Here is a 121,896-nt window from a genome sequence, read left to right on the forward strand (position 1 = left end):
CAGTGCCAGACATAGAATACAGGACAATACCATTAACAGACAACACAATAGCAACCAACAATTTGCAAGACAATAGTGCAAACAGTCACGAGCAATCAACGATTAGCAGAACGGTTGCATGCGCAAATGTCAATAATCAAACTCAAATACAGTATTGTGCAAAAGTCTTTGGCAGGTACTGTTTATATAGCTAGGGTGCCTGACACTTTTGCACAGTGCTGTACCCTGTCATCGTGGAGTGCAGAGCGAGTTTGTGGACCTGGCAGGAGCAAAAGCTGTTGAGAATGGCAACAGCGGAGTGCCGTGGCAGGATGTGGGACAGGTGGCTGAGGAGGAGTGCTAGGGGTGGGTTCGCATGTGCACGCACACTCAGCCCTGAGACACCAGGCAAGGTCATTTGACTCCAAACAGTAAGTTTATTGATCATTATAGAATCTCTCGCTGGTGCTGACTGAAAAGGCAGCTATTCAGACTAATCCCAGTTTCCTGTTCTTATTTTCCATTTGTGAATGCATAGTGCTGTAGGCCACTGCTCCTCGTATGCAGATCCAGGGACAACTTCAACATTAACGGGCCTGTCTTGTTCTATCGACCTTCCAGGGAGAGAGCTTCAGATTCCCACAAGACACCGGGCAGCAAAATATTTCTACTGCAACCTCCTACCAATTAGTACAAGTCCACGTTACCTTGTTGCTAAGCAAGATCAGCTTCCTATGAATTGATTGAGATCACATAATGCATCTAGTTTCAAGGAATCAAGGGAAGATTACCGTTGTGGAATTTGACTACTTTTGGTCTGTGTCAACTTCATGAAGGAGAAATCTGCTTGTTCAAACTTATCTAGCCCTCCCAGTAGTTCTGTCAATTTTCCCTCCTGTTTGATATTTATTTGATTCATCTGCCATTCACTTTGGACCTTAAACTCACAGTGGGTAGAAGGATTTTTTCCTCTTCAGCTTTGATCATTTTACAAACATCTTCACTTTAAAGAGCTTGTCATAGAGAAGTACAGCACAGAAACTGGCCCTTCAGCCCATCTAGTCTAAGCCAAAACCATTTAAACTGCCCACTCCCACCCACCTGCACTGGGACCATACCCCTCCATACCCCTACCATTCATGTGCCTGTCCAAACTTCCCTTAAACATTGAAATCAAGCTCGCATGCACCACTAGCACTGACAGCTCATTTCACACTCCCATGACCCTCTGAGTGAAGATGTTTCCCCTCATGTTCCTCTTAAACTTTTCACCTTTCACCCTTAACCCATGACCTCTGATTGTAGACCCACCAAACCTCAGTGGAAAAAGCCTGATTGCATTTACCCTATCTATGCCCCTCATAATTCTGTATACCTCTATCAAAATTCCTCTCAATCTTCTACATTCTTAGGACTAAAGTCCCAACATATTCAATCTTTTCTTGTAACTCTGGTCCTCCAGACCCAGCAACATCCTTGTAAATTTTCACCTTCAACATTGTTTACATCAAAGGCAGGTGACCAAAACTACACACAATACTCCAAATGCCACTACTATAACTCAGAGATGCAAAGGACAGTAACAGGCCCTTCTGTCCATCTCATACATGCCAACTAAGCTCATCTCATACATGCCAACTAAGGTAGTCAAATAAGACGCCAACTAAGATGCCCATCCAAGCTAGTCTTACTTGCCTATGCTTGGCCCATATCCCGCTAAACATTTCCTATCCACCTACCTGATTCTTGACCCTCTACCAATTTCACTCTCTTTACTTTGTCTAGGACCTTCAATGTCTTCATACCTTTATCTTCACACACTCCACTTTTCCAGTGATAAGACACAGGAGCAGAATAAGGCCATTTAGCCCATCGAGTCCACCATTCCATCATGGCTGATCCACTCAACCCATCCTCCTTACCTCTGTTCTAAAGGGTCGCTGTTCAATTTTGAAGCTGTGCCCTCTGGTTCTTGATACCCCCACCATAGGAAACATCCTGTCCACAGCCACCCTACCTAGTCCTTTCAACATTAGGTAGGTTTCAATGAGAACCCCCCACATTGTTCTAAATTCCAGTGAGTACAGGCCGAAAGCTGCCAAACACACCTCATGTGTTAACCCCTTCATTCCCAGAATCATCTTCATAAACCTCCTCTGGGCTCTATCCAATGACAACACATCCTTTCTGAGATATGGGGCCTAAAACTGTTGACAATACTCTAAGTGCGGCCTGACTAGTGTTTTATAAAGGCTCAGCATTATCTCCTTGCTTTTATATTGTATTCCCCTTGAAATAAATGCCAACATGGCATTTGTCTTCTTTACCACAGGCTCAACATGTAAATTAAACTTCTGGGAGTCTTGCACAAGGACTACTAAGTGCCTCTGCACCTCTTATGTTTGAACCTTCTCCCCTTTTAGATAATAGTTCGCACTATTGTTCCTTTTACCAAAATGTATTATCATACTTAATGTATTCCATTTGGCACTTTTTTGCCCTTTCTTCCAATTTGTCCGAGTCCTGCTGCAATTGCATTGCTTCCTCAGCAGTACCTACCCCTCCACCTATCTTTGTATCATCTGCAAACTTTGCCACAAAGCCATCAATTCCATTATGTAAATCATTGACAAACAATGCGAGAAGCTGCTGTCTCAATTCCCACTCACTGCCTCCTGGCTGCCAGCCATTTCACTATCCATGCCAGTATCTTTCCTATAACGCCATAGTATTTTGTTCAGCACCCTTGCATGTGGCACCTTAGCAAATACCTTCTATACAGCCAAGATGTGTGGTTAAGATTCCAAAGGGAGCTGGAAAAGGCATGTAATAAGGGTAATGACACAATTGTAATGGGAACTTGTATATGCAAGGGGATTGGAAAACTCAACTCTTTTCTCACGGATGCTGCCTGACCTGCTGAGTTCTTCCAGCGTTGTGTTCGTATTCTTTGATCCACAGCATCTGCAGTTGTATTTTTGTGTTTTAACTCAGGTTGGTGTTGGATCGCAAGAGAGGGAATTTGTTGAATGCCTAGGAGATGTCTTTTCAGATCAGCTTGCGCTTGAGGTTACATGGGGAAAGGCTATCTTAGATTGGGTGTTGTGTAATTACCCAGATCTTATTAGGGAGCTTAATGTAAAGGAACTCTTAGGAGGCAGTGATCATAATATGATTGAATTCATACTGCATTTTAAAAGGGAGAAGCAAAAGTCACATCTATCTGTATCACAGTTGAATAAAGGGAATTACAGAGGCATGAGACAAGAGCTTCCCCGGGTGGACTGGAGGAAAATACTGGCGGGGATGACGGCAGAGCTGAGATGGCGGAAGCTCCTAGGAATAGTTCGCAAGGCGCAGGATAGGCAACCATGGCTGACAAAGGAAGTTAAGGACTGCATAAAAGCCAAGGGAAGGGCGTGTAAGGTAGAAAAAGTAAGTGATTGGGAAGCTTTTAAAATCCAACAAAAGGCAAATAAATATGCTATAAGAAGGGAAAAGATAAAATATGAGGACAAACTAGCCAATAATACAAAGCAGGATACCAAAGATTTCTCGGTTATTATAATGAGTAAAAGGGAGGTGAGAGTTGATATTGGACCATTGGAAAATGATGCTGGTGAGGTAGCAACGGGGGGCAAAAAATGGCAGATGAACTTAATGGGTACTTTGCATCTGTCTTCACTGTGGAAGACACTTGCAGTGTGCCAGAGGTCCGTGAGTGTCAGGGAGCAGGAGTGAGTGCCATTGCTATTACAAAGGAAAATGTGCTAGGCAAACTCAAAGCTTTTAAGGTGGATAAGTCATCTGGACCAGGTGGACTACATCCCAGAATCCTGAGAGAGGTTGCTGAAGAGATAATGGATGCATTAGTCATGATCTTTCAAGAATCACTTGATTCTGACATGATTATTGCAAATGTCACTCCACTCTTTAAAAAGGGAAGAAGTCAAAGAAAGGAAATTGTAGGCCAGTTAGCCTAACCACAGTGGCTGGAATAGTGTTGGAGTTTATTATTAAGGATGAGATTTCAAGTTTCTTGCGGACTAATGATAAAATAAGTCAAAGTCAGCATGGTTTCTGTAGAGGGAAACCTTGCCTGACAAATCTGTTAGTTACAAGTAGGGCGGACAAAGGAGAGGCAGTGGGTGTCATTTACCTGGACTTTCAGAAGCGTTTGATAAGGTGCCATACATCAGGCTGCTTTACAAGATAAAATCCTATTAACAATTCCTCAGACTCTCCACCATGACCAAACCCCTTTATCCCAGGAATCTTTTTAACAAATCTCTGTTAACCCTTCTAAATTCTTCTTTTCCAATTTTATTTAGAGATACAACATGATAACAGGTACTTTTGACCAACAAGTCCATGCTGCCCAATTATGCCCAGATCACCAATAAACCAAATAACTGGTACGTCTTTGGAATGTGGGAGGAAACCCACCCGGTCATGGGGAGAATGTACAACCTCCTTAGACAGCATCATAACTGAACCCGGGTCGCTAGCGCTATTATAGTGTTAAGCTAATGCTATACTACCATGCTGTCCAAAACATGCAATCATAATGCAGTGTGGGAGCAGGCCATTTGGCCCATCACATTCACCCTTACCCCATTGCCCATTTAAGATGGTCCCATTTGCTCATGGTTGAGGCGCCACACTACTGCAGCTTGGGATGTTGGAGTTTCGAGTTTACTTCCAGTGTCCTATATCAGGAGTTTGTACGTACTTCCTGTGAGCATCCGGGTGCTCTGGTGAGTTGCTGGGCGGCGCAGCCTGGAGGGCCAGAAGGGCCTGTTCCGTGGTGAATCTTTAAATAAATAGATGGACAAAAACTGCAGCTTAACAGCCCAACTCCTATACTCAATGTCCTGCTAAGTTTCACTTGCTATGGAACATAGAACAAACACTGGAGCACAGGACAGGACTTTCACCGCATGATGTGCCAGCCCTCACCAAGATCAATCTAACCCTTCCCTCCTGCGTCGCCCCCTTTCTGATGTTCGATCTGAGCAACAACTGAACCTCTTGACCATGTCTGCAAGCTTTTATGCACTGAGTTGCTGCCACATGATTGTCCAATTCGATATTTTCATTAACGTGCATGTGTACCTGATAGTGGCCACTGAGTGATTTGCGTGGTATCCAGTCTGATCATTCCAAACACAAGTACAACAGATAATAAAGGAGGAAAAGTAATAACAGAATGCAGAATATAGTTACAGAGAAAGTGCAGGGCAGGGAGATTGATAAAGTACAAGGGCCACAAGGGATGCTCGACAGCTGTGGCAGGGTTTGTATGCTATCAGCTCCTACAAAGCTAAATCAAGTGACATCGGGTCAGCAGGGCTTTGAGCTCAATGCCTTCTATGCTCACCTTGCCTGTCAGAACATGGAGGAGCCATCGTGAACCCACAGATCTCCTGATGATCCTTTGATCTCAGGATCTGATGATGACATGCGGGCTGACTTCAGGAGGGTGAGTCTAAGGAGATCCTTAACCTCTCACTTCGGTGGTGTGTGGTACCCATCTGCCTCGGGCAGGCTTCAAATATATTGGTGCCCAAGGAGAGCGTGGTGATCTGCCTCAATGACTATCACCCAGTTGCACTTACATTCACAAAGATGAAGTGTTTTGAGTGGTTGGCGATGAAAAATATCAGCTCCTGCCTGAGAAGTGACTTGGATCCTCTCCGATTTGCCTACCTGAGTAACAGGTCAACAGCAAATACCATCTCATTGGCTCTTCATTCAACCCTGGAACATCTGGACAGCAAAGATGCATACATAAGGATGCTTTTTATTGATTAAAAATAAGCGGCATTTAACACCACCATCCCTCAAAACTAATCAGTCAACTCCAAGACCTGGGCCTCAATACCCCCTTGTGCAATTGGATCCTGGATTTCCTCACTTGTAGACTCCAGTCAGTTTGGATTGGCAAAAACATCTTCTCCACAGTCCTCATCAGTACAAGTGCACCACAGGGCTGTGTGCTTAGTCCCTGCTCTACTCGCTCCTTACCTATGACTGTGTGGCTAAGCACAGCTTCAATACTACATCCAATTTTGTTGATGACACCACCGTTGTGGGCCAAATCAAAAGTGGTGACGAATTCGGCAGGAGGGTGAAAATTTGGCTGAGTGATGTGATAACAACAACCTCTCACTCAATGTCAGTAACTGATTGTAGGATTCAGCAGAGCGAAGCCAGAGGTCCGTGAGCCAGTCTTCATCGGAGGATCGGAGGTGGAGAGGGTTAGCGAGTTTAAATTCCTTGATGTTACTGTTTCAGAGGAACTGTCCTGGATCCAGCACGTAAGTGCAATTATAAAGAAACCTCAGCAATGCTTCTACTTCCTCGGTAGCCTGGTGGAGATTCCGCATGGCATCTAAAACTTCGATAAACCTCTATAGATGTGTAGTGGGGTGTGTGGTGACTTGCTGGTATGAAAACACCAATGTCTTTGAATGGAAAACCCTACAAAAGGTAGTGGACTCAGCCCAGCACATCTCCGGCGAAGTCCTCCCAACCATGCTTTTTTCCCTTGCTGCTGCCATGAGGTAGAAATTACAAATGCCTCAGGACTCACACCACCAAGTTCAAGAACAGTTACAACCCCTCAACCATCAGGCTCTTGACCAAAACTACACTCACTTTGCCCATCACTGAGATGTTCCCACAACCAGTGATTTCACTTTAAGGACAATCTTATTTCATGTTCTCATTATTTATTGCTATGTATTTATATTTCCATTTGCAGTTTGTTGTCTTCTGCATTCTAGCTGATCTTTCATTGACCCCAGGAAACTCAGCATCTGTGGAAAAGAGTGAACAGTCGACGTTTTGGGACGAGACCCTTCATCAGGACTGGAAAGAAAGATGAGAAATTAGAGCAAGAATGTGTGGGGAGGGGAGGTGACTCCCTTGTCCATTCATTCCTCCCCACTGATCTCCCACCTGGTATTTATTCCTGCAAGCAGAACAAGTGCCATACCTGACCCTACACCTCCTCCCTCACTACCATCCAGGGCCCCAAACAGTCCTTCCAGGTGCGGAGACACCTTACCTGTGAGTCTGTGTGGGGTCATCTACTGGATCCCGTGCTCCTCGACTGCCGTGATAAGGCCACACTCAGGATGGAGGAGCAACCCCTCCTATTCCGTCTGAGTAGCCTTCAACTTGATGGCATGAATATCGATGACTCAAACTTCTGGTGTTTGCTCCCCATCTTCACCATTCCTTCCCTTTGTTCCATGCTCTTCTGTCCCCTCCTATCAGATTCCCCCTTCTCCAACCCTTTATCTCTTTCACTAACTTTCCAGCTCTTTCCTTCACCCGTCCCCTTCTCCCAATTTCACTTATCACTTACTACCTTGTACTTCTTCCTCTCCTCCCACCCCACCTTCTTATTCTAACTTCTGATCTCCTTTTTCCAGTCCTGATGAAGAGTCTTGGACTGTTTACTCTTTTCCATAGATGCTACCTGGCCTGCTGAGTTCCTCCAGCATTTTGTGTAAATTTCTTCGATTTCCAGCATTTGCAGATTTTTTTTTTCATCTTTGATCCTTCATTGATCCTGTTATAGTTACTATTCTATAGCTTTTTTGAGTACGCCCACATAAAAATGAACCTCAGGGTTGCATATGGTGACATATGTACCTTAATAATAAGATACACTTTGAACAGTGAGGTAGGTTGCCAGATCAGAAGTTCACGTTCATTGTATTAAAGTTCCATTCAGGAATCTTACACCAGCAGGACAGAAGCTGTCTTTGAGCCTAGTGGTGTGTGTGCGTGTTTACAAATACAAATACTTTGTCACCAAACAATTGATACTAGAGCGTACAATCATCAGTGATACTGTTTCTGCGTTTCACGCTCCCTGAAGTACAAATTGAAGTAAATACAATAAAAATTTAAATTATAAATCATAATTAGAAAATAGAAAAGGGAAAGTACTGTAGTGCAAGTCAGGTCCAGATATTTGGAAGGTACGGCCCAGATCCGGGTCAGAATCTGTTCAGCAGTCTTATCACAGTTGGAAAGAAGCTGTTCCCAAATCTGGCCATATGAATCTTCATGCTCCTGAACCTTTTCCCGGAGGGAAGAGGGACAAAAAGTGTGTTGGCTGGGTGGGTCGTATCCTTGATTATCCTGGCAGCACTGCTCCGACAGCATGTGGTGTAAAGTGAGTCCAAGGATGGAAGATTGGTTTGTGTGATGTGCTGGGCTAGGTTCATGATCTTCTGCAGCTTCTTCTGGTCTTGGACAGGACAACTTCCATACCAGGTTGTGATGCACCCTAGAAGAATGCTTTCTACGGTGCACCTATAAAAATTAGTGAGGGTTTTAGGGGACAGGCCAAATTTCTTCAGCTTTCTCAGGAAGTAAAGGCGCTGGTGGGCCTTCTCAGCAGTGGACTGCTTGGTTAGACCAAGTCAGGTCATTTGTGATATTCACCCCAAGGAACTTAAAGCTTTTGACCTGTTCCACCTGCGCACCACCGATGTAGATGGGGTCGTGCGGTCCGCTACTCCTTCTGAAGTCAACAACCAATTCCTTCATCTTGCTGACATTGAGGGATAAGTTATTGTCTTTGCACCATGTCACCAGGTTCTTAATTTCCTCTCTGTACTCAGACTCATCATTACCCAAGATGCGGCCAACAATTGTGGTGTCATCAGCAAACTTATATATTGAGTTCGATGGAAACTTGGCTACACAATCATGGGTGTACAGTGAGAACAGCAGGGGGCTGAGTACACAGCCTTGTGGGGCACCGGTGCTCAGAGTGATTGTAGAGGAGAGCTTGTCCCCTATTTTTACAGCCTGGGTCCTGTCTGTGAGGAAGTTGAAGATCCAGCTGCAGATCTGAGTGCGAAGACCCAGGTTCTGGAGCTTAGGAATCAGTTTATTTGGAATGACGGTATTAAAGGCAGAGCGGTAGTCGATGAAAAGGAGCCTTACATATGCATCTTTATTCTCCAGGTGTTCTAAGGAGGAATGTAGTGCCAGGGAGATGGCATCTGCTGTTGACCTGTTGCTCCGGTAGTTGAATTGCAAAGCGTCGAGATTGACCAGTAGGTTATGGTTGATGCGTGCCGTAACCAATCGCTCGAAGCACTTCATAGCAATTGATGTCAGAGCCACACGTTGGTCTTCATTCAGGCATGCCACCTTGCTGTTCTTCAGCACCGGGATTATCATTGCATTCTTAAAACACGAGGGGATCTTAGACTGAAGCAGGGAAGAGTTGAAGATGTCAGAAAACACTCCAGCTAGCTCCCTTGCACAGGCCCGGAGAACCCGCCCCGGGACGCCATCTGGGCCCGTTGCCTTCCTTGGATTTATCTTCAGGAAGACTCTTCTAATGTCCTCCTTAGTGATGATGAATCTTGATGCCACCAGGTCCGGTTCATCCAGAGGGGGTGGGACGCTCTTCTTCTGTTCGAATCTTGCGTAGAATATGTTAAGTTCGTCACGAAGAGAAGCGCTATGGTTATTGATATTCCCAGCCTTTTCTTTGTGCCCAGTGATCTCATTTAGACCCTGCCATAGTCTACTGGCATCCCTCTGGTTAGCCTGGGCTTCCAACTTGGCTCAATATTGCCTCTTGGCGCCCTTAACGGCTTTCCGGAGTTCATGCCTGGATTCCATGTAGCAACTGGTATCCCCGGACCTAAAAGCCGCAGCTCTAGCCTTCAAAAGGGAGCGGACCTCATAATTCATCCAAGGCTTCTGGTTAGGGAATACCCAGATCATCTTGCGAGACACACGGTCCTCTGTGCATTTCCAGATAAAGTCCATGACAGCTGAGGCATACTCATCGAGGTTAGCTGCCGAGTCCTTGAATACTAACCAGTCCACCGATTCAAAGCAGTCACGGAGGACCTCATCCGTTTCCTCTGTCCAACGTGACACCACTCTTGACACCGTGACCTCCCGCTTCAGTTTCTGTTTGTAAGCTGGGAGGAGTACGGCCAGATGGTCCGATTTTCCGAAGTGAGGTCGTGGAACAGAACAGTCGGCATCCTTGACTGCTGTGTAGCAGTGGTCAAGTATATTCGGGCCTCTAGTGGAGCAGGAGACATGTTGGTATAACTTTGGCAGCACTTTTCTGAGGTTGGCCTGGTTAAAGTCCCCGGCTTTAATGAGCAAAGCCTCCGGATACCTGGTCTCAAGTTCACTGATGTTGGCATACAGTGTATTCACAGCACACTCCATGTCTGCCTGGGGTGAATGTAGACCACTGTCAGTATTACTGAGGTGAATTCCCGTGGCAGATAATAGGGACGACACTTCACCGACAGATGTTCCAGGTCCGGACTGCAGGAGCTTGTCAGTGCCATTGTGTCCGAGCACCACGCAGTGTTGATCAGTAGGCAGACTCCACCTCCCTTAGTCTTGCCCGAAGACGCCGTGCAGTCCATCCGATGGATTGAAAATCCCTCTGGTCAGATGGCACAGCTGGGGGTGGCAGGGGAGAGCCAGGTCTCTGTGAAACAGAATACACAGCAGTTCTGCATCTCCCTGCAGTAGGTGAGTCTCCCTTTAAGATCATCCACCTTGTTCTCTATGGCTTGCACATTAGCTAGTAGGATGGTGGGCAGAGGGATCCTGAAGCCCCTCCGCTTCAATTGGACCAGCAGCCCAGCTCTTTTCCCATACTTCCTCAGTAAATTGTGCATCTTTCCAGGTTTCCATCGATGCAGTGTGTTGTTGGCAGCTCTTTGAGGTTGGTGGACGCGCCCCGCGGGGATCGATCGTCAGGTCGCGTCGTCGGGCGCTCCAGGTTGGGCTGAGTGACAGGGGAGGCTCCGCTGCCACTTCCAACTGTCGGGGGCCCGGGCTGTCGATCGGGTTGGGCCCAGAAACCGACATTTAATCCCGGAGGGCCGGGCTGCCGGCTGAAACAAGTCCGTGAACTGTGTTTCAGACTTCTCTGTCTACATCCTGATCTTGGGGAGGGGAGGAGGAAGGAGTAAAGGAACGTGTTCAAGCAGTGTGACTATTCGAGTTGGGTATATTCTCCTGAGGTGTTGTCCATTGGTGGGTCCTTGGGTCGCTGTAGGGTCTGATCCGGGATCCACATAATCCAGGATTTTGGGCTGGATTGTTACATTTTGTAACTGCAGAAACTAATGCAGAGAAAAGCACAGGAACCGGAACATGTTTTGTTTACTTAGTTTTACATTAGTGAGGCGATCACATCTGACGTGGTGGCTTAATTACAGGTGCCATTGATACGTATAATCCTTCATGAATTACGTACACAACAGAATGCTTAACCAAACAATATTTCTGCAATATTGCTCAAATTAAATACACTACAGGTTCCCTTAATGGAAAATACCTGTGCATGACTTTGTTTGACGTGGTGAGGCTGATCCACGGGCAGCCACAACATGGTCCTTGGCCGATCAGGGTCCAGTGGCGTGGAATGCAAAATGACAGCAGCCCTTCTCCACTTTCATTGCCATTGTGATGTGTCATCAGCTTCTGACAGCTCCACTACTGAGGTCTTAGTTGGATCACTGTGTCTGGAACCTCCCCTTAGACGCTGGTAGGGTCACCTATGGTGATAAAGTGAAGTGCCAGATGGCTAAACTGCAAATGGCATTCCTCTCAGGGTCACAGGAACTCACGAACCTCAAGCGTAAAGAAAATAAACAGGGAGGGGTCTTTGATTAGATCGTCTGCTTTCCCAAGGCAGGGATATTGAGAACCAGCCCGTGCTCATGGTTTGGCATTTATCCCCCCTACCATACACATACACAAACCTTATCAGCATACTAGTGTTACTGCTGGGATTAGGGTGAACTTGGTTCTGGAGCATTGGTGCTATAAATCGAATATTTTGCCAGTCATCCTTGCTACTAGTTCCATTACAATAGGAACTTATTGTTGGAATAATGTACAATTTTAAGAGCAAAGATTTTAAAATGAGGCTATTAGGCTTTCAAACTCCCCACCAGCTCAGATTCAACATGTTACCGGTTGATCTATTCTGTACCTGACAGTATTTAATTTATGCACTTCATTTTTGCATTGGGATCTCATTGAAACTTACCGAATGTTGAAAGGACCAGATAAGGTCGCGTTTCCTCCGGTGGGGGTATCCAGAACTGGAGGGCACTGCCTCAAAATTGAGGGGCAAGTTTTTAGAACAGGAGTGAGGAGGAATTCTTTTGGCCAAAGAGGGGTAAATCTGAGGAATGCTCTGCCACAGACTGCAGTGGAGGGAATCTATGGGTATATTTAAAGCAGAAGTTGATAGATACCTGATAGATTGGGGCATCAAGGGATATGGTGAGAGGGCAAGTGTATGGGGTTGAAGAGGATCCAGGATCAACCATGATGAAATGGCAGAGCAGGGTCAATAGGCTGAATGGCCTAATTCTCCTCCCATGCCTAATGGGCTTATGGTCTTAATTTATTTATGTGTAATTCATCTATAGATTTTATTCTTTCATAGGCTATTGTGTGTTATATCCATGTTATGTGTACTACTGTGTTTTACATCGTGATCCAGAGAAACATTGTCTTGTTTGATGGTACACCTGTACATAGTTAATGACAATAAACTTGACGCCACATTCTTGCTTGACAGTCGTCTTTATGAACTCTTGTAAACTTACTATTTAAGTTCTTGTTTATATGTCACCATATAATGCCAAATTTCTATTAACCAGGGAATTTGATGAAAGTGTTCACATTCCCCGTTGGATCAAGGTATCAAATCCATGTCACAAGGAGTGCCACACCCCCACCCAGTGGCCAATGCATGCAACTACAATTGCTCTGAATCACGGAATAATTGCTATTACAAATAAACGGAAAAGTACAACCAAAAGATTCAAACACAAGACCTGTTCTATAGACTGAGTAGTATGCAGATGGAAAGTCATTAAATAAAAAAAATAAAAAAAATTAACAATCCACCTGGCTACTCTTGTACTAACGCCGGCCTGCATTTATTTAAAATACTTTTGCAATATAATTTCAATAAACATCAGTGGAATCTGTGCACTCTACCCAGTAGCAGGGTAACACAATTTAGTATCTTTGTGTTATAAGTTATCATTTTCATATTAGTCTGTATTTATCTGGAATAGATAAAATTTATTAAAAAAAACACAAAATAATAAACAAGAGATTCTGCAGATGCTGGAGCAACGCACACAAAATGCTGCAGGGACTCAGCAAGTCAGGCAGTATCTATGGAAATGAATAAGCAGTCAATATTTCAGGCTGAAAAATAAATAAACAAGTAGACTGAATTCACAGTAGTCAATGGGAGTTACAATTCAGGTAATCAGAAAACGGACCTGCTGCCACCCAATTTTCTAATTCTTAGATTTAAAACCCATCTAAGCAGAGTGGAGCAGCATTATCTGACTTTGGAAGTGATTCAGTTTCTTGCTACAGCTCATTGTGAGCCAAGTTTCCCCTCAGAAGCCTAAGGGATTAAACAGTAGGTATTTCAAAAGTAAAGAGTGTCAGATAGTCAAGGAAAAGTACAGGCCAAAACAGGCCCTTCAGCCCACCTAGTCCATTGAATCTGCCTGGTCCCATCGACCTGCACCCAGACCACAGCCCTCCATACCCCTAACCCTCCTTGCACTTCTCCAAACTCCTCAAACGTTGAAATCGAGCTTGCATGTACAATTTGCACTGGCAGCTTGTTCCACATTCTCACCACCCTCTGAGTGAAGTTAGTCCTCATCTTCCCCTTAAACACTTCACCTTTCATCCTTAACCCATGACCTCTAGCTGTAGTCCCAACCAATCTCAGTGGGAGAAGTCTGCTTGCATATACCCTTCATAATTTTGTACGCCTCTATCAAATTTCCCCTCATTCTCCTACGTTCCAATATCAAAGCTCTTCCACTGGTTGGGGAATTCAGAACAATAGAACACAGACATAAAAAGCCACCAAGGAGCGGAGGGAAAGAAACACTTGGGAATAATACAAACTCATACAATGTTTCAAAACAATTGTAGATGCTGACAAATCAGAAAACCGGAATAGAAGATTTTTATTCATTAAGGGTAAGAAAGGATTTTTTAAAAAATAAAAGATTAGCTTTATTTGTCACATTTACATTGAAACATACAGTGAAATGCTTTGTTTGAATCAATAACCGACAGTCTGAAGATGTGCCGATGGCAGCCTGTAAGTGTTGCCATGCTTCCAGCAGCAGCAGAGCACGCCAACAACTTATTATCCCTAACATCTTTGGAATGTAGGAGGAAACCCACACGGTGACAGGGAGCACGTACAAACTTCTTACAGACAGTGGTGCAACTGAAGTTGGGATGGTGGCAGATTGCAGGAGAGATGACTAAATTAATCAGCGACCTCACTGCGCTGAGGGAAGAACACGTCGCCATTATTTCAAAGCGATCTCACCATTAAGACATTTTGCAGTCACCTTACATTTGGAGATTCCCACGAGTCTTTTCCCTCCCTCCCTGGTACTCACACACATCCCAGAACTCAGCCTGTTGACACCAAAAAAGTTAAAGTTCCAACACTCTCCTCAAAGTCAAAGGAAACCAGGCAGGTGCAAAATTGCAATGTTCGGAACAGGTTTGGATGGAAACTTGGATTAAGAAAGGCAGAGGGACGTGCCTATGTGGGTGAATGGGATTAGCAGAGATATGCATCAGGCCCTGCAAAGACTGGGCAGCCAAAAGGGGCACAGTTCCGTGACTATGAAAACGCTGCAGTGTTTGGAGATTGGCAACCAAAGCAGCTGTTTGCATGGAAGCCAGCCTTCATCCTGGACACACCCCACACACAACTGAAAACCCACCAAACAGGCGGGGAGCGTGGATGAAGCTTAATGGTAACAGGTTTAAATGACCAGGATTTCAAGATCAATTAAAACTTTTCCCAAAGAACCCAATTTGTTGGGACTCCCTAATCTGAAAGATGTTCCATCTTAAACCGATCGGAGCAGCAATGAGAAGCTGGAAGGTGCAGGCCCTCGTCTTGACCAGCTTAATTTTTGACACCAGTGAACACCCCCCCCCCACCCCCATTTGATTAATTTGCCCTGCAAGCCAGAATCATTCGATTGCAGAGTCGTCCCTCCTTGCCTTAAGGACAATGACCAGCATGTCTGGCACAAAAGACAACAATAAGATTTTTTAAAATAACTCATTTACAGAGCACATTTCATAGAAACAATGCAGTTCAAAGTGCTTTACAATGAAATAAAGTTCAAACATAAAAATAAAAAGACTGATGTTAAGAGCAAGGTTAAATAGGTTTTGAACTGGGATTTTAAAATATCGATGGAGTCTGCATCCCTCAGTTTTAGGAGTGATCAGAATTAGAATCAGGTTTAATGCCACTGGCATATGATGTGAAATTTGCTAACTTTGCGGCAGCAGTACAATACAACACATGATAATATATAAAAACTGAATTATCTGTGTATATTAAATAGCACAACTAAATAAGTAGAGCAAAAACAGAAAAAAGTAGTGAGATAGTATTCATGGTTTCAATGTCCCTTCAGAAATCGATGGCAGAGGGAAAGAAGGTGTTCCTGAATCATTGAGTGTGTCCCTTCAGGCTCTTGAACCCCTTTTCCTGAGGGTAACAGTGAGAAAAGAGTATGCCCTGGGTGGTGGGGATCCTTAATGATGGACACTGCCTTTCTGAGGCACCACTCCTTGAAGATGAGACTGAAATGAGGTGGAATTTCTTCAACCAGAGGGTGGTGAGTCTCTGGAATTTGTTGCCACTGGTGGCCGTGGAAGCCAAACAATTATGTGTATTTAAGGCAGAGAGTGATAAATTCTCATTTGGTAAGGTTTTGAGGAGAAGGTGAGAGATTAGGATTGGCAATAAAAAAACAATCAGTCATGATTGAAAATCAGAGCAGACTTGATGCATCAAATGGTCTAATTCTACTTTTGCACATCTTAGGGCCACTTTTAAGATCTTATCATAAATTACAAGAGGAATTAAAGAAAGTACTGAATCTACTTTAAACTAAAAAAAAACTTATGACAGCTTCTATATTTAGTATAGAAGTCACTAGCTTTATATCCTGCTCCATGGAAAATTCATTTAGACCTCAACCACGTTGGCAAAGTTATTTCCCATGGTAGGGGTTTCTAGGACAAGAGGGCACGACTTCAGGATTTAAGGACGTCCTTTCAGAACTGAGATGCGGAGAAATTACTTTAGTTCGTAGGTGGTAAACCTGTGGATTTTGTTGCCATTAGCAGCTGCGGAGGCCAAGTCATTGGGTGTACTTAAGGCAGAGATAGACAGGTTCTTGATTCGCCAGGGCATCAAAGGGTATGGGGTGAAGGCAGGGGAGTGGGGATGACTGGAAGAATTGGATCAGCCCATGATTGAATGGCGGAGCAGACTCGATGGGCCAAATGGCCTACTTCTACTCCTATAGCTTATGGCCTTCTTCCACGGTTCAGTACCTAGATGACCACACTGAGCCTTGAGTGGTCCTATTCTTCCCCCTACTTACCCTTTTTGTTCTTAACACACTTAGACTCAGAGTCATCAAGAAAAGAAGCCCAAATTAGGAATGTGACAATTACAGATTGTGCATAAAACTTGCGATCCTCCAGAATCCAGATGTGTTCTAAATTCATGCCTGTGGCAAACAGTCAATACCATTAAATTCACTGACCAGTTTTCTTCCTGACAGATTCAGTAAATACAAAATCCCAGACACAGTTCAAGAGTTTATTGAATCTTCGACTTGTAGGAAGTCACAATGTTGCAATGCACCAATTATTGCAAGGAATTCATTCGTAGTGCCAGCAACCCAAATGGATTGATAAACTATTACAGTTTTTACACTGTACAAGCCAAAAATCTAAAACCCTCTGTAGTCGCACTTATCCAGGAATTTTCCATCATAATACAATCATAATATAAAAATTACTGCAACAATTATGGATTAATTCTGTACATAATTACATTAGTTAATTTCTTTTTGACCCAAGACATTAACCACATCTACATAGCAGAAACAATGAACGCACAGACAGAAAGAGGCAAGACTTCAGCGCAGTTATCCAGTAATTAACTCCATCCTTCAGGTAACCTATTCTAAAATCGAGGACCATGCACTCAGTACCAACAGCAGATATTGACCACAATTGCCTTTTCCAAAATAAAAGTAAAATCTCTACAAAGCATGTTTATTTTACACCTAGCTTAGAACATACAGGTCACTGGCCATGTTGACAAAAATTAAGGAAGCACAGGGAGAAAGAGGAGACATATAACGCTCCTGTTCATTTGTCGGTCTGTCACCAGAGGACTAATGAATACAGGAATGTCCCCCACAGAAAGCTCCCACCAAAAGGTGCATGATGCCAACCCAGGCATGCAACTCAGAAGGGGAGCTGGTCCTCTACACTCACGAGGAAGACAACATAAATACATTTCACAAGTAAAAGTGCATTTTTAAGGGGTTAAGCATCTTGGATGTAATGGAAAATTGTTTTGTATCATTAAGATAGTGAGCTAGATGTACTCTCAAACGTGATGGACCCAAGAATACTGCAGTTTGTGCAAAGCGTACAGCACCTGGCATGCGGATTTGCGGAGGGAAGCCAATACAGCAGTCTCCTTATTCAATGCTGCAGTTTATCCACATTATCCCAGCACAGTACGAATGGTCAGCAACAAGTTAAAATCCTTCACCACTCCTGCCTCTCTAGTGAAAGCTAAACCTCGAAAACTTCATGGCCCACATGATCTTAAAAGCAATGTAAAGGTGGGGACTTTGCAAAGGCAAATCGACCAACCAACGGTCAGGAGCTGCAGCAGCAAAATACAAGTAAATATTAAGTTTAATCTCAGCCCTGAAATGAATCAGTGTTTATGCAAGACAGCCATACACGCACGGTTGCGGTCGGGATCAGAAATCACAGGGGAAAACATGAAGGTACAATACACAGACTGCATAAAATTAAAATGCAATGCTGTAAGTCGAGAGCAGAGACACTGAACAGGTACAGGTCCGATCACCGAGCAAACACAGTGAGCAGCACATATGGCAGATACATTACAGCACGTGCTCTCTGCATGGGTTAGCTGCCTGTCCTATCGAATATTTGCTTTTGCCCATGGGCCTGATCCTGGACTCTGTGGTTTAACACAAGTCCTGGCCACCACTCTTCAAGGTCTCATTCACTTAATCTTTTTAGATTAAGCCATTGTCGGGCAATTTTACCCATTTTGTCATTGCTCCAAAAATCCAAGGGATTTGTTCAGGAATATCTAAAGAACAGACAATTGAGTCACCTTAACAAAATGTTTCTATGTAAAGACATTTTATTCCACATCATTAAGAATTTTAAGAGTTTTCTCTCATTGTGTAGCTTGCACAGCAAAACAAATACTATTTTAAAATACTTCAGATTGTCTTTAACCGGTTAAAATGAAGTACGGCTAACATTCAGCCTCATCTACACCTTTAGTTGCTTCTTCCTATCATTGCGGGCATTCTAACTCTACGCATTAGGAACAAACAGCAAGCAGATAGACGAGGCAAGCTGCACTTCAAATCATGAATGGCAGCTTTGCTTTCTCTCTCTCCATGGATGCTGCCTTACCTGCTAAGTAATTCTAGTCTTTTCTGTTTTACGTCACAGGTGGCAGGGTGGCTCGAGCTTCCTGGAGACAGGGTTTTGTGCTCAGAGACGAGAGCAAGACAAAGGAGTGGGAAATGCGAACACCGGGTCCTGCTTACTCAGCCACAGAGCTCTCCGAGTGGGAGAAAACTTCAGTTTGCACTTTCCTCCAGAGTGCATGCACCTGCTTTGATATACTCCTGCATGTGGAGAAAGAGCCAGTGAAGCTTGTGCAGGAGCAGAGCATTGAATGCAAACCCAGTCCCTGTTTCATACAGCATTATCCATACGCTTCAGATCCATTTCTAACATACACTTGAGTTTCAGTGTGCAAGCATAATAGCCCACCTCTAGGCCTTAAAGCCTTTGCAAGTGACGGGGGCGTTTTCCTCACACGCGTTCGCAGGTTTGGACTGCCGACAGCCGGGTGAAGTGGAAGGGTATCACGGATCAAGAGCCTGCAAGTCAGCCGGGCTGACGTCCCGCTGCTAGGAGACCGATCCTCTCACAGCCTTGGCACCACTGGAACTCAGTGTCCGCGACCTCTGCCTCAGTAGCTGCTTTTCTGGAAGGTCAAAGCCCTCGAAGAGAGGGCTGCCAATGATGTCTGCCGCCTCCGGGCGCTCTCCGGGTTCAGGAGAGAGCATTTTCTGCACCATTTCATGCTGTGCCAGAGATTTGCAAAAAAATTCAGAGTTAATTTCCACAAGACCCAGAAATTCTATCATGTTTTATACTCGATTTACAAAAGCATTAACCAGGAGTCACAGCAGTAGGTCTGATGGTGGGCTTCAGAACGTTGCATACGTGATTTACTACAGACATGAGAATTCCTACACGTCTAGTGAGTAAAATTCAAATTTGAGGGTGACTGGAAACAGAGCAGCACAGTATGGGTCTTCTGGCCCACGGCGTTGTACCGACTTTTTAACATAGTCCACATTCAATCTAACTCTTCCCTCCTACACAGTCCTCCACCTTTCTTTCATCCATCTGCCTTGCTAAGAGAGTCTCTAACCTGTCCCTAATGTATCTGCCTCTGCCAGCGTGTTGGATGCATCTACTGCACTGTGTAAAAAAAATCTACCTCTGAAGTTCCCCTCCAATCATCTTAAGTATGCCCTCTCATATTAGCCATTTCCGCCCTGGGAAAAAGCCTCTGCTGTCCACTTGATCTATCTTGTATCCCTCCTACCATCTTATATCCCTCTATAAAGTCACCTCTCATCCTCCTCCATTCCAAAGAGGGGTAAAAAAAAAAACTAGCTCACTCAACCTTTCCTCATAAAACATGCTCTTTAATCCACACAGCACTCTGATAATAAGGTCACTAAAAGTTCAAAGGGTGCTACTCTCCAGGGGAAGATATAACGGGGAAAAATAGGGCTTGCAATGGAAACCATCTCCTCATTCAGTACTGAAAGACAGACAGAAGGAAGATGAGTTAGAGCGCACCAGAGGAAGAGGGGATGGTGAGGTTTATGACTTTTACTGTATTTTCCAATGATGCGCTTCCGAGGCAGCACATAGAACAGAAACAGGAGTGGAAACAATGACGTATCCTTGGGAGAATCCAACGGGAGATCCCTCCGGAATCCTTGCTTAATGGCATTGGCCCATGGCATAGAAAAAGGTTGGGAACCCCTGAATGGACTAGATAGAGTGGTTGTGGAGAGGGCATTTCCTATAGTGGGGATGTCTGGGACCAGAGGTCATAGGCTGTGAGTAGAGGAACATCCATTTAGAACAGGGAGGAGGAGGAGGAATTTCTTCAGACAGGGGGTGGTGAATCTGTGGAATTCATTGCCACAGACAGCTGCAGATGCCAACGCATCGGGTATTATTTAAAGACGATGAGATAGCTTCTTGATTAGTAAGGGTGTCAAAGGTTATGAGGAGAAAGGGGCTGAGAAGGATAATAAATCACTCATGATGGAATGGAAGAGCACATTTGATGGGCTGAACAGCCTAACTCTGCTCGACAGTACTATGCAAAAGTCTTGGGCAAATGCCAAATTCTGTAATGCAAAGATGCTTTCAAAAATAATGAAATGAGAAATTTCTAAATATCAAAAACTAACTATAAAGAGCAGTAAACAGTAAAAAGACTAAAATCAATATTTGGTGTGACTACCCTTTGCCTTTAAAACTAAATCACTTCTCTACTGTGCAGTCTTATTAGAAAATCAGCTGGCAGGGTATTTCAAGCATACTGTCATAGTTGTCCTGCAGACTTTGGCCGTCTTGCTGGCTTCTGTTTCTTCAGCTAATTCCAAACAGCCTTGATGATGTGAAGATCAGGGCACTATGGAGACCATTCCATTCTGAAACCATATAAAAATTCTAGGGTGCCTAAGGCTTTTGCATGGTACTGTAGGTCTTATGGACTTAAAGGTGTGTGAGCAAGAAAAGCCATTGCAAGTGATTCCCCATCACAAAATGTACCAGTTAAGGGCAACCCTCCCAGTTAATGACAAAGCAGTCAAGGAAAATGGCATAATCATGATTAAGAACAGTGAGCGGTTGGGGTGATGGCTTACCACAGCCAGATACTATTTTTGGCCTTTGTGATGACATTTCAGTATTGTAGATGACAGGACACAAACATGAAGCCGAGGATACGGACAGGAAGTTGGGAAACTTTGAGGATGCTGTGTCAAATCCTCTCCCAGAGGAAAGTGTAACTTTTAAAACAGCATTAAGCAGCTTGAAAGCAGGTATTTTTGAACCGTTGGAAATATCACTAATTGATCTGGAAGTCTCATTGGTGGGGTGAATGGTTTCCTCCTGCACTGTATAATTCTATAACAACACTTCAAACTCAAGTACTATTTAGAACCATGAATAATCATCCGCTGTAGATTGCTGCTTTTCATCTGACAGCATATTAAACCAGCTATTTTTAGCCATGTACCTTGGCCCGGACACAGGTCGATGGTAGCTGTGCAATGAATAAAAGTACAAACATAATTGTAGAACAACACAGAAATCCTACAGCACAATACAGGCCCTTCAGCCCACAAAGCTGTGCTGAACATGTCCTTGCCTTAGAACTACCTAGGCTTTACCCATAGCCCTCTATTTTTCTAAGCTCCATGTATCCATCCAGGAGTCTCTTAAAAGACCCTATCGTTTCTGCCTCCACCGTCGCCGCCAGCAGCCCATTCCACGCATTCACCACTCTCTGCGTAAAAAACTTACCCCTGACATCTCCTCTGTACCTACATCCAAGCACCTTAAAACTGTGCCCTCTCGTGCTAGCCATTTCAGACCAGGAGAAAAGCCTGACTATCCACATGATCAATGCCTCTCATTATCTTATACACCTTTATCAGGTCACCTCTCATCCTCTGTCGCTCCAAGGAGAAAAGGCCAAGTTCACTCAACCTATTCTCATAAGGCGTGCTCCCCAATCCAGGCAACATGGTCAAAGGAATCATGCAAAGCATTAAAAGCAGTGAGGGGATGTGTTTTATTCCAGACCCTGGCAGCTTTGCCATTCAGTGAGATCATGGCTTTAACACAATACATACCTCTGGTCAAGACAAGTCCATAAATGTCAGAAAATCTATTACACTGGACTGCTGCCACAAAGCAATGAATTTCACAACACATGTCAAATTATCTGTTAAGGGCGTTGTTAAAATATCTCATCAGCAACGGTGTAGGCATTTCAAAAGCCATTATATTATGTATGAGCACAAAATCTAATGCTGTGAAGAATATTTTATTAGGCTTAGTTTAGTGTTTGTTCCTATTCATGACATGATGGATTTGAAGTTTTCACTAAGATGACAGGGAGAATGAAGACCTAGAAAATATAGGGAGGTAAATGTTTATGAGCTTTGGACAACTTTTCTTTTACATAAAGGTTAGTACGTACAGTATGCGGAATGAGCTGACAGAGAAAATGGTTGAAGCGGGTACAGTAACATTTTTAAAATTGAAGTTGCTCAGGTATGCAGATTGGAAAGGTTTAGAAGGTTAGGGGCCAAACAGTGACAAATGGGACCAGCATAGATGTGGCATCATGGACCACTTGGGCTGAAGGGCCTGTTATCGAGCTGTATTAACCCATGATTCTACCTCAGTGATAATGAACCTTATCATGACTCTGATTTCATGAATACTGCTGCTACCTACAAGAGTTCCTCCTGCTGCCTTATAGTCACTACCTCTTTATCATTTCCTCTCAGTCAACCTATGTCCAAATACTTCTGCACCTAGTGTCACTTTATGTACACAAAATCAGTTTGTGTATATAAGCTAATCTTATAAGCAACTCAATAGTTAAAGTTACTTGCATAATAATATCCTCCTGCATCTCACTAACGCATCTGGCGGCAACCTTGCCATTTCTTTAGCGGTTGTCTGGTTTTTTTTCTAAGGTTGAGTTGCTAGCTCAACCCAGCACAGATGGAAAGTACGCAAGGAGCTGGTCGGATTCGAACCTGGGACCACTCGCCTTGGATGCCACTACAGTACCATCAGCCGGCTTAAATAAGTTACTTACACACTGCATTTTATAGAACTGCTTTGATATTTATATTTGCATTCTTATGCTAATCTTGTGGGTTTTTTTGTGCTGTATTGGATCCAGAGTAACAATCATTTTGGTCTCCTTTACACTCGTGTACTGAAGGATGACAATAAACAATGCTGAATCTTCAATAAACCCATCCATGCTAGGCATCAGTATGCTCTTCTAAGCATCAAGTGCCAACGTTGAGCCAGTGGGAACTTCTTATTTGCAGTTAAGCACCTCCTATCGTGCTTGTCTCTTGTCAGCTTGCTTAATTGCTCATTATGATCCCACTGATCAATATTAAAGGATTAATTGACCAGCTCACTAACATTCTTTAAAACATTTAGGAGGTTAAACAATAACTTGGTCTCATGAATCATCCAACTGTTTGGCTTTTCACTTCCACGCACTGTAAAAATCTGTGGAATGTTTACTTTTAGTAGGTTGGACCCGAGAAGTTGGTTCAGCTCGAAAAATGCCATTTATCTTCCAAAATATTCATCCCATTTACCCGTGAATCAGAATCAAGTTTATTATCACTGACATATATCATTGAATTTGTTGTTTTGTGGCAGCAGTACAGAGTAGTACACAAAATATACTATAATTGCAATAAATAGATAAAAAGTTATGTTAAGCAGTTTATTTTTTAAAACAGTCCTCCATCTTAAAGTTTGAGTTTTCATCTTTTGTTCAATAAAACTGTCAAACATAACAGCACATTACTAATGAAAAAATATAGATTTTAAAGTTGTATTGATTTTACTGTTATTGTGCTGAAGTTGGTAGGGAAAAGGTAAATATATTATAAACTCTTAAACTCAGAGTTGAAGTCCATAAAAGAGGATGGTGGCAGAGGATGGAAGTGCCAGGTAACTTGTACCTCAGTGGAACGTGCACACCAGATTTTTAGAGACAGGTTTGTGCTTTCCTATCCACTTCTTTCCTGCTTTGCTGTTTAATTCTCAATGCACTCTGCACTCAGCCTGCAAAAATAGATCAATCTTTGAAATCTCACAAATAAGTTTGATATTTTTTTTACAAGATCAATTTCAAACAGAAGCGTTTGGAGCAGGGCAGTAGGTGGGTTTGATCTCGATCTTCCTTCTGGTGTCATCTTTGATCTTACTGTGAGTGCGCCAGTGAACTTGCTCCCATGCCTCCTGCTGCCTGGAACCCAATCCTCTGCAGTGCTCTAACTAAACAGCAGCACCTCCACGCTCCTCACTTCCTTAACTAGCTGTTAGATGAAACCAAGTCAATATATATGAACAAACAAACTTGGGACACTCTCCCATATTGAAAGGTTCACTGTAAGTGCAAGTTGCCTGCTGCTGCTGAAAGGATAATCACCTCATTACGTTACACTAGAAACAAGTCAAGTTTCCAGGAGTTATAAGAAGAGAACATAGCCTTTCCTCCAAGTTATCATGGACCAAAGGACCCAGATATAGATTCCTTCCAATTTATTTATTTACTGAGATACAGTACAGAATACTGTATCCCTTCTGCCCCTTTGAGCCCCGTTGTAGAGCAATCCCCCAGTTTAATCCTAGCCTAATCATGGCACAATGGCCAATTAATTTACCAACTGGTATGACTTTAGACTGCAGGAGGAAACCAGAGCACCCAGAAGAAACAAACAGTCACAGGAAGAATGTACAAACTCCTTCCAGGCGGCGGCAGGAATTGAAACTGTCGCCTGTAATGCAAGGCTTTGTGCTAGCCACGACACCAGCCTGCCACCAAAGCCTCTCCTACTGTTTGAGCTGATCAGACACCTGGTACAATTCAACACTAAACACGTCAGGCAGCGCAACTTCCTCAATGACTTACCTCCTGAAGATATTCCTCTAGAAATAAAGGAGGAAACTTCAAATCCCGGACTTCTGTTAACGTCTGTAAAGAGAAACAAGATCATTGTCTGGACGAGTACAGCTTCTGCAACACCCAAGAAGCTTGATACCATGCAGGATAAATCAGCCTGCTTGATAGCACCCCACCCACAACCATTCATTAAGTCCACCAACGCACAAAGCAACAGTTTGTTCATCTACATGATGTGCTGTTGCAAATCACCAGGAGTCTATAACCTTCCAAAATCATGTGTTATATCAATTAGGACAAGAACATTTTTCAAACTGCACTTAAAGTATTGTGAGCAGCTTTGGGCCCCTTATTTAAGAAAGGATATCCTGGCACTGGAGAGGGTCAAGAGGATGTTCACATGAATGATCCCAGGAATGAAAGGGTTAATGTATAAGCAGCGTTTGATGGCACTGGGCCTGTACTTGCAGTTTAGAAGAATGAGGACTCACGGAAAAGAATCGAATATCGGAAGCTCTAGACAGAGTGGACATGGAGAGGATGCTTCTGATAGTGGGGGGGAGTCCAACACCAGAGGGTAGAGCTTCAGAACAGAGGGATGTCCATTTAGAACAGAGATGAGGAGGGTGGTGAATCTGTGCAATTAATTGCTACAGACAGCCGTGGAGGCCAAATCACTGGGTATGTATAAGGCGGGCGTCGATAGACTCTTGACTAGAAAGGGTATCAAAGGGGTTATGGGGAGAAGGCAGAAGAATGGGGGTTGAGAGGGATAATAAAGCAGCCATGATCGAACGGCAGAGCACACTTGGCCCAATTCTACACCCATGTTTAAGGCAGCAAAAGCGTGCAAACTCCACCATCTGGAAGCTGCCCTCCAAACCACATGCCCCGAGTTGGATAAAAACACAAAATGCTGGCAGAACTCAGCAGGCCAGACAGCGTCTATGGGAGGAGGTAGTGATGATGTTTCGGGCCGAAACCCTTCATCAGGATCTCCTGAGGGATCATCAGGATCAGAAAGTCCTGATGAAGGGTTTCGGCCCGAAACGTCGTCACTACCTCCTCCCATAGATGCTGTCTGGCCTACTGAGTTCTGCCAGGATTTTGTGTTTTCATTTATTTCCAGCAACTGCAGATTCACTCGTGTTACCCCGAGTTGGAAATGTATCACCATTCCTGGTGAATTTCCTGGAACTCTCTAACACCACACCTCAAGTGGTTCATGAGGGGTTAGCGATGGGCAATTAAACACTGGCACAGCCAGCATACACTGAATAGAAAAACAAGTGCCGAAATTCAGGGATGACTCCGTGGACAAGTGGCTTTTGTCAACTACACCGCAAAATAGGAAGGAACGGGAATAGATCCTAGACATGAACAGTTATCTTGTGACAGCCAAGTCAGTGACTTTAGAGTTAAGGAAAGAAAATGCAAAAGATAGGAAGCCAAACCCATGGAAACCGAACCTCTGATCTACTCTGTGAATGGCCCTCGTCTCTTCATTCACCTATTCCTTCCCACACCTTTCAGAATATTTTTAGCTTTCAGTTAATATTCTCCAACTCCTCTCAAGAAGATCGTGCCACTTACAACATGGTATATGATATTGTGTGGCGGAGTGGAGATACAAGGCACTCCTTCCCTCCACTAGCTTGCAGGTCACCCTTGGGCGAGGTGCAGCACCTCCTTAGCCCCCCTCGATCAGGGTCACATGAAGCCATGGGAACAGGTGGTGGATGGTCATACGAGCAGCTGGTGCATATCACAAGTCCTGGTTATGCGACCACTGACGTCAGGCAGACAATCTCTGAAAAGTATTGATAATGGCTGAGGTCATCTTGTAAAGATGCTGTCGGGAAGTTGGTAATGGCAAAACACTTCTGTCGAAAAGATTGCCAAGAACAATCATGGTCACGGATAGATTAAAGACAGATGGAAGACCATGATCACCCACGTCATACAACGCATCACATAATGACGGCACTGATTGGGAGAATCTATATAAAGGTCAGATTCAGAGGTAAAAGAGCGCAACATAGCTCCTCAAGCCATTTTGTCAATAAAATTGTACCTGATCTGAGGCATCACCATATATCCCACCCTTTCTTAATACACTTGGGTTACAATATCTAAGTGACTAAATATCAATCGCCTTTTAAATATGTTACATAGATACAAGTCTGTCTTTTTCTCCGAGTAGGGGAGTCCAAAACGAGGGGGTTTACGGTTAAGGTGAGAGGAGAAGGATTTAATGAGGGCCTGAAGGGGCCAGAGGATGATGAGTATAATGGAACGGGTTGCCTGAGGTAGTGGTAGATGCGTACAGTTATCATTTAGATCAGTGGTCGATCTTTGATACTTTCCCAGTAGATCCCGGAAAAAAATGAAAAATGCGCACTAGGCAGAAAAGACCGTAAGTAAAACCCCACAATCCAGAAACAAGCTCTCCCCACAAACAGCTCTCTGCAACGGGAGCACCACTACATCTCCATTATCCTAATCGGCATCAACCTATCTTTATAATGCTCACATTACAACACTTCTCCCCCTTTAAATTCCAACATTCCCCAAATGTAAAAGAACTAGGAAACAAAAAACAGTGGTGTCATTAGCTTGCGCATCCATGAAACTTATACTAGTGTCTCAGTAACAGTTTACCAATACAAAACACCTGAAAAATGTGGCAGGTTCAACATTCAGTCCAACAAGGGAAATTGTCCATTCAAATATTCAGTCTGTCAGGAGGTTTGTGAGGGTGCTGCAACAGATGAAAATGATTAAATTTAAGTACAGGAGCTGTCTTACTGACAGACACCTCACAGACTGTCTGACCTGCTGTCTGTAGTTATGAGCCAAATCTCAGGGAACTAGCAGAACGTTTTCAGCCGCAGTCATCACACTGAGTGCAACAGTCAATTTTTATTCATTTATTTTTCGTGTTGAAATAAAATTAAATAATGAAACATAGAATCAAAGGTGTTGTAATGTGAGCGTTATAAAAACAAGTAATACTAATTAAGATAATGGTAACATAGCAACACTCCCGCTACGGAAAGTCGCCTGCAAAGAGAGACTGCATCCGGGGCTGTGGGGCTCCACTTCCAGTCCCTTCTGCCCAGTGTACATGCGTGTGTCTAAACAATTTAGTAAGTCAATCTTGTCTTTCACCAAGGCTGAGGTAGGGGATCTTGGGCTTAAAAAAGTCGGCGACCACTAATTTAGATGTCTGGAGATTTACATGAATAGTAAAGTTTGGAGGAATTTAGACCAAACACAGGCAAATAGGACCTGCTTATACAAGTACGTTGGATGGCGTGAATGAAATGTCCGAAGGGCTTGTTACCATGCACTACAACTTTGTCTTGAGGAGACCTTCACTCGTCCATTTCTTAATTTCCACACGAAAAACGCTTTGTCGCAATATTTAAGACTCTGGTTAGCTACTAAGCCCAACAGAACTGTTTCTACTGACAGGAAAATGGGCAAAGGCGGGTTACTGGCATCTTAAAACCAGTTGCTTTGGGCAAATGGGGCTCATTAGTCATGGTTGGGAGCTCATCTAGAAGGAAATTTCGGATGTCAAACCTCCGCTGCCTTGTGGCTATACCCACTCGTGGGGAAGGCTTCAGGAGTAAACCCTGGGGGAAACAACCGGAGCTATAGACCCTACAGCAGTTCAACACTGACTGGCAATTCCTGTGATGATGCTGGTGCCAAAATGTATCAGTCTCTGCCATTCCTCTGGATTTGTCAGCAGTATGGAGAGGGGAGCCTGCTGCACGGATAACAGCGTGCTCCCACATCGTTCTGCCCCAGCTTCTGCATCACGTAGACAGTTAGGATGTAATATCCATGGTCAACCACAACCAACACAAGGCCTCATGAAAGGTGACTCCAGAACTAGGCAATAATAATCTGCTTTCATTTTTATTTTTTTTTAAACCTTATTGTGCAACATATAATGTTGTTCCCCAACTGTCCAATCCACCAGTCCGACACAGAGCTATCTTACCTGGATTCTCTCCATCTGTGTACTGAAAGGATACAGCAACTCAAACAGGATGAGGCCCAAGGAAAAGATGTCAACTTTATGAGAGTACGTGTTTCCAGATATCTACGAATTGCAAAAGGAATATCGTATCACATCCATTCATCCTTGGGCAACAGTAGCATTTACCAAGTTCACTGAAAAACACTTGAACAGCTTCACTCACCTGCTCTGGACTCATATAGAGTTTCGTGCCCACCTGCCCAGTGTGCCTGGCATACACTGGCATTGGTGTAAGTATAGACCCCTCCTCTTCCTCTTGGTCCATTGCCGTCACCAGCCCAAAGTCACCCACTTTCACCACATCATCCAATGTAAAGAAAATATTTGAAGGCTTCAAAAGGAAATAAAAAAAGCCCATTTCAAACAAAAGAATACAGGAACAAGGATGTTATCGGAAGAAATGCATTTTGAGCTAACCCAATTAGAAAGTTGCTTTGATTTCCATAATGTGCACACCACGCCAGTGCTTTCCATCGACGTCACCTCAATAACATACAGTGGCCACTTTGATAGGTACACCTGAACATCAGTTCATTGATACAAAATCTACCCAGCCAATCACATGGCAGCAACTCAATGCATAAGAGCATGCAGACATTGTCAAGAGGTTCAGTTGTTGTTCAGACCAAACATCAGAATGGGGGATAAATGTGATCCAAGTGACTTTGACCGTGGAATGATTGGTGGTACCAGACAGGGTGGTGTGAGTAACTCAGAAACTGAGCTTCTGGGACTTTCGTGCACAACAGTCTCTCGGGTTTACAGAACGGTGCATAAAACAGCAAAAACATCCAGTGAGCAGCAACTCTGAGCAAAAGCTCCTTGTTAATGGGAGGGGTCAGAGGAGAATGGCTGGTTCAAGCTAACAGGAAGACAACAATAACTCCAACAACCACGCATTACAACAGTGGCGGCTAGACGAGCAATTCTGAACACACAGCACAATGAACCTTGAAGTGGATGGGCTACAGCAGAAGACCAGACTGAGTTCCACACTTAATAAAGTGGCCACTGAGTGCAAATCGCCCTGCTTTAAGGGACAGAAGTGAGTACTGACTGCCAATTCCAACGGTCTGATAATGAACTGATCTATCGTAGGCTGCAACTCTTCAGATATTTCAACAGCACCAGCACTTCCTACATCCAAGTCCCATTTGGTTAGACTGGTCAGAACAGCTCTCTATGTCTACAAGAGCAAGGCTGAACAATAACACTTGCTCCTTGCCCCTTGAAAGCTCAAGCCCTCTCACTAGTCCTGACTATTGCAGAACATTTCCACATAGTGCTACAAAGGGCAAGAAATTACTGTGAAATTACACTGTTGAGATTGCAGTAAATATTCTAAACATGTTACTAAAGCTCTCCAGACAAAAGTATTATAATGAAAACAAGACAAATATCTTTATATGTTGCACTTTGATGACACCCACAAATGTCCTTTTAAAAAAAAGTGGTGAATCTGTGGAACTCATTGCAATAGATAGCTGTGGAGATCAAGTCATTGGGTGTATTTCAAATGGAGGTTGATTAGTACAGGCGTAAAGGGTTACGGGCAGGAAAACCGGGCTGAGAGGAACAATAAACCAAACACAATGCAATGGCGATGCAGACTTGATGCGCCAAATGGCCTAATTCTACTCCTATACCAATGGTCTACAAAAGTCTGCCTTTAAAGGGTAGTGTATCCAACGGATGTGGAGTCCTTTGGTTGTGGCACAATGTAATACAAATTCATGAATAAAAAGTGCTTACACCACTGTCAGAAGCAGATAGGTTAAACATAGAAAACCTACAGCACAAAACAAGCCCTTCAGCCCGCAAAGCTGTGCTGAACCCGTCCTTACCTTAGAAATTACCTCGGGTTACCCATAGCCCTCTATTTTTCTAAGCTCCATGTACCTGTCCCAGAGTCTCTTAAAAGACGCAATCATATCTGCCTCCACCACCATCGCTGACACCTCATTCCACACACTCACCACTCTCTGCATAAAAAACCTATCCTGATATCTCCTCTGTACCTACTTCCAAGCACCTTAAAACTGTGCCCTCTTGTCCTGGCCATTTCAGCCCTGGGAAAAAGCCTCTGATATCCACATGATCAATGCCTCTCATCATCTTATACGCCTCTATCAGGTCTCCTCTCATCCTCTGTCACTCCAAGGAAAAAAGACCGAGTTCACTCAACCTATTCTCATAAGGCATGCTCCCCAATCCAGGCAACGTCCTTGTAGATCTCCCCTGCACCACTTCTATGGCTTCCTCATCCTTCCTGTAGTGAGGCGACCTGAACTGAGCGCAGTATTCCAAGTGGGGTCTGACCAGGGTCCTATACAGCTGCAACATTACCTCTCGGCTTCTAAATTCAATCCCAGAATTGATGAAGGCCAATGCACCATATACTTTGTTAACCACAAAGTCAACCTGCGTAGCAGCTTTGAGTGTCCTATGAACTCGGACCCCAAAATCCCTCTGATCCTCCACACTGCCAAGAGTCTTACCATTAATACTATATTCTCCCATCATATTTGACCTAGCAAAATGAACCACTTCACACTCATTTGGGTTGAACTCCATCTGCCACCTCTCAGCCCAGTTTTGCATCCTATCAATGTCCCGCTGTAACCTCTGACAGCCCTCCACACTAACCACAACATCCCCAAGCTTTGTGTCATCAGTAAATTTACTAACCCATCCCTCCACTTCTGGTTGAAGGAATAAAATTCAAGGAAAATGGTTGAGTAAAAAAAAAAATAAACGATAACCAGATTTAGGTCTATAGTCACCACAACCACTTCAAAGAGTTTGTTTGGAACAGACTTGATTACACAAAGACATAAGGAATAACCACCCACTGTACCTCCAATACCCAGCTCATTACAACCTCTTCAAATTTAAACCCTGAAGCTCTTAAGCTCTACTTAGTCACTCAAATGTTGTTACAGCTCTAAATCCCCAGGAACCAGGTAGACATTGCCCAAATCCAACCCACACTGCAGTTTAAACCATTATCTGAGGCAGAGGCCGAGCTGAGGTACGTAATAAATCCGATTAGGTATTCTGGCAAAACTCCACATAGATCTGATTTACATTTGGTTGTGGGATGGGAGCATCACTGGCTTGGTCAGCATTTGTAACCACTCCGACTTCTACGTGAGCAAAGCGGCTTGTGAGGCCGATTCCGTTAAGAAGCAACCACTCTGCTACAGATAGAGTCACCAAAAATCACAGACAGAGCAAGGACTGCAGATTTCCAACCATGAAGGGCATTAGTAAACCAGAAAGATGTGTGGTCTCATTGTCACCATTACTGTTAAAATTGTAAGACACACTTAATTACATCCTTATTTCACAGGTGATGTGCTGGATATTAACTATACCATCACATTGCTTGTTCAGAAGGATTCGTGCCTAGATGCCATGATGGAGTTTGGGAAATTTTACAACTTCGCATTTTTTTAAAGAACGTAACCCATATGGCACAGCCAGTGTGCATCAGCCAGCTTCAGTTTGCCTGGAGGGCTGAGGAGTGTTTGATGGTTCTGGGTCTGTACTCACTGGAATTCAGAAGACCGAGGGGAGATCTCACTGAAACCTATCAAATGTTGCAAGACCTCGATAGAGTGGATTTGGAGAGGATGTTTCCTATGGTGGGGGTGTCCAGGACCAGAGTTCACAGCCTCAGAATAGAGAGACATCCATTTAGAATGGAGAATAGGAAGGATTTCTTTAGCCAAAGAGTGCTGAATCGATGGAATTCATTACCACAGGCAGCTGTGAAGGCCAAGACATTGAACATATTTAAAGCAGAGGTTGACAGATTCTTGCAACGCACACAAAATGTTGGAGGAACTCAGCAGGCCAGGCAGCATCTATGGAAAGGAGTACAGTCGACGTTTCGGGCCGAAACCCTTCCGCAAGACTGGAAGACAAAAGCTGAGGAGTAGATTTGAAAGGCGGGGGGAGGGGAGAGAGAAAAGCCAGGTGAAAGGTGAAACCTGGAGGGGGAGAGAAGAAGCAAATAGCTAGGAAGTTGACTGGTGAGAGACTGAAGGTCATGGAAGAAAGAAAAGGGGGGGGGGGAGCAGAGCATCACAGGAGGCAATGGGCGGGCAAGGAGGTAACATCAGAGAGTGACAAGGGGATGGGAAACGGTGAAGGGGGGGTGGTGGCATTTCTGGAAGGTTGAAAACTCGATGTTAATGCCATCAGGTTGGAGGCTACGCAAATGGAATACAAGGTGCTGCTCCTCCAACCTAAGTGTGACCTTATCCCGACAGTGGAAGAGGCCACGGATGGACGTATCGGAATGGGAATGGGAAATGGAATAAAAATGGGTGGCCACTGGAAGATCCTGCTTGTTATGGCGGACAGAGCGTAGATGCTCGGCAAAGCAGTCTCCCAATCTACATCGGGTCTCACCGATATACAATAGGCCACACCGGGAGCATCAAACACAGTAGATGACCCCAAAAGACTCACAGGTGAAGTGTTGCCTCACCTGAAAGGACTGTTTGGGGCCCTGAATGGTAGTGAGGGAGGTGATGTAGGGGCAGGTGAAGCACTTATCCTTGCAAGAGGAACAAGTGCCAGGACAGAGATCAGTGGGAAGGGACAAATGGACAAGGGAGTCGCATAGGGAGCGATCCCTACGGAAAGCAGAAAGTGCAGGGAGAAAGATGTGTTTGGTAGTGGGATCCAGTTGGAGGTGGCAGAAGTTCTGGAGAATTATGTGCTGGACACGGAGGCTGGTGGGGTGGTAGGTGAGGACAAGAGAAATCCTATCACTGGTAGCATGGCGGGAGGATGGGCGAAGAACATACATGTGTGAAATGGAATAGTTGCATTTGATGATGGAGAAAGGGAAGCCCTTTTTTTGAAAGAGGAATGAAAAGCTTCATCCTGAGAGCAGGAGACGGAGGAATTGAGAGAAGGAAGTGGCGTTTCTACAAGTAGCAGGGTGGGACAAGGTAAAGTCAAGGTAGCTGTGAGAGTCCATTAGTTTATAATAGACATGGGTGGATAAGCTGTCTCTGGAGACAGAGACAGTGAGATTGAGAAAGGGAAGGGAGGTGTCGGAAATGGACCAGGTGAATTTGAGGGCCAGGTGGAGGTTGGGGTCAGAGCATGAAGGTTCACAGGGAGAAAGCAGAAGATTGGGGCTGAGGGGGAAATGGATCAGCCATGATGAAATGGCAGAGCAGACTCCATGGGCCAAATGGTCTAATTCTGCTCCTATATTCTTATGGTCTTTTTGGGAACCACTGCATGTGCAATTGTGGTGTATTTTTCAAGGCAAAAATATAAACCAGCTGCCCAAGTGGACATGGACTCTTAACCACCTCAAGATAGGGCAGAGACCAAGCAGCAAAACTTCACAGAAAAAAATGGGTAAAAATATTGGGTTCCTGCTAGATTTGTGAACTAAATGGGGCAAGAGATAATACTTTGTAAACATCAGCATTATGTAGCTAAAAGAGCAGTTAACTGCATCCCACACTGGAGAGGCAAAACTTGCCATATTTCATTTCGATGTACAAGTAACAGAAGCTAAACCATTAAATTCTCTCATCTCTGCTTAAGCTTCAATTACCTTCTAGTCACTGGGATCAACCTCTAAGAGGACCACGGCCTTGTCATAGGGTTTGGCGTGCCTCAATGACCCAGACAGCTATTTTGGCTGGAATCAGGGCTTTATGCTTTGACTCCTGGTAGAGTCAGCCATGCCAAACAGGTCAAAGTGTACAGGCCGGACAGTGGGCCAACAGTCCTCCAGATTAGGGGGTTCGGCCCAGGGCAAATAACCCTAAAACAATATTGTTATGGAAACAGCAATGAAGAATCCTTCTACATCTGAGTGCGATGGTATTCCTGTGACTCTACCCAGGACTTGCATGACTGACAAGTGATAAAAAACAAGAAGCTACTGACATAATGAAGGAAGCCGTGAACACCACCAGAGATGGAAGAACTTCATTACTGCCCCAAACATCAGTGGTGTAACACAGAGGTCAAAAATCCACAATATGAATGTACATATCCTAATTTATCATACATTCCGTCAAATTCTGCACCTGAAACCATTACTTCACAGTTAAGCGAAGTCGCTTCAAGGTGACAGGTCACTTGTCCTGCACACGTTTTGTTATACCTTAAGATCCCTGTGCATTAGTCCTTTGCTGTGCAAAAAGCAGACAGCATCAGCCATCTGTAAAAATATCCTGAGGCACTCGGTTCGGTCCCGGTCCTCCATGCGACATCGACCGTTCATCCAGTCCTTTAGCGTCTCTTTCCGACAGAGCTGCATCTGAATGTACAAGTAAACCTTGGGAGAGCTCTGTTGTTTCACCTTCTCTTCCAGTCCTTGGGACACACCCAGATTGAGGGAGGTGGGTCTTGGTGGAGAGCACGATACCTCACAGTCAGGGTGCAGATTCTCAGATCCACTGTTCATCTCCACCCGAGAGGTGGTGGTTTGCTTCCCACTGCTGTTTCTACTCCGACACGATGGCTCACAGCCTGACTCAGAGACCCTGAAACAGCTGGAATCTTCAAACACTACGTCGAAGGATGTGGTCTTGTCCTCGCCCTCGGCTTCGCCGCAAGCCGTAGGGAATAATTCAAAGGAATGTGCCGTGTTGGAAATTTCCTTGGTTTCACACTCGGACAGGAGGCCACTCTGGTCACGCTGGTTCTCTGAAGCCTGGGTGGCGTCCGCGGAGAAGTCTAGACTCACGCAAAACTCAGATGAAGAAGGCCCGCTCGCACCGATCACAGGGCAGGAACTGAAATGCACCACAGCTGGAGGCTTCAGTTGGTTCATGGAGGGCACATCTGGAGAACTCCCTGGCCACTCAGAGCTGGGAAAGACAGAACAGAGATAGAATGAAACTCAACAGAAACCACGCCACTACTTTATGCAAAGTTGCCTCCCATACATACACACAAACACAGGAAATATTTGGGGTTAATGAGAATATAGGCGGAAAACAAATGTATGTGAAAATATAAAACCAACATCCCAGTCCATGGCCTCCTCTACTGCCACCATGAAGCCACTCTCAGGTTAGAGGGGCAAAACCTCATTCTGTATGGATAGCCTCCAAACTGACACATTATGCACATCAACTTCCAGTAGTTTCTCACTCCTGCCCCTTCTCTCTTTACCTATTCCCCATTCTGGCTTCCCCCCCCCCCCTTACTCCACCTCTTCTCACCTGCCCATCACCTCCCTCTGCTTCCCCTTCTCCTTTGCTTTCTCTGACAGTCCATTTTCTTCTCCTATCAGATTCTTCCTTCAACCTTTTACCAGCCATCACCAACCAGCTTCTCATTTCATCTCCCTCCCCTAATCTCCCCTAGTCTCGTTTACCAACACACACAAAATGCTGGTGGAACACAGCAGGCCAGGCAGCATCTAATAAGAAGCACTGTAGACATTTTGGGCTGAGATCCTTTGTCAGGACTGAGTCTCACCTACCACCTTGTACTCCTTCCTCAGCCCACCGTCCTAGGGCTTCCTCCCCCTTCCTTTCCAGTCCTGATGAAGAGTCTCAAACTGCAAAGATTACTCCCCTCAAACATCGACTGTTCATTTCCCTCTATAGATGCTGCCTGATCTGCTGAGTTTTTCCGACCGTGTGTGTGCACACATTCAAACACACACACGGCGCTCTGGATTTCTAACAGCTACAGACTCTCGTGTTTACCTGCACTTAAAAATAGAGTATGTAGACAAAACAAACCAAGAGATGTCAACTCTGAAGGAGGTGGAAATTGTCAAAATGTTTGTAATAGATTGAAGGGTAGACCACTAATGGAATTGGTAGTGTGATACATTGAAAATCTTGTCTTGCATACTGTCATACACATCAGATGATTATGCAGTGGATTGAGTTTGAACAAGGTAAAACGGTAACAGTACACAATACAGTACAACAACTAAACAAAACAGTGAGACAGCTCACTTTGTACACAAATGAGGCCCTCCGTTGATCGGGGTCAACCACAGATATTGTGTCCTAGCCTGTACGCAAGCCAGGGCACTTGGCAAAAGGCATCCCCCTCTCCATGCAGCTGATAAATCAAAAGGAAAGGCAGAGACCAAAACCGTTTGGCACCAGCAGCGTCGCAGGAGTTGCCAGTCAGCGTTCAACTCGACGTAGGATTACCTTAGAGGCTCCAGCTCCAGATTTTCCCTCTGGGTTTAACTCCAAGAGCCTTCCCCGCAAGTGGGTACAGGCAGTCCCCAGGTTACATACGAGTTCCGTTCCTGAGTCCGTCTTTAAGTCAGATTTGTACGTAAGTCGGAACAAGTACACCCGGTATTATTTACTGTCAGTCAAACGTTTGTTTTAGTATATAGTATATATTTTACCTTTCTATATATATGTAAAACACTTAAGAAACATTGATATTCCAATAATTAAACCACTGCGTTGCTTAGTAATAATTGTAGCTTTCATCGGGGCAGGGCCTTTCACATGCTCCATTATTCTCACCTTATCCGTTATCCTTTAAAATTGTTCTGATCGCTGACTGACTGTAGCCTAACGATTTTCCAATGACCGATGGCATTTCACCTCTTTCCAAACACTTATTATTTCCACTTTATTTTCAATCGTGATTGCTTCCCGTCAATGGAACAGAAACACTACGGGCGGTGGGTCCCGAGCTGCGCCGGCTCCCGAGGTCCGCTGGGTCCTAAGGACCACCGCACTGAGACAGGCTAAATGGGACAAGTGGGGGCTGTGCTGGGTTTGGGTATTTGATCCTCCACAATATTCCGCGTGGGAATTTAAACTGGAGGTGGCAGTGTTTTTATTTAACGAGGTTGAGTTGCAAGCTCGACATCAATCCTGACACGGATGGTACGGGAGTCACTGGATCGACATCGACCCGGCAAGGGACCCGTTTGATACTGGATTGAACTCGGAAACCTCCGTTCTCGAACCCGGCGCTGATCTCACTGCGCCACCAGCCGACCGGAATGGGGGGGGGGGAGGGGTGAATCTTATTAAGAAAAAGTTAGGACAAATACAAAGTTAAACACTCAACACAGTGTCAACGGTGGACAGCGTTCTTCTTCCTCGGTTCGTAAGTACGAGTTGTCCGTATGTCGGACGTTCGTAACTCAGGGACTACCCATATAGCCACACAGCAGCAGAAGTTTAAGATCAGAGATTTCACCTAGGTGAGCTGACAAGACCCATCTGTCTGAAGCGACTGGTTTTAGGGTGTCATTAACCTGCCTTTGCCCTTTCTCCAGCCAGTAGAAAGAGTTCCGCCAGGCTTAGTAGTTAAGCCACTTGTGAAGGCCAGGAGATCGACTTGGTTGTCAGAGGCTATGTGAGATGCACGCCACTGGGAGCACTTAATAGGTAGTGTGCGCTTATCCACACTAACTCACAATTATGACAACCTTAAGGAACCTGTGCACGAGTATTACTAAATCAAAATAGGGAGTGCGCTAAGAAGCAGGTGTACAAATGGACTAATGCCCAATTAAACAAATAGGTACTTTAATGAAGACACACGAGGACAAACTAGGGTAGGATTTACACAGTGAGCAGTAGGGCATTGAGGAGTATTTCAGAACAAAGATTGGAGAATACAAATCCATAATCCCTTGAAAGTGGTGTCCAGGTAGATAGGGTTGTAAAGAAATCTTTTGGCACATTAGTCTTCAAAAATCAATGTTCTGAGTACAGGAGTTGGGATATTATACTGAAGTTATACAAGACATTGGTGAGGCCTAATTTGGAGTATTATGTGTAGTTCTGATCACCCATCTACAGGAAAGATGTCAATAAGATTTAAAGAGTGTAGAAAAAAAAGTTACAAGGATGTTACCAGGACTTGAGGATTTGAGTTATTAGGGAAAGGCTGAACAGATTAGAATTATTTTTCCCTAGAGCATAGAAGAATGAGGGGAGATTTGATATCGATAGACAAAATTCTGAAGGGTCTGGGTAGGGAAAATGCAAGCTAGCGCTTTCCACTGAAGTTTGGTGAGACTAAAAGTCTTGGATCCAGTGTGAAAGGTGAAACGAGCTGCCAGCAGAAGTGGTAGATACAGGTTCAATTTCAACATTCAAGGGAAATTTGGATAGGTACATGGATGGGAGGGGTTTGGAGGGCTATGGTCCAGGTGCAGGTCGATGGGACTAGGCAGATTAATAGTTTAATACGGAGTAAATATGCTGAAGAACTTGTTTCTGTGCTTTAAGTGTTCTAGGAATCTAAACTGAAGCTCAAATACTGAAAGGTCTATAGAGTGGATGTAGAGAGGTCTAGGACCAGAGGGCACACCCGCAGAATTTTTAAGGACATCTGTTTGGAACGGAGATGAGGAGGAATGCCTTTAGTGAGAGAATGATGAATCTATGGAATTCACCACAGACAACTGAAGAGGCAAAGTCATTGCGTATATTTAAAACAGAGTTTGATAGGTTCTGATTAGCAAGGGTGGCAATGGTTACGGAGAAGAGGCAGGAGAATGGGATAGAAAGGGTTAATAAATCAGCCATGAAAGAATGCCAGAGCAGATTCAATGGGCCAAATGGCCTAATTATGCTCCTATGTCTATGGTGTAAACTGCAATTGATTTGGAACGGAGCTGATGGCTTTTCAAAATTTAGCAATACAGTTCACATTGTGTAACACTCGTTAAAATGTTTTGTCATTATTCCTTTACCTTTCGTCTTTCAGCAGCTGCCGATCCATCTCCTCCTGCCAGCCCTCAGGTGGTGCTTCCAGCCAGGCGTTGAAATAGCGGACAATGCCTGGATGCTCCAGCTTAGCCAGCGCCTTTACCTCCCGCATGACCTTCTCCCGTGCTTGATCACTGCGGCATAACAACAGTCAGATGTGGGTAGCCTGTCGCCAAACACTCCGCACAAAGACGTGGACAGGGCTATTTCTGAGGCTCAGAAAGGAGTGCAGCAAAGAGGAGCTTTACAATATGAACGTAGGGCATGTGGACAGAACTATTCTCCAGAGTTAAGAAAGAGGACACCCTATCAAAACCTACAGAATTATGACAAGGCTCGACGATCTGGATGGAGGAAGGATGCTCCTCGTGACACGGGTCTAGGACCAGGTCACAGGTTGACAATCAAGGCCAACTCAATTCAAAACTTTGCTCAGCAAAGGGCCAGGTTTCCTGCTCCTATTTCACACAATCAAAGTTCCAGAGAAAGATACCTAACTTACAACCATAAGACACAAGAGCAGAATTATACCATTCAGCCCATCAAGTCTGCTCTCCTTTTGTATCATGGCTGATTTATTAACCCTCTCAACTCTATACCTCCGTCTTTTCTCTGTAACTTTCATAAGAACATAAGACATAGGAGCAGTCAGGCCATTTGGCCCATCAATCTTAAGTCTACTATTTACAAAAAAAAAAGAGAATGCAGAGTCATAAAATTTTTTTGACTAATTTATGAAGATTTGGGCAACCTTAGCAAGGCTGCTATGCCTTGCTTGACAGCTGAATAACACAAGAACGGCTTGCCAATTAGGCATTGCATTGGATCAACATGCTGGCAAGTGAAGAGAGCAGCAGACTTCTCTCACAATGGACCTCACTGATTCTGACCTTCTTACATAGAGTCAGAGAACTATAGGCCCTTCAGCCCATCTAGATGGTGCCAATCTGGTGCTCTGATTTGTCCCAATTACCTGCACTTGCTATATAGAAAAACATCTGCAGCTGCTCACCGATTTGGGAGTCGAATCCTCTTTATGGCGTAGTTACAGTCGTCAACTTTGTTTTTTGCCTCAAACACTACTCCAAACCCACCGCGACCAAGGCACTGAACCAGTTCAAAGTCAGTAAGACATCTGAAACAGAAAAAACTGCATTACTGATATCCCCTACAGTGTTACAATTACTAATCCTAAGAGGACCAAAAACAGAAATATAATTATAGTGCCTGGAAACCCACCCTGACTCCAAGTCTAAGAATATACTATTCACATCCATAAACCTTCTGCGTCATTTAAATAAGCCATGATCCATCTCATTGTCAATTCCATTTAAAATGACATGCACCATTAATCATTAAAACCCCAATTTAATAAACAAAATGTCAACCACATGGCCTGGTAACTAAAAATACCAGCACAGAGGATTTCAGAAGATTTTTAAAACATCTAGAATGTTGTGCTATTTCCAAAATACTTCTATGGATCATGATTATCCAGTGGAAGTATGCTCAGTGGCTAATATATTAATTACCACCTGTACCTAACAAAATGGCCACCGAGTGTATGTTTGGGGTCTTCTGCTGCAGTAGCCTATCCACTTCAAGGTTCGTTACGTTGTGCATTTTTTGTTTCTCTCACCATTCTCTGTAAACTCTAGAGATTGATGTGCGTGAAAATCCCAGGCGATGAGCAGTTTCTCAAACCACCCCATCTGTCACCAACAAACATTCAATGGCCAAAGTGACTCAGAACACACCTCTTCCCCATTCTGATGTTTGGTCTGAAAAACAATGGAAGCCCTTGACCGTGTCTGCATGCTTTTGAGCACCGAGTTTGCTGCCATGTGATTGGCTGATTAGATATTTGCATTAATGAGCAGGTGTACAGGGAGTACCTAATAAAGTGGCCTCTGAGAGTGAATCTGCTGTTCTTCCCAAGTCCATGGCTATATGCATGACTCTGTTCCCATACAAGAGGTCAATCAGGCAGGTCAATCAATCCAGGCTTTCCAGCAACATCTGTGCCCTTATGTGAAGTGTTTCACAACAGTTTTAATTACTAATCCCAAAAGGACCAAAAGACATAGATGTCATTTTAGTGTCTGAAAACCCAAATCTAAAAGAATGCTATTCACTTACGTCCATGCTGTGATGTAATTCACATAAGGACACAGATGTTGCTTGAAAGTCTGGCATTTAGATAGATAGATAGATAGATACTTTATTCATCCCCATGGGGAAATTCAACTTTTTCCCAATGTCCCATACACTTGTTGTAGCAAAACTAATTACGTACATACAATACTTAACTCAGTAAAAAAATATGATATGCATCTAAATCACTATCTCAAAAAGCATTAATAATAGCTTTTAAAAAGTTCTTAAGTCCTGGCGGTAGAATTGTAAAGCCTAATGGCATTGGGGAGTATTGACCTCTTCATCCTGTCTGAGGAGCATTGCATCGATAGTAACCTGTCGCTGAAACTGAAACTGAAACAATAAAATAGACTCTGCCTCACGATCTACCTCGGTATGATCTTGTATTTCATCATTATACAGATCCATAATCCCTTGAAAGTGGTGTCCAGGTAGATAGGGTTGTAAAGAAATCTTTTGGCACATTAGTCTTCAAAAATCAAGGTTCTGAGTACAGGAGTTGGGATATTATACTGAAGTTATACAAGACATTGGTGAGGCCTAATTTGGAGTATTATGTGCAGTTCTGATCACCTACCTACAGGAAAGATGTCAATAAAATTTAAAGAGTGTAAAAAAAAGTTACAAGGATGTTACCAGGACTTGAGGATTTGAGTTATTAGGGAAAGGCTGAACAGATTAGGATTATTTTTCCCTAGAGCATAGAAGAATGAGGGGAGACTTGATACCGATAGACAAAATTCTGAAGGGTCTGGGTAGGGAAAATGCAAGCTAGCGCTTTCCACTGAAGTTTGGTGAGACTAAAAGTCTTGGATCCAGTGTGAAAGGTGAAACGAGCTGCCAGCAGAAGTGGTAGATACAGGTTCAATTTCAACATTCAAGGGAAATTTGGATAGGTACATGGATGGGAGGGGTATGGAGGGCTATGGTCCAGGTGCAGGTCGATGGGACTATGCAGATTAATAGTTTAATACGGAGTAAATGTGCTGAAGGACTTGTTTCTGTGCTTTAAGTGTTCTAGGAATCTAAACTGTAGCCCATCAAATACCGAAAGGTCTATAGAGTGGATGTAGAGAGGTCTAGGACCAGAGGGCACAGCCACAGAATGTTTAAGGACATCTGTTTGGAACGGAGATGAGGAGGAATGTCTTTAGTGAGAGAATGATGAATCTATGGAATTCACCACAGGCAACTGAGGGAGGCAAAGTCATTTTTTATCATTTACCTGCACCGTACATTTTTTTGCTGCTTTTACGCTTTAATCCCACACTAAATAACACTTAATTGTTATTTATGATCTTTATTCCAGATCATTGCACCATGTAATGATTTGACCTGTATAACAATACGCAAGACAAGCTTTTCACTGTATCTTGCCACATGTGACAATTATCAACCAGTTCCAATTTACTGTCACCACCCCCCCCCCCCCAATTGTTCCCATTTCAGAGGTGTGTTAGGGAATAGTGAAATAACGGCTCTGTCATGCAGAGGTGGAGAGCAGGGGATGATCGTGTAGCAGAGAGATAAGGAAGAACACTGCAGGGTTAGTCCAGGCAGAGGGAGTATGGTAAAAGTCCAAACCAGCCCAAACCACAAAGAGCAGGCTAAAGCGAACGATGATAAGCTTATGCCAGGTTACCAGCCTAACAAAAAATAACCAGGACAGAAACCTGCCACTGTGCATTACAAGGTAAAGATAGAACTACACACTGTATATGCAGCATACACTCAAGCTTGAAGGCCCACATAGCACACAGACACCGGAGATTAACATTACAAAAGGCTTACTTTACTTTATATATACACACAGTGCATGCAGGGTAGAGATAGTGGAAGTGATATGAAATAACACAAAAATACTGAAATGTTTGGATGGGGAGCATTTGTTCCGGGATGCGCGACTCCGCTGTTGATGTCAGCTTGTAATAAAGGCAAAGTTGGTTTTCAAGGTTAAACCCCAGACTCCATGCAAATGCTTTTCCATCTACAGAGGGAGGGAAGAGTCAACGATATAGCCATGGACCGAGGCGCAACAGCAGATACACTTCTGACGGATATTCACGATCCACAGAAGCATCAAACAAAAATAGACAGGAATAGGGCATTCACCTTCAAATCCGGTCGACAATTCAGCATCAAGGCTGATCAGAAGCCCCTCCATTTCCTTCAATGCTTCCAGTCCCAAGAATTCTATCCACTTAGTTATGACCTTGCACTTCAGCATTTAGCTGCACTGCACCTTTTTAGTAGCTGTAACACTTTATTCTGCATATATATTGTCTTACATTATCCTAGCTCAACACACAGCATAATGATTTGATTCTATATAAACAGCATGCAAAATGAGCTTTTCAACAATAAACCATAATCCAATATCACTGGAAGAGAATTCTCTTCAGTCAAATAGTTTATCCTCATCTTTAGATTGTACCTCCAAGTTACAGTATGGAATCAGAGTTGCAAAGGCAGAAATGAATCTTTTGACTTACCAACCCTGGATAACAAGCGTATCATTTGGAAATACAACACAACCTGCATGCAATTATAGAACCAACTGGGAGGAAGTCAAAGAGTTACCCTCGGTGAACAGGTTGATAACCTGAAGAAACACCTTGGCTTGCTGGTAAATTGTCGACCGGCAAGGCACAATCACAAAGCAGCAAAGCGCTCAACATCATGAGAAAAGCTAAGACGCTAAAGCAATGAAAACACTGACTCAATCCATTGACAATGCTTTACTTCAAATAGAGTATTCTTTCAGAAATAGGGCACTTCCACCAACTTCCCAATGAGATGAGCATTAAGTAGGAATAGCTAGAACACGAGGAACATACACAACAGATTTTACCTGGACACATATTCAAACACCCCAGAGGAGTTTGCCAGCTCAACCTTCGCTGCTTCTGCAGCTGCGTCACTCCCACTGTCAGTGTGACACGGCAGCTCGGACTCCCTCCGTTGCTGCAGGAAGCAAACACAGGAATTAGTCAACCTTCACCCCTCCCAACACAAGCCAGAGTACATGTCGAGGAGGCAGTCTGACGGAATAGATGACCAGATAGCAGCTGGGTTTCGAAGCATAATTTAAAAAAAAAGCAGTAAGAATACAGCTCAGGAGCACAATATCATGCCAAGCTAATTAAATTAGTAATCAAATGGCTAACTAAAGCAATCTCTCCTTCCTACACAATACCCACACCTCTCCATTTTGCTCACATTCACGTGCCTATCTAAACACCTCTTAGAAGTTCCCAATATATTTGCCTCTACCACTACCCCAGGCAGTGTACTCCAGGCACCCACTACTCCATGTAAAAAAAAACACTCCCCCCCCCGACCCCTGTGTCCCTCAAAATTATCTTCTCCCACCTTAAATGCATTCTCAGGGAGGGGGAGGGGTCGAGCAGTGGAAATTGTTTGTCTACTGTCTATGCCTCACATAATCTTATTAACCCTCTGTCAGATCTTCCCTCAGCCACTCCAGAGAAAACAACCCAAGTTCGTCCAAGCTCTCGTCATAGCTCGTGCTCTCTAAACCAGGCAACGTCCTGGTAAACCTCTCCTGCACCCTCTCCAGAGCCCGAACTTCCTTCCTATAACGGGGGGACCAGAACTGCGGGCGGTATTTCAGATGCAGCCCAACAAGAACTTTTAAAGCTACAACATAACTCTTGATTTTTGAACTCAATGTCTCAAGCACATATCCTGGCTGGAAGAATGGAAAGAAAACACACTCACAATAGTTCAATTTTACAAAGTGATGCAAGAAGAGAAAAATTCAACAGTATTTGGACACAATTCCTTAAAATGGCAGGACAGCTTAACAATTAAGTTAAAGCGCTTGGTATGGGTTAGGATTAAGGACTTGTGTAGCAATAGAAGTTTATATAGAAGGTCTATAAAACATTACTTCCTGAAAGAACATTGTGCCCACTTCTGGAAACCTGGCCACAAGAAGAACAATAGGGGTTATGGTACAGGAGATTTATTGGAATAGACTCAGGAATGAGGAGCTAGATGCACAAATAGCATTTTTGAAAAGCGTTACGAACAAGTTGATACATAGTACATACTGCAGTTGAAGATGGGTGCAGGACAAGCTTACGAACGACGTAGGTGGTTGCGAGGACGCAGAAGAGGATGGTGCCTGCTATTTCCCCCCACCACTCCAGCAGCAGGACGGGGTCTTTCCTTGGGGCTGCCTTCTTTGCCCTCGAGGGGTCGAAGAATCTGATGGAAATCTGGGTGTGACGCTTGCTTCGCTCCTTCCCATAGTAAGGCAAATAAAATCCATTGTCTGGCAACAGAAGCACAGGAGTGTTTGCTTCAGCTAAGGTAACGACGCCAAAAAAAATCTACAGATGTAACTCGTAATAAAAGGAGGAATTCAAATACAAATCAATTCTAGCAACACGATTCCTGGCTTCTCAGCGCCCCCTGCTGGTATTGTGAATGAACGTATTTCTTGATTCATTCTCAGGTTTCTCTTTACAGTCATGGTCAGATTTAATCTCCTGCTGTGAAACTGCTGGTAGTAACAACCTTGATGATTGCACTTGTAGAGTGGAGTACAGAGACACAGCGCCGAGAGATGGCAGAACAAGAGAAGGCAAAAGTCATCACATGCCATATGTAAAACACCTCTGTGGTCGTGAAATACTCTGGACTCTATGTTCCCTCTAAGCTGTGCGTGTGCGCGTGCACACATGTTTTTCAACCAGTGCACAAAGGAAATAAATGTGCGCACAACAACTAGTACGAGAGGACATACCTTTAAGGTATAAGGGGGTGTCAAAGGTAGTGATTTTTTTTTAAAACACAGTGGAACACACAGCCAGTGGTGGTGGTAGAGGCAGATACATTAGTGGACATTTAAGAAACTCTTAGATAAGCACATGGATGAAAGAAAAAGGGAGGGCTATGTAGGAGGGAAGGGTTAGATTGATCTCGGAGTAGGTTAAAAGGTCAGCACAATATTGTGGGCAGAAGGGCCTGTGCTGTGAGGTTCCATGTTCTCTTTAGGGTCATGGCACAAGATTTATTCTGGTCAATAAAGCAGGTGCCCCTTCCAAAGGTAAGGAAGCTCGAAGATAAAACCCAGTCAACCCAGGATTGTAGATTGGGGATGCACTGCAGAGTTCCACACCCTTCTGTGAAACTGAGATCTAAAACGAGAACAATGCGAGCTGGGAAACAAAAACAATTGATGCAGTAGTATAACAAAGAATGAAGTTATGTAGTGCAGAGTTCAGAAAAACATTCAATAAATTTGATTAATTATAGCACTTACCATAGGGATACTGCAATATTGACAAAGCTCCAAGACTGTATTCCTCATGCGAATGCTTATCATTGCTGAGGCATTTAGCATGTTCATCAGACCGGATCAAAGCTGGCGTTCTAGCAGGTGAATCTTCATATAGAAAATAAAACAAACTTTAAATTATATTTCACAACCACTGATTTCTACACCTTGTTCACAATGGCTCAATGGTAAACAATCCAATAAGGTGTGGGAGGCTACGTATTCGAGAACTAAATCAAGAAGAATTGTGTGCATAATATAGGCCGCTGCTCATTGTCAGTCATCTTTTGGAAAGGCTTTAATAGAGGCTCAATCTACCATTTCAACAGTATGCAAGAGACCCAATGATACCACTGCAAAGAAAATCCTTTCTTTGATTAAGTGAGTGAGAGAGCGGCGTTGTCGTAGGGCGGGAGCCCTTTGAAAAGAACAAGTCTTGTCAGGAGTGAGTCATAATTTGAACTAGCCAATCAGGGAGGGGAAGGGGCCATTTGAAAAGAACATCTCATTGGAAGCGAGTTTTATTTGAGCCATAAAAAGAAGCGAGGTGCAAGTGGACCGTTGTTGGAGGGGGCCAGTGTTAAGAGTGGCCAGGCTATGGTTGAATAGGCTTCAGTGAGAACAGGCGGAGGCCGAGGCTGCTGAGTCGTTTGTTATCATTTGCTTTGACTGTGGAACGTGGGCTTGAGAAGTCGAGCCAAAGGTATAACATTCGGCAAAAAAGGCTAAGTAAGTTACCTAGGCAAGTGTGAAACTCACCAAGGTTTCTGAGAGAAAACCCAGGTAAGAACAGGTTAAGTTTTTTTTTAATTGTCTGTAAATCCTCAGTTCAGTATACATAGCATGATTAAGATGGTAGAATGCTCCTCCTGCAAGATGTGGGATCTCAGGAAACCCAAGTCTCCCTGATGACTACATCAGTAGAAACTGCACCAAACTTCAGCTTCCGACTGACAAGTCAATGAACTGGAGCTGGATGCACTCAACACCACTGGAGATATCAGGCTCTTGGATCATTGGAACCTCTTCTGGGGAAGGGGAACTAAGATCCTGGCCAGGAGGCTCACTAGCCCTACTTGTGAGGGCTTAAAATAGTTTGGTGGGGGAATTGGAACCAAATAGGTCAGAAAGTGGAAGGATAGAGAAGACGACGTAGAAAATCAGGGTCATTATAAATGGGCAGGAGCAGAGTAACAAATATGACAAGATGGATAGTTTGAAGTGTGCATTGTAATGCTAGCAGTATTATGGGTAAAATGTTGAATGTAGAGCATGGGAACTTTGATGTTGAGGCCATTATAGAGACTTGGTTGAGAGAGGGACAGGAATGGGTGGTTCATGTTCCAGGGTTTCAATGTTTTAGAAAAGATAGAGGGAGGTAAAAGAGGGGGAAGGAAAGTTGTACTACTATTTGGAACAATATCACAGCTGCACTCAGACAGCCACATGGTCCACTGAGTCTCTATGGGTAGAACTCAAAAATAGGAAGGGTGCCGTCAGTCTCATGGGATTGTTCTGCAAAACCCCCAGTAGTCACCGGGACACTGAGAAAGATACGCAGGCAGACAAAGGAAAGGTTTGTTGTTATGGGGACTTCAAGTTCCCTAATATAAACTGGGACATTCTTAGTGTAAGTGGTTTAGTTGGGGCAGAATATGGTGCACCTGGAGGGGGATTGTTAAATCAATATATAGATAGCCTAACAAGAGGAGAGGCTATAGTGTTGAGTAATGAACCTGGCTGGGGGACTGACCTCTCAATGGGTGAGCAGTCGGGGAAACCATGCCACAGATTTAAGATAGCTCTAGATAAGTATAAGCATGGACTTTGTGACAGGGTATTAAATGGGAGCAGGGCAAATTACAAGAGCATTAGGCAGGAACTAGGGAGTGTTAATTGGAAACAGCTGCTTTTGGGCAAGTCCACATCAGACACATGGAGCTCGTTTCAAAACCAACTGCAGAGAATTCAGGACAAGTAAACTCCAGTCAAAAGGACAAGGAAAACCTTGCATGTTGAGGGAGGTGACAAATTTAGTCAAGAAGAAAATGAAAAGTATGTAAAGCTTAGGGAGCTAGAATCAAACCAGGCCCATAAGTGTTATGAAGAAACTAAGAAAGATCTCAAGAAGAGAACTGGGAAAGCCAGGAGGGGCCATGAAATATCCTTGGCAAGCTGGATTAAAGAAAATCCTAAGGCATTCTATACACACATTGGGAGCAAGAAGATAACTAGTAATTTTGTGTATTGCACTGCACTGTTGCTGCAAAACAAATTTCATAACATATGTGAGTGACGATAAACCTGATTCTGATATGGGTCTTTACTGTGGACAGAGTGGGAAAGTGGGTGGGGAGAGGGGTGAGAGCAGGAAGCAACAGGGAGACATTATGTAATGACCAATAAAGAAATTGTTTGGAATCAAATGACCTTGCCTGGTGTCTCAGGGCTGGGTGTGTCTGCACCTGTGATACCTCCCCCCCCCCCCCACCTGTGGCAATCCTACTGTGTCACCTGTCCTACACCCCTCCCCCCACGACGCTCCACACTTGCCATTCCCAATGTCCCTTGCCCTCACCAGTTACAAACTCTCTCCACTCCACATTGATAAATACAGTACTGTGCAAAAGTTTGAGGCACAGCTTGCTGGGACGGCCCATGTCCCAAAGCTTCCATGGTAATGCTCCCCAACTCACCTGCACTGATGCTGCTTCATACACCCATGTTGAGCTCATCAATTTCATCAACTTTAGCTCCAATTTCCAACCTGCCCTTATACTCACTGGATTCATTTCCGTCACCCCTGCCACTTTCTTGATCTGTCTGCACCTCGGGAGACAAAATGTCTACTGACATCCTTTATAGACCAGCCATTCCCGTGGCTATCTTGTGCATATCTCTTTGCGTCCTGTCTCATGTAAAAATGCTTCTCCCTTTTCTCAGTTCCTTACTCTCCACTGCATCTGGTCTCGGAATGAGGCTTTCCTTTCCAGGACTTCAGAGCTGACCTCTTTGAAAGACTGGTGCTTCCCTTTCTCTACCATTGATGTTGCTCTCACCCACGTCGCCTCCATTTTCCAGACATCTGCGCTCACCCCATCTTGCTGCCGCTTTAACAGAAATAGAGTTCTCCCAGTCCTTGCCTTACACCTCACGAGCCCCTAAATTCAACACACGCTTCTGCCGTCTTGAACAGGATCCTTCCACAAATGACATCGGGAAGAAGAGGAAGGACATTCTGCAGCGGGACTTCAGAGAACTCGGAAAAAGGCTGAAAAGCAGGACTCCCAGGGTGGTTATCTCTGGTTTGCTTCCAGTTCCTCGTGCCGGAGAGGGCAGGAACAGGGAGATAATGGATCTGAATGTGTGGCTGAGGAACTGGTGCAGGAAGCAAGGATTTACATTCTTGGACCATTGGGATCTGTTTTGGGATAGAGGTGAATTGTACAAAAGGGACGGGTTGCACCTTAATAGGCGGGGGACCAGCATTCTGGCAGACAGGTTTGCCACTGCAACACGGATGTGTTTAAACTAAGTAGTGGGGGGGGGAGGGGATGAACTGGGAATATAAGGATGGAGTTAAAGGGAAAGTGAAAATAAGAAAAGTTAAAAAGGACAACAGAATCAATGGAGTAGAAAGCTCAAGAAGAGATCATACAGTATGGCCAAGTGAAATAGGAATTGATATGAAAGGAGAGGGGAGTACCGAATTAAAAGTATTATATATGAATGCACGAAGTATAAGGAATAAAGTAGATGAGCTTGAGGCTCAGTTGGAAATTGGCAAGTACGATGTTGTGGGAATAACTGAGACATGGCTTCAAGCGGACAGGGCCTGGGAAATGAATATTCAAGGATATACATCTTATCGAAAGGACAGACTGACTGGCAGAGGGGGTGGGGTGGCTCTGTTGGTGAGGAATGATATTCAGTCCGTTGCGAGGGGGGACATAGAATCTGGGGATGTAGAGTCAGTATGGATAGAACTGAGAAATTCTAAGGGTAGAAAGACCCTAATGGGAGTTATCTACAGGCCCCCAAACAGCAGTCTGGATGTAGGGTGTAAGTTGAATGAAGAGTTAAAATTGGCATGTCGCAAAGGTAATGATACAGTTGTCATGGGGGATTTCAACATGCAGGTAGACTGGGAAAATCAGAATGGTACTGGACCCCAAGAAAGGGAGTTTGTGGAGTGCCTCCGAGATGGATTCTTAGAACAGCTTGTACTGGAGCCTACCAGGGAGAAGGCAATTCTAGATTTAGTGTTGTGCAATGAACTGGATTTGATCAGGGAGCTCGAGGTAAAGGAACCATTAGGAGGTAGTGACCATAATATGATTGGTTTTAACCTACAATTTGAGAAGGAGAAGGGAAAATCGGATGTGCCAGTATTACAGTTGAACAAAGGGAACTATGGAGCTATGAGGGAGGAGCTGGCCAAAGTTCAATGGAACAATATCCTAGCAGGGAAGAAAGTGGAACAGAAATGGCAGGTATAAAAGTGGGCAAAATTAGGGCACATGGTATTGGGGGCAGAGTACTGACATGGATTGAAAATTGGCTGGCTGACAGGAAACAAAGAGTAGTGATTCATGGGTCCCTTTCGGAATGGTAGACTGTGACCAGTGGGGTACCGCAAGGTTCGGTGCTGGGACCGCAGCCGTTTACAATATACATTAATGATTTAGATGAAGGGATTAAAAGTAACATTAGCAAATTTGCTGATGACACAAAGCTGGGTGGCAGTGTGAAATGTCAGGAGGATGTTATGAGAATGCAGGGTGACTTGGACAGGTTGGGTGAGCGGGCAAATGTATGGCAGATGCAGTTTAATGTGGATAAATGTGAGGTTATCCACTTTGGTGGCAAGAACAGGAAGGCAGATTACTATCTAAATGGAGTTAAGTTAGGAAAAGGGGAAGTACAACGAGATCTAGGTGTTCTTATACATCAGTCAATGAAAGCAAGCATGCAGGTACAGCAGGCAGTGAAGAAAGCTAATGGCATGCTGGCTTTTATAACAAGAGGAATTGAGTATAGGAGTAAAGAGGTCCTTCTGCAGCTGTACAGGGCCCTGGTGAGACCCCACCTGAAATATTGTGTGCAGTTTTGGTCTCCAAATTTGAGGAAGGACATTCTTGCTATTGAGGGAGTGCAGTGTAGGTTCACAAGGTTAATTCCCGGAATGGCGGGACTGTCATATGTTGAAAGATTGGAGCGACTGGGCTTGTATACACTGGAATTTAGAAGGATGAGAGGGGATCTGATTGAAACATACAAGATTATTAAGGGATTGGACACACTGGAGGTAGGAAGCATGTTCCCGCTGATGGGTGAGTCCAGAACTAGAGGCCACAGTTTAAGAACAAAGGGTAGGCCATTATATGGCCTCATATGGAGCCAGTGATCATTAATGGAGAATGTGTGGAGCAGGTTAAGACCTACAAGTATCTGGGAGTACAGTTAGACGAGAAGCTAGACTGGACTGCCAACACAGATGCCTTGTGCAGGAAGGCACAGAGTCGACTGTACTTCCTTAGAAGGTTGGCGTCATTCAATGTCTGTAGTGAGATGCTGAAGATGTTCTATAGGTCAGTTGTGGAGAGCACCCTCTTCTTTGTGGTGGCGTGTTGGGGAGGCAGCATTAAGAAGAGGGACGCCTCACGTCTTAATAAGCTGGTAAGGAAGGTGGGCTCTGTCGTGGGCAAAGTACTGGAGAGTATAACATCGGTAGCTGAGCGAAGGGCGCTGAGTAGGCTACGGTCAATTATGGAAAACCCTGAACATCCTCTACATAGCACCATCCAGAGACGGAGAAGCAGTTTCAGCGACAGGTTGCTATCGATGCAATGCTCCTCAGACAGGATGAAGAGGTCAATACTCCCCAATGCCATTAGGCTTTACAATTCAACCGCCAGGAGTAAGATATGTTAAAGTGCCGGGGTTGATTGTATTTAATGTATCTAAGTAAACTACTTAAGAACTTTTTAAAAGCTATTATTAATGCTTTTTGAGAGAGTGATTTAGAGGCATATCATATTTTTACTGAGTTAAGTATTGTATGTAATTAGTTTTGCTAAAACAAGTGTATGGGACATTGGAAAAAATGTTGAATTTCCCCATGGGAATGAATAAAGTATCTATCTATCTATTTAGAACAGAGATGCGGAAAGACTTTTTCACCCAGAGAGTGGTGGATATGTGGAATGCTCTGCCCCAGAAGGCAGTGGAGGCCAAGTCTCTGGATGCATTCAAGAGAGAGTTAGATAGAGCTCTTACAGATAGCGGGGTCAAGGGATATAGGGAGAGGGCAGGAACGGGGTACTGATTGCGTATGATCAGCCATGATCACAGTGAATGGCGGTGCTGGCTAGAAGGGCCGAATGGCCTACTCCTGCGCCTACTGTCTATTGTCTAAAACACATCTTTACCTCCCCCCCAATTCTCCGCTTCCCGCAGGGACCGCTGCCTCTGATTCCACTGTCCATTCATCTTTCCCCACTCATCTCCACCCTGGCACATACCCCTGCTGGTGACCAAAATACTACACCTCCCCATTTACCTCCTCCCTTACCTTCATTCAGGGCCCCAAACAGTCCTTCCAGGTGAAGGAACACTTCACCTGCGAACCCATTGGGGTCATCTACCATATCTGATGCTCCCGATGCAGCCTCCTCTACATTAGTGAAATCCGAAGTAAACTGGGTGGACCGCTTTGTCGAGGACCTCCGCTCCAGCCACCAAGAGAGGAATTTCCTGCTGGCCAATTCCAATATGTCAGTCCATAGCTTCCTCTTCTGCCACAATGGGGCCATCGTCAGGGTGAAGGAGTAACACTTCATATTCCGTCTGGGTTGCCTCCACCTGATGGCACCAACATTGATTTCTGCTTCCCTTTTCTTCAATTCCCCACTCTGACCGCCCTCTGAACTCTTCTCTTCAGCTGCCTATCACCTACCCCTGGTTTCCACCTCCTTCCCTTTCCCTCGTGGTCCATTTGCCTCACCTATCCGATTCCTTTTTCTCCAGCCCTTTACCTTTTCCACCTACCTGGCTTCACCTATCATTATCTAGCTTGTCCTCCTTCCCCTCCCCCTCCGATTTACTCTGGCATCTTCCCCCTTCCTTTCCAGTCCCGATAAAGAGTCTTGGCCTGAAATAATCGACTGTTTATTCCTCATCATTTTGTGTACGTCATTCTAGTTGAGAAGGCATATATGGCTTGCCTTTATTAGTCGAGGTATTAAGTCAGGAAGATAAGCTGCAGTTTTATAAAATTCTCGTTAGGCTGCATCTGGAGGATTTCATACAGTTCTGGTTGCCCTGTTATAGGAGCATTTCAAGGCTTCGAAGAGGGCATAGGGGTGGTTTACCAGGATGCTGCCTGGATTAGGGGGGTATGTGCTATAACAAGAGGTTGGACGAACTTGGGTAGTTTTCTCCCGAACAGCAGGGGCTGAGGGGAGATCTGATAGAGGTTTATAAGATTATGCAAGGCATTGATTCATTGGTTGAAATTTTGCCAGGGTTGAAATGTCTAATATCAGAGGGCATGCATTTTAGGTGAGAGGGGGGTAATTTCAAAGGAGATGCAAGTCACATTTCTCTTTTAAAGGACAGAGTGCTGGGTGTTGGAATGCACTGCCTGGGTTGGTGGTAAAGGCAGATACATTAGGAACTTTTAAGAGATGTTTAGATAGGCATATGAATGTGAGGAAAATGGAGGGATATGGACATTGCGTAGGCACAAGGGATTAGTTTAGTTGGCCATTTGATTTCTAATTTATTTGGTTGGGCACAACATTGTGGACAGAAGTGCCTGTTCCTGCGCTGTACTGTTCAATGTTCTGTTAGAAACATAGAAAATAGGTGCAGGAGTAGGCCATTCGGCCCTTCGAGCCTGCACCACCATTCAGTATGATCATGGCTGATCATCCAACTCAGAACCCTGTACCTGCTTTCTCTCCATACCCACCCCCCCCCCCCGATCCCTTTAGTCACAAGGGCCATACCTAACTTCCTCTTAAATATAGCCAATGAACCGGCCTCAACCGTCTCCTGTGGCAGAGAATTCCACAGATTCACCACTTTCTGTGTGAAGAAGTTTTTCCTCATCTCGGTCCTAAAAGGCTTCCCCTTTATCCTTAAACTGTGACCCCTCGTTCTGGACTTCCCCAACATCAGAAACAATCTTCCTGCATCTAGCCTGTCCAATCCCTTTAGAATTTTATATGTTTCAATAAGATCCCCCCTCAATCTTCTAAATTCCAGTGAGTATAAGCCTAGTTGATCCAGTCTTTCTTCATATGAAAGTCCTGCCATCCCAGGAATCAATCTGGTGAACCTTCTCTGTACTCCCTCTATGGCAAGAATGTCTTTCCTCAGATTAGGGGACCAAAACTGCACACAATACTCTAGGTGCGGTCTCACCAAGGCCTTGTACAACTGCAGTAGAACCTCCCTGCTCCTGTACTCAAATCCTTTTGCTATGAATGCCAACATACCATTTGCCTTTTTCACCGCCTGCTGTACCTGCATGCCTACCTTCAATGACTGGTGTACAATGACACCCAGGTCTCATTGCACCTCCCCTTTTCCTAATCAGCCACTGTTCAGATAATAATCTGTTTTCCTGTTCTTGCAACCAAAGTGGATAACCTCACATTTATCCACATTAAATTGCATCTGCCATGAATTTGCCCACTCACCTAACCTATCCAAGTCACCCTGCATCCTCTTAGCATCCTCCTCACAGCTAACACCGCCGCCCAGCTTCATGTCATCCGCAAACTTGGAGATGCTGCATTTAATTCCCTCAGCTAAATCATTTATATTGTAAACAACTGGGGTCCCAGCACTGAGCCTTGCGGTACACCACTAGTCACTGCCTGCCATTCTGAAAAGGTCTCGTTTTCTCCCACACTTTGCTTCCTGTCTGCCAACCAATTCTCTATCCACATCAATACCATACCCCCAATACCGTGTGCTTTAAGTTTGCACACTAATCTCCTGTGTGGGACCTTGTCAAAAGCCTTTGGAAAATCTAAATATACCACATCCACTGGCTCTCCCCTATCCACTCTACTAGCTACATCTTCAAAAAATTCTATAAGATTCGTCAGACATGATTTTCCTTTCACAAATCCATGCTGACTTTGTCCAATGTTTTCACCTCTTTCCAAATGTGCTGTTATCACATCTTTGATAACCGACTCTAGCATTTTCCCCACCACCAGTGTCAGACTAACCGGTCTTTAATTCCCCGGTTTCTCTCTCCCTCCTTTTTTAAAAAGTAGGGTTACATTAGCCACCCTCCAATCCTCAGGAACTAATCCAGAACCTAAGGAGTTTTGAAAAATTATCACTAATGCATCCACTATTTCTTGGGCTACTTCCTTAAGCACTCTGGGATGCAGACCATCTGGCCCTGGGGATTTATCTTCCTTCAATCCCTTCAATTTACCTAACACCACTTCCCTACTAACATGTATTTCCCTCAGTTCCTTCATCTCACTAGACCATCGGTCCCTTACTATTTCCAGAAGATTACTTATGTCCTCCTTAGTGAAGACAGAACCAAAGTAGTTATTCAATTGGTCTGCCATGTCTTTGTTCCCTATGATCAATTCACCTGTTTCTGACTGTAAAGGGCCTACATTTGTCTTGACTAATCTTTTTCTTTTCACATATCTATAAAAGCTTTTACAGTCAGTTTTTATGTTCCCTGCCAGCTTTCTCTCATAATCTCTTTTCCCTTTCCTAATTAAGCCCTTTGTCTTCCTCTGCTGGTCTCTGAATTTCTCCCAGTCCTCAGGTGTGCCGCTTTTTTTTTTGGCTAATTTATATGTTTCTTCTTTGGACTTGATACTATCCCTAATTTCCCTTGTCAGCCACGGGTGCACTACCTTCCCTGGTTTATTCTTTTGCCAAACTGGGATGAACAATTGTTGTAGTTCATCCATGCGATCTTTAAATGCTTGCCATTACATATCCACCGTCAACCCTTTAAGAATCATTTGCCAGTCTATCTTAGCTAATTCATGTCTCATACCTTTAAAGTTACCGTTCTTTAAGTTCAGAACCTTTGTTTCTGAATTAACTATGTCACTCTCCATCTTAATGAAGAATTCCACCATATTATGGTCACTCTTACCCAAGGGGCCTCACATGACAAGATTGCTAACTAACCCTTCCTCATTGCTCAATACCCAATCTAGAATGGCCTTCTCTCTAGTTGGTTCCTTGACATGTTGGTTCAGAAAACCATCCCGCATACATTCCAAGAAATCCTCTTCCTCAGCACCCTTACCAATTTGGTTCACCCAATCTATATGTAGATTAAAGTCACCCATTATAACTACTATTCCTTTTTGGCACACATTTCTAATTTCCTGTTTAATGCCATCCCCAACCTCACTACTACTGTTAGGTGGCCTGTACACAACTCCCACCAGCGTTTTCTGCCCCTTAGTGTTATGCAGCTCTACCCATATCGATTCCGCATCCTCCAGGCTAATGTCCTTCCTTTTTATTGCGTTAATCTCCTCTCTAACCAGCAATGCTACCCCACCTCCTTTTCTTTCCTGTCTATCCCTCCTGAATATTGAATATCCCTGGATATTGAGCTCCCATCCTTGATCACCCTGGAGCCATGTCTCTGTGATCCCAACTATATCATATTCATTAACTATCTGCATATTCAATTCATCCACCTTGTTACGAATGCTCCTCGCATTGACACACAAAGCCTTTAGGCTTGTTTTTACAACACTCTTAGCCCTTATACAATTATCTTGAAAAGTGGCCCTTTTTGCTTTTTGCCCTGGATTTGCCTGCCTGCCACTTTTACTTTTCACCTTACTACTTTTTGCTTCTACCCTCATTTTACACCCCTCTGTCTCTCTGCACTTGTTCCCATCCCCCTGCCACATTAGTTTAAACCCTCCTGAACAGCAGTAGCAAACACTCCCCCTGGGACATTGGTTCCAGTCCAGCCCAGGTACACACCATCCTGTTTATACCGGTCCCACCTCCCCCAGAACTGGTTCCAATGCCCCAGAAATTTGAAACCCTCCCCCTTACACCATTTTTCAAGCCATGTATTCATCTGAAATATCCTCCTATTTCTACTCTGACTAGCACGTGGCACTGGTAGTAATCCAGAGATTATTACCTTTGTGGTCCTACTTTTTAGTTTATCTCCTAACTCCCTAAATTCACCTTGTAGGACCTCATCCTGTTTTTTACCTATATCCTTGGTACCTATGTGCACCACAACCACTGGCTGTTCACCCTCCCATTCCAGAATGTCCTGCAGCCGCTCAGAGAAATCCTTGACTCTTGCACCAGGGAGGCAACATACCATCCTGGAGTCTCGTTTGCGGCCGCAGAAACGCCTATCTATTCCCTTTACAATCTATTCCCCTTATAATCGAATCCCCTATCACTATAGCTCTCCCACTCCTTTTCATTCCCTCCTGTGCTGCAGAACCACCCATGGTGCAATGAACTCGGCTGCTGCTGCCTTCCCCTGATGAGACATCTCCCCCAACAGTATCCAAAACAGTATATCTGTTTAGGAGGGAGATGACCTCAGGGGACTCCTGCACTACCTGCCTACTGCTACGCTGTCTAGTGGCCACCCCTTCCCTTTCTGCCTGTGTAGCCTTTACCTGCGGTGTGGCCAACTCACTGAACGTGCTATTCACGACTTTCTCAGCATCGCGGATGCTCCAGTATGAATCCAATCGCAGCTCCAGACGCTCAATGCGGTCTGCCAGAAGCTGCAGTTGGACGCACTTCCTGCACACATAGTCGTCAGGGACACTGGATGTATCCCTGATTTCCCACATGCTGCAGGATGAACAAACCACAGGGCCGATCTCAGCTGCCATGACCTACCTAATACTTGCCTCAACTTTTGAAACTTTCTCCTTTGAAAGGAACTTGCCCGGCCTTACCTCACTTGGAGTGAAGCTCGTCCTCAGCCTCTGCTCGCCGAAGCCTCTCGAGTCAAAGCTGTTCTAAGAGCAGTGGAGTTTACTGTTTCAATACTGTTTAAGTCGACAGTATTGAAACAGGTTATCAGATTACTGTGTGACAGCTGGCTGTGCACAGACAGCATCATATTTTCTCTAACACTTCAAAATCTTCAAGGCATTAACACCTTTAAAACTACATTGGAGAACGGTGCAGTGCTGCAACCTGGTGGACAATGTGGAAACTACACCATTTCAACAGAGCAATTCACTCCACAGGAATAAAGACCCAGGAATAAAGGAAGACTTAAATGGAGGGGGTAGTTAATGAATAGGAATGTTCACTTAACAACAGCAAGGGTAGGTTTTCCTGCCATGGGAAATGGGAGAAGGTGGATGGAGGTCAATGGGGAGAGTTAAGTACAGAACATAACAGGACAGTACAGGCCCTTCGCCCCACAAAGCTGTGACAACCTTTTAACCTACTCTAAGATCAATCTAACTAAGATACAGTAAAAGGGTGATGAATAAAAGAAAATTTAAGCCAATTATATGGTTTGGGTTTAGAGACCAAGTTACAAAATGTGTTGTGAGGGGAAGATTTGCTACAACTTACTACAATTAAGTATGGGGATCAGGAAATTAAAAGGCCACATACACACTAGAAAAAAAATCAAAAACTTAAACTTTCCAGATCAGCTTTATTGTAAAACAGCGAATATGATTCCTTTATTTGAAAAGGGGAGATAAAGTGTGTAATTACTGACCAGTTGGTTAAGCATTTATCATAGGGAAAGTGACAGAAGTTATTGAAGATGTTATACTCATAAAAGAGAGGTATGAAAATAAAAGCTCACAGCATAGCAGATAACGTGCTAGTGTGGACTGACAGGACCCGAGAATTGACATTACAGGTCTTGTTCTGCTTGTAAAGTTGTAATAAGCAATGCATCACACTATCAGCTTTTTAACAGTCTATGTAAATGGCTTCAAAAGAAGGGATTGAAGGTGCACTTGCTAAATTTTGCGATGACGCAAAGAGGCTATTATGAGATAAAGATCAAGTGAATTGGCAGAAACTTGGCAAATGGAGAATAAAGTGGGAAATTCTGAAAATGTGAAATTACAAGAAGCTGTATGAGGGAGTAGTGAATGGCTCCAGAGCGCTGCAGTAGGGAACAAGGGGACAACGACGTAGCAGAGATAAAGTTGGACTTTGCAGGGGATGGCATCAGGTACAGAAAGTCAGCAACAGGTTTAAATAATCCCCGACCATATGGTGCAGGTTACCAACTTAACCACATAAGCACCAGGATGGAAGCCTGCCATTGTAAAGATGGAGATGCCACAGGTCATATAGCATATGAGGCACTCGAACATAAAGGCTCACGTAGCAGGTAGGGATTCAAATTTAACAATACAAAAATCTTACCTGGCTCTACAGTACTGTGCAAAAGTCTTAGCACCAGAGATATACATGTGCCTAAGATTTTTGCACAGTTCTGTGTGTATACGCAACACATACATGGTCGAGATAGTGCAGCAGAGGGTGAAGTAGATAAGAAATAACACAAGAATAATGAAAACTCTGGATCGGCAAGCATTCATTCCAGGATGAGTGACCGCCCCTGTTGCTGTAAGCTTATCATAAAGAGTCAGCTTGTTCCAAAGGTAAATCCAAACTCCATGCAAACTCTTTCCAGGGAGGTACAGGTGAGAAGAGATAAGAGGCCAGAGTAGGGAACAGGAGAGGAAGAGGGATTTTTTTTAAACCAGAAGAAGTCAATATTCACGCTATCACACCAGGCAGAATATTAAGTGCTTTTCCTCCACCGTGAGGATAGCCTCATCGTAGCACAGAGGCCAGGGACCAGCATGTCGGAATGGGAATGGGAATGGGAACTGGGAGTACACGGGTTTTCACACATACTAGCAATAATTCTACATTTTGTTTTACAAAGTTCAATATTATCACATGTCAAAGTACTGGAGGAACTTACGAATTAGAGGCTTCCACCTAATGTTAGGCAAAGAGATTATGTTAGTGTTCCCACTTTCCTCAGAGCTCGACATCATTATTGGGAACCTGTCCGACAATCTAACAGATGACTGCATGTAGAGCTGCCCCTTGTACATACCTGGAATTACAAAGTGCAAGGTTGGGAGTGTCGGAAATACAAATACTTTATTGTCACCAAACAATTGATACTAGAGCATACAATCATCACAGTGATATTTGTTTCTGCGCTTCGTGCTCCCTGAAATACACATTGAAGAGGCGCTATGTTTGCAAACATAAATCACAAATTGAAGACATCATGTCAGTTATGGCTCTTCATTAACATAGAGAAGGGGAAGAGGCAAGGTATACACAAAACATTCCCTCCTCTTTCAGACACTAATACCTCGTGCAGATTTCTTCCCCGCTCTTTTTACAATCACATGCGAATTTGCCCCAGTGCTCTGGTCATCTTTACATCCAACTCATTCACAGACTATCATTGCAGACCAACACACACAAAATACTGGAGGAACACAGCAGGCCAGGCAGCATCTGGGAAAACAGTACAGTCAACATTTCGACGAGTCCTGGCGAAGGGTAGATGCTGCTTGACCTGCTGAGTTCCTCCAGCATTTTGTGTGTGTTGCTTGGATTTCCAGCATCTGCAGATTTTCTCTTGTTTATCGTTCCAGACCTTTAAGTGGTGCATGAATATCCGGTTTTGTGTATTAAACAATATCGACACAGAGCACCTCCTTGACTAACAAGTCTCTCCCGTGGAATTTTTGCCTCTCAGCAGCCCAGACACAGAAATTCAGAGAATTTTCCCAGGACTCTTCTTCGCCAAGCCTTCTTCCATAGCACCAACTCAAATGGGCTGGAGCTCATCATGTGGGGAATTACCCCAACCATATTGAATCCTCGTGCTCTTCACAGGAGCACATCAGGAAGCCATGCTGATGCATTTTAAAAGCAAAGATCAAATGCAAGTGAGAAGAATAGAACTAGTTAATGGCAGGACCCTTAATAACATTGATGTGCAGAGGGATCATAGCTCTCTAAAAGTGGCCACGCAAGGAGATATGATGGTAAAGATATGTAGGGCGTGCAAGAGTAAGGAAGTCACATTGCAACCATATAAATCTTAGACCACACTTGAAGATTGCATGCAATTCAGGTCTGCCTATTACTTGAAGAATATGGGGACTTTGGAAATGGTGCAGAAGACCATAAGACATAGGAGCAGAATTAGGCCATTCAGTCATCGAGCCTGATTCACCATTCATTCAAGGCTGATCTATTTTCTCTCAGAGGTTCAAAGGGACTTGGGAGTCCTCGAGCAGGATTCCCTAACGGTTAACTTGGAGATTAGTACCATAAGACCACAGGGCTTAGGAGCAGAATTAGGCCATTTGGCCCATCAAAGCTGCTCACCATTTTATTATGGCTGATTCATTTTTCCTCTCAGCCCCAATTTCCTGCCTCCCCCCCGTATCCCTTCATGCCCTGCCCAATCAGGAATCTATTAACCTCTGCTTTAAATATACATACAGACGTGGCCTCCACACTGCCGGTGGCAACAAATACAAGTCAGTGGCAAGGAGGGCAAATGCAATCTTTCTTCTGGGGCAGAAATGTCAAATATTAGATGCTATGCACTTCAGTTGAGAAGGGGAAAATTTAAAGGAGACGTGTTTTTATTAAATAAGAGGAGAATAAGTAAGTGCCTGGGATAGGCTGCAAGGGCAGTGGGTGGAAGCAGATAACAGAGACATTCTAGAGTTTTAAAATTCTCAGATATACAGGGTATAGAGGCCTATGGATCACATGCAGGCAAAGGAACTCTAGTTTGGCACTATACGTCACAGATACCGTGGGACGTGTAGTACCACATTCTATCACCATGCTAACCAACTGGCTGTTCCACTCTTACCCAAATAGACACTGGACTCCGCTGATTCGGCTGCGCCCCTTGCTGCCTCCACGATATCCTCCTCAACATCCACCGCACTGCCGTGGCCATCTGCGTAGCTGGCGTCATCGAAGAGGCTCACCGGGGTCACTTTTCCATTCTCTACCAACCAGGCCGAGGCAACTGGAGCGCAGAACTGGCAAAGCAGATTTGCAAGTCACCAATGTCAAACCTCAGAGAGATTCCAGAGTGCACAGAACAAAAAAAATTGACCAGTCCTACACACAGTCTCCTTTAGACACATTAACAAGATACAGATTTCTTCCCCACTTCTGACAAAGGGCCTCTGATCCTAAATGTCAGCTGGTCTGCTTTTGACACATTGAATTGGGTTGTAGATTTATTTTTCTTATAGTTTAACAGTCCTATGCTTGCTTGTGTTTTTATATAATCACGTGATTGTTCAATGAGTTTCTCAGTGGTTACAGTTGCCTCTATTTTTCCGGAAATTTGGTTTCAGTGGTGGGTGTCACATCTCTTTTGTCTGTTACCTACTACCTGCTGGAATTTCAATGGAATCGGTGGCCTGGTAAAAGACGACCAAGCCACCTCTGTCCACTTTAGGCTCTTTCCCTCTGTCTCTCACCATGCTTCTTCCTCCATCTTTGTTCTTGTACCACTTACTAGAACAAGTGTTATGCCTCAACCTTAACATTCGAAGAACTCTGGATCGCAGTAGCATCAGGACCTAACAACTGTTTCTAGCATTTTCTATTTTTAATTCAGATTACAGGTATTTAAGTTTGTATCATTACCTGGTGCTCCCATTCCAGCTGTCCACCTCGTTTATTACTGAAGGACATCACCTTCCAGTCTGAAACATAGACTTTTATCACGCGTTCTTTGATGGTGTTGTCCTGTTCCACATCTGACAAGTCTTTCGATCGACCGCCCCGGTGGTTGGTGTTGGAATCACTTTCAATGTAGTTGATGGTAGAAGTGGTATCTTGAATAAACCTCAAGTCGTAGTGACCAACACTGAAGTTCCACCTTAAGAGTACACCAATTATTACGTTTGCCATAGCCTACAGCAATTTGTAATTACCCAAGCATTGTAAAATGTCCCAAGAGGTTTAAGCAGACTAGCAATAAACCAACAAAACAGGAAAGGAATTTAGGGAGAAAACCATGGCATAGCATTATGTTACTGCACTTGCATCCCAGAACTGAATTATTCACCTACAGAGAAAAACTCCGATCTCACCAAGATGGCTAGAGAACTTAAACCCAAGTCATCTATAACAATAACGACAAATGCTAAAGGTGTAATAGCAATGGATTACAAGTGATAAATATTTCCACCATTTAGCTTAAATTTTTCTTTATTCTGAAGGATCCCACCACCATGCTCATGGACTGTTTGTCAGACTCCCATCAGGGAGGAGAATACGGTAATATCCACACCAGGGCCACAAGACTCAAAATCAGTGACTTCCCCCAAACAGTAAGGCTGATCATCACAGCACCCACTAACCACCTCAACACACAACCCCACCATCTCTTAATCATTTCCTGTCAGAGTCACCTTACCTGCCACCACTTTACGTACATACATTCAGTTGATGTATGTAAGCTATATTGTGTATTTATATTTATTGTTTGATTATTGTGTTTTTATCTTATTCTGATTTTTTGTGCTGCATGGGATCTGAAGTAACAATTATTTTGTTCTCCTATCCAATTGTGTGCTGGAAATGACATTAAACAATCTTGAATCTTCAACTCCCAATGCAATTTTTTTTTCCTCCTGAAGTCTCCCTTCAAGTATCATCAAATGCACTTTCAGCTTCTCTAAACCCCACTCTAAAGCTAGTTCCTGAATGAACAATCACTTATCACACTCACTTCTCAGCGCCAGACCGAGGCCCCACAGCTCTGACCGTCTTCTGCGTGCGCTGCAGCAGCAACAGATCAGATCCCTGGTCAGTCGTCTCCTCGTCCCAGCGGCTGCAACCCCCCGTGGAACAGACGTACCGCATCTGCGCAAGGTGGAGTAGGGAGGACGGGTGAAGAGGGTAGAGCAGAGGAGAGTTCCTTTCAGTAAACTGGATCAGTGGCAAAGCGTCAGAGAAGCACTATCCAGTACAGGTTGAGTACCCCTTATCTGAAACACTCAGTACTGTGTTTCAGATTTTGGAATATATAATGTGATTGCTTGAGGTCACCACCATTTCAAACTCTGAATTTATGTGCTACCGGTGAGCAGTCTTTGTCTCACTCTTGTACATCACACATTACTGATTCAGCTTGATGCGTGATTTTCTCTGTTTTTCATTAACTTTTGTTCATTACATATGTGAGGTCACTTCTCAGAACCGCCTGTGGTTCGCAGAGCCTTGTGCATTGACTGGGGACCTTCCCAGTGCCTTGCGGAGTTTTCCATTTCTGGCGTCATGTCAACGCGCAAAAATATTTCAGATTACGTACGGAGGTTTCCAGATTTTGTAACTTCGAATAAGGGATACTCAAGCTGTGTATGGACACATCAGGAAAGGTCCAAACGGAGTAAAACTTCCCACTTTATCACTTTGAAGAACTCTGAGTGGGCAACATTGCAGTGGAGTCAATCTCATTTGTGACAAGGCAGAAGAACAGCTGGCACTTTCCCTTCCTCCAGTGTGAGAAGATTCACGTTGTAGATACGTGATACTAGAAAAGTGACTGCACTCATCATCATTAACATGGAAATTAGTGGAATGCAGTTTGCAAGTTTCCAAGATTTGCTGGTCAATTAATGCTGCTCTAGCATTTTGCTCACGACTTCCCCATTCATTTTAAGAACTTGCTCGATTTGCACATTGAATTTGCTGCAGAAATTTAGAAGTCTGCACTAACTGCCATTTCTGACTATGACTAACAGCGTAACAGAACCCTCAAAATGATGCAGTAAGTGCTGATGCAAAACCCAATCGATCTCTCCAGCCCAGAAAGCTAACCTGGGAGGCTGCAGTCCTGCAGCACACATCTTATTCTCAGCAATTCCAAAATACGTAATCCTTTTGTTCAATTTTATTTATTAATCGACTTGTTCTCGACTCCACTGAGAATAGAACATGCTGTAGGTCATTGAACATTACAGCACAATACAGGCCCTTCAGCCCACTATGCTGTGCTTACCTTTAACCTATTCTAAAATCAATCTAAGCGTTCCCTCCTACAAAGTCCTCCATTTTTCTATCATCCATATACCTTTCTAAGAATTTCTTTAATGCCCCTGATGCATCTGCCTCTATCACCACCACTGGCAGGGTGTTCCACGCACCCATAACTGTGTGTAAAGAACTTACCAGACATCCCCACCATATTTTTATCCAATCACATTAAAAGTATTCCCCTTTGTATTAACCATTTCTGCCCTGAGAAGTCATCTCTGGCTGTCCACTCTATCTATGCCTCTTATCTTGTACACCATTAATCAAGTCACCTTTCATCCTCCTTTGCTCCAGCGCTCTCAACCTATCAAAATAAGATATGCTCTCCAATCCAGGCAGCATCTTGGCAAATCTCTACTGCACCTTTTCCAAAGTTTCCACATCCTTCCTATAATGAGGTGTCCAGAACGGAACACGATATTCCAAGTGTGACCTAACCAGAATTTTAAACAGCTGCAAAATTACTTCAAGCTCGTGAACTTAATCGCCCAACTAATGAAGACCAACACATCACAAACCTTGTTTAAAAACCCCATCAATTTGTACAGCTACTATGAGGGATCAATAGATGTGAAACTCGCAATCCCCCTGTTCCTCCACGATAAGAATCTTGCTATTAACACCTGTATTCTGTTTCAAATTCAACCTTCCACAGTGAATCACTTCACACTTGCCAAATTGTATACATTGCCTTAATCTTGCTGGAATTGAGGCGTATGCCATTATTAGGTATCTGTATCATAAGGGAACAGGCTTCATTTCTTTAACCAATAAATTTAAAGTCTCACATCAAATAGTGTATTGGTACGGAATGCGATTGTTTAGCAATTGGACAGGATTGAGTATATCTTTTCAACGGTAAACTAGGCAAAGGAATGGAGAACTACAAATACCGTAGATTCCGGACTACAGAGCGCACCTGATTAAAAGCCGCTGGCTCTAATTTTAGAAATAAAATCAATTTTTTAATTATAAAGGCCGCACCGGATTTTAGGCCGCACCGCTACTTTTAAATATACATACGTATCGGTAACACAAATTACGTTGCATATACTTTTTTACTGAACAGCACGAACAACATTCCAATATCTCCTAGCGACTGGTAAAAATATATATACTGCAGCCTACCAGGAAAAGTTATTGATCGCCTTTAACTTAAAAGCAGCGTTTTCGCTCGGGTCTGACGCGCTCGGGTCTAATCGGGTCTGATGCGCTCGGGTCTGACGCGCTCGCGTAACACGATCGGGTCTAATCGGGTCTGACGCGCTCGGGTCTAATCGGGTCTGATGCGCTCGGGTCTGACGCGCTCGCGTAACGCGATCGGGTCTAATCACGTCTGATGCGCTCGGGTCTAATCGGGTCTGATGCGCTCGGGTCTGACGCGCTCGGGTCTTGCTTTTCTTCGAGTGTTTTCCATGTTGATGAGGGTGAGTACAAATGACTGATTTACAATAACTTAATTGTGAAAGTGCGCTTGATTTATCGTACAATTTCATTGGACCTCTGTGAACTACTCATCAATTTTATTGGTCTACTGTTACGAGGCAAAATGTTTACGAGGCGGCATGAAAAAAAACCATGTATTAGACGCTCTGGATTAAAGGCCGCAGAGTTCAAAGCTGTTCAAAATGTGGGAAAAAAGTAGCGGCTTATAATCCGGAATCTACGGTACATGCTGACAAATTACACCAGCTTTCTGCTTTAGCTGTATCATTTACTCTTATTTATTTACTCTTAAATGAGCGATGTTAATTGTCACAACCATGATTGCATCAAATAATCAAAGTCCACTGGGATTTAAAGAAACATCAGACTCTCGTTCTTACAAGAAGAATTTAGGATTCAACAAGAATTGTTGAAAATCTATTCAAGAATAGGAGAAAAGCTGATGAAAGGTTAAAAAAAAAACTAGGTAATGATAGAGATCTAGAAGATTATAAGGCTAGCAGGAAGCAGCTTAAGAATGAATTTAGGAGAGTCAGAAGGGGACATGAGAAGGCTTTGGTGAACAGAATTAAAGAAAACCCCAAGGCATTCTACAAGTATGTGAAGAGCAAGAGGATAAGACGTGGGAGAACAGGACCAATCAAATGTGACAGTGGAAAAGTGTGTATGGAACCTGAGGAAATAGCTGAGGTACTTAATGAATACTTTGCTTCAATATTCACTACAGAAAAGGATCTTGGCGACTGTAAGGAGGAATGAAAAGCTCGAGCATATAGACATTCAGAAACAGGATGTGCTGGAGCTTTTGGAAAGCATCAAGTTGGATAAGTCTCCGGGACCAGATGAGATGTACACCAGGCCACTGTGGGAAGCATGGAACAAGATTGCTGAGCCTCTGGCAATAATCTTTGCATCATCAATGGGGACAGGGGAGGTTCCGAAGGATTGAAGGGTTGCGGATGTTGTTCCTTTATTCAAGAAAGGGAGTAGAGATAGCCCAGGAAATTATAGACCAGTGAGTCTTACTTCAGTGGTTGGTAAGTTGATGGAGGAGATCCTGAGAGGCAGGATTTATGAACATTTGGAGAGGCATAATCTGATTAGGAATAGTCAGCATGGCTTTGTCAAAGGCCGGTCGTGCTTTAAGAGCCTGATTGAATTTTTTGAAGATGTGACTAAACACATTGATGAAGACAGAACAGTAGATGCAGTGTATATGGATTTCAGCAAGGCATTTGATAAGGTACCCCATGCAAGGCTTATTGAGAAAGTAAGGAAGCATGGAATCCAAGGGGACATTGCTTTCTGGATCCAGAACTGGCTTGCCCACAGAAGTGGTTGCAGATGGGTCATATACTGCACGGAGGCCGGTGACCAGTGATGTGCCTCAGGGATCTGTTCTGGGACCCCTACTCTTTGTGATAAATGACCTGGATGAGGAAGTGGAAGGATGGGTTAGTAAATATGCTGATGATACAAAGGTTGAGGGTATTGTGGATAGTGTAGTGGGCTGTCAGAGGTTACAGTGGGATTTTGATAGGATGCAAAACTGGGCTGAGAAGTGACAGATAGAGTTCAACCTAGATAAGTGTGAGGTGGTTCATTTTGGTAAGTCAATAATGACAGAAATTGCAGACTATAGAATTAATGATAAGACTCTTAGCATTGTGGAGGCTCAGAGATTTCTTGGGGTCCAAGTCCATAGGACACTCAAAACTGCTGTGCAGGTGGACTCTGTGGTTAAAAAGGCATACGGTGCATTGGCCTTCATCAACCATGGGATTGAGTTTAAGAGCTGAGAGGTAATGTTACAGTTATATAGGACCCTGGTCAAACCCCACTTGGAGTACTATGCTCAATTCTGGTCACCTCATTACAGGAAGGTTGTGAAAAACTTTGAAAGGGTACAGAGGAGATTTACAAGTACGTTGCCTGGATTGGGGAGCATGCCTTACAAGAATAGGCTCAGTGAACTTGGCCTTTTCTCCTTGGCGCGACGGAGGATGGGAGGTGACCTGATAGATATGTGTAAGATGATGAGAGTATGGATAGTGTAGATAGTCAGAGGCTTTTTCCCGGGACTGAAATGGCTACCACGAGAGGGCAGAGTTTTAAGGTGCTTGGAAGTAGGTACAGAGGAAATGTCATGGGTTAAGTTTTTTTTTAAAACGCAGAGAGTAGTGAGTGCACAGAATGGGCTGCTGGTGACAGTGGTGGAGGCGGATACGATACGGTCTTTTAAAAAAACTCCTGGATAGGTACATGGAGCTTTAAAAAAAAAATAGAAGGCTACGGGTAACCCCAAGTAATTTCTAAAGTAAGCACTTGTCCGGTACAGCATTGTGGGCCGAAGGGCCTGTATTGTGCTGTAGTTTTTCTTTGTTTCTCATTCAAACCCATATGAAAAAAGGCCACCAATTCAGGAGAGCCATAATATTTTAAGTCGAGATAAAAATAGAAAAAGACTGGAGACAACTCACAGGTCACGAAGTGCGGGGGGGGGGGTAAAGGGGAGGCAAGAGAAATCAAATTAACTTTTCAGGTAAATAACCATTCATTGGAAGTGGTCTGAATTTCCTTTTGATGGGATATTGCACCAAGAGGTGGACCAATAAGCTCGCTGCATTTAAATAAGCTTCTTAAAAGAGCTTGCATTGCAAAATAACAAAAATATAGTGGGAGGTGGTTTCAGACAGCATCCTTCCCTAATGAGAGCAATTCTGGGTTCTGTTCTTGGTCTTTCATCAGGGATTCTAGTGGTGCTGGCTTGTTATTGGATTTCAATTACCTGGGACAATGTAGCAAGAAGCACATGGGATCTGGTGAACACAAAGTTAAGTAAAGCTTGAGAACTGATTGACAGAGTTACAGCACTATTCACGAAGCAGAGTTGCCACAGTGCAGCTTGAAGTGTCATGCTTGGTCTGTGGTTTACAAACAATTCAAATCAAAGAGATATTTAACAAATGTGACGGGAAGATCGTCTGCCAAGAAACAAAATCCAGTGACGAAAACAGATATTTAATGGTAATGTACTGAAAACATATTTCTTAACTTCTGATGTTTCCTCACTGCCTTTTCCCTCTTCTTCCATTCCCCATTCTGGCTCCCTTTTTACCTCTTCTCTTCTCCTTAACTATCACATCCTCCAGTACCATTTCTCCTTCCCTTTCTCACATGGTTAACTCTCCTCTCCTGTCAGATATCTTCTTCATCCCTTCACCTTTAGTACCCATCACCTCCTAGCTTCTCATTTCATTTCCCCCTCACAACCCACCTAGCTTAACCTATCACCTTCCATCTTGTACTCCATTCCCCTCCACCCCACCCCACCACCTTACTCTGGCTCATCCCCCTTCCTTTCCAGTCCCGAAACGTCAACTGTTCATTCCTTTTCAGGCAGGCTGCCTGACCCGTTTAGGTCTTCCAGCATTTTGGGAAGAGCAATGACCAAAAGAATGCAAAATAAATTGGGAGATTTTTTTCAGCATGGGCATCTCAGACCTAACAAAACAGTACAGCACCATTCCAAAGTTCCACATAAAGGAGACGGACGCATCCTGGTTACCTTTCCAGTGGCGGCATCCAACCCATAGGTTGTCCGTGACTTCCCTCCAACCAAGACTACATCATCGCCAAGTCGGTAGGAAGATTCCAGGAGCGACTCCACTGTAAATGGAACTGCCTCCATGCTCTCCCTGTCTCGGTCCCATTGGAAAAGGTGTCCATCCAAAGACGGAATTATTACTTTGTTTCCAAAAACCTGCATATATAAATGATAATCACATTTAAATAAAACGTACAGTCCAAAAGTGTGACAGAGAGCGGGAGCGATGTACAGTAGTAATTTTATGTATTGCACAGTACTGCTACCACAAAAATAAACTTATTTCATGACGTATGTGAGTGATGGTAAACTTGATTTTGATACGGGTCTCTCTACGTGGACTGAGAATAGGAAGGAGGCAGGGAGACTGGAATCAGGTTTGGGAAAATGGGAAGGGAAGCACCAGAAAGACATTCTGTAATAATCATTAAACCAATTATTTGGTATAAAATGACCTTGTCTGGTGTCTGCACCAGTGCCACCTCGCCCCTTGCCCCGGCAGTCCTCCTTGCCACCTGCCCCACACCTCTCCCAGTGTTCTCACTCCACCCTCACCATCACTAACATCCTTTGCTCCAATCAGATCACAAACTCGCAGAGAGCTCCACATTGACAAACGGTCACACTTACAGTCACTGATGGCAGCTCAATCAACTGTCAAAAACACTTTTCCTGTGTCTACATACTATGAGTGTAACTCAGCCTCAACATTGCTAGATTGTACCATAGAAAGTATTCAGTCTGGATGCATAACAGCTTGGTATGACAACTGCTCTGTGCCTAACTACAAGAAACTGCAGACATCGCAGTAGCAAACCTCCTCTCCATGGATTGTCTATACTTCTTGTTGCCCCCATAAGGCATCCAACATCAGCAAAAATCTCACTCTGGACATTCCTGTCTCTCCCCCCCCCCCCCCCCACCCCCAGCAGGCAAAAGATACAAAAGCACAAACCACCAGGCTCAAGGACACCTTCTATCCTAATGTTACCAGACTCACAAACAGACATCTTGTATGATGAGATGGACACCAGGCCTCACAATCTACCTCGTTATGATCTTGCACCTTATCATTACTGCATTTTTGCACTAGTTTTCACACTATGTTCTGCATTATTGTTTTACCTTATCCAAGTTCAATGCACCATATAATGATCTGATCTGTATGAAGAGTATGAAAGACAAGCGTTTCACTATGTTGGCACATGTAATCCTGAATAAAAGTGCTCACAGAATTTTAAATTTTCTCTCCATTTAGAGAATAGTCAACTCTTTCATTTCTTCTATCAAAGTGCATGACTATATACATCCCAACACTATATTCCATCTGCCATTTCTTTGCCCATTCCCCTAATCTGTCTGTCCTTCTGTAGCCTCTCAACTTCCTCAGAACTACCTGCTCCTCCACCCATCTTAATTTTGTCCACAAACTTTGCAACAAAGCCATCAGTTCCAACATCCAAATCATTAACATATAACGTAAAAAGAATTAGTCCCAACACAGATCGTGTGGAACACCACTAGTTACCAGCAGCCAGGCAGAAAAGGTTCCCTTCATTCCCACTCTTTGCCTCCTGTCAATCAGCCACTGCTTTATCTATGCTAGTATCTTTCCTATAATACCATGGGTTCATAGCTTGTTAAGCAGCTTCCTGTGGCACCCTGTCAAAAGCCTCTGAAAATCCAAGTACACAACATCAAATGTTTCTCCTTTGTCCATCCTGCTTGTTACTTCTTCAAAAAATTCCAACAGTTTTGTAAGACAAGTTTTTCCCTTGAGGAAACCATGCTGACTACGGACTATTTTATCTTGTGCCTCCAAGTACCCTGAAACCACATTCTTAATAATCAACTCCAACATCTTCCAAATCACTGATGTTAACTGGCTATAATTTCCTTTCTTCTGCCTCTCTCCCTTCTTGAAGAGTGAAGTGACTTTTGCAATTTTCCAGTCTTCTGGAAGCATTCCAGAAACTAGTGATTCTTGAAAGATCATTACTAATGCCTCCACAATCTCTTTCAGAACCCTGGGGTGTACACCATCTGGTCCAGGTGACTTATCTACCTTCAGACCTTTCAGTTTCCCAAGGACCTTCTCTCTAGCAATGGTAACTTCACACATAAATGACCCCTGACACTCTGGAACTTCGACCATACTGCTAGTTGTCTTCCACAGTGAAAACCAATGAAAAATACTTATTTGGTTTGTCAGCCATTTCCTTGTCCATTACTAACTCTCCAGCATCGTTTTCCAGTGGTCCGATATCCACTCTCACCTCTCCTTTACACTGGGTATCTGGAGAAAATGCTGGTCCTCTAATATTATTGGCTGACTTACTTTTGTATTCCAACTTTAGTATTCCATCTTTTCCTTCTTAATAACTCCTTAGTTGCTTACTGTTAGTTTTTAAAAGCTTCCCAATCCTCTAACTTCCCACTAACTTTTGCTCTATTAATTGCCCTCTTTTTGGTTTTTATGTTGGCTTTGACATCTCCTGTCAGCCACAGCTGCGTCATCTTGCCTGTAGAATACTTCTTCCTCTTTGGGATATACACATCTTTACTGTTATGCTGTAGGTATTTAATTTAGCTTTCAGCCTCTTTAGGTTATTGTTGCAGATAAGGGATGACGAGGAACGTATGCCATCTAATTAGGATGATGGAACTGGGGGAGGTATTTTTTTTTTAGGGGGAGGGACACCAAGGTTGGTCTTGGGTATTGTGTTCGGCGTGAGAGGGAGAGAGAAGACACTAGACAGAATCGGACGGGAGACCTGTTTGTTCGAGACGGATTGCGAGCGATGTTCAGAAAGGGATGTGTGCTTCCATGCTGACCGAAGGCCCAGCACACTAGTGACAGAGAAGCTCAAGATGAGCTTCAACTTGTGCACATTTGACTGTTTAATTATAATGAGTGTGTATTCCCTGGACTTATGCAGCCAAGGAAAGCAGGGTTTCATCTATCCTGAACCTTCTGAATTGCTTCCAGAAATTCCAGTCATTGCTGCTTTGTCATCATCCCTGCCAGTGTTCTTTTCCCAATCAACATTGGCCACGTCCTTTCTCATTTCTCTAATTCCCTTTACTCCACTGTAATACTGAGACATCTGACTTTAGCTTCTCCTCAAATTTCAGTGCAAATTTGATCATGTTATGATCTTTCTCTTCAGTGTTCTTTTACCTTAAGCTCTCTAATCAATTCTGATTTACTGCACATCACCTAATCCAGAATAGTTGATCCCCTAGTAGGTTCAACCACAAGCTGTTCTAAAAAGCCATCACGTAGGCATTCTATAAATTCCCCCTTAGGATCTGGCACCAACCTGATCTTCCCAACCTGAAATCCCCCACGACCATCATAACATTGCCTTTTGGCATGCATTTTCTATCTCCCGTTGTAATTTGTAGACCATATCCTTTACTTCTGTATATAACATCCATCAGGGTCTTTTTATCCTTCCCTTTCCTTAGCTCTACCCACAGTGATTCAACACCTTGAGACCCTAGGTAACTTATTTCTAACATTTTGATTTCTTTTTTTAAAAAAAAACAACAGAGCCACACCACCCCCTCTACCTACCTACCTGTCCTTGGACTTTAAACTCCCAGCTACAATCTTCTTTCAGCCGTGATTGAGATATGTCTACAACACTATACATGCCAATCCGTAACTGTGCTACAAGCTCAACTATCTTATTTCATATACTGCATGCATTCAGATCTAACACCCCAGTCTTGCGTTCACACTTTTAAATTTTGTCTGCCCTTTACATTGCAACTCATCCTGGTGACTGCAATTTTGCCCTGTCATCAGCCTCTCCTTGCTAAGAGTCTCACTACACACTGCCTCTGGTCTCACTACACCTCATCCTCAGCACTGTGACTCTGGTTCCCAACCCCTGCTAAATTAGTTTAAATTTCTGGGCATGGGTAATTTATGTAGAAATCCTAAAGTTACTTCCAGGGAATTTACAACAGAAGAGAGAAAAAATATGAACTGTCACAATGTAAAACTTAACCTATTTACGCCTAGACCTACTTCAAGATACTTTGAAAATCTTTTGCTCTATTTTTGTTTGGTAAACTCTTGTCCTAAAATAAATTTAAATCTGCAATGCATTACAATTCAACTAAACAAAATTATTTCATCTACTGCTTATGTGAATAGAGGCATACAGAGGTAGAAAGGCCCCACGATAGCTGGAGTAATATATTAATTCTGGTTGCTGCTTTACAGGAAGGATGTGGGGAGATGTGCACAGCTGTTATGACCGCAGCCCCCTCCTTTGTGAGAATCGCAAGAGCACGGGGGGGGGGGGGGGTCAGTGGACCCAGGAAATGGGAGAGAGACGTGCCGGATGCCTCGTTCCCCGGTGATGCAAAATAATGCCACATTGGCCATTGTCTCTTGGAGACACATTTGTGGATTGGGGACTAGGATACGTGCAAGCCCTCGGGCAAAGTGGGCTGGTTGAGAGAGAGATTGCATCACCCCCAACCTGATTGACATCTACTACCCTGTGAGTCAAGATAAAAGAGGGGCTGTAGAGACGGCCCCTCAGACGCACCAGAAGACACGCTAGTGATCCCGTAATAGCGGGCAGCCATTTGAAGGAAGCCACGTGCGTTCGGTTCCCTTGCCAGGGAGCCGGTGGCGGGTACCACAGAAACGATTTTCTTGAACTAACAACGGGGAACCAACTCCCCCGACTCAACGGTTTGGCCTCATCAAAAGACCCGGGCAAGTTTCTTTTCTCACAAATCTCTCTCTCTCTCCAACAATTGAAAACCCAGCGGTCCCCAAAGGCTGAAGCCTGCAGGAACTGAGTGACTCTTATATTTTCAATGGACAATATATTATCCCCTAGACAAACGATAGAGCTATTTCTTATTGATGATTATTACTATACCCGCGCTTTTAGATTGAGTATTGACGACGTATATTATCTGAATGTTTGTATTAATCTTATTTTTGTGCCCCGTTATAAATAAAGACTTTTAAAAGTAGTACCATCAGACTTCAACGGACCTCTCTATCTTTGCTGGTAAGTGACCCAGTTACGGGGTACGTAACACAGCGTAGTACAAGAGTGGGCCCTGGGACAAGATATTGAAGTTACAATGATGATGTTCTGCTTTCCTTGAAAGGAGAGACAAAGTAGATTTTATGTACTTCCAAATTGAAGAGACACCTGGATATAGTAGGTAAACAAGGCATTATTTGCATTGGAAGCAGGATCAAGATCAAGAGGCCAGAGACATACAGGGAGAAAGTTAAGAGTGACATGCGGATGTTTGTCTGGAATGTATTACAGAAGGATGAACTGGTTAAATATACCAGGGAGTAAAACTTGCAACTCTTTGGAGAAAAGGTGGAAGTAGACATTTGCTGTGGCAGGGAGCAGGCATGGACTGATGGGCCAAGAGGCCACATTCTGTACGCTATTATTTTTATATCTAGCGATCCAGCACGGAGTAGGCCCTTCAAGCCACGCCACCCGAGCAACCCCCAACAAACCCGATATTCCTCACCTAATCACTGGACAATTTGCAATGACCAATAAACTTACCCGGTACATCTTTGGACTGTGTGAGAAAAATCAGAAGACCCAGAGAAAACCCACGCACTCCACAGGGAAGATGTACAGAAACTCCTTACAGAATGGTGCCGGAACTGAACTCGGAAATCCAGAACGCCCCAATCTGTAATAGCGTCCACGCTAACTGCTACGCTATTGTGGTGCCCACTCTGTGATTTAACTGATTTAATTGAGTAACTATTTTATTTAGCACTTCAGAACATCTAAAAATTAAACTCTGCTTTTCACCTCCTAATGATTTTTATCAGATCAGTCAGTTTGATCACATTACAGCTTACAACCATTAATATCAATCACTGGGAAATAGTTCTGCTCTGATGAGGTTGGTTAGCTGCATTGCTCCACCAGTAACTACACCTTTAAAGACAGAAACCCAATGCAATCATTGAAGGTAAGTGCAAAACCAATTAACAAACTCCAAACTAATTAATAGTTGGGAACTAAGTATTCAGCAACCTAGAATGGGTTAACAGAATAATTAGACAGTGGGGTTAGTTCTTCCATTCAATTGGAAATAAATTTAATTGGATTTGCACACGCTCATTTTTCAAAAACAGATTGCCCTTTACAAACTGAAAGAAACATTAAGAATAAAGCATCATGCCCGGCCCACAATACAGGTTACCAATGTTTGTATAATACAGATGCCTTTGAAGTTAAGGACACGTGGCATATTGAAAGACGCACTTAAAAACAATTATTTCCTTTCTTCTCCTAGAACGGAAAATTCAATTTTACACACAGTACAAGTCACAGGAAGTAATCGTATTGTAGCAGTAGCCAAGCAGGAAGGGCTACAGCAATCGAGAAGACGTATTCAGAAATCAAGAGAGTTTGCCACAATAAATAATTGGGACAAAAATACAAGGAGAATGCACACAAATGTAAAATACTGCTCATACAAAGTAAAAGACAGATTTTGATACCACAAAAGTGGTGCAGAAAAAGCAATGGATGCAAATAAAAACAAGTTAGGAGTGACTGTCAAAGTATTAGGTGCTCCAGCTACACTGTGGTGACCCACTTCCTTGCGCACTCGAACCGGCTCACAAATAGCCAGCGCGCCGGCACAAAGGCCAGTCCCAAAAGGGTGCCAGGTCTGCTTCACCAACAAAGGGAAAAGCCTGCACGGGACTGTGAGTACGTGCCCCCTACAGCATCCGCGCCCGGGGAGGGCGGGATCAGGGAGGCTTTAAAGCGAACCCGCGAAGTTCGAATAAAATCTTCTTTAACTGCAGTTTACCGACTCCGTGTCGTTATTTCAGCACTGCGTGTAGCACACCGCAACAATTGGTGACCCCGACGGTCCAAACTATATTTGGACCGGAGATGAACGATGCCGCATCTGTTCATGCGGTTTCGTTGAAACTGCCAAGCTTCTGGACGCTGCGACCTCACCTATGGTTCCAGCAAGCAGAAGCCCAATTCCACATTCGGCAGATAACCTCAGAGGACACACATTACTATTACATGGTGAGCTCCCTCGACCAGGACACAGTGGCCCAGGTTGAGGAGTTCGTACAGTCTCCCCCAGTGGACGGCAAGTACACGGAATTCAAAGCCCTGCTCATAAGGACTTTCGGACTCTCACGGCGTGAGCGGGCTGCCCGTTTACTGCACCTGGATGGCTTGAGAGACAGACCTCCATTGGCTTTAATGAATGAGATGTTGTCTCTGGCCGGCGGACACAAACCCTGCCTCATGTTTGAGCACGCATTCCTGGAGCAGCTACCCAAGGACATACGACTGCCGCTGTCCAACGCAGATTTCAGCGACCCCCGGAAGGTGGCAGCCCGGGCGGACTTGCTGTGGAACGCCAAGAAGGTGAGTGGGGCGTCCGTCGCACAGATCACCAAGCCACACTCCCAGCAGCAAACCAGACCAGGCCCGGCCACAGAGCCCGCTAACCCCAGAGGCAGGGGTAAGGAGCCCAATGAACAATGGTGCTTCTACCACCAGTGGTGGGGCGCAGAAGCCCGCCGTTGTCGCCCGCCCTGCAAGATCCCGGGAAACGCCAAGGCCAGCCGCCGCTGATGGCTACGGCGGCTGGCCATTGGGATAGCCTCCTGTATGTGTGGGACAAGAGGTCGGGACGCCGTTTTTTGGTCGACACCGGTGCCGAGATCAGCGTCTTACCTCCGACGAGTTACGACACCCGCAACAGGGCACCGGGTCCCCCCCTGAGGGCCGTGAACGGCAGCGCAGTAAGGACCTACGGCACCCGTACGGTGCAGCTACAGTTCGGCTCCAGCCGGTTCACGTGGGACTTCACACTGGCCGCCGTAGCCCAACCGCTTCTGGGTGCGGATTTTTTGCAAGCTCACAGCCTGCTGGTCGACCTGCCGAGGCAGAGACTGGTCCACGCCGAGACCTTTCAGACGTTCTCCCTGGAAAAAGCCCAGTTGCCAGCCCCACACCTCGACTCCATCACGCTGTCCGACAATGAATTCACCAGAGTCCTGGCGGATTTCCCATCGGTTCTGGCACCGCAGTTCACGGCGGCCATGCCCCAACACGGCGTACAGAACCACATCCCGACCCAGGGACCACCCCTCCACACCCGTGCTCGGCGGCTTCCCCTGGACAAGCTCCGACTGGCGAAGGAGGAGTTCAAGAGGATGGAGGAATTGGGGATCATCCGGCGGTCCGACAGCCCATGGGCCTCCCCCCTGCACATGGTGCCCAAAGCGACAGGGGGCTGGAGACCATGCGGCGACTACCGCAGGCTGAACAAGGCTACAACACCGGACTGCTACCCTGTGCCGCACATTCAGGACTTTGCAGCAAACCTGCACAGCGCACGGATCTTCTCCAAGGTAGACCTCGTCCGAGGATACCATCAAATCCCGATGCATCCGAACGACGTCCCCAAAACGGCACTCATCACCCCGTTCGGCCTTTTTGAGTTCCTCCGCATGCCGTTCGGCCTGAAGAATGCCGCACAGACATTCCAGCGGTTAATGGACACGGTGGGACGCGACCTGGACTTCGCATTCATCTATTTGGATGACATCCTCATAGCCAGCAGCAGTCGTCAGGAGCATCTGTCCCACCTCCGTCAACTCTACACCCGACTGAGTGAATACGGCCTGACAATCAACCCGGCCAAATGCCAGTTCCGGCTCGACACCATTGACTTCCTGGGACACAGGATTACTAAAGATGGGGCAACCCCTCTGCCCGCTAAGGTAGACGCGGTCCGCCATTTCCCCCGACCCACCACAATCAAAGGCCTTCAGGAATTCGTAGGTATGGTAAATTTTTACCACCGCTTCCTCCCTTCAGCTGCCCGAATCATGCGCCCCCTGTTCGCCCTGATGTCAGGTCCAGGCAAGGACATTACCTGGGATGAGGAGTCCGCCGCCACTTTCATTAAAACGAAAGAAGCCTTAGCAAACACCGCGATACTAGTGCACCCCGGAATGGACGTCCCTAGAGGGTATGTTCGGGCCCGGGTAAATATTGAAAAAGAGCACGCGCAGTCCACGGCGACCTTAGAGGAGTTTCGAGACCGTTGGGCTCCGCGGGGGGTAAATGCCATCGTGGATAGAGATGGCAACATTTTGGTGTAATGTCTATTGTCTATTTGTAGTTTAGTTATTGTGTTTGCCACTGTTTTGTATATATTGTATAGCACCGATATTTGTAATAAAGGATTTTGTAAAAAAAAAGAATGGACGTCCCTACCGCCCTCACAGTGGACTCATCTAACACGGCAGTCGGTGGGGTTCTGGAGCAACTCATCGCGGGTCGCTGGCAACCCCTGGCGTTTTTCAGCAAACACCTGCGGCCACCCAAGCTCAAATACAGTGCTTTCGACCGGGAACTGTTGGCGCTATACCTGGCAATCTGGCATTTCAGGTACTTCTTAGAAGGTAGGCCCTTCACCGCATTCACGGACCACAAACCGCTTACCTTTGCATTCACGAAGGTGTCCGATCCCTGGTCGTCCCGCCAGCAGCGCCAACTGTCCTACATCTCTGAATACACGACGGATGTCCGGCACGTCTCGGGTAAGGACAATGTCGTGGCGGACGCGCTCTCTCGCCCTAACATTCATGCTCTTTCCCAAGGGGTAGACTTTGAGGCGCTGGCAGAGGCGCAGCAGGCAGACGAGGAGATCCCGAGTTACAGAACCGCAGTCTCCGGTTTGCAGCTCCAGGACCTCCCCGTAGGCCCAGGTGAGAGGACCCTACTCTGTGACGGCGCCACCAGCCAGCCCCGTCCCGTCGTCCCGGCAGCCTGGCGGCGGCACGTTTTCAACTCCATTCATAACTTAGCGCACCCCTCCATTAGGACAACCATCCGGATGGTCTCCAGCAGGTTCGTTTGGCACGGACTCCGCAAGTAAGTCAGTGAATGGGCCAGAACGTGCATGCACTGCCAGACGGCCAAGGTGCAGCGGCACACCAAAGCTCTGCCGCAGCAGTTCCACCCCACCCACCAGCGTTTCGACCACATTCATGTGGATATCGTGGGCCCCCTGCCAGTGTCGCGTGGAGCACAGCACCTCCTGACTATTGTGGACCGGTTCACAAGATGGCCAGAGGCGATCCCGCTCACCGACACCACTTCCAAATCCTGCGCCCGGGCACTGATCGCCACCTGGGTGTCCCGCTTTGGTGTACCAGCCCACATTACCTCCGACAGAGGCGCCCAGTTCACCTCCAGCCTGTGGTCAGCTATGGCCAGCGTTTTGGGGACACAGCTGCACCACACCACTGCCTACCACCCACAGTCGAACGGCCTGGTGGAGCGTTTCCACCGTCACCTAAAGTCGGCTCTCATGGCCCGCCTGAGAGGAGCTAACTGGGTGGACGAGCTTCCCTGGGTCCTACTCGGCATCCGCACGGCGCCCAAAGACGATCTGCATGCCTCGTCGGCCGAGTTGGTGTACGGCGCACCCCTGGTCGTCCCCGGGGAGTTCATACCGGCCCCAAGGGGGCAAGAGGAAGAACCCGCAGCAGTCCTGGGCAGACTACGCGAGAGGCTTGGTGACCTGGCCCCCATACCCACTTCGCAGCATGGGCAGAACCCGACCTGAACGAGGGGCTGTTTACGGTGCTCAGGAACAACGGGTCCACGTTCGTGCTGGACGTTGGGGGGAGAGAGGAGGTTTTCACGGTGGACCGACTCAAACTGGCCCATGTGGACTTGGCGCAACCGGTCGAGTTTCCGGCACCGCGGCGCAGAGGCCGACCTCCCAAACAGGGTCCAGCCCAGACTGTGGACATTGGGGGGTGTATCGCCGGTTTTGGGGGAGGGGGGGTTATGTGGTGACCCACTTCCTAGCACACTCGAACCGGCTCACAAATAGCCAGCGCGCCGGCACAAAGGCCAGTCCCAAAAGGGCGCCAGGTCTGCTTCACCAACAAAGGGAAAAGCCTGCGCGGGACTGTGAGTATGTGTCCCTTACAGCATCCATGCCCGGGGAGGGCAGGATCAGGGAGGCTTTAAAGCGAAGCCGCGAAGTTCGAATAAAATCTTCTTTAACTGCAGTTTACCGACTCCGTGTCGTTATTTCAGCGCTGCGTGTAGCACACCGCTATAACACCACATATTACATTCATTTGCATGCTAATTTAGAATCAGAATCAGGTTTGTTATTACCAATATATGCCGTGAAATTTGCTCAGGAGCAACACCTTACATTCCATCTGGGTAGACTCCTACCTGATGGCATGAACATTAATTTAGAAACAGAAAAACTACAGCAAAATACAGGCCCTTCGGCCCACAATGCTGTGCCGACCATGTACTTACATTAGAAATTTAGGGTTACCCATAGCCCTCTATTTTTTAAGCTCCTTGTACCTATCCAGGAGTCTCTTAAAATACCCTATTGTATCTGCCTCCACCACCATCACCAGCAGCCCATTCCATGCACTGACCACTGAGTAAAAAAAAAACTTACCCCTGACATCTCCTCTTTACCTACATCCAAGCACCTTAAAACTGTGCCCTCTCGTTGGCCATTTCAGTCCTGGGAAAAAGCCTCTGACTATCCACACAATCTTGTCATCTTATACACCTCTATCAGGTCACCTCTCATCCTCCCTCACTCCAAGGACAAAGGGCCAAGCTCTCGCAACCTATTCTCATAAGGCATGCTCCCCAATCCAGGCAACATCCTTGAACTCTTCTCTGCACCCCTTCTATGGTTTCCACATCCTTCCTGTAGTGAGGCGACCAGAAATGAGCACAGTATTCCAAGTGGGGTCTGACCAGGGTCCTATACAGCTGCAACATTACCTCTCAGCTCTTAAACTCAATCCCACAGTTGATGAAGGCCAATGCACCGTATGCTTTCTTAACCACAGAGTCATCTTACGCAGCAGCTTTGAGTGTCCTATGGACTCGGACCCCAAGATCTCTCTGATCCTCCACACTGCCAAGAGTCTTACTATTAATACTATATTCTGCCATCATATTTGACCTACCAAAATGAACCACCTCACACTTACCTGGGTTGAACTCCATCTGCCACTTCTCAGCCCAGTTTTGCATCCTATCACTGTCCTGCTGTAACCTCGGACAGTCCTCCACACTATCCACAATACCCCAACCTTTCTGTCATCAGCAAATTTACTAACCCATCCCTCCACTTCCACATCCAGGTTATTTATAAAAATCACAAAGAAAGGGGTCTCAGAACAGATCCCTGAGGCACACTACTGGTCACCGACCTCCATGCAGAATATGACCCGTCTACAACCACTCTTTGCCTTCTGTGGGCAAGCCAATTCTGGATCCATAAGGCATGGTCTCCTTGGTCCCCATGCCTCCTTACTTTCTCAATAAGCCTTGCATGGGGTGCCTTATCAAATGTCTTATTGAAATCCATAGACACTACATCTACTGTTCTGTCTTCATCAATGTGTTTAGTCATATCCTCAAAAAATTCAATCAGGTTCGTAAGGCAGACCTGCCTTTGACAAAACCATGCTGACTATTCCTAATCATATTATGCCTCTCCAAATGTTCATAAATCCTGCCTCTCAGGATCTTTTCTATCAACTTACCAACCACTGAGGTAAAAGTCAACTGGGCTATTTTGGGCTAATTTTCTGGGCTATCTCTACTCCCTTTCTAGAATAAGGGAACAACAACTGCAACCCTCCAATCCTCCAGAACCTCTCCCGCCCCCATTGATGATACGAAAATCATTGCCAGAGGCTCAGCGATTTCTTCCCTCGCCTCCCACAGTAGCCTGGGGTACATCTCGTCAGGTCCCAGAGACTTGTCCAACTTGATGTTTTCCAAAAGCTCTACCACATCCCCTTTCTTAATGTCTATATGCCCAAGCTTTTCAATCTACTGTAAGTCATCCCAACAGTCGCCAAGATCCTTTTCCGTAGTGAATACTGAAGCAAAGTATTCATCAAGTACCTTAGCTATCTCCTCTGGTTCCATAAACACTTTTCCACTGTCACACTAGATTGGTTCTATTCTCTCATTCAAGATTTCCTGAACTTCTGCTAATACCAACCTCCCCCCACCATTCCCCCATTCCCCATCCCCTTTTCCCTCCTCAACTTATCTCCTTATCTGCCATCGCCTCCGAGATGCTCCTCCCCCCTTCTCTTTCTTCCATGGCCTTCTGTCCTCTCCTATCAGATTTCCCCTTCTCCAGCCCTGCATCTCTTTCACCAATCAACTTCCCAGCTCTTTACTCTGCCCCTCCAGTTTCACCTATCACCCTGAGATTCCTCCTCCCCTCCCCTCCACCTTCTGACTCATTTCTTTTCCTCCAGTCCTGATGAAGGGTCTTGGCCCGAAATGTCGACTGTACTCTTTTCCATGGATGATGCCCAGTCTGCTGAGTTCCTCCAGCATTGTGTGTGTTGATATAATAACTTCTACCAACCACACCAAACCGATTAAGGAAAGCATTTCATTTTTGTTTGAGATACCATCCTAAACTTCCTCCACAGCCACAAACATCAAACTTCATTGACTTTAAAGGACTTTGAGATAGTCCCAAGGTCAAGAAAGATGAAAAACAGAATATGGAGAGAAATCCAAATTCCATTAGAAATTCTATACAAGAACTTTGGAAATTCATATGGTAAAAGAATGGTAACATGAAATTCTCTCATTTCAACTTAAGTAGATCATAGAATGGTACAGCACTGGACAGGCCATTCAGCCAATGATATTATGCCGAGCTTTATACTAAGTGTCCTTTTCTTGCATCATCAAAATCCTTCTACCCTCACAGGTAGATAGGTTCATAAAGGGAGCTTATGGCACAGTGGCCTTCATAAATCGGAGTATTGAGTACAGGAGCCAGGAAGTTATGTTGAAGTTATTTCAGACATTGGTGCAGCCAGATTTGGAGTATCTAGTGCAGTTCTGGTCACCTACTTACAGGATAAGACTGAAAGGGTACTGAGAAAATTTACAAGGATGTTGCTGAGTACCTGAGTAACAGGGAATGCTTAGGACCTCATTCCCTGAAGTACAGGAGAATGTGGAGATTTGAAAGATATGAGCGGTATAGATAGGGTAAATACAAGCAGTGTTAACTACTGAAGTTAGGTGGGACTAGAACTAGAGGTCATAAGTTAAGGGTGAAAAGTGAAATGTTCAAGGGGGACATGAAAGTGAATCTTCACTCAGACGGTGGTGACAGCATCGCACGAGCTGCTGGTGGAAGTGGTGGATTTGGGTTAGATTTCAACATTTGGATAGGTACATGGATGAGAAGTGTATGGAGGGCTATGGTCAGAGTGCAGGTTGATGGGGCTAGGCAGAACAGTTCTGCACAGACTAGATGGGCTGAAGGGCCTGCTACTGCAGTGCTTTATGACTCTATTCTCTTCAAATTCACATGTCTATTCCAAAAGCATCTTTAAGCACATGCCTGCTTCTATCAGTTCAATTAGTGTTGAATGGAATCCCAGTAGAATCAATTAAGAAATAATTGGTTGTTACAATGAAGCACAAGTCACTCGGTATGAACAAACCAAACTGCTAGAAGAAATCAGTAGATTAGCATTTTAATGATGCAACAAGAAGCACAGAAAGAAGAATGCGAATTCCAAATAAAGATTTTCATATCTATTTCAAATACACTACAGGGAAAACCACTTCATGCCAATCACGGAGCGTGAACTTACATTTAGACTCTCCAGAGAAAGTGTTTCGATTGTCCAAAGTGATACAATCAGCATTGCCTGCTGTTTGCAATTACAGGTGTTAATAGAAGTCATAAAATTTGAATTCTATTTCATTTTTAGGTGTCAGAATTTCGATATACAGAACAAGGACTCGACCCTAAACATCAGGCTGCCTTTCCTGTCATAGATGCTGCCAACATGCTGAGCTTTTTGTAGGTTGATACAGAACAATACCTTCAATTATAAAATCAGCATTTGCTTGGGATTTAATGGAAGTGTCCTCACAGCTTATTAAATACTTTGTTCTGACTTCACTTAAACAAGACCTTTCAACAAGTAATTACACAAAAGTGTTCCACCAAGGTCACAATGACTAATGCGAGTGGAGACGTACAGAAGATGCTGCTGAAAACCAGATTTTACAAACAGTGCATTTAGTAAAGTATGACTTCATTTTAGACGAGGAGTTTAAATGAAGCTCAAAATTAAGGCTAAGCTGCAAAGATGCAGGCTTAAGTCAGAGAAAGAACAAATCAGTTATGCATGAAGAAAGGTGTGGAGCTTGTACGTGGGTGCATAATTAGATTCAACAAAATATGATGCAATATTCAATATCTACTTTAAGTAAAAAAGTTAACTGAAGTTCTTCCCTCGTCTGAAAATTACTCTAGTGTAGTTGCATGCAGAATGACTTCAGCAAATTACATCAGGAGGCAGTGAATATATGGCACTGCACTGCATCAGTTCCATCTACTGGATGCTGAACACAAGGCTGAGTACAGCTAACTATCTAACAATAACACAATCTGGCATCTTGTTGAAAAGCTCCAGTTGAGGGGGAAATCAGCAATGGAATTTATCAATGACAAACCCTCAGTCAATCAGAGCTCAGCTCAGCTCTCTCTCTCTCTCTCTCTCTCTCTTTGCAGGTGGCAATGTTGAAGATGCAGTGTGAAAGCAGATGACATCATCCATCTCCGTCTCTCTAAAGACCATTACCTCACCAGCTCATCTGCTAGTATGACTCATACCAGACTGAAGGCATTCTTAATGCTTCCAAGTGGCATTGCTTCCGAACAGTAATTCCCCTTGCAAATGCTTAAACATCGCACAGAATGCCAGAGGGCAGTCAAGCTTAAATTTAGGGAGAACAGGATACACAAACATTCTTTAGGGAAGTGGGAAGATTTCACAGTCCACATTCCTTAGATTTCATTAGGCACAGAATGATTCACAGATATCTGTCCTTCTACCTGTCATTTCCAAAAGTATAACAAGGATCATAAAATAGTGCAAATTGTGCACAATTCTGGGCATTATAGGAAAGATGTGTTTGCACTACAGTGTTTTTGCCAAGATTGAGAAATTCGACATGAAAATTCAACAGGATTTCTTTAGAAGACAGAAAGTTTTGTGTGGCTGGTAGTCTAATTGAGATGTAGACAACAAAGCCAGAGAAGATAGTAGAATAGAATGGAGTGATGATAATAAACACCCAGCATTTCATAAGCTGAAAATCTGAAAACAGCAAATGCTCGGAAAACCCCACAGATCAGGCTGTATCCGTGGAAAAGATATCAGTTAAGGTCCTTTGTCAGAATGAAGTCCTGAATTGAAAGCGCTGGATGGAAACACAGTGAAGGATGTGGGATCCTCCAAGCTTGTTACGGATAATTAAATTCAACAAAAATGATACAATATTCAATATATATTTTCAATATAGAAAAAAAGTTAACTGAACAGCTCTCACTCTGCTTCTACATTTCCCCACCCCTCAAAGCTGTTGTGATGACAATACCCCCCACACCCATTCTTTCTAAAATCTTGTCCTTTGATTGCCATCTCTTTGTTCTATTTCGTACACTTTTGTTTTCAGCCCATTCCCTCCTATCCAGAGTAACACAGGATTCCTCGTGTTCTGTCCTTCCATTTCATCAGATCCAGGCTCAATACTGTATGATGTCACAAATATTCCCTTTCAGCATCTAAACAGATCCTACTATTCGTAACTCCCAGACCAATCCTTTATCTCCATTTATACTTGCTTCCCTGGTAAGTCACCTTCCCGTGATGTTGCGGGAGAAACAACAGAAAACATTGCAGCACAGTACAGGCTCTTCAGCCCACAATTTCATTTTTATTTATATTTATATTTTTGACAGTGTGGAACAAGCCCAATGAGTCACACTGCCCAGCAACCAGCCTATTTAAATCTAGCCTCATTACAGGACAATTTACAAGTGACCAACCTACTATCTATCTTTGGACTGTGGGAGGAAACTTGCACATCCACAGGGAGGAACATACAAACTCCTTACAGATGACATCAAAACTAAACTCCGACGCTCCAAGGTGTAATAGTGTCATGCTAACCGTTACACTTCTGTGGCTACCGTTGTCCTTTTAACCATTTCCTTTCCCACGGCATCTGTCTTTACACCATTTCCGTTCCCACAAGCCAGGAATCTGAAAGAAAACTTTGCAAGTGAAGCAGCACTCATCTTCCCTTCCTCCTTCACCACCCCAGTCCACAAGAGTGCTCCTGACCTTCCGATTGCCTTTCTCTTGAATTCTCCACCCCCCATCCCAGAAGAGCTTTCACATCTCTGATTTTGGCTTCCTAAACTGTTTCAGTGAAGATGGAGGCAAGTTCAAAGATCAGTATAAAACCCAGGGACTACAGACATTACAGCCCTAACGGTTTAAACTCTGAATTCACCGACTTCAGATCACCCTTTCTGTTAGGCATCAGACAGGCTAGTTCTGACACAAGGTAATCAACCTACTTATTTCCTAACCTACTGAATACCTCTATTTTTAATAGTTCATATTTTCATCATCTGTAAAGTTTGCGCCTCAGCTCCAGCAATCTTTTCTCATCATCTGTTTAAACTGGTTTCAACTCAGTCGTTGTTGCCCAACATGACCATTTGTGTCGCTGAGCCTTTCTTCATCGCCACCTCTTATTTTTTTAATTTCTGCTGCCCTCGTCCTATCACAGATCTTTCCTTGTATCCCTCCACCCTTCCCACTTCTCTCCAATATCCCAACTTCTCAATTTCTGATTAAAGGAATCAATCTGAAATATTACCCCTTTTCTCTCTCTCTTCACAGAAGCTACCGAGCCTTCTGAGCATTACCAGCACATCCTGTTTTTATTCTAAACAAAGATGCAGCTGTGTTCAAAAGCGCAGCCTGTCACAGCATGACCAAGCAGAATACCAAGGCACACAAACGGCCACCAGCAAGGAACTGCTGATCTGTCAGCATATGTTGAAGTCAATAGCGAGATGTACAAATGGCTACTGACCTGTCAACCAGATTAAAGCCATCATATTGTTACTATAATCATTGCAGACACTCTCCAGTTTGTGTACAAACAGTAAGTGCCAACAGAGCAATGCACATCAAGACCTCTTTAGTGCATCAGGGGTCAGTTTGGTATGTGCCAAATTTATAGATTCATTAAATCACACTCAACAACTGTTGTGGAGATCATTCCATCAATTTCAGACGATCTGAATCCAAAGTCAATACAGGTGGCCCCCGTTTTTCAAACATTTGCTTTACGACAGCTCGCTGTTACAAAAGATCTACTTTAGTACCTGTTTTCACTAACCAAGGAGGATTTTCGCTTTTACGAGAGTAAGACACCCGCTTTATGTGTTTACCCCAAGAAAGACTACCATGACCATGAAGCCTTGTGCGAGCAGTTGTGTGCGCATGCGTGTACATACGTAGGTGTGTACGTGCTGATTTTTTTTTCTCCAATTCGATTTTGACTCGCTGTCTTCCCAATTTTGATAAGTGAAAGTACACTGTACATACAATATTTTTACTTTATATAGGCTGTATATTTATCATATGATTCCTGCTTTCACTCTATGTTCGTGTTATTTTCGGTTTTATGTGCTATTTGATTTGATTTGGTAGGTTATTTTTTTGGGTCTGGGAACACTCAAAAATTTTCCCATATAAATTAATGGTAATTGCTTCTTCGCTTCACCCCATTTCGGCTTACAAACGGTTTCATAGGAACACTCTACCTTCGGATAGTGGGGGAAACCTGTATATAAAAGGAATTAAAATTAAGCAAATCATCACCAATTTTCTTCAGTTCTCCAATTCTCAATGTATAGGTCAGGTATAAGAGTAGAGTCCAATAATCTATCTTCAGTTTATATTATGATTGTTAATACAAAGTTATGTAGTACAAGTGCTTTCTGATTGACAACTAGTTTGGAAGGAGAGAAATAAAATCTCCACCCTGATTTCAAATCTGACCTTTCTTCAGTTGAAATGCATGCCGTCAGGCTCAGGAAAGGGAGTTCAGACAGATCGTGTGGCTGAAGAAACACCAGAAGCCAGGGCTAATTATGTAAAAGCCAAAATTCAACTCACTCAGCTCCTTCCTCAGCAGGTGTACAGCTTAAATTCAGCTGAAGTAAAACTGGATTCAATTGCTAATGTCAGTAAGAGCTACTCTAGAAAATCAGCTGGTTCACTTATGTCCCTCAGGGAAGGAAATCTGCTGTCCTTGGCGAATCTCAACCACACACAACTCTACACAAATAGAAATATGATTCATTCTTCACTGACCTCTGAGGTATAAAACAATGGCAATGCCCTCAGAAAATACTTGCCACACTGACTGCAATAATATACTCTCACAGTGGAAATTAAGATTCAAAGTATATTTATTATCAAAGTACGTATACAGAATACAGCTCCGAGATTCGTCCTCCCACAGGCAGTCACGAAACAAAGAAACACCATGGAACCCGTTCAAAGACAACCTTAAACACCCAAAGTGTGAAAAAAAAAAGAACAAACTGCAAACACTAGAAAACAAGCAAATATCAAACCAGGAGTCCAGGCGTATTCGGTTTAGTTCAGCACCGAACCTCTAACCCACGGTCGGCTGCAGAGCCAGTCTTCACCGAGACGCCGCAGTCAGCACGGATCGCCGGGATCATAAACAGCAAAAATAAAGAGCAACCAGAATCCAGAAACACATGAAACATGAACCTCAACGTCCCCTAAAACAGCCACAAGCCTCACCGATCAATCCTTGCAATGTGGAACACAAGACTGCTGCACTTTCCTCAGACAGCAGCTAGCAAGAGGGAGAGGAAGACCGCTCAACTGCAAGCAGACAGCACCGAACATCCGTCCACACTCTGCTCTCATCTTCGTCCACTTCAACCTTGCTCGACACCTCAACTGGAGAGGCAATGGAGTCGATCATGATCTTCAGGCTTCCAGGACTATAGGCCTCACACTCCGCCCTCAACCACACCAAACTCTCTTGAAGACAAGCAAAGTGCCAGTTCGCTCAATCGGTCCAAAAACACACCATCAAAATGTAAATCAAAGGATCCAATTACAAGCAGCTTAGTGGCAGAATCATATTTGAAAGTAGTAGTAAAAGCAGTAGCTTCGTGAACTGCCGAGAAGACATCGCCTTTGGTAGCGTTGTTTGCTGGCACCATCTTGTATAGATCTACAAAATCCATCACTTTTTGCAAATTGCTCAACTAAATTGCAAGTTGAGCAATTTACACTGGCATTGCTAAACTTGTAGGAATTATGTTAACATTACCAGGCAACTATCTCAAATGACTCATTGCACAGGAGTCATTATCAAATAGGTCTGTAATCCAAGAGGCGGGAATGAGAAAACAGGGGAATGGGGAACACAGCAAGTGGTCAGCATGCAGAACCAATTGCAAATGTCACCTGCTGAACCTGATGTCAACCCATCAGGATTTCCGAATGGTCATACTGTGGATTAAAGGACCCCCACGTTACGCCAGCTTAGGTAACAGAAATTTGTCCTTACAAGATGTACATCGCCATCAAAAAATCTGGTAGACTGAATGAAAATTTGCTTTTTTGAATTATGTGGGGGAGAAAAGTACACAAACAATATGCTCTTTTACTTGATGCATGCACAGAAGACACGGTCTTATGTTACAGGAAAGCTCAAAATAGACCACTTTCTAGGAAAACAACTTCCCTGGGGAGATGATATATGAAGACCACAATACTACTGGTGCCACTTCAGTCTACTGGAGTCAATACTAAATGTCACAAGAATAGTACTAGCAGGCAAGTACATGTATCAGGTGCAATCATAAAACTTTTCAAAGCACTTCAATTCCCCCCCCCCCCCCACAAAAGGCATGGAACAGTGAAGCCAATTTGAAAAAAATAATTACGAGCTTGTCCCACAACTATTAAATGAACAATCCATCAAGACAAGTCAACTTTTATTGTCATTTCGACCATAACTGCTGGTACAGTGCATAGTAAAAATGAGACAACGTTTTTCAGGACCATGGTGTTACATGACAGTATAAAAACTAGACTGAACTACATAATAAAAAAACAGAGAAAGCTACACTAGACTACAGACCTACACTGGACTGCATAAAGTGCACAAAAAGACAGTGCAGGCATTACAATCAATAATAAACAGGACAGTAGGGCAAGGTGTCAGTTGCCACACCAATTTATACAGCTCCAGTAGTAAAAACAGTCAATTGTTAGCCCCAGTCCTTCGGCTTATTGAGAATGCTGTACCAAAACACTGAAAAATTCTACAAGCAGGTCACATTAAATAATGTTTTCAGTCATTCATGAGGTATTTTTCCCATTAAGCAACAGCATGCCATTTCATCACAGGTAAAGCCCTCTCTACCACTGAGCACATCTACATGAAGCACTGACACAAGAATGCAACAACCATCATCAGGGACTCCCACCACCTGGCGCATGCTCTCTTCTTGCTGCTGCCATCAGGAGCCTCAAGACCCACAGCACCAGGTTCAGGACAAGCTATTACCCCTGAACTACTTCTTGGACCAAAGGGGATAACTTCACTCGCCCATCATTGAAATGTTCCCACAACCCATGGTCTCTCTTTCAATGACTCTTTACCACGCATCTCTACTTACTGCTTTTTTCTCCCCCTCATTTGTATTTGCACAGTTTGTTGTTTTTATTCTCACTGGCTGAACACCCAAATTAGTGCTGTCTTTCATTGACTCTGTTTATGGTTATTATTCTATAGCATTATTGAGTATGCTCGCAAGAAAATAAATCTCAAGGTTATATATGATTACATATATGTACCATGATAATAAATTTACATTTAACTTTAAACTAAAATGTATTTTTTCCAATTGTGTTACCCCTCATAAAAGTGTAAACTGTATCTTCATTGTGAATTCTGCTTATATGTGACACTGCGATGCTGCTGTAAGTTTTTCATTGCACCTATGCATATATGCACTTGTGCATACGATAACAATACCGAGTTTGAAAAACACAATGGGAATGTTATCAATGAATATTTAACATTTCATCAGACAAGAACTGTACTCATGAAGAACAGAAATGTCTTTAAATAAAAGGATCTTAAAATAGATGCAGAGGTATACGTACATTGTACCAGAGTTGCTGCACAACAAGCCAACCCAGCTAGCTGTACCCTACACTATCTGTCAGTGGATTACGAACTTCCTGACAGAACGGAAGCATTAAGGAAGGCTGGGCTCATATTTGTCCGATCCAATATCTGTCAGCACAGGCTCTCCCCAGGGCTGTGTTCTTTGACACCCTCCTGTTCTCACTTGATACTGTACCTTTGACTATCCCTCCACAGACAAATCCATTAAAACCCTGAAGTTCACAGATGACACTACTGTAGTTGGTCTCATCCATGATAATGATGTGACCTGCTATCAAAGAGAGGCAGACCATCTTGCAGCACGGTGTGCTCATAACAACTTGGAACTTAATGCCACAATGCCATTAAGGAACAGGAACTGAGGATCAACTTCAGCTGACAACCCCCTACATACCCCCCCCCCCCCAGAAATGAATGGTCAGGTAAAGTCTGTGGTCGAGTTATTCAAATTTCTGGGGACTACCATTACCAACACACTGAAGTAAGGCAAGCACATTACAATCATTACTAGGAAAGCCCAGCAGAGATTGTTTTTCCTACACCAGCTCAGGAAACTTAACATCTCAGAGCATCCTGATGAATTTTTACTCAGCCATCGCTGAGAGTGTTGTAATCACCTCTAACCGCGTTTGGTTTACTGCCACCCGCCACCCTCTCCAAGTCCAGGTTGTAGCCAGTGGTCCACTTAGCGGAGAAGATCGTAGATCATCAGCTATCTGTATTAAAAGATCTGCTCATCACCAGAACAAAGAGGAGCTGGAAAAATTACTGCTGACTCTACCCACCCAAGCAGTCACTAATTCACCAAACAGCCATCAGCATTCACCAAAAAGTTAATCACCACCAGAAATACACGTAATCTCCGAGTTTCTTTCATTCAGCTGTCCAGATTCTCAACAAAACTCATTCAGGTGTAATACCCTAACTGTCTCTGCACAACAGCCGTTCAGTGGTCTTTCCTGCTGTCTTTGTTCTATTGATAATTATTTAACCCGTTCATATGTACACAACTATTTCAGTTTGATTATTGATATTTGCACTAATTATTGATTGCTCGTGGCTATCTGCACTATTGTCTTATAAACCTTTGGTTCCTATTGTGTTGTCTGTTACGCTATTGGCCTGTGAACCACAGTCAATTCTGGTAGGTTTCATATACTGGCAATAAAGTGATTCTGATTGAATGCCACCATATACTACCCTGCAGGTATTTACAGGAAAACAAGGAAAAACGATAGAATCAATGAAAAACTAGACCCAAAGACTACCAAAACAACAAATACATGAAACCCCCGGTTTCCTTGGCTGCGTAAGTCTAGGGTAGACACCCTCCAGTCCCGCCAAACCCTTGAGATTCAGACAGCTCTCTCACCCCAAACCTCGGTTTATGTGGATGCTGTGTAATTTGCTACCGTTATAAATTAGTGCCACGAAGTAACAGACAGTACGCTGCATAGGATTAAAGGAATTATATTTACAAATTGTAATTTAAGGGTTAGTAAAGAAAACAAAAAAAGGGCCCATTCTAATTAAACAGTTAAATGTGCACAAATTGGAGCTCATCTTGAACTTCTCTGTCACTCACTCGCTGGGCCCTCGGTCAGCATGAAAGCTCACACCACCTTCTGAACGTCACTCACAATCCCATCTCCAACAAGCTGGTCTCCCACTGGGTTTTATCCTGTGACCGGTTCTCCCCAGCGTCTTCTCTCTTCATCTCGCACCGAACAAAAGCCCCAAGACCAACCTCAGCGTCCCTCACCCAAAGAAAAACCTCCCCCAGTTCCAGCGTCCTAATTGGACGGCAGACATTCCTCATCTTCAACAATAACCCAAACAGGATGAAAGTGGAACAGACTGCTCTTACAGAACAGCTAAATTAAATACCTACAGCATAACAGTGAAGATCTAAACCACAGCATTACACTCTCCCACCCCCACCACAATTAGTCATGTCCTCGTGACATTGAAATAATTTGTCATCCCATCATTAATGACACCATTTTCCAAGGAATTTCGCCATGTCAGAATCTCCAATCCATTTGTAAGTGGTAGTGACACATCTCACTAGGGGGCTAATCACAGCACTCTGTTCCCCCGGTGTTCAGGCTGGCCTAATGGGGGTCTGCTAACTCTTTGAGACCTCCTTATCCCATCATCTACTTCTTCAGTTTCAGACACTCCTTGGGATACTTCTGGTCGACGTGGCAAGGCTGGCTCCAGTCTATTGCTCGGGCCTTCCAGCAACTCAGCTCCCTCTGCCACTTGGCTGAGCTCAGCTTCATTCCCAGTTACTTTACAGCCCAGCCCCACCTCATGGTCCAGCTGCACACCCGCCTGTCCACTGGTAGTCTCCCCCCCGACACCATCCCATTTCATCTGCCTCAGTGCGAGAAGGGTTGGGAATCTCTTCCTCAGTTAGTAGAGAATTAGTGAAAGGCAACATATACCACAACCCCATTTCCTCATCCTCTGAGTCTGTATCCCATTCAGGGACGGGAACCAGTCTAATCCTTCCTGCTGCTGGTCCTTCAGTCTCCCCACATTGCCACAGAGTCCTCTTAACAGGTGTAGGGTCCAGGTCAGGCTCTGGGTCTACACGCACCTCCTGTCCCAGAGGTAGAAGGTGGTTCCGATGGAGAATCTTGACAAGGCCAAGATTTCTGGTTTCACTCAAAAAACAAGTACGTTTGGCATATGACTCTCCACTACATAGGGTGTAGCATCCCAGCCAACTTATGCTTCCCAGGTAGCCCCAAATTCTTCATAAGGACAAGATCTGCAGGCACGAGTTGGGAGAAGCTAACCTTTTGATCATAATTCCTCTTATTTCCTTGATTCTGCTTGGTAGATAAGACCTCAGCTAATTCATGTTTCAGCTCCCTTAGCATATCAGACACATAATTCAGATAAGTCTTTGGTGGTAGATCTTCTTTACCAGACCCAAAACAGAGGTCGACGGGCAACCTCACTTCACGCCCAAACATCAGATAATATGGTGAGTAGCTTCATTCTGTGTACAGTTGTAGCAGTGGACCAGATGTCCAATATGTCGACTCCACTTGTTCTTTTTGCTGATCTCTAAGGTTCCAAGCAAAGTCCAATTGAACCTCTAGGGCTGGGAATTACCCTGTGGGTGACAATGCGTAGTCCTTGAATCCAAGCACGTTCATTAACACATGTATGAGACTGCTCTCGAAATTCCATCCCTGATTGCCATGTATCGGTCTAGGGAGGCCATAATAAATAAAATACCTGTATAACACTTTGGCCACTGTGGACACTCTCTGATCCTTGGTAGGGAAAGCTTGTAGTGATCCGTGATGACCGAGACATTCGCCTGCCTTGTTGCTGGCATCTGGCTGTATTGACAGGAAATCCATACACACCAGGTTAAGGGACCCCACACTCTGCAAGTGGGACAATGGAGCAACCCTTGTAGACGACATCTTCCTCCATATACATTAAATGCACGACTTGTAGTACTCTTTGACCTCTGGCTTTATTCAGGGCCAGTAGAACCCATCTCCGAGCAATCCATAGGTCTTGTCAACCCTCAAATGGCCAGAATCATCATGAAGTGAGTTCAACACAATCCTCCGATACTTCTCAGGCAGAACTAGCTGGTAACGCCAAAGCCGATCCGGAGGCAACATGACCCAGTTTAGGATCGGGTTCCTCAGCTCCAATCTGGGCCATTCTCTCAGTAGTAGAGACACAGTGGTAGAGGCATGGCTTGGGCCATGTCCCCTTTCACAACCACTGACCAAACAGTACCGATACACGGGTCATCTCACTGAGCGGCTGACACTTCCCCAGGGCTCAATTCTGGCAACTGCTTTGGCTTCAGAGCGGTCAGGGTGCAGTAAGCTTGTGAATTGGCACCATCAGAAGTTCCCAAATGATCTACAGCTCAATTCGGTCCTTGCCTTTCCTCTGCCTTCCCCATGATGGAAAACTGGTACATGGCTTTGACTCCAGGGGCAGGAATGCTCTCCCACTCTCTGTCCCTATCCAGCCATTCATCTGCACGTCAGGGCAACAGATTCCAACGTTCAACGCTCCGACTTCCTGGCTGCTACTTCAGGCTGAAATCACTGGCAGACAATGCCGCCGACCATCGATGGCCAGTGGCATCCAATTTCACCAAGGTCAGGATACAAGTTAATGGGTTGTTGTCCGTCCTCATCTTGAACTTGGCACCATATAGATAGTCACTTGGCTTATCCACCACATCTCATTTCAATGCCAGGAACTCCAACTTGTGCATGAAGTAGTTTCGCTCAGAGAGTGACAGACTCCAGCTGACAAAACTGGCAGGTCTCAATACTGTGCCCTGATCCTGAGTCAGAACACCCCCCAATCCCTCTCTATTGGGATCTATATGCAATATATACGGCGACTGGGGGTTTGCAAAAACCAGCACAGGCGCTTTCATTAGCAGCTCCTTCAGCAACTGAAAGGCCTCTTTGCATTTCACATCCTATCTCACTCCAAAAGGTTCTGAATGGCTAAGATAATCTTTACCATCCTCTCCTTTCATCCTCCCTTTCTTCCCTAAGTGAGGGTAGTGGCACAGAAGCTGATTTAAAGGGTGACTAACTTTAGAGTAGTCCACGAACCTCTGATAGTACCCACAGAATCCAAGGAATAAGTGCAAAGCATTCACAGTCTGGGGCCTTGGCCATGTGGTCACTGCCTTTTAGACAGATCTGTCGCTACTCCATCACATGGGACTATGTGCCCAACATAATTGACAGACGTCCTGCAGAACTGGCACTTGTCCAGGGAAAGTTTCAACCCTTCAGCTCTCAGACAGCCTAGCACCTTCAGTAGCCTCACTTCATGTTCCTCCAAGGTGTACTCGAACACTATGAGATCATCCAGGTACACCAATACCTCAAGCAAGTTCATATCCCCCACCATTCTCTCCATGACACGCTGGAAAGTCGCAGAAGCTACTGGGGCATCCTTTCGAACTGGAAGAATCCCAGTGGACATATGAATGCCATCTTCTCTTTGTTAGCCTCACTCATGGGGATCTGATGATACCCACTCCTCAAGTCCAGCACACTGAATCACTTCACCCCACTCAGACAGACCAGTGTGCCTTTGATCCCTGGGACCTTATACTGGCCGGGACAGTATGCCTGTTTAGTCCACACACACACCTGTATCTTCCCATTCTTTTTCTTGGCCATCACTACTGGAGGCACACAGTGGCTTCGGGATTCAGTGATGACCCAGCTTTCATCAGCTTCCACAAAGGCTTCCACCTCTGCAGGCTCCAGTCACCACGACCCTTCCCTGAATAGGGTGTCCTCTGTCACCTGGACGGTGTGGCAAGTGCTCTTGGAACAACCAACATTAAACTTGTCAGCAGAAAAGACATCTTCCAGTTTCAACCTCTTTTCCAGCCTCGGGCAGTCAACTTTCCCTTTTGGAGAGTTTCTCCCCGGCTTGTCTCACGGGGACACGAGACATTACCATCACTGGAATGAGCTGCACCACTGACATTCCCCACCTAAGGGTGACCTTCCACTCCGAAGTGTTCCTGACACTTACGGTCAACCTGTTCAACCAAGGGCTTCTGCAGTTCAGGCCTCACTAGCACCCCAGCAGGTACGCATGACTCCTCTTCATGGTTTTCCGGAGCACCCACCAAGAGGGCCTCGGCATCAGGCATTCCAGGAAAGTGGGGTTTCCCGTCACTCTAGCTACTTACCCAGGCCGTAACACAACTGGTTTAGACTGGGTGTACCACATAGTGGTCCTGTGATCCCGAGAGCGATGCCGTCTGGAGCTATGCTCCTGGTAGGGTCACCCATGACGGTAAGGTCGAGGGTGAGGTCCCTGACAAAGAACAATCCAACCAAGACCTCAACGGTGGAACAGGCGGATGAAGTCACTTCGAACTCAACAGCTGTGAAGGCGAACGAAGGCTGCAACAAATTTATCAGCTCCAATCGTCATGGTTTCCATGCCATTGGAATCAGTTGGTTGATTTGTGAAGTATCCTGTGCTTCTTGGAGTGCACCATCAAGTACACGTTAGACAAATACACGCACAGGCGTCTTCACTCTGTGGAAACGGAACGAAGACCATCATCCTCGACCACGAGGGATAGACACGGCGATGACAACCACACAGTCCTTTGTTTACTTATCATCCAGCCCAGTGCGGCCACGCACTTCCTCAAAAGCAGCCAGGAACACAGGGTGAACGGACTGTATTTTCAGAAAGCTCTCCCTAGCTTTCTCCTTGCAGGCTCCCACCAGCCCCCTCACACTCATCCCCACAAGAATTGAAGCTTCGTCCCTCTCGACCGGGTCCGGACAAACCAATACTAATATATCAAGGTCTGCAGCTACTCCCATATCTGCCTCCAAAAGCTCCAGCTCAATGACAAGTGAAGGTGACAGCCTGATAGTCATCTGTACTAAGACCCCAGATCTCTAGTGCACTGAGTGGGACCAATGGTAAATGGGTAAAATACAAGTTGAAAAACAAATGGTACAGCAGAGTAACCCGAGAGCCGATGTCAAGTATGGCTCTAGCACAAATACCTTTAATCCATAGCAATACACTGGAGCTTGGCCCCTCTAAGCTTTCAGGAATAGGGTATTTTGCTTTAGGATGTTCCTTGATATATTACTGAGAATATGTCCGTCCCCCCCGCAAGACGCCAGGCCGTACCCTCACTGGGTCATTCCACTTCGGTACCCAGAGGCTCACTCTCCAAGGGTTTTCCCGACCTCACTCCGGACTGACATGTCCCTCTTCACCTCAGTTACAACAGACAATACCGGATGCTCCCCATCTCGTGGGACCCTGTCCACTTGCAGCCCTCTGCTTAATCCGTCCCATCAAGTCAAGTGACTTGACTCGATGCTGTGTAATTCAAGTCGTCACTTTTTATTGTCATTTCGACCATAATTGCTGGTACAGTGCATAGTAAAAATGAGACAACGTTTTTCAGGACCATGGTGTTACATGACACAGTACAAAAAACTAGACTGAAAACAAAACACAGAAAAAACTACACTAGACTACAGACCTACCCAGGACTACATAAAGTGCACAAAACAGTGCAGGCATTACAATAAATAATAAACAGGACAATAGGGCAGTAAGGTGTCAGGCCAGGCACTGGGTATTGAGGAGTCTGATAGCTTGGGGGAAGAAATTGTTACATAGTCTGGTTGTGAGAGCCCGAATGCTTCGGTGCCTTTTCCCAGAGGGCAGGAGGGAGAAGAGTTTGTATGAGGGGTGCGTGGGGTCCTTCATAATGCTGTTTGCTTTGCGGATGCAGCGTGTATTGTAAATGTCCGTGATGGCAGGAAGAGACACCCCGATCTTCTCAGCTGACCTCACTATCCGCTGCAGGGTGTTGCAATCTGAGATGGTGCATTTCCGACCCAGGCAGTGATGTAGCTGCTCAGAATACTCTCAATACAACCCCTGTAGAACGTGATGAGGATGGGGGCTGGGAGATGGACTTTCCTCAGCCTTCGCAGAAAGTAGAGACGCTGCTGGGCTTTCTTTGATATGGAGCTGGTGTTGAGGGACCAGGTGAGATTCTCCACCAGGTGAACACCAAGAAATTTGGTGCTCTTTACGATCTCTACCGAGGAGCCGTCGATGTTCAGCGGGGAGTGGTCGCTCCTGAAGTCCATGCCCTCCTGAAGTCAACAACCATCTCTTTGGTTTTTTGCTACCCTGTTACAAATTAGTGCCACAAAATAACAGACAGTACACTGAATATGATTAAAGGAATATTTATGAACCTCAAACTAAGTGTTAGCATAGAAAACAAAAAGGGCCCATTTTAATTAAACAGTCAACTGTGAGCAAGTTGGAGCTCATCTTGAACTTCTTGGTCACGTACGAGCTGGGTCCCTGGCCTGCATGAAAGCTCACACTACGTTCCAGATGTTGCTCACAATCCCATCTCCAACAAACGGGTCACCCACTGACCAGTTCTCCCACTGAACAAAAGCTCCAAGACCAACCTCAGGGTCCCTCACCAAGAAAAAAACACCTCGCCCCATTTCCAGCATTGGATGGCACATTCCTCATCATTCCTTATCTTCAACAATAACCCAAACAGGCTGAAAGTGGAACAGACTGCTCTTATAGAACAGCTAAATTAAATACCTACAGCATAACAGTAAAGCTGTGAGCCAGGGCAATACATGCAAAAGACAAACTGCGTAAATAAAAAAAATAACTAAACCGAGTACATGAGTTGCAATGTTCTTGAAAGTGCGTCTGTATCAGGTGTCAGAGAAGCCTCAGCAGATGAGAACACAAATACCAGTGGTGGTGCAATTCACTTCGTGGACAGACATGTTAAGAGTCCATTATTGGAGGAACAAAAACAAAATTGACAAATGTGCATCTGGAAGACAAAAAAAATACTACCTAGACTTCATCCTTCCTTTCCAGTCCTGAAAAAGGATCTCAGCCAGAATATGTGCACGTTGCTTTGGACTTCCAGCATCTGCAGAGTTCCTAGGGTAAACGATACCCTGCTTTTCGTTTGGAAATGACTGGAGTATGAAGTAATGCTAACAACCAACGCAACCCAAGGATGTGCTGGGGGCTGCCCACAAGTGAGCCGGGAGTATGCGGTGACAATTGCGGGCCGCCCAACCACATCCTTAGGTTGCATTGGCTGTAAACACAAACAACGCCTTTCACTATGTTTTAATGTACTTCTGATAAACAAATTAACCTGAATCTAAGAAACACCTTGCTTTAATTTTTAGGCAAGACCATAGCCAGAATACTGGGTACATCTGATTCACTGCCCACACAGGGATGGACTTGCAATAGCAGAAGCACTGTGAGCATATATCAGATTGAGTCCAGTGAAGACGGGTTTGTTGTATGAAGAGATTAAGCAGACTGTTTAGAATGTGAGGTGATCTCTTGAAATGTATCAAATTCTTATGGATTTAGACAGCATAAATACAGAAATAATGCTTATTTTAACAGGGTTACTCAAAGCAGGAGTCATCATTGTCAAAATAAGGGGTCAGCCATTCAGGACAGAGACGAGGAAAATTTCATGACGGGAGGGGGTGAATCTTTGCAATTCTGTAGCCCACTGGATTGTGGAGACTCAGTCAGAGCATATTCAGGGCAGTATCTATCTAAAAATCTTCCAGGCTCCAAGAATGTTACATGACATGGATTTAGTCCAGGAATAAGTGCCTCAGGCAAGAGATGATGACAATGAAAGATCATAATTTTGCTCCCATTTCTTATGGTCACAACAGGCATCAACATGTCAAACACAAATGTACTCCGTTTCAGCCTAACTTAATCTTGGTTACTCCTGCGCCTTTTATTTTTCCCCACCATGAAGTCATCGTAAAACTTGGTGAAACCGCACACAATAGAAACCAGCATACTGTCATAAATCACAATTAGGTTCGAACTTGAAAGCTTCCTGCAGCACGCAACAACAGTTCAACAAATACTCCAGCCCTCCATGAAAATCTGGAGCCCCTGCTGTCTTACAAACACAGTCTACTCTTGATGAACACGTACAGAATAACAGCATGTCATTATATGTTAAGAGATGAAAGGTCAGCACGTGACAGTATTTTTTCTTCTTTTCTGGTATCTGGGTATCACAGAAAATGACAGCATTTCTAAGCACTCTCCAGTTATTTCGATCACCTTTTTGAACCACTGCACTCCTCATCCGCGAGGGATTGGTTCCAGGACCCTCGTGGAAACCAAAAAACGCGGATGCTCAAGTCCCTTATTTAACCTGTCTCAATGAGGTGGACTTTAGGACCCAGCAGAACCCCGGACCTTATTTAACCTGTTTCTGTGCGGTGGTCTTTAGGACCTGGCGCAGTTCTGAATCCGCAGTTTCTGTTCACGAAAATGATCACGATCATGATTGAAAATAAAGTGGAAATAATAAAGTGATCAGAAAGAGGTGAAACACCATCGGTCATTGGAAAAGCGTTAGTCTACAGCCGGTCAATGATCGGAACAATTTTAAAATATAAAGTACAATTATTACTAAGCAATGCAGTGGTTTAATTATTGAAATACATACGTTTCTTAAGTGTTTTATATGCATAGAAAGGTAAAATGTGCACTATATACTAAGACAAACGTTTGACTAACTGACGCTAAATAATACCAGATGTACCTGTTCTGACTTACTTAGTAAGAGAACTTCAGCTTTCTTTCGATCCCAATCCACGACAACCTACGCACATCCTCCCGTATACTTTGAATCATTTCTGGATTACTTATAATATCTAATACAATGCACACACTATGTAAATAGTTGTTATACGGCATTGTTTAGGGAATAATGACAAGGAAAAAAGTCTGTACATGCTCGAACAACAAGTACTGGAAGAGCACTTCCGGGTTTTCTCGATTTGCGGTTGGTTGAACTGGCGCACGTGGAACTCGTGGATAAGGAGGGCCAATTGTATTTTCACAGGGCTGGTAAGGAGGAAGCTCCAGAATTCAGATGTAGCAATGATAAAGAAAGAGGAAAATGTTTTCAAATCATGACGACATGCCACTTAGGAGGGAAAATGTGGGTGAAGTTTTCATGAACCTGCTGCCTTGACATTCTGGGGAGAAGTGGTTGGGAGTAACTGGAAAAGATTTTGTACGTGACAGACTTCAGCCACTGAGCATTGGTGAGGAGGGAGTTAATACCCAGCATGGTTGACGGGATACCGATCATGTAGGCTGCCATTTCTTAGATGCTGTTGGGTGAGAGAATCATTGGAGCTCTGTGCAAATCAGGCAAGTGAACAGTATTCCACCACACATATAACTGATACCTTCTAGAAGAGGGGTTCCCAACCATTTTCATGCCATGGACCAACATCAATAAGCAAGGGACCTGTGGACCCCTGTTGGGTTGGGAACCCCTGTTTAAGTGGATTGATTTAGGTGCCTGGAGGAAAGCCATTTGCCACAGGATACCCAGTCAAAAGATTAGCTTTGTCACATGTGCATCGGAACATTCAGTGCAACGTGCATTATGCATCAACAACCTACACAGTCTGAGGATGTGCTGGGGGCAAGTGATGCCAAGCTTCCGGATCAACGGGGCAGGCAACTAACCGATACATCTTTAGTATGTGGGAGGAAGCCTCAGCGCCCGGAGGAAGTCCACACAGTAACGGGAAGAAAGTACAAACTCCTTACAGGAACTGAATGCCCAGCACACAGCTGGCACTCTAAAGTGTTAAGTGCTATGCTGTGCCATCCTCAAAAGGCAATAATCTGCAAATTACAATGTTCCACAGCCACAGCAGAAAGTTAACATCAACTAACAACATTCAATTTGCACTGTGATTACCCTACTGGATAACAGGTATATTCATCGAATGTTACCAAATTGACACAGTGTAATTTGTTAAAAGCTTGGCACCTTCAGGATTTAAACCATTCACAACCTCATCATGTGTTTTAAATTCAGAAGTTTATAAGTTATATTATAATGAGAGACTGCTCATTAATATTTTAGCAATCTCATTCCGATGTTAACATTGTGCCCAGATCTATTAAATTATCCATTTGCCCAATTAAAGAGTCAGCACAGAGAAATGGACTAATATTGAAAGGCCGAGATAGAGTGGACACAGAGAGGATATATAATGGACGTGGAAACCATAGAAAGGTTGCAGAGGAGACTTACAAGGATGTTGCCCGGAATGCGGAGCATACCTTATGAGAATAGATTGAGTGAACTCGGCCTTGGAGTGACGGAGGATTAGAGGTGTACAAGATAATGAGAGGCATTGATCATGTGGATAGTCAGAAGCTTTTTCCCAGGGCTGAAATGGCTAGAATGAGAGGGCATATTTTTAAGGTGCTTAGAAGTAGGTACAGATGAGATGTCAGGGGTAAGTTTCTTTAAAAATGTAGAGTGTGGTGAGTGCGTGGAATGGGCTGCCAGCGGCAGTGGTGGAGGCGGAAACAATAGGGTCTTTTAAGAGACTCCTGGATGGCTACATGGAGCATAGAAAAATAGAGGGCTATGGGTAAGCCTTGGTAGTTCGAAGGTAAGGACATGTTCAGCACAGCACAGGTGGTCTCGGACCAGAGGGCACAGCCAGAGTAGAGGGACGTCCATTTAGAACAGAGATGAGGCAGAATTTCTTTAGCCAGAGGGTGGTGAATCAGTGGAATTCTTTGCCACAAATGACTGTGGAAGCCAAGTCATATTTAAAGCGGAGGATGATAGATTCTTGATTATCAAGGGCATCAAAGATTACGGGGAGAAGGCAGGAGAATGGGGTTGAGGGGTTTAATAAATCAGCCATGGTGGAATGGTTCGGATTTAATGGGCCAAATGGCCTAATTCTGCTCCTATGTCTTATGGTCTTAAATATTATTCTGATACATTGTAAACCAATACAAGCCATTGCAGAACAGCCAAATTCAGTGGATTATATTTAATTCGGGCACATCGGGACCTACCGGTATATATTTTAGTGCAATTAGCCAAAGTTTCATGGAAATAGTTAAAGGTTTAAAAAAAAAGATAAACTGCCATTTATCTGTGTAACAATTAATGTATTTAAATGAAATGCAGAACAAATTAGAACATTACCAATACCTCTAGAGTACTATAAAAATATATTAGTTCCTAAAAGTCATCAACTGAGGAATTCATCTGCCGTGTTCTTGTGACTGACCGTAAATAAACAAAATCAGTGCAGACACCCAGTGGACTGCTTTCATACAATACTTGAGATAATTGCAACCTCCAAATCTTAATTTTTGTTCTAACTTTCAACATGATTGCAGATAGCTTCAAATTCCTAATTTATCGAAGTAGTGAAATTGTTTTATTTTGACCCCTGGCCAATTCGAGCATCTCCAAGCCTGAATGAAACCCCAGTGAGTCATATTGCTTACCTCTCGCCATCTATCAGTGACAAAAATCACTGCTCTTTGAACACAAACACACACAACCGACAACATTTAAAAACCGATTGCTCCAAGCACAGAGTAGTGCCCACATGCAATACAAATGCCCACCACTGGTGCTAGCTAGACAGACAAATTTATGGAGGAACTTAGCAGGCCAGGCAGCATCTATGGAAAAAGAGTACAGTCAATGTTTCGGGCCGAGACCCTTCAGCAGAAGTCCTGCCAAAGGGTCTCAGCCTGAAACATCGACTGTACTATTTTCCATAGATGCTGCCTGGCCTGCTGAGTTCCTCCAGCATTTTGTGTGTGTTGCTCGGATTTCCAGCATCTGCAGATCTTCTCTTGTTTGTGATACTGGCTAGAAACTGTTTGGCATCAGTCTCCTGCCCCGATTAAGCAGCATATTGTCCCAAATAAACTAGAGGAATCTCAGCTATTTTCTTGATTTAGTTTTTATTCTTTAAGATTTATCCTAATGCCCCAATCAAGCAAAATCCATTGTATTGAAATAACTTCCTGAACTGCATCTTACAAGTAGATGGTGGTGTGTCCAGTTAGTCCTGTAACTTGAACCACTTCCAAGTGAGATCCTATCCTGAATGGTAAGAAATGGTTGCATTATAGCCAAATAGGGAAATACCAATGCCCTTGTACAGAAAAACCTACAAAACATAGTGGATGAAGCCCAGCCCAGCATGGGTAAAACCCTCCCCACCACTGAGCACATCGACACAGAACACTGTTGCGGGGAAAGCAGCATCAAGGACCCCCATCATTCAGGCCTTGCTCTCTTCCCACTGCTGCCATCAGGTAGGTGGTACAGGAGCCTCAGGATCCCCACCACCAGGTTCAGGAACTGCTACTGGCCCTCAACCATCAGACTCCTGAACCAGAGGGGATAATTTCACTTGCCCCATCACTGAACTGTTCTCACAACCCATGGCCTCACTTTCAAGGATTTTTCATCTCATGTTTGTAATATTTATTATTTTTATTTTTTCCTCAGCTCAAGCTGTTAAAATCGTATTGTTATGGTTACTTTTTTCCTTTCATTTTGTATTTTCAGTTTGTTGATTTTTTTCTGCACACTGGTCTATCCTATTGGTGCGGGCTTTCATTGCTTCTATTGTGTTTTTTACATGTACTACGGATCTCAGGGTTTTATATGGTGATGTACGTGTACTTTGAAAATAAATTTATTTTGAACTTTAAAGGGATGGATAAAAAATGTTTTCAATGATATTATTGCTTATCAACTTGCATCAGTGTTTCTAAGTTTAGAGAACGGAAAATGACGAATCCGGACAATGACCAGGAATTCTTTAATCCAACCTCAAACATCAGAGTAGTGATTTTTCCCCCTCCCAATCGCCTGGATGGTTATGTTACTGACCAACAAATATTAGATAACTTGGCTGCATCAGGTAGGTGGTACAGGAGCCTCAGGATCCCCACCACCAGGTTCAGGAACTGCTACTGGCCCTCAATCATCAGGCTCCTGATTTTTTTTAAACTTTAAATAAAAAATACAATTGTTGAATGTTCTTGTTTGTTTTTTTTTGTTGCATCTCACTCCAACACACCACAGCAAATTCCTAATACACTTAAATGTATACGGCAAATAAATTGATCCTTGACCCGTCTCCCCCATCCACTCTCCCTACTACTTAAAACTGATCTGTCAACTCACAATTCTATCTCTGACGAAGCGTCTTAGCACTGTGCTTCTCTTTCTGCAGACGTGCCTGGCTTGCAGAGAGCTTCCATCTTTTAATCATCGTTTGAACACAACCCGCAGCCCCTGCAGGTCACGGCAGCATATGGTGAAAAGTAGAAATCTCTATGCTTACACTTCAGGAACATCTACCCTCTGCACACTGACAATGGTGCTCACCTTGTGAAAAATACACCAGAAACGGCAGCTCTGTGGAGCAGCCAGTGGTGAAGCTGCCTCACAGCATCAGTGACCCAGGCTCAATTCTGACCCTCGGTGCTGTCTGAGTGGAGATTGCAGATCCTCCGTGTTGGTATCAGTTTCCTCAGGGTGATTTGGCCTCCTCACAAAGCCTTAAGGATATGGGCTGGATGGTCAACTGGCCACTGCAAATCGTGCCCCAGCCATGTGGCAAAATAACAAGATTCCAAAGGGTAATTAATGGGAATGTCAGGAAACTTAGCGTGGGAATGATATTGCTTGCAAGGCAGCATAAACTCAATGAGCAGAATATGACCTTCTTCAGTGTTTTTAAAGGGAATAAAGAAAAATTATCTTGCGATTTGTGTACTTTGGATTACAAGGCATTAGTGACGAATTCTAGGGCACTTCTGATGTCCAACAATAGATTTGCAACTGAACGTGATGCAAGACATACTTGTAATGAGGAACTCCCAGAAAGCAGAAGGCCCATTTTTAGCCTAACAATCTAATATCTGGCCACAAACAATACAACTCCCTGCTGAAGTTTATGTCACCATGGCTTTATTGCTGACAGATCAGGACGTCTTAACACCGTGAAAACATCCTCACCACATTGACAACAGCACTTCCTGACAATCACTGGGAAAAGCTTTCTTCAAAATGTTATCACGTCCACAAGTAAAATATGAAGAAATACATTTAATAAAATCATGACTTGGGTCATTGTGTGGAATTAAGTTTAAAAACCGAAATGTCAAACTTACAAAAAAATTTTAAAACTTTTCATTTAACTTTGAAAACCTTGCATTTCTATTTCAGAATGCCTTTAACTCATTATTTCATGGAGCACAAAAACATCAGGTCTCATTGGAACACGGCAAGCACCCACAAGCCACAATGTGAATATGACCACATCCTTGTTCTGCTCAGAAATAGTCATTAAGGGCTCAGTATTATACAGGACTCAGGATAACTTGTTCCACTCCCCACCCCCTCCAAGATAGTGCCACATGATCTGTTGTATATCTAAAACTATTGGGGCACAGTTCAGCATCTCATCTGAATAATGATCGTTTTAAGAGCAAAGCTCCTTCAATACTCTGCTGGACAGTCAATCTGAACTCCTGTCCTTCAAGTAGAAGGAATGAACTGAAGAGGCAAGGATGTTACAAACTCAGCCATTGCTGAACATGAGAATACCCAACATCATGTAGGTCACCGAGTTCTGCAGACAGCACTGTAGACAATGGAAATGCAGCATTCCTTGTAGAGGAGGAAGCAACCACAAAAACCTCCAAATTTCCATGTTAATTGACATCTTCATGTCAGATTTGATTTATGCAACAGGGAAGAAATATTTCTGACTGAAATTCTGGGCGAACAGATTACAACAGCAACTTCAATTCAACAATAGCTATGAATGCGAAAGTGCTTCCTTACTTTCTTCTCTATCAATTCAAACAACACACACGAAATGCTGGAGAAATTCAGTAGGCCACACAGTGGAAAAGAGTACAGTCGATGTTTCGGGCCGAGACCCTTCAGTGGGACTGGAGGAAAAAAAAGATGAGTCGATTTAAAAGGTGGGGGAAGGGGAGGGAGAAACACAAGGTGATAGGTGAAACCGGGAAGAGGAGGAGTGATATAAAGAGTTTGGAAGTTGATCGGTGAAAGAGATACAAAGCTGGAGAAGGGGGAATCTAATAGGAGAGGGCAGAAGGCCATGGAAGAAAGAAAAAGGGGAGGAGCACCAGAGGGAGGTGATGGGTGGGCAAGAAGCTAAGGTGAGAGGGGGATAAAGGGATGGGGAATGGTGAGTGGAGTGGTGGGGTAAGAGGAGGTCATGACCAGAAGTTTGATAAATCAATGTTCATGCCATCAGCTTGGGGGCTACCCAGATGGAGTATAAGGTGTTGCTCCTCCAGCCAGAGTGTGGCCTCATATGTTTGAGTAGCTTGGATTTCCAGCATCTGCAAATTTTCCCATTTGCGCAAAGATATTTCAAATTTTATTTTGTATACTTAATTACCAAGAGAAATTATTAACTTCAATGTGTAAGCGATTCTGTGGCAAAAGAACTCAATTCAGTTAACTTGCCTTTTGATATAAAACAACAGCACATTCTAAATGATTAAAAGCCAGAAACAGTTTGGGTCAAAAGACTCTTAGGAAATCAACTGCAAAATTTGGTGTGTTCACACAAAAATGTCACTTCTAATAAAGTTGCTTGGAATGGCAACATTTGTACACAAGAGGCAAGAAACTGGGTTGAAACTACACGAAGCTCTTGCTAAACCAGATCTACGGTACTGAGCACAATTCTGGAGGACAAGCTTTAAGAATATATAGGCCTCGAAAGGAGCACAGCAGGAAATTACCAAAATTATACCAAAGTTTACACTACACAGGAAGATTACAGAATGATGTTGTGAATTCTAGTATCAGCTAGAACTCTGCACTTGTTTGGTACATTAGAAACACAGGCCCAAACTGTTTTCACCACATTGATATAAAGCACTTTACAAATTGGATTATTTATTGAGTGCAGTGACTGTTATGTGGCTGAACATGATGTACGTTACTAGGTAATAGTAAATTTTCAGTGATATTGATTGAGTAATATTATAAATTAAGCTATGTCATGCCCTTCATCCAATAGTCCTCTGGACCTTTGAAGATCAACAGGTAGACAGGCTGCAGGCTCAGCATTCATCCATAGGAGGATGATATACTTGTACACTGATCTCTGGATTCACCTATGTGTCAAGGTGACAGACAGAAGCAAGAAGAAAAATTTGTACAAGGCATGCCAGAAATCAGATCCGAAAATGGAAAAAAAAATCTCAATTTTCAAAACATTTTACTTTAAAAAAAGAAATTATTGCTGGTACATATCACTTGGAAAGTCATCATTTATGGTCAATCAATAATAGTCTTCAAGAAGGTGGCCATCAGTCCCCTAGAACTGTTGTAGTTTTAGTGCCTCTGGGTATGGACTCAGACCAAGCGACAATGAAGGAACATCAATAAACTTCTGAACCAAATAAACTAAGGGGTACAAACTGCAAGTAAGAGTGGACAATGCACAGGAATAGCCCTGAGGTATATTTAACACACTACAAGTTGGAGACTCCCTCGCCTTTCCCGCTTCAATGTCTTACGTTGTACTTCTGTTTTTTTCTGCTTTGTACAAGCCATGAGCAAATGCACATTTGGCTAAAAATAAAGCCAAATTTGGTACCAGAATAAATGGGGTAAGTGTCCAGATGTTATGTCTGCAGTGTATGTCTCAAGAATGCACATTCTTAAAAATCTCAGCACTCATTCCTAGCCTGGACAAGAGAACATTTACAGACACTTGGGGAGCAACACAGGATTAAAGAAATGATATGACACTTCTTCCAGACAGCCCTGAAGTGAAGATACATCCCCAGAATCTTTCAGTTTGCACTGGTCCAGAATTAAATGAATTTGTAACTTACATATACGTACCAAAACAAGCCAGCACAGAGAAAACCTCAACAAAATCTTCTACATGTAGCTGCTTCAACATAATGCCCCAAGAGGCTGAGCATGAGAAAGGGTTACTATTTATTTAGTAATAAAGAGCGGAGGAGTGGGCCCCTTGAGCCACACTACACCAGCAATCCCACAACCATGATTAACCCTAACCTAATCACAGGACAGTTTACAATGACCAGTTAACCCCCCGGTATATCCGGAGCACCTGGGGAATACTGACACACTCCACGAGCAGGATATACAAGAGACTCCTTACAGAATAGTCCAAGCTGTAATAGCATCGTGCTAACCTACGTAGCCGTGGCACCCAGAGCTTGATTAAACAATGGGTTTTAAGATAAGCCTTAAACGAGATTGGGGGGGGGGGGGGGGCGGGGGGAGAAATGTGAGCTTGTAACCTAACTGAAGGCAAAGCCACGAAGGATTGAGCTTCATGAGACAATAAATAGAGGAGATCTCACAGGATTTGAATTTAAAGAAGGGTATAGATTGGACAGAATGAGACCAAAAAAAAAGGAGAGTTGACCACAAGAACAAGATTTTAAAATTTTATGTCATTGTGGGATGGTTACCAAAGTACTTCCATGAGCCCACAGGTAATTCTGAGGAAGTCTTCAGCTGAGATAAGAGTTGAAAATCAGAGGCCCAGCATAACTCTTTTGCACAGTGCTTGTTCGTCAGTCTTTGACTGTGTGTGGTATTTCACTGATTCCATTGTCCTTCTTCACTCTACTACGGGTGGTATATGATGACATACGTACTTTGATAATAAATTTACTTTGAACTTTGAAGTGATAGTGTCACAATTGAGAGTTCTAACACCAGGCACAGATGGACACTGAATCATCGGCTTTTACCTCAGGCTTGCTGAGACTGGCTGAAACCAGAGATCCAGCACCAACATCCAGCTCCCAGCGCTTCATCCCACGATTCTCTGGATCCAAAGCTGCAATGCGCCCATCCATCAAGCTAATAACAACCAGGGATCTGCAAGCAAACAAATTACTTTTAAGTATAAAAAAAAGACTTCCAACAAATAACACCCCCTACTAAAGTCACAATTCTTATCAATCACATTACTATGATAGAAAATTAGTACTTATCAGTTGGTTAATGATAGTTGCATTATCCCTGTGCAGGTTCAACAGCCATATCAAATTTTAAGGTTTAAATAGTGCCTAAAGAGAAGACCTGGCGATGCACAACATAGAATCAACAACCAACCCTTGGTTCTTCAGCCCATCTGGTTTAGACTAGCACTCATACTCCACGCTTCCATGCATTCCAATCTCTAATATTTAATTTATTTATGCATGATTCATGTGCAGATGTTATTCCTAACTTCACAAGTTATTGTGTGCTGTGTACAACTGTGCTTTAGACCCTAGTTGGAGAAACGTCACCTTATTTGGCTGTATACATGTGTACAGTTAAATGACAATAAACTTGACTTGACTCTTCCCACTCACTCCTATTATCTCACCACACTGTACATGGCATTCCACTAAATTCCAATGGAAATCATGGCTCCCGATACTCTTATTACCTAAGCTCGCTGGCTGTAGAGGAGCCAACTGTCAGAACATGCCCTCTTCTCATCACTACCATTGCATAGAGGCACAGGAACCTGAAGACACACACTCAACCTTTCAGAAACAGCTTCTTCTCCTCTGCCATCAGCTCTCTCTTTCTCTGGCCCATGACTACTGCCTCATGATTTTTCTTTGCCACTATTAAATTTTTTTTGCATCATAATAATTCGTATATCTTGCATGGTTTTGCTGCAAAATATATATCAAATCAGCTAATAATAAGCCTGATATTACTGCATACCATTAAAACTACCCGTAACTTGCCAGACCTCGCTCAAGGCGGTTTATTTAAACTCTCAAGATAAAACAAACATGATATATAGTGCAAACACGAGGAAATCTGCAGATGCTGGAAATTCAAACAACACACACAAAATGCTGGTGGAACACAGCAGGCCGGACAGCATCTATAAGGAAGAAGCACTGTCGACGTCCAGACAGAGGAAGGGTCCTGACGAAGGGTCTCGGCCTGAAACGTCGGCAATGCTTCTCCTTATAGATGCTGCCTGGTCTGCTGTGTTCCAACAGCATTTTGTGTGTGTTGTATGATATATAGTGATTTTTTAAATTGAACCTTTATCTTGAGAGCTTAAACAAACAGTCTTGAGCAGGGATTGGCCAGTTGGCTTTAATGGTATGCAGTAGTGATGCTATGTTATAACAACGCATGGTCAGGTGATATACTTAAGTTTACTAAAAGACCATGTTACATTCTACTGTTTAGTCTGGATGGCATCCAACAGGTAAGGGGGTAGATACGGCAATGCAATCGAAAGGAACAAAAGAAGTTCAAGAGCAGAAGGAAACTGCAGTAAGTTTCCATCTGAACTAGGGAAAAATGAAAAATGAATTGTTTAAGAAACCACTTCCTCAATGCTAGTTCTCAGTCAGTACCGTTTTCACACCTATTCTCTCATCTACTGTTACAGTCAGGGGAATTCTAATGCTCAAAGATCGCCATCAGACATTTAAATGCTCCACAAGACTTTGTCCGTCGGAACTGCCTGCCGGTTGACAGGTCACCGGAGGTTTTGCTTGTAGAGCAGAGGAGTGGGTGAACGGGCTGAAAGAGGAAGGAGTCGAGTGTAGCGGACAGGGGTACAGAATCCTTACCGGGGCATCTCCTCTCCGCTCGGCTCACTCTCCTCGGGCTCGTCGTCCTCCACCACCGCATCCACGCCGGCTCCGGCCGCCTCCCATCCCGCCACCGCCTTCAGACTCCGGCCAATGGCCGGACGGTCCTCCCGAGCTCGGAGCCCGCCGGCCGCCGCCAGCAGCACAAGCAGGAGGAGGCTGTTTAGAACCCCGGCCCCCATGGCTAGAGCATAAACAAGGCGAGCGGCCTCCGAAACTCTTCCAGCTCGACCGCAGCTCTTTCCCGCCCGGCACCGAATCACACCCGCAAGCAGCCCGGCTCCACTCGACGCGCCGTTTGTTGTGGTCCAACCTCAGGCGCACAGCGAACCCACCTTCCTAAACGCTCATTGGAGTAACCAGTATCAATCATTTCTGATTCACCAATGCACCATTAACGAGTGTATTTCTGAACCACCTTCCACAGTTTATTGGTGAATGTTAATATCACTCAACACTTCGGCCAATCACTTCTGATCGAGTGTTTTTAACCGGGACGCCAAGCCCTTTCGCGGTTGGTCAAACGCCGAGTCACTCAACCAGTTTTATCCAATCCTCTGAGCGATAAGAATTGCCACTTTTCATTGGTCAGAATCCTCCCCGTTGGACTAATCAGGAGGGGTGAAAGAACGGATGACGGGCAAAGCGTATCTCCCCATCACGAGGTCCGTAAGTTCGGTCGGAAAAAACTTTCTCGTCCATTCAATGCAATTTCCGCCACCGCGGTTGGATGAGCTGCCGGGTGACGTCATTCTGGAGACGTGGCCGTTTTGAATGCAGCTCCGGAGGAGATGAGAAGGGGAGGAGCTACAGTGGCTGACGGCAGTCAAACACAGTTTGAAGTTTTTGCAACTTTGGCAAACTTTCTACTCTGAGATTGAGGATAGGTATTCAGCAAGAGATCATCACCGTAGAGATCATACTTATCAAGAATAGAGATTCATTAATATACATTTTTCTGGAAGGTTAGAGAGGTTTGGCACGTCACAGGACTCTCTAACCCTTCCCCCTTCAGTTTTCCATTCTGAGGTGCCCATTCCAAACCCTGTGGAATTCTGCAGAATGATAGCCATGGCATCCATCATGTCTAAAACCACCGCTTCTAAAATTCTGGGAGCTAGATCATTAGGTTCACCATCTACACCTTGGACTTCAACTACTGCACAGAGTCTTGCCATCTTCAGAAGTTTTCTGATGACTCTGCCATTGTTGGATGCATCAGCAAGGGAGATGAGGCTGAGTACAGGGCTACGGTGGGAAACTTTGTCACATGGTGCGAGCAGAATCATCTGCAGCTTAATGTGAAAAAGACTAAGGAGCTGGTGGTGGACCTGAGGAGGGCTAAGGCACCGGTGACCCCTGTTTCCATCCAAGGGGTCAGTGTGGATATGGTGGAGGATTACAAATACCTGGGGATACGAATGGACAATAAACTGGACTGGTCAAAGAACACTGAGGCTGTCTACAAGAAGGGTCAGAGCCGTCTCTATTTCCTGAGGAGACTGAGGTCCTTTAACATCTGCTGGATGATGCTGAGGATGTTCTACAAGTCTGTGATGGCCAGTGCTATCATGTTTGCTGTTGTGTGCTGGGGCAGCAGGCTGAGGGTAGCAGACACCAACAGAATCAACAAACTCATTCGTAAGGCCAGTGATGTTGTGGGGGTGGAACAGGACTCTCTGACGGTGGTGTCTGAAAAGAGGATGCTGTCCAAGTTGCATGCCATCTTGGACAATGTCTCCCATCCATTCCATAATGTACTGGTTAGGCTCAGGAGTACATTCAGCCAGAGACTCATTCCACCGAGATAAAACACTGAGCGTCATTCCTGCCTGTGGCCATCAAACTTTACAACTCCTCCCTCGGAGTGTCAGACACCTTGAGCCAATAGGCTGGACCTGGACTAACTTCCACTTGGCATGATTAACTTATTATTTAATTATTTATGGTTTATATTGCTATATTTCTACACTATTCTTGGTTGGTGCGACTGTAACGAAACCCAATTTCCCTCGGGATCAATAAAGTATGTCTGATTTCAAGTTGATTTGACAAGTTTAGGAATATCTCTTTACTAATAAGTTTATCTTGGTCCCTCATTTCCACTGGATCCATGGTATTGAAGAGAACCACACACAAATGATTTGTTTAATTCCTCTTCCTGTTCTTTATTCTCCACTGTGAATCTCTGAAGGACTTGTATTGACCACTGTTCTTTTCTTCCTTTTTACATATACAAGGGGACTCCTACATTCAAAGTAAATTCCCCTTTATCAACCTTAGCTGAATTCTAAAACCCTCCCAATCATACTGTCTTACTGGTTTTTTATTAACTTTATTAGATCTCTTTCAGCCATTATGCCGCTGGCATTTAGGGCAGCAATGAAGGTCCTCCATCTCTGGCGGTGTTCAGAGCTTCCTTCATCGTGTCAGTAACTTCCTCTCAGTTGTCACTACCGTCAGTCATGCAAGTCCCGGGTGGAGATTCAGGAATACTGTCACACGCAGATGTGGAAGGATTCTGCATTGCTGTTTCCGTAACAATGTTGTTTTACCAGTCAGGGTTGTTAGCCCTGCGCTGAGCCCCCAAACCCGGAGGACCAGTGGATCACTCTTGGTAGGGTCAAAGGCTAAAGGCCAGACTAAGAGGTCAAAGCAGAAAACCTTGATTCCAGGCTGCCAAGTTTGTGGTCCTCTTGGAGGAACTTTATTAGATTTATCCTTTAAATGCATTTTAAATTTTTCCTTTTATTGATTGATGCTCCACCTCTCCTGCCATGTCCTTGTTGGAATTATTTATTTAAATGCTACCCATTGACTTCCACTGTCATATATTGTAATGTGGTTTCTCAGTCTACCACAGACAACCTGCCCTTCAAGATTCAAGTTTGCCTATTGTCCTTCTTCGGTGCACAAGTGAAGTAAAGGAGAAGGAAATGAATTAGAATCAGGTTTAATATCACTGGCATATGTTGTGAAAGTTGTGTTTTTTTTGCAGCCACAGTATATTGCAATACATATTAATAAAAACTATAAATTACAATTAGAATTTCTATAAGAAAATGAATAAATTAAGTAAGTAGTTCAAAAAGAGAGGGGAGAATTACCGAGGTAGTGTTCATGGGCTCATTGTCCATTCAGAAATCTGATGCTGGAGAAGAAGACGTTGTTCCTGAATCACTGAGAGTGTGTCTTCAGGCTCCTGAAACTCCTCCTTGATTGCAGCAATGAGAAAAGGGCATATCCTAGGTGGTGAGTGTCCCTAATGATGGATGCAGTCTTTTTGAAACATCACCTTTTGAAGGTGTCCCGGATGCTGGGAAGACTAGTGCCCGTGATGGAACTGGCCAGGTTTTCAACTTTCTGCTGCTTTTTCTTACCCTGTGCAGTGGCCCCTTCGTACCAGGTGGTGATGCAACCAGTCAGAATGGTCGCCACAGTACATCTGCAGAAATCTGTGAGTGGTTTTGGTGACATACCAATTCTCCACCAACTCCTAATGAAATATACCCTCTGTTGTGCCTTATTTGTAATAATTTGCTGGGGGTGTATGGGGTGTCAGGGAGGGGTAGCACCTCTGATGGGGGAACATGTCATGTCCCTTTCAAGGCGGTTAGTCCACCTTTGGTCCCCACCTGGCACTCAGCTCTCACCTGTGGCTCCCCATAGCTGTTCTAATGCGACAGCAGCCACACCCCGGGCAACAGCTTCGACAAGCCAGCTAAACCAGGTGAGAGTAGCCGACGGGTCTCAAACCCTCGGTGAGATAGGGAGTTGTCTAGCCGAGCATTTAAAGACAGACTCCAGCGGATAGAGCAGACGAGACCAATGGAAGGTCCAACAGTCAAGAAGGCGGTCTCTGCAAGCGTCGTGGAACGCATAGAACACAACAAGACACAGAAGATGTCCTGGTCACCCACTGTGCCTAGTCCCATCCCCAGCTGTCTCAACTCCTGTCTTGTCACTGGATCCAGTTGGGAATTGGGAAGAGAGAGTGAAGCTGACACTGTGCAACTCTCTCTCATTTAAATCCAAATCAAGCGCTAGTCTCCACACCATCATCATCATCATAATGGTGTCGAGGACATCATCGATGATGATGGATGAACCAATTGCATCAATATGTTGGGCCCAGGGTAGATGCTCAGAGATACTGACACCCAGGAACCTGAATCTGCTCACCCTTTCCACTTCTGAGCCCTCGATAAACTGGTGTGTGTTCCTTCCTCAAGTTCACAATTAATTCCCCCTTGACCAATGCAGCATAAAAAAACACAATAAGCATAAAGAACACAATAAAAACAATAAATATAAATATAAAAGCAATCCTACGAAATACAATTTATATATATAACTGTTTGAATGTGACCGTATAGACAGCTTATGAATGTAGGCTGATTGAATGTACATAAAGTGACACTAGGTGCAGAAATATCTGTACATAAAGTGACTCTGACAGGAGGTGATAAAGTGACAAAGTGACCCTGGGCATGAGGAAATCTGTGAGGCAGCAGGGCAATTGAAAACTCAATAGAACTGTGACTGTCAGTGTCGGAATGAGGTGCGGAGTGTAAGCGTAAAGTGACAATGCATTGAGGGTTCAGCCTTCATATTTCCCATTGTTTAGACAGAAACCCTTGATTTCACATTGAGCCACATCAGTGTAAAATTCTGTCATGATCTCCCCTCGCTTGGGGCCTCTTTACAGAATTATTAACTAATCTTCTCTCATTACACGGCACTACATCTAAAATATCCAGGTTGGTTCTCATCAGACTGGTCAGGAAGTCCATTTTCTGTACATCTGGCCATTTATTTCTGTACTAGTTGGAATTTCTGGTCTAGGCACAAATGTTAAATAGCTTCCTTCTGTGCTGTACATTTCTATGAGTACTTGAAGGCTAGAGAACTCCAGAATTCTGAGGAGAAGCTGCATTGTTAGATGTTACATTGTTTTTTCAGTAAGTTATATCAAAGTAAATTTATTATTCAGATTCAGATTATTGTCATTTAGAAACCACAAATGCAATGTAGTTAAAAAATGAGACAATGTTCCTCCAGAATGATATCACAAAAGCATATGACAAAACAGACTACACCAGAAGATCCACATAACGTTTGGCAATCCCCAATCCAGAGTCCGGAGAGGCTGCTGCGTATTAATATCGCGCTACTGTCTTAGCGCGTTCCCCAGAAAGGAGCTTCAAATCCACAGACAAAACAAGACCAAAAACTAAAGCTACAAGACCTGCACAAAACCACATAGTTACAACAGTGCAAACAATAGCATAATTGATTAAAAAAAAGACCATGGGCACAGTAAAAATAGTCCAAAGATGTTAAAGGACTATAAGTTCAAAAGAAACCACCACACAGTTTCCACAAGTCCTCAGGGTCCCGACAGATTCGTCATCCCACGCAGGCGGCAGAAGGGAATACCCCCGCTACGGACTTCCACGGCGCCGTTCGACTCAGCCTCGCAGAGACAGCACACAATGAAAGCTCCGTCGAACCCAGCCTCGCAGATGCAGCACACAATGAAAGCTCCATCGAACCCAGCCTCGCAGACGCAGCGCACAGTGAAAGCGACCTGACCGCAGTGGACTCCAAGTCCGTCGAACCTCCGAGCCAACGACCATCCCCTCCGGCACAGCTTCTCCGAGCACCATCCTCTGCCGAGTGTATTAAGACGGCCCCGCCAACGGCCATCGGTAACACGACCCTGAGGACTGGGGGCCTGTTCTTCCCAGCAGAGTCCCGGACCTCACAGCAGCAGCAGCAGCAATGAAGAAGGTCTTCCTGGAGATTTCCCAATGTTCCTCCGTGCTCCCACGTCCATTTTCAATCGATTATGATTGCGCACATCACCCCACTTCACGAATAACAGATAATCAGCTCCGGAGTGGCCGCTGCAAGCTGCGTCGCGCCGCCATCTCCAGTACGTATGTGTCACCATGGCTCCTTAAGGTTGTCAGGGTCAGGGGTGATCATGGGGATAAGCTCCCACTACCTATAAAATGCTCTCAATGGTGCGTGCCTCAAACAGCCTCTGACAATCAGGTCCATCGCCTGTCTCCATTCCTCCTGTAATCCACATCCAGCTCCTTTGTTTTTGCAACATTGAGTGAGTGGCTATCTCCTTGACACCACTGTGTCAGGGTGATGACTTCTTCTCTGTAGGCTGCCTCATTATTAGAGATAAGGCCAATCAGTGTAGTATCTTCAACAAATTTAATTAGCAGATTGGAGTTGTGAGTGGCAACACAGTTATAGGTGTATAGAGAGTAAAAGAGGGGGCTTAGGGCACAGCCCTCATGGGGGGGGGTGTTCCTGTGTTGAGGGGCAGAGGGGAGCCCACTCTTACCACTTGCCAGTGATCTGACAGGAAGTCCAGATGAAGATATCTATGGTCAACCCTGACCGATGAGGACCTCGCACATAACTCAGCATATACTATCCTGAGATTCCGTTTTTCCAGGCATTCACAGTAGCACAAAGAAATACAACAAAATCAAACAAAAACTACATATAAACAAAGACTGACAAACAACCAATGTTCAAAAAGAAGTTAAACTATGAAAATAAAAAAAAGAACATAAACAGTACATACAGAGAATGTGAGTTGTGGAGCCACTGAAAGTGAATCCATGGGTTATGCAATCAGTTTATTGCTGTGGTGAGTGAAGTTATCCAGGCTGGTTCAGGAGCCTGATGATTGAAGGGTAATAACACGAGTTCCTGAACTTGATGTTGTGGGACCTAAGGCTCATTTATCTCCTTACCGATGGCAGCAAGAAAAGAGCATGTTGTGCATGGTGGAGGTCCTTAATGCTTTCTTGAGGAAATGCTCCTTGCAAATGTGCTCATTAGTGAGGAGGGCTTTTCCTGTGATGGACTGGGCAGTATCCATTACCCTTTGTAGTGTTATGATCCCAGCCCCCTCCTTCCTGAGAATCGCAAGATCGCTATTAATTCGGGTCTTGGACCCAGGAAATGAGAGAGAATCCTCAGAGAGACAACGCAACGGATTTTGACCATTGTTCTTGGAGACACCTGTGTGGATTGCGACTCTATACTACGTGCCAGCTATCAGGGCTACATGGACACCCTCGGGCAATGTGGGGTGGGGATTGTATCACCCCACCTTGATTGACATCTACAACTCTGCAAGTCAGGATAAAAAGGGGACTGCAGGAGGCAGTACCCCAGCGACGCACCGAAAGGAGACACCATCGCTCATCGCTCC

The 121,896-nt window shown here is 44.3% G+C and overlaps 1 protein-coding gene across 1 annotated transcript; it reads right to left on the bottom strand.

Annotated features, from left to right (window-relative positions):
- Positions 1-16,700: 16,700 nt before the first annotated feature.
- Positions 16,701-114,949, bottom strand: eif2ak3 (eukaryotic translation initiation factor 2-alpha kinase 3). The gene is made up of 17 exons (XM_073042150.1): positions 114,630-114,949; positions 112,782-112,911; positions 71,314-71,508; positions 64,993-65,126; positions 63,903-64,137; positions 63,109-63,283; positions 61,174-61,311; positions 47,181-47,303; positions 45,964-46,187; positions 44,739-44,851; positions 40,743-40,865; positions 39,715-39,864; positions 35,170-35,878; positions 29,185-29,352; positions 28,983-29,084; positions 24,977-25,039; positions 16,701-19,280 (listed from the first exon to the last, which is right to left on the bottom strand). The coding sequence occupies exons 1-17, from the start codon at positions 114,830-114,832 to the stop codon at positions 19,104-19,106; spliced, it is 3,162 nt and encodes a 1,053-aa protein (XP_072898251.1). The 5' UTR covers positions 114,833-114,949; the 3' UTR covers positions 16,701-19,103.
- Between the last annotated feature and the right edge of the window lie 6,947 nt (positions 114,950-121,896).

This window comes from Hemitrygon akajei, chromosome 4 (assembly GCF_048418815.1).
Source record: "Hemitrygon akajei chromosome 4, sHemAka1.3, whole genome shotgun sequence".
In the NCBI taxonomy this organism is placed as follows: Eukaryota; Metazoa; Chordata; class Chondrichthyes; order Myliobatiformes; family Dasyatidae; genus Hemitrygon; species Hemitrygon akajei.

Bases quoted from the DNA above. Each gene is read 5' to 3' on its own strand.
- eif2ak3 (XM_073042150.1), bottom strand. From the start codon at position 114,832: ATGGGGGCCGGGGTTCTAAACAGCCTCCTCCTGCTTGTGCTGCTGGCG. The intron at 65,127-71,313 runs GTAACCAGGATG...CACCTTGCGCAG, and splicing joins TGGATGCCGCCACTGGAAAG to ATGCGGTACGTCTGTTCCAC. The intron at 63,284-63,902 runs GTAATGATACAA...CTGCTTTGCCAG, and splicing joins AGCTGGAATGGGAGCACCAG to TTCTGCGCTCCAGTTGCCTC.